The sequence below is a fragment of the Ovis aries genome, chromosome 24 (assembly GCF_016772045.2).
Source record: "Ovis aries strain OAR_USU_Benz2616 breed Rambouillet chromosome 24, ARS-UI_Ramb_v3.0, whole genome shotgun sequence".
NCBI classification, from domain to species: Eukaryota; Metazoa; Chordata; class Mammalia; order Artiodactyla; family Bovidae; genus Ovis; species Ovis aries.
Window position 1 is genome coordinate 18,423,486 of NC_056077.1, and position 120,581 is coordinate 18,544,066.

At 44.8% G+C, this 120,581-nt stretch overlaps 3 protein-coding genes across 3 annotated transcripts; all 3 read right to left on the reverse strand.

The window, feature by feature from the left end:
• Nucleotides 1–23,840: 23,840 nt before the first annotated feature.
• On the reverse strand, nt 23,841–40,533 carry GP2 (glycoprotein 2). The gene is made up of 11 exons (XM_012104188.5): nt 40,360–40,533; nt 39,023–39,198; nt 36,060–36,500; nt 35,463–35,573; nt 34,073–34,287; nt 33,430–33,578; nt 32,031–32,276; nt 31,002–31,164; nt 29,269–29,353; nt 27,751–27,795; nt 23,841–24,351 (listed from the first exon to the last, which is right to left on the reverse strand). Exons 2-11 carry the CDS (start codon nt 39,108–39,110, stop codon nt 24,293–24,295), a joined length of 1,602 nt encoding a protein of 533 aa, XP_011959578.3. The 5' UTR covers nt 39,111–39,198; nt 40,360–40,533; the 3' UTR covers nt 23,841–24,292.
• A 5,084-nt stretch (nt 40,534–45,617) lies between these two features.
• On the reverse strand, nt 45,618–61,662 carry UMOD (uromodulin). Its single transcript, XM_004020811.5, has 11 exons — nt 61,632–61,662; nt 60,002–60,195; nt 58,090–58,866; nt 57,887–57,994; nt 55,974–56,182; nt 54,846–54,994; nt 52,060–52,305; nt 49,100–49,262; nt 48,412–48,493; nt 47,204–47,245; nt 45,618–46,146 (listed from the first exon to the last, which is right to left on the reverse strand). The coding sequence occupies exons 2-11, from the start codon at nt 60,093–60,095 to the stop codon at nt 46,085–46,087; spliced, it is 1,932 nt and encodes a 643-aa protein (XP_004020860.2). The 5' UTR covers nt 60,096–60,195; nt 61,632–61,662; the 3' UTR covers nt 45,618–46,084.
• Nucleotides 61,663–65,749: 4,087 nt separating this feature from the next.
• PDILT (protein disulfide isomerase like, testis expressed) lies at nt 65,750–112,672 on the reverse strand. The gene is made up of 11 exons (XM_027961794.2): nt 112,433–112,672; nt 98,160–98,366; nt 88,024–88,157; nt 86,456–86,593; nt 81,841–81,951; nt 81,634–81,759; nt 76,357–76,554; nt 72,916–73,036; nt 70,020–70,198; nt 66,870–66,959; nt 65,750–66,117 (listed from the first exon to the last, which is right to left on the reverse strand). The coding sequence occupies exons 1-11, from the start codon at nt 112,632–112,634 to the stop codon at nt 65,887–65,889; spliced, it is 1,737 nt and encodes a 578-aa protein (XP_027817595.1). The 5' UTR covers nt 112,635–112,672; the 3' UTR covers nt 65,750–65,886.
• Between the last annotated feature and the right edge of the window lie 7,909 nt (nt 112,673–120,581).

A 120,581-nucleotide genomic window follows, 5' to 3' on the forward strand; every position in this document is an offset into this window, starting at 1 on the left:
AGTAATCCAAGTCTATGCCCCCACCACTAAAGCTAAAGAAGTTGAAGCTGAAGAATTCTATGAAGACCTACAAGACCTTCTGGAACTAACACCAAAAAAAGATGTCCTTTATCATCAGAGGTGACTGGAATGCAAAAGTAGGAATTCAAGAGATAGCTGGAGTAACAGGCAAGTTTGGCCTTGGAGTACAAAATGAAGTAGGGCAAGAGCTAACAGAGTCAAGAGAATATGCTGGTCATAGTAAACACCCTTTTCATCAAAATCAATGATAAACTGCTCTTTGTTGATTATATTTTTGCAGCTGAAGATGGAGAAGTTCTATACAGTCAGCATAATCCAGACCTGGAGCTGACTGTGGCTCAGATAATGAACTCCTTATAGCAAAATTCAGACTTCAGTTGAAGAAAGTAGGGAAAACCATTATGCCATTCAGGTATGATCTAAATCAAATCCCTTATAATTATACAGTGGAGGTGACAAATAGATTTAAGGGGTTAGATCTGATAGAGTGCCTGAAAAACTATGGATGGAGGTTTGTAACAGGTGGTGATCAAAATCATCTCCAAGAAAAAGAAATGCAAAAAGGCAAATTGGTTGTCTGAGGAGGCCTTACAAATAGCTGAGAAAGGAAGAGAAGCAAAAGGCAAAGGAGCAAAGGAAAGATACATTCATCTGAATGCAGAGTCCCAAAGCAAGGAGAGAGAAGAAAGCCTTCTTAAGTGAACAATGCAAAGAAATAGAGGAAAACAATAGAATGGGAAAGACTAGAGATATCCAAGAAAATTAGAGATACCAAGGGAAGATTTCATGCAAAGATGGACATAATAAAGGACAGAAATGCTATGGACCTAACAGAAGCAGAAGATATTAAGAAGAGGTGGCAAGAATACACAGAAGAACTATACAGAAAAGGTCTTAATGATCCAGATGACCACGATGGTGCAATCACTCACCTAGAGCCAGACATCCTGGAATGGGCCTTAGGGAGCATTAGTACAAACTAAGCTAGTGGAGGTGATGAAATTCCAGCTGAGCTATTTCAAATCTTAAAAGATGGTGCTATGAAAGTGCTGCACTCAGTATGCCAGCAAATTTGGAAAACTCAGCAGTGGCCACAGGACTGGAAAAGATCAGTTTTCATTCCAATCCCAAAGAAGGGCAATGCCAAAGAATGCTCAAACTGCTGCAGAGTTGCACTCCCCTTCCTTGCTCCCCACAAACCCAGGGGGTCAGACTTTGGCAAAGTTGGGAGTGCCTGGGCGGGGCGTGTCTGGATTGTCTAGGTGGGACCTTTATGAAATCCTGTCACCCTTTGCCTAGAGAAAGGAGAACTGCATTACATTGGAGTCAGGATTTCTTGCTCTCCATTCCTTTCTTCCCTCCCTTCTTCCTTCTCTTCCCTTCCCCCTTCCTTCCCTCCTTGGTTTCTATCTTCCTTCCTGAGCTGATATCAATGACAAACTGCTCACCCCTGAGGCATCCTCTGAACTTGAACTCATTCAGAAATTCTTCTTCTGGGACCCCACAGAGAGGGTGGGTAGAATCAATCTTCAGTCCCTCACCAACTTCATTACCTTTCTTGCCCAAACCTCTTATGTCTTTACAAGATAGCTCCTAAGCCTGGCCCTTCTTGGACAAGAGACTCAGCTCAACAGCTATTCTTCCTGAGGATAGCTGAGGAACTTTGGAATCAGAGAGTCCTGAGATCAAATCCCAGAATGGTCTCCGACCTTTAATGTGACCTTGGTGATATACTTAACCTTTCTGAGACTCAGTTTCTTTAACCGAAAAATGGAATAACAGGCCCACCAGTGTTGTTGAGATCAAATGATATAGTATAGTACGTGGCACTGCACAAGGCTTGTTCCCAGGTCCCCATGCTCATTAAAACCTCTATCAGGCTGACTCACTCAGGTATGACTGATAATAATTTAAAATAGTTACATAATGATTTCTACTTTTAAATATATTTTAATTTCTGTCATCTCACTTATACCCATGCTCACCATACCCCCTTGTATTATTTTCACAAACAGTACTTTTTGGTGGAGGAACTGCTTTCAGAGAAGTTGTGTCGTTTGCTAGGATCAAAGAGCCAGCACATGGAGGGCTCAGCTTTTTACGTAAAGGTCTGGGAGCTCCAGGCCTGAGCCTGGTAAGAAGCTAACACATGACCCTGCCATGGAGAACTCGCATTTTTATAGCAGTTCAAAGAAGTTGACCTTCTAATGTCCTTTCAGACCGTCTTGACTGATCAGTGGAAAAGCCTGTATTGAGGCGGGAGAGGATTCCACGGGGTTCTGCAGTCATACCAGGTGACCCCACCTCAGAAAGCTAACAAGAAAAAAAGTCATGGCTTTTAGGACGGAACGGAGTTTCAGAGAAAATCTACTGCTGTTTTCCACGTTTCAAACAGGAAGGCTAGAAAGGAATTTGAACTCATGCCTTGTGATACCCTCTGCAGGCCTCTCGGCAAGACGGAGGGGAGGAGCTGTCACCTGGCTTCTGTACCCTTGAGCCTTAGTGACAGCAGCCGAGAGGCTCCCCCAGCTCTCAGGGAACCCCGTGTTCCCTCCTCACCCCATCATCAAAGGAGCTGGGAGGGAGGAAGAAGCAGCCCTTTTATTGCCCACTTGGCCCATTCTCTGGGACAGGATGTGCAGTACTCCGGTAGAGGGGCTCTGGGGACCCCGGTGGTCACTGCGGAAGGCTCTGAAGAGTGAGAAATGATCCCCCACTCCCCGCCACACTCCCCACTTCAGGGGCGAAAGAGATGGAGGGAGCTGGCAGTGACTGAGAGCTCCATCCAGCGCCAAGCATCGATCTGGCTCTCAGCGTTGTCATGGCAACGGCTCTCCTACTCGGAAGAGATCAGCTCGCCACAGCGGAGACTGTCCTCAGTCTTCCCGCCTCCTCTTCCCAGGCCACCTCTCCCTCTCTTCAGCCCCTGTACCACCTCGTCCCCACCACACCGTCGTCCTAGTCACCTTTCCATCTGCTCCTGACAGTCGTCCTGCGCCGCCACCATCCCCCTCCCTCCATCATGCTTCCCCATCCTACCCCCTCCTCTCATCCCAGCCTCCCCATCCGTCCTCTCCCTGCACTTGGCCCCTCCTCATTGGTTCCCCCTGCTCTCTGCCCACCGGCCATAGCCCCCACGGGCCTTGGGGCTGCCTCTCTCCTGGGCGCACATTTAAGTGCGGAAACAGGAGGAATCTCCGAGCTGTGATGCTTCAGACAGCCTCTTTCCCCATGTGCTCCCCACCTACAACCTCCTCCAGGGCAGAGCCCAAGGCCACTAGACCATATTGTCTGCCTGAGTGAGCCTAGAAAGCAGCTCAGACTTACTCTCAGGCCAAACTGTGTTCTAGTCCCTTCTCTGCCCCCTAAAGTAGGAGTGACTTCTGGCAGTGGCAACTTCTCAGCTTTGGAGTGGCAAAGACTCAGCTTCCTCCACTAAAAAAAGAAAAGCATGCTCATCCATCTAAACCAGTTATTATGAAGATAAAAGGGGATACCAATAGTCGCTCACACTGATGAGCCCTGGCTGAGTACCAGGCTCCAGGCTAGGAACCTCACGTGAGTAACTCAATCCCATGAAGAGGCCATATTCGCTGTCCCCACTTACAGACAAGGAGCTAGTTCTGTAAGAGATGATGTGACTTACCAAGGTCACCATCTCAGCGGAGTCCTGTAGGCAGCCAGTCTTTGAGCCCAGTGAGACCACCACCACAGTTCTTGCATTCAAATTCTGTACTTTTTGTCCCCAGTATTGAGAAAGCAGCAAGCCAACTGTCTGGCTCACAGTAGGTGGCAGATATATATCACATCCTACCTTGACAGTTAATTAATTAAATCATTTATTATGTGCCCAACATATCTCAGGTGTTAGAAATACAATGAATGATAAATTTCACACAATCCTTGTCCTTGAAAAGTTTAAGAAGCTGTAGCAGGAGACAGGCATGCAGATACAGGCAGTGTGGTGCTGGGGTTTGAACCCAGGCCCTGGAGCTGCTAAGTCTGAGTGCAAATACGACCTGTCGAAGGTATCAGCAGGCACTCCAAACTTGTGACTACACCTTTCTGGATCCTTATCTCCTCACTCATACAATAGGGCTTTCAATGGAACCTTCCTAGATTTATGAGACATGAAAGAGAAGGTACACTCAACCCAGCACAACACCTAGGATAAATTCATACCCCATAAAAGGGTTAAGTCAGTATGTTTATTATCAGCTCAGTTACATGAGAGCCTGGGGGAGGAGGTGGTCCATAGTCTGGAGGAATCAGGAAAGTCTTCCTCAAGGTGGTGAGATTTGCCGAATCTTGGAGGAACAGCTGTGTGCCAGGCAGTCCTGGAGGGGCAGGTCATTTGAGGCAAAGGATTAAGCCTTGGGATGATGACAGTCTGGGGGTGTGTGAGGAAGGGCAAACGGTGTGAATAACAACAGCAGCATTTATGGAGTATCTACTGTGTGCCTGCTGCTGCATTACATCAGTGATTCTTTCTCCTGGCTGCACATTAGAAAGACCTATGGAAGCTTGTGCTTGATCTATTTTAATATGAATGCTGGGCCCTTTTTTCTGAAGACTTTTATTTAAATGGTCTCAGGTGCCCAGCCATCAGCATGCTTGAAAAGCTCCTCAGGTGATCCAGGATTGTGAAGCTCTGGCCTAGGTGTTTTAGAAATTTAATCTCCATGACAGCTCCATCAAGTTGGTACCAAGACTCAGAGATATGAAACAGTTCAAAGTTGTAAAGTTAAAGCAAGGCAGGTCTGACTCTAGGACTCTCATAAACATTAGGGTGACGATGGATAGGAAGTATTAGGGGAATGTTAGGGGGAAGTGGAGACAGCAAGATGGAGGGGCTGGTGGGTGGATGGGTGGGTAATAAGTGCCATGTGGTAGCTATGCTAATTGTCAGCTTTGTGCCCCCATCTCCTTTGGCACCAGGTGGGGTGCCATCTTCCCACAAACATCTGCATGTATTTCCAGGGATCAGAGCCTGGGCCACCTCATTCCTATCCCCAGCCCTTGCTGAGTGAGTTGGGCACTCAAATTTTAACCTCTGTATGCACCACCATGGGGGAATATTATTAAAGTGTGTGGTTTCATTCACTAGGTCTGGTGAAGCCTGAGATTCTGCAGTTCCAACAAAGTCCCTGGTAAAGCAAGTGCTGCTGATCTGCAGACCACACTCTGCATAGCAAGTGGATAAAAAAGCAAGTATAACTGCCTGTTCTGTCTGTAAGAGCCCATGTACCCCTGAACTTGGAGAGAACTCTCTCCTTTCTGTGCTAGGAGTGACTTCTGCACCTCTGCCCCGCCCCGCCCCCATCCCACAGAAGCCTCCCCAGGCTGAGATATGATTTGCTTTGCTTGTACTTCCCATAAGTTATACACATTATTATCCTGGTAGTGGTTCCCAATCTTCAGAATGCTATAGACTCATTTGGAAGACCTGTGAAAGTATAGCTCAATGGCCCTCATCCCAGAGCTTCTGCTTCAGTAGATCTGTGGTGGGGGTCTGAGAATTTGCAGTTTCAAGTTCCCAGGTGATGTTGATACTGCTTGTCTAGGGGCCAGTTGAGAATGGCTGTATCACAGTAATATCTCTAGGATGGCATTTGCTTATTATGTGCATGTGGTTAGACGCACTGGACTATCCCTATGTACGTGGCACCTGGTATGGAAATAGGACCCCTGGCTTCGAATCCTGGCTGTGCCACTGGCTCTGTCATTGACCATATCCATTATGGATTAAGTTAGCTCTGTATAATGGAAAATCCAGATAACAATGGCTTGTACAAAATGGGGGCCTATTTTTGCCTCAAGTGACAAAAAATGCAAAGTGATCCAGGGCTAGGTTCTGGATGTCATCAATATTCCAGACCCCTAACTTTCTGCTCTACTCTTGCTTTTGGCTTCTGTCTCTAAGATTGCCTCTTGGACATAAAATAGTCTCCTTAGCTCTGGCCTTCATCCTTGTGTTACAGAAGAAGAAAGGGGGAAAAGACAAAGGGGATATCTGTTGTCAGACCCTCTTTTAAGAAGATGTTCTAGAAGCCATATCAACAATGTCCATTTACATCGCATTGGTCAGAACCATTACATGACCATATCCCCCTGAAAATGAGGCTGATAAATATAGTATTTATTTGCTTATTTATTCATTTCTGGGCTTATCACCATTGCTACCAAAATCTGGGTTTTGCTTATAAGGACAAAGAAGCAACACCTGATATTGCTCAGGTAACTAGCAATTCCAACTACAGTAACCCCTGGCAAGTGACTTTCACATTTGGGCTCCATCTCTGTAAATTTAAAATGAGATTGCTCTTTCATTTATCATCTTAATGATTCAAAATGATCAAAGAAATTCATTTCAACTCCAAGGTTATTGGATTTCATGATTCTGAACCTAAACTTATTAATACTTATCAGTGATGTTCAGGGGAAAGGAAAGAGGCCCGGGTATTACCCTCATGAAGTCCTCCAAGTGTCCTCAGTCTGATGAAATGCCAGAACATATCCTGTGCCTGTCCATCCATTCACTTACATTACCTATTAAAAGTATTTTCAGGTACCTACCATTTGCTTAGTATTAAGGGTACAGCAGTGAATAAGACAGGTGGTCCCTGTCCTCCTTGTCCTCTTAAAGTTTGCAGCTTAGCTAAGAAGATGTCTATGAAAGTGTAAGTCGGTCAGTCATGTCCAACTCTTTGCAGACCCATGGGCTGTAGCCTGCCAGGCTGCTCTGTCCATAGAATTCTTCAAGCAAGAATACTAGAGTGGGTTGCCATTTCCTTCTCCAGGGGGTCTTCCTGACACAGTGTTCAAATCCAGGTCTGCTGTGTTGCAGGCAGATTCTTTATCTTCTGAGCCACCAGGGAAGCCCCCAGCTAAGAAGATAGATATTAACAAAGAATGCTGAAAATGTTCACCAAAGTACTATAATGAAAGTGGATGTAACACGTGAGTGCCTTAAAGAAGATGCAGGTGGTACAACTTCAAAGGGGGAGGCAAAGAAAATTTCCCCAAGAGTTTATTTTGAAAGTGAAACCTTAGAGAGAAGGAGCCAGCAACGCAAAAAGTCAGAGGAAGGGCATCCCAGTAACAGAGAACAGCAAGTTCAGACACAACCGCTGAGGCAGGAAAGAGCTGGGCTCATTCTAGGAAATGAAAGATGGTCAGGGTGTCCAAACGTCATCAGTGAGGAGGAGGCTGACACAGAATGAAGATGGAGTGGTCAGCAGAACCACAGCTTATAGGTCCACATAGGCCCTGGGAAGGAATTTGGAGTTTATTCTAAGGGCAATGGGAAGTCATTAGCATATTTTAGGTAGAGGTTGAGTCAAGGCTGATCAGATATACATCTTTACAGCATTCCTTTGGCTGTTGTATGAATAATGGATTGAGGGGGTGCAAAGTGGAAGTGAAGAGACTTCTAGAAAGCTGCTATGTCTATCTGAATAGGAACTGATGGGGGTAGTGATGAAAAGTGGTCTCTCTGAGAGTTATCTGGTATATTCATCCATCCATCCATCCTTCCATCCATCCATCCACCAACCCATCCACCCACCTATGTATTCAACCAATATGTATAAAGTTTCTTTAAGTGGCAGGTTCTACACTAAGGGTGTGGAAGATGGTTCTTGGGTGGATAAGATGGTTCACTCTCTGTAGGAGTTCACAAGTTAGAGGAGTAGAGACAGACGCATAAACAAACCATCACAGTTTGGAACAGGCCATAACAGCAGTGAGTTCCAAGAGGTGTAGGAAGAGACTCTTATCAGTGGTGATCTGTTTGCCTACTGCCAACAGGAGGTGAAAAGCCACAGTATGATTCACCCCTCTGGCTGCTGAGAGTGAAGACTTTTCTAGGCCAGAGTAAAATAAACATATACTGGGGTAAAAGCAAGACAAGGGGAAGTTTAGGGGATAGATAAAAACCCCAGAGGCTATTGAAAGTATACCCACCCAGAAAGTATGGAGACATCCGAAGAATCTATCCTATGGGGTCTTTCTGTACGCTTTTGAAGCCTCCTTGTTGACAGCCCATTGGTAATTTATTGGCTGGACTACAGAGGTTGTCAGGGAGAGCCTTCAAAACAAATCCTTCAAACCAGGATGCCAAGGCTCTGGGAGCAGAGAAGCCTTGGGGCTGAAAACATATGGGTTCAGACAGGCACAATGGTTGAATGACGCAGGCTTTACCACCCAACTGCCTGGGTTGAAATCTTACCACTGCAGTCTGCTAGCTGTGTGACTTGGCAGTTGTTTAATGTCTCTGTGACTTAGTTTCCCATCTTACAGGAGAATACAATTGTACTTTCCTTGTTAGGGTTAAAGGACTTAATATTGTTATGATGCTTGGGGCAGTGCCTGCAACATGATAAACACTATGTGTTTGTTGTTAAGGAGCTTGTCCCTGTCTTAGTTTTTTCAGTTTAGGGCTGAGATCTGGGAACTGCATACCAGGACGTAACCATAGAATGTGCTGATTATCAAGTGTTGTGTTGTGTCTGGGGGGAAATACACATCCTTCGAAATGGTTGTCCCAATGACATTATTTCTTGTTTCTAATAGCTTGTCACTCATGCCCATGACTGTCCATCTGCCTGAACCATGCTCCAGTGGGCAGAAAGTATACTGTAGTGGAACAAACTTGGGTTTGGGAGTCAGACTTGTTTCAGATTGCTCAGCTCTGTGCAAGTAATTTAACCTCTCTGAGCTTCAGCTGGTTTAACTTCAAAATGGTCAAGAGTGCTGAGCTTGAGGAATCCTGGAATAAAGTAGTTGAAGTTTAATGACTGGCCTATAGTAATTGGAGCAGAGAAGCTGAGAGGACAGAAGCAGTGAGGATCAGAAAGGCAAATAACATAACGATTGATAGGGTGGACCCTGAAATATTACCTCCTTGGGTTCAAATCTTCTAATTTTCTTTTCTGTTCCATTTGGGTCTGGAAATCCCTGTGCCCAAAGTTTTGGCTCCCCAGCTGGGTCAACGCTGACACTTTCTCCTTTGATCATTGCTCCTGAACCTTCAGAGCATCTTTTTAGGCTCTTGTCCCACAACAAAGGAAGGGTTAGCACCCTCCCTTAGATGTTGTTACTGGGGCCTAAAAGAGTAACATGGAACTTGGGCCAACCTGGTGCATTTTGCTACAAAGTCCACCCAAAAAAGACACCCAGTCTTGAAAGAGGGAGAAGTAGATGAATGCTTATATATGGGGGTTTTCATCCCTTTGTCTAATTTTTCGTGAATACAGGGTACATGTTGCAAAGGTGACACAGTCAGAATTTGGGGATCCCTGTGATCCAAGAAACAGAATGAGTGTTGGACCATTCAAGATTTACAACTAGTGATTTCAACCAACTTCCTTGCTGTTCTGTGCCCAGGTAACCCTGGACTCCAGTCCATGCTCTGCCGCTTTCTAGTTGCACGATCTTGGACAAGTCTCTTAACCCTATATGTAAATGAGCTTAATTAATAACACCTGCTGGGAGGGATTGAGGGCAGGAGGAGGAGGGGACGACTGAGGATGAGATGGCTGGATGGCATCACGGACTCGATGGACGTGAGTCTGAGTGAACTCCGGGAGCTGGTGATGGACAGGGAGGCCTGGCGTGCTGTGATTCACGGGGTCACAAAGAGTCGGACACGACTGAGCGACTGAACTGAACTGAACTGAACCTCACAGGGTTGTGGTGAGGAGCTGATTTGCTTGCCTTTGTCGAAATGCAAAGCCCAATGCCTTGAACTCAGTAGAAACTCAATAAATGTCATGTCCTTTCCAGCAACCACAGGTACAATCTCCAGACTTATCTATTAACAATAGCACATGATGGACATCTTTGTTTAATTCATCCCCAGATTCTCCTTGCCCCAGACACATAAGCATAGCATTTTAATATGACCCTTAACAGCTTTAAGTTTTTGTTTGGCTTGACTGCAGATAGGGCTGGGGTTGCAGAGGAGCCAGTGGTTATGAGAGTCTTATTCAGACAGATCTACATGGTAAAATATTTCCAAATTCAAATACCAGCTGAGCAGTGGGGGCATTCTGGACAGCTAGGCTCAGATAAACCTTAGTTGGAACACACTTCTGCTGTTTGTTTTCTTCTCAATCCTGTCCTCCATCACCCAACTCTTCTCCCCAGAAACAGACCTTGGGAGTCAGGCAAATCTGAATTTGAATATTGTCTCTGGAAACTACTATCAGATATCAATGAATCTAAGATTACTTTGATTATAAAAGACACCATCATTATATATATCACCAAGAATAAAAGAATAGTACCTAGAAACTATGTCATGCCATCAATTATAGAATCTTCAGATGTCATAAGATGTGCTTTTTAGAGTCATTTCCCCCTATCTAAGTAACAAGGTGAGGAAACTAACACTTAGTAAGCACCTGCCAGATGCCATCCGCTTATACACAGTACACAATCTCGCTGCATCCTCATAGCAACCCTGGGAAATGGGTATTATCATCAGCATCTCCACTTTACAGAATAAGAAATTGAGGCTCAGAAAAGTTTTATGGCTTTTCCAAAGTTACATAGCTATGAATGACCTTGGGATGCCAAAATATGTTGTCTTATTTGGACTGCCTTTTAGTGAGTTCTCCATCACTAAAGGCAATCAAATATAGGGTGCGTGCTGCACACTCAGTCATGTCTGACTCTTTGCAACCCCATAGACTGTAGCGCACCAGGCTCCTCTTTATATGGAATTTTCCAGACAGGAATACGGAGTGGGTTGCCATTTCCTACTCCAGGGGATCTTCTCGATCCAGGGATTGAACCCATGTCTCCTGCGTCTCCTTTATTTGCAGGCAGATTCTTTACCACTGAGCCACCTGGGAAGCCCCCCAAATACAGGGTTGATGACCACAATATCAGTATTAGAGAGGAGATCTAATCAACAAACGACTGGCACAGCCACCCATATACTTGTACAATACAAGCATGAATCCCTATTTTACAAAAGGAAATAAGGGCCTCAGTTTTAATGACTAATGCAAGGTTGTCATAATGCTTGTAAATTAATGAGTTGAAACTTGAATTCAGGCCTGTCTAGCTCCAGATTTCTTCTTTCACTAAATTCAGAGTCTACTGGGAGGAGGAGAGGAGTTGATACAAACAGTAAATAAGTAGATAAGTAAATAACCAGAATTGTTATAAACATAATTGTTAGAACTGTAAAGGAATAAACCAAGCACTGTGATAGGGAGGAAATGGGTGTGGGAAGAGATCTCTTTCAGTCGGGTGATGATCAGGAAAGTACTCCCAGAAGAGACGGAAAAATTGAACCTGCAAAGCATTCCTGGATTGAGGGTTAAATCTGTAATGCATAGTATTTGGCACCCAGGAAGTTCCCAGTAATTGGTAGCTATTATTAAGAAAAGTAGAATACTTTCTCAGAGATCATTGTGGAATCAAAAGGGCGTTGTGTGCTTTCTCCTGCTTCCAAAATCTAGATCCTTTCTCTGATGCAACACGGGCGAGGAAGGGGAAAGCAAGGAAGGGGCTGTGAGGGGCTTGGCAAAAGGGGCCTCGGCGGCTGAAGGCTGCAGCGCCCACCGGTGGCCGGCTGATTCGGTGCTGGCAGCTTCAGAGCAGAGCGGAGAACGCCAACCGGTGAAGAGTCACCTCTGCTAGCCGAGCAGAAGCAGGGTGACCTTGGGTCAGTCACGTCTCCTATCTAGGCATCTGTTTGCTCAGCTGTAAAATGATGGTTTGGGTCTGCAGAGTGAAGATCCCTTCCGGCTCTAATTCTGACCGCCTCCCTCCTTCTTTGGACATGTTCCCACAGTGCCCTCTACTGGCCATTCTGTAGAGAACAGGCAGTGCGCACCTCCCGGAAGATAGGAGGTACCCCTGGGCCTGTGGAGATCTCCCCTTGCTAATGCCTACCCCTCAACCCCCCGGGGGATTTAGAATCCTTAGCAGGTACATATGGATCGGCACATCGAAATAAGAAGAGTAAGGAAATCTGACTTCCTGGAATCAGAATTTCGGAGAGAGAAACGTGGTCGTCTTTTTCTTTTTGCAAAGAGACTGTTTATTGCAACCACAGCAGTATTAGCTAATATTTGCTTACTGCTGGCTATTTACCAGGCCGGGCTGGTCACAGCGCATGAAGTGGTGAGCATAACAGTCACAGGCTTAAAAGGGGGCACATCAGTAATGAGACCTACAGGGTGAGTGAGCACTTGTCCATCCTTCACCTGGAAAGATCATGACAGGCCAAGAGGACGCATGTGCAAAGGCCCCGAGGAAGGCAAGGGCCTTGCTGTGCTCAAGGAATGAAAGAAAATAGAGTCAATAGTCACTAGATACTAGAGGATAAAGAATCTTGGGATGTTTTAAAAAATAATTTAAAAGAAGCATGTAGGATATAAGTACAGTCAGCTTGAAAAATGGCCCTAGTTGTTATTACTGTAGTTGAATACACATACTTCATCAGAAATGGGTACGTGTGTTCACCAAAAGCCCTGAACAAGAAGCAGCACACTTTACGACAGCTGAAAACCAGAAACAACTGACAAGCTTGTCAATAGTAGAAGTGATGAATAATTTAGGTTGCATTCTTTCAATAGAATAATGTCAATCAAACTATAACTAAACACAACAACATGGATTAAGTTCACAAAGATAACACTGACTATAAGAAGCCAGGCTCCAAAGAGACATTGTAGGACTCCTCTTAGATAAAGTTAAAAATCAGACAGAGCTACTCTGTGGTGCTGGAAGCTGGGACAGGTGCTGCATTTGGGAGATGCAGTAACTGGAGAGGCAGGAAGGGGGCTTCTAATTTTGAACTGGGTAGTGCTTACATTGGAGTGCTCGCTTTGTTAAAATTCATCCAGCCATGTACATGAGATATGCATGAAATGTGTATTGTTGTTCAGTCACTCAGTCGTGTCTGATCCTTTGGGACCCCATGGACTGCAGCACGCCAGACCTCCCTGTCCTTCACCATCTCCCGGAGCTTACTCAAACTCATGTCCATCGAGTCGGTGATGCCATCCAACCATCCTGTCTTCTGTCATCCCCCTCTCCTCCTGCCTTCAGTCTTTCCCAGCATCAGGGTCTTTTCTAATGAGTCATATCTTCACATAAGGTGGCTAAAGTATTGGATTTTCAGCTTCAACATCAGTCCTTCCAGTGAACACCCAGGACTGATCTGCTTTAAGATGGACTGGTTGGATCTCCTTGTAGTCCAGGGGACTCTCAAGAATCTTCTCCAACACCACTGTCCAAAAACATCAGTTCTTCAGCACTCAGCCTTCTTTATGGTCCAACTCTCACATCCATACATGACTACTGGAAAAACCATAGCTTTGACTATATGGACCTTTGTTGGCAAAGTGATGTCGCTGCTTTTGAATATACTGTCTAGGTTTGTCATAACTTTTCTTCCAAGGTAAGTGTTAGTTGCTCAGTCGTGTCTGACTCTATGCAACTCCAAGGACTGTAGCCCACCAGGCTCCCCTGTCCATGGAATTCTCCAGGCAAGAATACTGGAGTCGGTTGCCTTTCCATTCTCCATTTCTTCCAAGGAGCAAGAGCCTTTTCATTTAATGGCTGCAGTCACCATCTGCAGTGATTTTGAAGCCCAAGAAAATAAAGTCTGTCACTGTTTCCATTGTTTCCCCATCTATTTGCCGTGAAGCGATGGGACCGGATGCCATGATCTTAGCTATGTGTATTATACACCAGTAAAAGCATTCTGTGGCTACAAAGTGACATCACCTTTTCAATCACAGTTGCGTTACTATTGTTCACAATGCAACACAGCCACAACTATTTTGAGGACAAAAAAAAGGCTTTTTGTGCCATTTTTCCACCTGAGAAGTTTCAGCTGGAAGGGACACTTGGCAAAGTAAACCAGTTCCAGTGAGTCCCTGAAAAGCAAAGAAAGACTAACACAAGGGCTGGCCTACTGGACTCTTCAGAAAGAGCTTGAAGGAATCAAGGCAGGGAGCAGCCTCTGAGTTCTGAACCGCCCTCCCGCCTAGCATTTCAGGACCAGAGAAATCTTCTCCCAGGTTCTGAGGCAAATAGAGGCCAAGGACAAGTTTACCACTGAGAATGTGTCTTGAGTCAGCCCCAGGCTAGACAGAGACGGCTGTGCTGGGACTAGAATGTGTGACGGCCACGGCCTGTCAATGGCAGAGTCAAAGATCATTAAGTGCAGCAGAGGAGATATCATTCTTTTCATTTCCTGACGGCCTGAGGGAAGTTATGCGGCATTCTTGAACTCACATCAGTAGATATCAGTCTAAAATCTGAATTTCCGGATTCTTGCCCCAGTGCATTTTGGGTCTCACCTTAGCTGCGGACACAAGCAGGGGTAGGATTAGATCATCTGTAAAGCTCCTCAGGCCTCCCAGGTCCAGAGAGCCTTCTGAATTCCTACTGAGTGGGAAAGGATTTCAAGGATGTCTCAGGAAAAGTGGCTTTTATATCATTCAGCTTACAGTTAGTTATCTAGTGGCTGCCAGAACACACGTGTACATACACGTGTGCATACACCTACAAGTACACGAAAAAGCGTGTGCATGTGTGCGTCTGTGCTAGTCACCTCAGTCATGTCTGACTCCTTGCGACCCTCTGGACTGTAACCTGCCAGGCTCCTGTCTTTGGGATTCTCCAGTGGGTTGCCATGCCCTTGGCCAAGGGATCTTCCCGACCCGGGGATCGAACCCATGTCCCTTGTGTCTTCTGCATTGCAGGCAGATTCTTTACCCACCGAGCCACCTGGGAAGCCCGCGTACTTGCATGCACGCACACACATATGCGTGTTGCATTTTGCCATAGTTCCGAGGTAGGTTGTTAACTGCCATTGCAGAGCATCAAGGCTCAGGTGGGGAGGCCAGCGTGGCATGGAAGCAAGAGCATATATTTTACACTTCAGCAACCCTGAGTTCCAGCCTTGGAGTCTGTCATTTCCTCACTGTGCAACCTTGAACAGGTTACCAGTGTTTCAGAATCTCAGCTTCCTCCTCTGTAATAGGTGAAATGTGAACCGCTGACCCATTGAGCACACATACACAAATGACGGGTGTGTGCTATCCATGTGATGATGAGTCCCTTAAATCTCCCAATACCTCAATTTCTTCCTCTGTTAAGTGGGCGTAATAGCACCTATCTCAAAGGATTATTGTGAGGATTAAGTTAGGTACTAAATGTAAAATGTGCAGCACACTGGTTTGTGTGGAGTCCTGCCCCAAGGCCACAGGTGTGAGGTCTTGCACCAAGGCCACAGAAGCAGAGCCCAGAATCAAGGTCACTTTTGAAGCTGACTGAACCCCACTGTAATCACTGTCAAAAGCCCCCTTGATCATCACCAGCAAGCTTCCTGACCCCAAATCAGGCAAAAATGCCCACCCTGGTACTCTCTGTAGTGCTCTAACCATTCACCAAATACCAGCCTGCCAGCAGGACTGTTCTTTGTCTTGTGGCTATAAAAATTAGCAACTAACCCGTGAAAAGCATCCGCTCTCTCTGGTCTGTCAGGAGGTTGGCCCACTGCATTTGCAGTGACTTCATTATGTCTGCTCCTGCCCTTAATAAACTCACTCCCTTCTGAACTTCTCTGTGTCAGGAAATTCTTTTTCCCCCTGTGCTCAGACTGCCTCAACAGTTTGTACGTATTCAGTCCAGTTCAGCCACTCAGTCATGTCCAACGCTTTGCGACCCCGTGGACTATAGCACACCAGGCTTCTCCGTCCATCAGCAAATCCTGGAGCCTACTCAAACTCATGTCCATCCCATCAGTGATGCCATCCAATCATCTCATCCTCTGTCATCCCCTTCTCCTCCCGCCTTCAATCTTTCCCAGCGTCAGGGTCTTTTCAAATGAGTCAGTTCTTCACATCAGGTGGCCAAAGTATTGGAGGTTCAGCTTCAGCATCAGTCCTTCCAGTGAATATTCAGGACTAATTTCCTGTAAGATTGACTGGTTATATCTCTTTGCAGTCCAAGGGACTCTTAAGAGTCTTCTCCAACACCACAGTTCAAATGCATCAATTCTTCGGTGTTCAGCTTTCTTTATAGTCCAGCTCTCACATCCATACACGACTACTGGAAAAGCCATAGCTTTGACTAGATGGATCTTTGTTGGTAAAGTAATGTCTCTGCTTTTTAATATGCTGTCTAGTTTTGGTCATAACTTTTCTTCCAAGAAACAAGCATCTTATAATTTCATGGCTGCAGTCACCATCTGCAGTGATTTCGGAGACCAAGAAAATAAAGTCTATCACTGTTTCCATTGTTTCCCCACCCATTTGCCATGATCCAGATGCCATGATCTTCATTTCCTGAATGTTGAGCTTTAAGCCAACTTTTTCACTCTCCTCTTTCACTTTCATCAAGAGGCTCTTTAGTTCTTCACTTTCTGCCATAAGGGTGGTGTCATCTGCATATCTGAGGTTATTGATATTTCTCCCAGCAATCTTGATTCCAGCTTGTGCTTCATCCAGCCCAGCATTTTGCATATAAGTTAAATAAGCAAGGTGAGAATATACAGCCTTGATGTACTCCTTTCCCAATTTGGAACCAGTCGGTTGTTCCATGTCTGGTTCTAACTGTTGCTTCTTGACCTGAATACAGATTTCTCAGGAGGCAGGTCAGGTGGTCTGGTGTTCCCATCTCTTGAAGAATTTTCCACCGTTTGTGGTGACCCACACAGTCAAAGGTTTTGGCATAGTCAATAAAGCAAAAGTATATGTTTTTCTGGAACTCTCTTACTTTTTCCCATGATCCAGCAGATGTTGGCAATTTGATCTCTGGTTCCTCTTCCTTTTCTAAATCCAGCTTGAACATCTGGAAGTTGAAACCTGGCTTGGAGAATTTTGAGCATTATTAGTTAGCATGTGAGATGAGGGCAATTGTGCAGTAGTTTGAACATTTTTTGCCATTGCCCTTCTTTGGGATTGGAATGAAAACTGACCTTTTCCAGCACTGTTTCCAGGCCACTGCTGAGTTTTCCAGATTTGCTGGCATATTGAATGCAGCACTTTCACAGCATCATCTTTTAGGATTTGAAATAGCTCAACTGGAATTCCATCACCTCCACTCACTTTGTTTGTAATGATGCTTCCTAAAGCCCACTTGACTTCACTTTCCAGGATGTCTGACTCTAGATGAGTGATCACACCATCATGATTATCTGGGTCATGATGATCTTTTTTGTATAATTCTTCTGTGTATTCTTGCCACCTCTTCTTAATATCTTCTGCTTCTGTTAGGTCCATACCATTTCTGTCCTTTATTGTGCTCATCTTTTCATGAAATGTTCCCTTGGTACCTCTAATTCTCTTGACGAGATCTTGTACATATTAAGTTCTCATAAAGTATTACCCCATGTCTGAGGGAGGGGGTACTCCCTTCCACATGCTCCCAAGAGTCCTATTTCTGGCAAGCACAAAGATTATGAAAAACAATCTATTTTGGTCCCATCTAGAAGCTAGGAGTACAAACAGAGACATGAGATACAGCTTATTACCCCACAGTGGGGAAATAGCCACGGTGAGGATGATCAGTCATGTTGGTAGTGCTGCAGTCATCATCTGTATGGTTGCAAAGTGACTTCATGGCTTGTATCTTCTTTGATTCTCTGGCAATCTTGAAAATCCCATTTTTACATTTAAGGAGTGGGAGCACTTACATGGGTTGTTTGGGACCCAGAGTCTGAGTGTGCTGCCCTTTAAAGTCGTAGCTCTTCTCAGTGAGTTTGGAGGCAGGTGTGTGCACGGAAATAAAGTATGTACAAACCAGGCCCCTCTGCCTCCTTGCCAACTCAATTCACAAGCAAAGTATTGTATGAAGCAAGGCTAATTTTTCTTGAATACAAGAGCTCCCGGAATCCGGTATTGTGGCTGGAGTGCACAATGGACTCTTTCTCTAACACTTGTCTGTTTGAAAGTCCCTCTCTGTGATTTTCTAAGATTTGTTTGCTGATTGGCTGCTAAGAGGGACAGAATTCACCACTCCAAAATATGATTCTTGGACATAAGGATCATTTTGAGCTGTTATTTTTAAGAAATGGCAGACACAGGAGACACTCTGAAACCTGAGTAGAAGTTATCTTTTTAATAAGGTGTTAGAATTTATCTAATGTCTTACAAGAGATGTTCACATCTATGAGGGAAAATTCCATCTGTAAGGGTGTCTCCTTCTCTGTACCAGGAAGAGAAAGATGACTCTAAACCTCTAGAAACCTCTAACAAAAGACAGGCAAAGATTTAAATCTGTATAACAACTTTGCAAAACCACTTGGCCCTTATTTTCCTGGTGACTGTCCATAACTGGCCTCCTCCCCACTCATCTCCCCCAAATTGTCCTTCACCTCTTGTTGGAGATGGTATTTAAGGTGATGGCTTGGACCATTTCAGGGAGTTACACACTTTTCCTGGGCATCTCTCATGTATATAGGAGGTAGGCATGTTATTGGAGAAGGCAATAGCACCCCACTCCAGTATTCTTGCCTGGGAAATCCCATAGACAGAGGAGCCTAGTAGGCTGCAGTCCATGGGGTTGCAAAGAGTCGGAAATGACTGAGCAACTTCACTTTCACTTTTCACTTTCATACATTGGAGAAGGAAATGGCAACCCACTCCAGTGTTCTTGCCTGGAGAATCCCAGGGAGGGGGGAGCCTGGTGGGCTGCCGTCTATGGGGTCACACAGAGTTGGACATGACTGAAGTGACGCAGCAGCAGCAGCAGCAGACATGTTATTAAGTTTCTGTTTGCTCTTCTCCTGTTAGTCTTTCTTTTGTCACAATGTGTGTGTGTGTGTGTGTGTGTGTGTGTGTGTGTGCACGCGCGCGCGCATGGAGGATGTGTCTCAACCTCCACCTGTAGGGCTGGTGGTGGTGGTCTAGTCACTAAGTTGTGTCCGACTCTTGCAATCCCACGGCCTGTAGCCTGCCAGGCTCATCTGTCCATGGGATTCTCCAGGCCAGAATACTGGAGTGGGTTGCCATTTCCTTCTCCAGGGGATCTTCCTGACCCAGGAGTAGAACCCAGGTCTCCTAAATTGCAGGCAGATTCTTTACCAACTGAGCTACAAGGGAAGCCCTGTAAGGGCAGAGGGAATGCTATTTTTCCACCCAACTGCTGTGTGCATTCAGTTCTGGGCTTAGTCTCCTTAGCATTTATGGGCTTGGTTTTTGTGGGGGTTTGTGTGTATTTACCCCGCTGCTGCTAATTAGTACTCCCTCTTCAGCCCTCTCAATTTGCTCTCCACCAATAACCACTTTATCAGTTTCATTATAACCCCTCTCAATAAGAAAAAGAGGAAGAAAATACTCAGATTCCCAATCAACTTCCCCTGAAGCAAGAGAAGATGGGAACTAAAGGGAGAGAAAATGGATCTGCAGTGAAACTGGCTGACCCTGGGATGGGGGTGCACGTTTGGAGTTGAACCCAGAATTCCTATTCACATTCTGAGTTGGTTCTTCCATCATAATTATCCAAGTGAGAAGTTCTTCTTTATTTTTGATATAAGCTATTTCTCCCCTTCCTGGAAGATGACAGCATAATGCAGCCTGTGTCTTCATTTATCCAGCCAGTAATGTATGGATATGGAAAAGCCTCTGCCTTCAAAAAACCAGCAGTCCAGGGTGGGAGATGTGGGTGAAGAGTGTAAATAGATCACTTTAGAGGCAGGTAAAGCACATGAGCATGAGGTTCTGTAGAGAAGGGCTCACAGAGTGGAGTGTGGTCAGATCTAGACTGGGAAGCAGGGTCAGGAAGGCTTCTCAGAAGAAATGACCCTAAAACTGATTAGGATCACAGGATCACATCCCCAGAATGTGAAGGGTCTCCAGGCAGTGAGACCAGCATCTGCGAAGGCAGCGCAGGTGAAGTGAAATAGGTCAGAGAACTGGGAAATTCAGAGCAGGCAGAACAAGGGTGTAGGGCAGATGCATCTAAGATCTAAGACTGGAGAGACAGGCAGGGTTCAGACTGTGGAGGACTTTTCCGGCTAGCAGGCCAATCCCATCCCATAGAAGGTAAAGAGCTGGCGAAGGGGTTGCAAGAGAGAAGTAAAGTTGCTTTAAATGCTGGCTCACTGCGGAGTAGAGAGTGGATGAGGAGGGGTGAGACTGGAGACAGACCACTTGAGGAACTATTAATAGAGGTGAGAGGGGACAGTAACTCAGAGAAGATCTGGGTCAAAGGAGCTGAAGAAAAGTGACTGAATGTAGTAGTGTTTTAGAAGGGAGAATCTACCGTGATGAGAAGGAAAAGAAAAGGGTGATTTCCGGTGGAAGTAGAAGGAGAGGGTGAGAAGAGATTATGAAATGACTTAGGTTGGGTGGAATGTATCCTTTAGGGTCCTCATTCCAATTTCCTTCAGGTGACCCATTTTCAGAGGACCACTCTCCCTGCCGCCTCACACCCAGCTGGTTACAATATATCTTCTAGGATCCCTTATAGGATTAAGAATGGATGTGCTCCTTTCTCTTTTGGGGACCTCAGTTTCCACCTGGAAAATAAAGGAGCTAAAAATCTTCTGAGATGGGCTCCTTCCCTCTTCTCCCAGGGTAAGTCGAGTCTTCCTTTCTCTCGATGTTGCAGCAGCGTCTGCGCCAGTCTCACACTGCTTGGCTTTAGCCTGTAGTTTGCATGCCTGGCTTCCCCAAGTTGACTCGAAGGTCCTAGAGGGCAGGGCTGCCCTGTTCTCTGCATCCCCAATCGCTGCTACGGGAGATGCTCCCACCCTCAAGGATGGAGACAGCGGTGTTCCTGATACAGGTCAAGCTCCTTCTCACTGTCTCTATCCTTCTACTCCAGAACTTCCAGATGCTGAGTCTAGAGTCTATTTTCACTGGGTCTTGGGATGGACTTCTTATCTCAGTGCCCAGCCGGGCAGGACTGGGGATGGAGGAGAGGAAAATGAATGAGAGAGGAGATGTGGTTAGAATCCTGGCTCCTGGGGAGCTGGATTCAGGTCCTGTGTGCTGTAGGTATGCATGCATATGCTTATGTATCTATAAGTGTTTGTATGGGCATGTATATAGCAGAAGATCTGTTTCTGGTTTTATTTATTTTTCTGTACTGCGGTGTATGTGTCTGCATCTACAAGGCCACACATAAGTCAGTGTGCGCCTTAGCATCTGTGTGTCCATTAATTTTCATGCCTGTGTATGTGTGAGAGTCTCTGTGTGAGCAAATGTATATGTCTGTCCACATGTGAGTGTTGCTGTGTACGTAGGTGTTCCCATGTGTCTGTATGTGAGTGGGTGCATGTACATATATGGTGATACGCATAGGGGTATATGAGTATGTCTGTGTATGCATATGTGTGTGTGTGTGTGTGTGTGTGTGCTCTGTGTATAGAGGCAGCATGCAGTGTCTAGTTAAAAGCAAATGCTCCAAATTCAGGCTACCTGGGTTCAAGCCCTGAATACAGCATTTAAAAGCTATAAGCTCTTGAGTAATTCCTTATTCCTTGGTTTACTCATCTCTAAACTAGGGGCAATAAAAGTATGTATCTTCAGTATCTAATGTGAGGGTGGAATGATACAGTGTCCACAGGGCATCTAGAATGATGCAGAGGATACGGTAAACTGTTAGCTGTTACTAAGTTATTCATGGCAATAAATACGTAAGTGATTGAGCTTGAGGGCCCAGGCCAGGTCCTCTGTGTATGAGATGCGTCTTTGAGCACAGGAAGGTGACATGTACACAGTTTCATGTGCATGTTGGCATGGGTGTGAGGACTAGGCCTGAGGGTCAGTGGTAAGTGTGTGTGTGAGTGTGATACGCATGCGTGTGCCTCTGTGAGTGTTTGCATTCCACCAGCTTTTGAATGTCTTAGGGGCAAGAACTGTGTTTCTTCATTATTTTACCCAGGCCCTTAGACTTGGAACATAGCAATTGCTCAGCAGATTAGTGTTGATTGAATGAATGACATAGACTGAATATTCAGTGGCTGTTAACTCGTTCAGCATGCCCATTCATAGAAAACAAAAGGTTGTAAGTACATCGGTGATTGGCAGACAGACGGAAAGGGAAAGAGAGAATAGGATCTAGACGGATAGATAGATAGGAGACAGACAGATAGGATTGAGTCTAGTTAAGTAGAATCCCATGTAATTTAAACTGGAAGAGATATTAGAGGTTGTATGTCCCAGGGAATTTCAAAATTTTGCCCCTGGTAACCCTGTGGGTTATCATGGAGTTTCTTTGAGGGGTTGAGGAGGCAAGCACAGAATGGAAGAGGTAAACCTGGCATCAGAAAGAGTCTATTAACTTCTCTATATTGGATGCTCAGGCAGACTTGTATTAAAAAAAAAGAAAAAAAGGCTCCCCTGTAAATGTTGTGACTCTTGTTATAGCCAAGCCCCTTTTCCCTACAGAAGGGAGAAGATGAGCCTCAGAGAGGGGAAAATTTAGGACCTCCGACCTCCTTTGAGGTCCATTGCTAGCACGCCACCTTCCTTGGCATGTAGTAGCTGTGAATCCTCCAACTTATTGGGAAAAAGAAAGCAATTTCTCCCGGGAATCCCCCTTTCAAAGAAGCCACTATCACAGTGGTCTTTTGGTATATCTGTCCAGGCAACACCCCCATTTATCTGAGACTTGCCCCCTCAGGTCAGCCCTAGGGGCTCTGTTTGTCCTAGATGAGCCCACTCACATGGCCTCAACAAGCCAGGGAAAGCACTCAGACCCACGCAGGGAACTCACCACTCCCTAGGTACAGTTTGGATGTGGGACACCAGAATGCCAGTTGGTCTCTGTGGTCCCTGAAGTGATGTGAAGCTGCAGTGTCCATATGTAGTCAACGATGATGAATGGATGGGAAAACTTAATTTCACAGAGAGGGGAAAATGAAGGGGACACACAAAAATAAGCAGATGTAAAGGCGGTGTGCTTTCAGGAAGACTGACAGGTGGAAAGAGACAAACCTGTTTCTCGTGGTTCTCCTTGTGCAGTCAGGCTGTATCTTTTGTCCTTGGTCTTTGTGCTCCTATATTCTTACAATTAATTCCCCTTTGGTCTGAGTCTGTTGGAGTGGGGTTTTGTTTCTTGCAATCACGTTGTCTCTGACCAATGTGGCGCTTTGCAAAGTCTCCTCCTGGCAGATGAATAGGCTCTGCCCCTGGTCAATTATGGACTTCCAGGTGGCGCAGTGGTAAAGAGTCCACCTGCCAATGCAGGGGACGCAAGAGATGCAGGTTTAGGCCCTGGGTTGGGAAGATCGTCTGGACTAGGAAATGGTAACTCACTCCAGTGTTCTTGCCTGGAAAATTCCATGGACAGAGAAACCTGGCAGCTACAATCCATGGGGTCTCAAAGAGTCAGACATGACTGTGCACACACTCCTGCTGATCTCCTAGCATTGATCCTGTCACTTTCCCTGAAGCCAGCTTGGAGGGGCCTCATGCATAGCATTCTCTATCTGAGGCATCTTTGTGGAGTCTTCCTGAAGGTTTATTCAAGGTTTCCAGAAAGGGGTTTTACTCACCCTCCAGGCTCTGCTGCTACATCCTCAGGGCAGAATTGATGCATTATTTTACACTGGGACTCCCTGCTGAACCCTTCAGAGCAAGGGCATCACTATTTACCACTAGAGGTGTGCTCTTGGGAGACAACATCTCTGCACCCAAACTGAGCAGTTCTTCTAGCATCCAGGTCCCAGGGGTAGGAGTTTGTATAGTTCTAGTACGTCGAAGCAGGTCTGCAGTGTGGTGGGGTCAGGGAGCAATGGGGACTAGTCTTCTCTGGTGCAAGGTCTCCAAAAGTGGTCACATTACATGTTTCATAGAAATTGTTGAAACCATGATGGAAATAACCAGAGGAAGTGGGGTGAAAGCAAGCATCAGTCTGTTCAGTTTATTGGCAGTCAGAATGGAGGTGCTTCCGAAGATCGTGGAGGGTGCCTCTTTTACAAGCTCTGCCCCTGCTCCTTCCCCTCACTGACATAGCCCCTCTTCCCTGAAGCTGTGAACATGTGTTATACTTGTAGACACACAAGCACCCAGCACGTTTGCTTTCAAGAGCCTGCTAATGAATGAGAAAAGTCAGTCCAGGCCAGGTGTCAGAGCCCCCCCCGCCCCCCACACCATGAGAAAAAGAGGAATACAAAGGACTGTGAGTGTTAAACAAGGGAAAGCTCTTCTTTTTCTCCAGAACTAGCCAGGCCTGGAGACAACATGATTTGTTTGAAGACAGAACCAGCAGAGTTGCAGGGTGACTGGAAGCCGTCGCCAGAGGGAAGAACACAAGCTTCAAGGCCAGATGCCCAGCCGAGCTCTCAGAACAGCCCAGCCAGGAGGACAGGCAGGAGAACCATGGGCCAGGCCACCAGGAATCCTGAAACACAAGAGAGGACTGTCGGGTGCTGGGCTCTGGAACTCAGCAGCCAACGTGAGGTGGCGTCCCTATCTTCTGCTGGACAAGGATGACAAACACAGAGTATCCTTAATATCTATTTTAGATTTCTGCCCCTGGGAGGTGGCAAAGGGCCATGTCTTAGAGGCAAAGCTGACTCACCACCACCAAACACTGCATTTCCCTGTGGGCACATAGGAAGTTACTTTTTCCTCCATGCATTGCAGTAGGTAGGGCCATATGACTGGATCTGACCAATAGAATGTGGGTAGAAGTCACATGTGCCACTTTTAGGCCTGGTTCTTAAAGCCTCGTACATAATTTTCCATGCTCCCTCAGCCAGCATCTAGGGACCAGATGCAGAGCCTCCAAGAGAGGACTTTCAGGGGACAGCAGAGTTGCCAGAATTTACCAGAAGGTAAGAACTCCAGTTTCTAATGACTGTAAAGGGCACTGAGCTGCATCTTCCAGTGATTTTATGGGAAATAAACTGTTGCATAAAAGCACGGAAAGCTGTGGATCACTTGTCACAGTAGCTAGCATTACTCACTCTGACAGTGAAGAGGCAGAAAGACACTGAAGGCAGAAAGAGGTTAAAAAAGCATTACCTCTGAAGCCTGACTACTTAGTTTAGAATTTTAGCTCTGCAACTAGCTATGCAGGCCCAGGTGAGTTATTGAACCTCTCTGTGCCTGAATGTCCCTGTGTGCAGAATAGGATCATTACTAACAGCTATTATTGCATGAGATTTTTGTAAGGAGAGTGAGTGAACTCATAGCAAGCATTTAGAACAGTGCCTGACACATGGTAAACACCACGTAAGTATTGGTTTTGAAAATCAGACTCTAAGATCTGGGAGGTTGGAATCATATCTCTTCTGAACATTACTGTATACTCAGGGTTAAAGAAGGGCTTGTCTCCTGGATCATAGCTGTCTCATATTAGAGGATCTTGGAGAGGCATGTGCAAGCCCCTTCTACCCAACACCAGATTATAGTGGCTCCTCAAGCCCTAAATTTCAAAATAACTTTCTGATGTCCTTAGGAGGGAGAGGGAGATGAATATCACAATTTTCAGATACATATCATTATATGAAAACCAGTTTATAATTATGAAATGTAGGTTGATGTTCAGTTAATTCTAAAAACGTCATAAATGGCTGTGGGAGAGAGCAAACTATGAAACCCATAGGCACACTCTTGCAGTAGTCTGCCACCGCGTCATGTTGGAGTGATTCCTCCGTTTTCAAAAGTCTCCAGAAACCAGTACCCACCAAGAAATTAGTCAATTTAGAAAAGTCCATTGAGAAGCCGGGTGGTTCCAGGCACTATGCTAACCTGAAGGACTGGAAGAAATTAATGAGATTTGGGTCCCTGCTCTCAAGCTGCTTGCAGTCTGAGCTCTAACCACCCTCTCTAATGAGTATTGCTTTTCCGAGCATTGTCTGAATGTTAGCACTGAGGTTATTTGGAAACATTTAGACTGTTATCTAGTTGGAGATTTAAGGATGGGTAGAACTTTCTAATGTCTGGGTTCACCAGTATAGGCCATTTTGGGGGATAGTGAAATCTTAATAGCATTGCTTTCCCTTTGGACCAAAATATGTTTCTTAGATTTGTCTCCCTACAGAACTCCATTCATTCATCAAAACCACATTCAGATGTTAACATCAGCTGAAATTCTCTTCTGATCTTATTCAATACAATTAATTACTCTTCTGCACTATCTACTTGCTTGTGATTTATTTGCTTATATGAGTATTTAATTTCACAATTGTTGTTCATTTTTCCTACAGGGCTTGTTCTGCTAATATTTGCATACCTGGCTCCTTTTTCTCATTTAGTTCAAATATTACCTCCTTCAAAAAATTTTCTGACTATTTTTCCATTCTGATATTCATTCTTCCTTCCTATCTTGTTAACAGATCCATCAAACATTGGTTGGGTGTGTGACCATCCAGGATAAAGACTGTATTTCCCAACTTCCTTTGCAGCCAGATGTGGCCATGTGACTCAGCACTGATCAATGAGATGTAAGTGAAGATATAAGGTGTCAGCTTCCAGGATTGTTCCTTAAAAGTCATGGACTTCTTCCAAGTTCCCTCCATCCTGGCCTAGATATAAAGATTGGTGTTCTGTCTGCCATCTTGGACCATGAATATGATGGTAACATCCTAAACATGGTAGAGGGGTGAGATGGAAGGAGCCTGGATTCTTTTTTTTTTTAAGAACACAATCTGCGTGGCATGAGTAGTTCCCATCATAAGGTAGCAAAATAATTGCTAAAAAATTTCTTCAGTTAGTGACCCAAGAGAAAGTTACTATTGAGGAGGGGAATTCTCTGTCCAGTGCAATGATTCAGGCCTTTAAGTACAGGGGAAATGGACTTGGTTAATGATTACTGCTTTATCAGTCAGGTCAGTTCAGTTCAGTTCAGTCGCTCAGTCATGTCCAACTCTTTGCAACCCCATGAATCACAGCACGCCAGGCCTCCCTGTCCATAGTAATGCCCTATTGCAGAAAAGTGAGAAATGGAGGGGTTTTAATAGTTAGGGCCAAGTGAAAGAGCTGGAGTGTCTCTTTGGTAGGTAACTTGTAAGAGGCCCTTATCTCCAGCATTAGAAGAGTGGATACCCCTGAGGAGCAAATTTGGACTCATGGTAGTTGCCAGGTTTAAAAGATGGTTGAATGCTCTGTTTGGGCAGCTTTGTAACAATGTCAGAGCCCTGGTTGGAAAAACCTGGGGACTGAGGAACATGGGGTGGAATCATCTGGATAGAGGCTCCTAAGGATTGTGATTCTTCTGATAGCCTTGAACCAATGCCTTCAGAGCCTTGCTCTCTTTATTAGGAGCTAGCCTTCCCCTGCCCAAGAAGACAGTCTGGATTCTTGAAGACCCCATGATACTGGCCTGTTAGTCCTGGATTGCTTGTCTTATTGACTTCTTTTGTGTGTGAGAGAAATAAACTTCTGCATTGTTGAAGGCAGTATTACCCATGCTGATAATTTTCTATCACATCATTCTCTTCTATTTCTAAATTGCCTTGTGAGCTTTTTTATCATCTATTTTGAAACTGGAACACAATCTCCATTAGGGCAGGCACCTGACCTGTACCATTCACCATTATAACCTTAGTGCCAATAACAATGCCTAACCCCAGCTGGTGCTCAATAAACATTTTTTTTTTTTGTCTAATGATGGCCCTCCTGCTGCACTGTGAGCATCTCTAGAGCCAGTCTAGGGTTTGATTCATTTCAGGGTTCACAGATCTTGGCACAGTTCATGGGGCCTGTCATATAGAGGAGACTAAATAAATATGCACTGAATTAAAACGAAGGAGAGTTGGGAGAGCTGTGGGAAAGGCAAGAGAAAATAATGTACCTGCAGTGTTGGGTGTTCCACTCATGACACCAAGAGGCTGGGCACCTAGAGACAAGATCAGAAGGTGAGGATTTCCACAGTCATGCTCCACTGGCTGCGGCACTGTAGCCAGAGTTGCTCCAAGACCTCCTGGATCTGGTCATCACAGTCACTGGCAATCCACATTGTGGAAACATCTATTATTTAGCAAGTACCTTTCTAAACACATTTCATGCATTTGAAACTTAATCCTCCTGAGAGATTTGTGAAGAGTGTTCTCATCCCCATTTGACGGATGAGAAGACTGAGGCTCAGCAATGTCTGCTAATAAGTGGAAGAGTTTCGATTTGAACCCCAGTCTACCTGATTGCAAAGTGGAGTTCTCAATCCCTCCTCCCTCCTCCCCAATGTACTCTGTGACAACACATGAGCTTCTAGTGGAAGATTCAATAAAAGAACAAGATAACTAGAGGCAGGGTCTTCTTCATGAGACAGCCTCAGTTTACTTATCTGGAGAATGATAGTGGTAATAGTGCTTATGTCCCTAGACTATTGTGAACATTCCATGTGATAATGCATATAAATGTGGTGCCAGGCAGGAGGTATTATTATTGTTACTGTTATTAATATTATTAATGTTGCATGCATGCTAAGTCACTTCAGTCATGTCCAACTCTTTGCAACCCTATGGACTGTAGCCCACCAAACTCCTCTGTCCATGGGAGTCTCCAGGCAAGAATACTGGAGTGGGTTGCCGTGCCCTCCTCCCAGGGGATCTTCCTGTTATAGGAATGGAACCAGAGTCTTTTATGTCTCCTGCATTGGCAGCTGGGTTCTTTCCCACTAGGGCCACCTGGGAAACCCATTATTAATGTTACTTACTGCACCTTAATTTCTCTAGGACAGAAGAAATGCTTTAAGTTTTTTGACTTCTTGATTCTGTCAATTCAGTGCAAGTAAAAGCTATGAGACAACTGCTAGCCTGCGGGATAGACATAGGAAAATCTAAGGAGCGTTTGGAAAGCTTCTCCTATGTCATGCCCCTGAACACCATAACTGGATTGTGAGAAACATGGTCATTCTCCAGAAACCTAAGCTGGTTTAGCACTTAGACCTCATCTCAAAGGGATCGAGTTATGAGCGCCTGGCAGGAAGGAAAAGACAAAAGACACATGCTTGGGAATCAGCCTGAGCTGGGTTCAATGCTAACTCCAGCTGCTCATGAGTAGGTGATCTTGGGGGAGTCACTTAATCTCTCTGAGCTTCAGTTTCTCACCTGTAAAATGGATGCAGTCAGGGAGGATTGAGTCAGTGGGTTCTGAGACCTTAGCCTGATCTCTAGTACATAGGAAGCCCAGCACAAGTGGCAAATGCTACTATCATTACCCAACACATCTCCTGCAAAGATGCACTTACCACTGGGTTTCCTGAGGAAGCAGAAAAGGACCTGGGCTGTTAAGTTGGTGACCCCAGGATCCTGAGGTTAACTGTCAGCACTTGGCCAGCTGGAGCTATCACCAGGACTTGGCTACTTCTTACCTTTGCGAGTGATGGGTCCCAGGTCTAGAACTCGGGCTGGGTCGATAGCCACTCCTTCACTGCGGAGTTGACTTCTTGAGCAAGACTGTGGGGATGGAGAATTCTCATTATATCAAAATGTAAAGGCATGTTCCTATCCAAATTGCTCCTGCCTTGAGGAGCTCTGGCCCAGGAATGGGCCCCCACCCACAATATGATCCTGACTCTGATGCTGTGGTTTTCTCAGTCTAGAGAATTCTCAGTCATGTCAAATGAACTTGGGTTTGAATCTCCTCTCTTTTCTTTCAGTTGTCTAACTTGGGATAAATGATGACACCTGTCTACTATTATTAAATCATATCTTCTAGGCTGTGAAGGTTAAAAGGAAATATGCGTGCAACACACAGGCACACAGCAAGCACTCAAGAAATGCCAACTCTTAGTAGGCAGTGTTGAATCTGGGTTAAGAGCATGGGCATGTAAGTCACTCCTCAGCCAGGGCATACTCAGCCCTGGTACTTTCTAGCTCTGTGGCCCTTAGGCAAGTAACCTCTCTGAGCTCAGTTTCTTCACCTGGAAGATGTGGTTAATAAAAGAATCTACTTTAAAGTGTGCTGTGAGAATTAAATTGGATAAGGCATATAAAAGTTTTAGAATGATGCTTGACACAGGCTTAAAACTCAACATTCAAAAAACCAAGATCATGGCATCCGGTCCCATCATATCATGGCAAATAGATGGAGAAACAATGAAAACAGTGACAGACTTTATTTTCTTGGCCTCCAAAATCACTGCAGATGGTGACTGTAGCCATGAAATTAAAAGGCGTTTGCTCCTTAGAAGAAAAGTTATGACCAACCTAGACAGTATATTAAAAAGCAGAGACATTACTTTGTCAATAAAGGTCCATCTAGTCAAAGCTATGGTTTTTCCAGTAGTCATGTATGGATGTGAGAGTTGGACTGTAAAGAAAGCACAGAAGAATTGATGCTTTTGAACCGTGGTGTTGGAGAAGACTCTTGAGAGTCCCTTGGACTGCAAAGAGATCCAACCAGTCCATCCTAAAGGAAATCAGTCTTGAATATTCATTGGAAGGACTGATGCTGAAGCTGAAACCCCAATACTTTGGCCACCTGATGCAAAAAACTGACTCATTAGAAAAGACCCGGATGCTGGGAAAGATTGAAGATGGGAAGAGAAGGGGATGACAGAGGATGAGATGGTTGGATGGCACCACCCACTCGATGGACATGAGTTTGAGCAAGCTCTGGGAGTTGGTGATGGACAGGGAGGCCTGGTGTGCTGCAGTCCATGGGGTTGCAAAGAGTCGGACATGACTGAGCAACTGAACTGGATTGAACTGACACAGAGTAAGCACTGAAAGAAGTCAACTATTAGTAAAATCATTCAAAACGTTCTGTACCAAGGAAACATAGTAGACAGGCTCTTTCATCTAATATGCTTCCTGGGGATACTATAATTGCTTACACATGGGCTTTTGGAGACTCAAGTTACATCCATTCATCCTTTCTTTCCTCTCTTTCTCTGTTTCTCCTTCCCTCCCTTCCATTAATTCATCCATCCATCCATCTTTCCATCTCATCATTTATCTGATTTTCTTTCTCTCCCTTTCTCCCTTCTTCTCTCCTTCCCACCCTCCCCTCTTTCAATCCATACAGGATTCCAATAAACATGTATGGAGGTACCAGGCCCCATGTCAGGCACTGAATAATTTAGCCCAAAGATATACTCACCGGTTGGCACTCTTCTTTAATGAAATCACAGAGAGAAACCTCACAATGCAGGAAAACTAGGTCATAATTTCCAGCAAACATGAACATCTGAACTGAGAACCGGCTTTCTGCTGACACCCCATTCTCTTCCACGGAGATAGTGGAATCATGTTGATTTGGGCAGCTGGGAGGGTGACAGGGACAAGGATCTAACTTCTAGGAAAACTCAGGGGGTCTGAGGCTCTTACTGCATTTCTAATCTGCATCCAGCGTAAAAACAGCATTGGAGAGAATTAAAGAGCCCCCTCACCCCCCACCATGGTTCATTCCAACCTATAGCATAGATTTTTATTCCTCCAGGTTTTCTCCACAATGTGACCAATAAACTCACATGGTTTAAATTTGAGGGCCTACAGTCCCCAGAACGAGACAGACTGATTTTAAATTCCAACCCAACCCACTTTCTAACTAAATGATTGTGAGCTGATTACTTAACTTTACTGAACCTCAGTTTTATTTTCTATAAAGTAGGGACAGGAATATGTACTTCCTAGGATTGATGTGAACATTTAATGAGATAATCCTTGTATTCTGCTTAGCACAGTGCTTGGTACACACCTAAACTCTATGCTAAATATTAACTGGTATTTTAACTACAGTTTGAATCATGATCTATAGATATGCATTTCCCTTTGTTTTTGCCAGTTAACAATTCAATCATATTTTGTCCCATATTTTGTTTTCATGTTGTGTAGTCAGTGTTAACATCAGTATAAAAGTCCCCTTTGATCTATGAACCTACTTCCAAAATGATAAAAGATACTGAAATGAAAAATGACTGGCATTTCTTTACCTTGCCCATCTATTTTGCATTAATCTTTTCAGGCCACAATTTCAGGAGTGATATTTCTGAGTCAAGGGTCATGTCACACCAAATTGTTTTCCAAAAGAGGCAAGCCAATTGACACAACTGCCAGGCAGGGATGAGCTGATCATTGTTCTCTACCCCTCCTCATTTAGGCCGAAGGATAACCCCAGACTGTCCAGTACCTGTTCCTGATGATGAAGTATTTCACAGGGTCAGTCTTGTCTTCAGTGGGCGTGGCATAGCAGTTCTTCAACACCAGGTTAAATCGGGACGTGTCCCCTCTCTCCAAGATGGCGCCCACATAGAGCATGGATTCAACAGACAGCGTGACTGCAGTCCCTTCATAAGGAGACCTGTAGTCCTTGTCTTGAAAGAGGGCCATCCTGACAGTGAACTCGCCCTCCCCTTCCATACTGATGTTCAGGGAACTGAGAGCACAAAAACCACCAGAGTGAGGTTTTGAACAGTGAGAACAAAATCGAGTCCCACACCTGTGTCAGATTATGAAGCCAGAGGCGCACCTTTGATTCCTAAATGAACTAGTCATTTACTTATATCAAGTATCTACTATCTTCTAGGCATTCAACTCAACAAACAGATGTCTGACTTCAGGTTTCCTACCAGTCCTCCCTGCATCAGAGAGCACACATACCGCCTTCACTCAAAGAGCACCTCCGTCTTCTCACCTGCAGAACTGGGCTTGGGACCAGTTCTGTGGGCTCACAATTTTTAGCAGCACATCTCTTCCCTCTATCCCATAATTTTCAGTGAAACATCAGTTTTAATAAGATAAATAAAATAGCTTTAATATTTATATTTTTATGAACCTTGGGCCCCAACACATTACAGACTGAAAACTAGAAATGGAACTATAAAATTTCTGATCCTGATTATGCCATTCTGTGAACCCAGGAGGCAAAAAGGTAATGGGGACAGGTACTCTGGATTTCGAATACCTCAGAAAGTCTCCTAAGCACATCTAGGAATGTCGAGGAATTCCTTCAGCAGGGACCATTCCAGGCACACTTAGATAGCAGTGAACAAATGACCAGACCCCCTGCCCTAATTGAATTCTACCCAAATTGCTATTTGGTTCTGTATCTGATGAGTTTATCCAATCAGATCTGGTCTGGCTTAAATCCCACATGTGCAGGAAAGCTTTCCTGCCCCCAGCTTTCCTCCCCAACCAAGATTAGGTCAGGGACCCTTGTTCCTGCTCCCACAGCACCCTGTGCCTCCCCTACATTGCCTGCATTGCACTTGTAAATAATTTTTGATATAATGAGTTGTTTAATGCCTTTCTGCCTCAAGATAAATGAAATTGTCACGCTCTTCTGTTCCTCAGCTTATTTAATTAACACTGTTTCATGTCGTTGCCTTGCTTCATAGTAATAATCTTCAATATCCACAAAATATTCTATGCCTGCTTTGTTCATGCTGAACATCCTAATACATAATCAACAAATATTTGTGGAATGAATGGAAGTTCCTGAGGGCGGTGGGTAGCATCCTGTGGACATGATAAAATGTGCACGAAGTCAGTCAGGGTTATAGGTCAAAGGGTAAAGATCAGTGCCATACCTTACAATGGGCTGCAGGGCCGTTTGAAGGCTTACTTTCATGTCCAGTGGGTAGGCACACTGGAAGCTGATGCTGAGGATGGTGTCTCTGATGATGAAATCGTTGACTAAGGAGAGGGTGTTTTTGTAGATGGCATGGGTCTGGTTTCTCTTTGGCATAAAAACAAGACCACATATATGTCGACATGGATGCAGGTACAAGTGTATCTGGGATTCAGGTCTGTGTGACTCCAGAGTTGATGCTGTCAATCAAGCGGACAACCCTGTCCTCTGATCTCACGGAGGCAATGGGTCTCCTCCCCGAGTGGCACTGGCACTTTATTGGAAGGGGAATGAGGATCCCAGATCGAAAACTAGAACAATAAACTGTTGACTCTTGGGAACAGTCAGGAACTGCCACGCTTGCTCCTTTGTGAACCCCTCCCACATTATCCTAAGTGAAAGAATCATAATCATAGGTTTCATTTACTGAGCTTAAGCATCAAGCCTATTCTAAGCTGCCTCCTGGACCAACGTGTGTAATCTCACATGCCCTTAGAGGTCCACGGAGGCTAAGTTACTTGTCCAAGGACTCATAGTTACTGAGTTACACCTCGCCTGCCCAGCTCCTGCACTCTGGCAGCAGGGGTATAAACATCACTCACCTCCAGAATGTTTCCGCAGGCACCAGCCTGGGTGGGATCGGTCACGGATATCCAGTTCTCTTCACTCTGCCCGAGGCTGCTGCAGTTCCAGTTCCCGTCCTGCAGGTAGGCGTGGACCTCATCTCCAAAACCCAGGCTTCCCAGCAGACACTTGTCCAGTGACACTTTGATCTCCTTGTCCCCACAGTCCAGCTGAGGCTGCAAACTGTGTACATCTGGAAAGTCGAGAGGAAGGCAGGTAGAGTGGATAGGGGTCTGGAAGGAGAGGGCAGAGCTCACATATTGTGCCCTTTGGCAAACCGCCTTGCCCAGCAGGAGTCTGGGGAGACTAGAGGGGCCTGAGGCCCATGTGGGATTTACACTCAGGCTTGCGGTAGGTAAGGCTGGCCAAGATGCCCCCGTCCAAGATTTCCAAGCATGCTGTCTGCAGGCTTGGCGAAGGCTCTCATGTCTGGTCCCTCCTGGGACCCAGAGCAGATCATCCCCAAATATGCCAAATAGTATATTGATTAAAGTTACTTAAGTTGCAGCTAATGCAAGAGCCACGCTCTGACACACCTCTCTGTTTCCCTGAAAACAGGAAATGATTCTCCCATGTGAAAGGTGCTCTCCCTGCATGTGGAGTAGAAGGACACACTTGCCACCACAGATAGGGACCTCAAGCTCCTTCTTGTCCCTCAACATAGAACGCTCTCTCCTCCACAGGGGCGAGGAGTATGCACAGAGGAAAGCGGGCTTGTGCCCAAAGCAAGAATTAAAGGCTCTCGTTAGAGTCTAGGAGGGAAGAAGATCTCACTGGGAAGCCCCTCCAACTCCCACCCAGGGCTTAGGGCTCATCTGTATCCATGGGTCACCTGCCTGTGCTTGCTTACCTGCTGGGATGACAAGAACATCACCTCCAGAGCCTGCCCATTTGGACTGGTCTTATTGAATTCTCATCAAAGCCCTGCTTGGTGGGTTTTGTTTTATTATTATTATCTCACCCACATTTTACAGATAAGGATGTTAAGGTTCAGAGAGGGTAAGCAGCTGGTCCCAGGTCCCAGACCCCACCCGACAAATCCAAGACCGACACAGGAGTCTGCCCTTGTTCCTCACGTGGAGACCATGCCAACACCTGAACACAACTTCCAACGCTGGCAGAGTCCTCATCCTCAGTATTTTTGTCCCTCATGAGTCAAGCCCACCCATTCCCAAGGCCACAGTCCAGTGGCTGACCCGGAAATGTGTCTGACCGCTGGCCCCATCCTTGCAAACTCGCTGGCTTGGCACGTCTCTTCCACTGACCTCGGTTCCATCACCACTGACTGTGGTCCACACCTAGTCCTGACCCTCTGGAGCTCCCTCCCTCCTGCCCTGCCCGCTGAGTCAGCACAGTCCCAGTGCTCACCGGAGATGTTGAGGTCCTGTCTGCAGAAGCAGCCCCAGGTGCCACTGACGAGGCGACACTCCTCCTCAGGGCGGCAGGTCCTGTCACACTTGTGCTCCGAGGTGGCAGGGTCTGGGGTGAGACATGGAGGAAGAGGATCAGGGTGCACAGCAGGGTGGACTTGAGGTCACCAAGGCCAACCTTATTCTACAGAAGAGGTGCCATGTTTGACAAGGGTTGTGCCATATTTGGTGGAAGCATCAGGCCTCGAACTTGAATTTCCCAACTCCTGATCCGGTGGGGTGAGAACCTTGGAGCTGCCATCTTGGTGCTTTTACTACAGGGCAAATGCTATTCCCAGAACTTTCCATGCCTTAATTCTTTCAGTTCACATGTAGACCTCGTGGGGGTGGGGGTAGCATTTGGATCGTCTAGCTGGGATGCTAGGTTCAAATTGGCTCTGCCACATTCCAGCTCTGTGATGATGGGAGAATTGCTTAACCTGTCTGTGCCCACTGCAGGCACTGAACCGAGGCTGTTCTGTTCAGTCTCCTCCTGACCCGCTGCACCCACTCTACTGACCCTGGGCACTTCACCGGGTTGCCCTGCCCCGCTCACCTGTGCAGTATCTCAGACTACACTGAGGGGTGCCCTCCAACCGGTACACGTGGTATGAGCCCGGGCAGGCCTTCACCAGCACCTCTGTCTTCCAGAGGCAGCAGTTGCCACTCCAGTGGGCACAGGCGGTGCGGTTGACGATGCCCTCCCCAAGGCCGGGATGGGTGCCATTCAGCCACAGGGGTGCAGACGTCTGGCATCGGAACGTGGGGACACAGTCCTCCGGCATCCTCACTCCTCCGTCCCCCACAAATCGGTACCAGCCGTATTTGTCGCTGTCACAGCCCTGGACATCCTCTGTGTTCTCTGTGCTTCGAAAGGGTTCATTCAGGAGGGTGTAATTCTGGCAGGGGTCAAAACAGAGCTGGGCCTCTGGGGTGCCAGGGGCTCCGCAATCCAAGTCCTCTTCATAGGAACCGCTGTTGGTGGAGTTTCTGTAACCTGGAGAATAACGGTATGCTCGGGTTTACGGAGCAGACCCTGGGCCTACAGGGTTTTCGTGCCCTGCACACTCTGTTTTGGGAAGGCTAGGGAACCCAGTGAAGGCAAGAGGCACACGACCCATTGGTTGCACATCAGCCTTCATCACCTCGGGGTCAGAATAACAATGAGGGCTTTGTGTGGTATATTGCAGGCATTAAGAACATCAGAGTCCCCACACTCTCTGCATAGCCTCAGAGGTGTCACTCATACTGAGCCTGAGTGGTGAAGAGGGCTCTGGATTGTTGCAGGGCTCCCCTGAGCCACCACACTGTGGTTCTGCCTGCCAGTATTTGTTTTTCTCATTGTAAATGTAGCATAGGCTCATGGGAGAAAACTCAAAGGTTGTTAAAATGAATAAAGTAGAAATGACACCTGTCATAGCTCATTCCATTCCCAGACGTAACCATAAATTTGTCATACGGTTTTCAGACCCTTCCTGTGCATATATTTAAAATAGTTTTTTTTTTTAAATGTGTTTAATGCTGTACAGCTTTCTTTCCACTTGCATTGATTATTTAGAATATCACAGAGATTTTTCCTTTATCAGTAGATGATGATTTCTCAGCCCCAGCACTACTGATGTTTGGGCTGGATAATTATATTGGGGGACGGGCTCTGTCCTGTGCACTGTAGGATGTTTAGCAGCTTCCTTGAGTTTTCTCACTAAATGCCAAGAGTACTCCTCCCTGAAGTTCTTTCCAGACATTGCCAAGTGTCCCCTGAAAAGCAAAATCACCACCCCACCCCCACTGAGAACCACTGGGTCTAATAGGGCCATTTCCTATTGCTGGTCTCTGGTTTTTAACAGATTCAAGGACTGTGATGTGTGAAGATATGGAGAAGTAAAGCAGGGGTGGGGTGGAGGGTGGAGGAAGTCACAGGCCAGACAGTCTGGGTTTAAATCCAGCTCTGCACCTGCTGACTGGCTGACCTTGGCAGATGGTTTAATTCCCCTGAGACTCTTCTGCAAAATGCCACCTGTAAGCTAATGCAAATATCATCCATTCCTATACTTCAGGTCATGGTTGCCACACAGGTATCCATCTGTCCTTGTATTTGTCTCATGTGTTTTTTCTCTTTATTTATACACTTAAATTTTGTACATTTATTGTATTTTAAGTTTATCTCAAAAAAAAAGCAAGTGAAAGCAACATTGAACTGAGACTAATCATTTGCATGCTGAAATATTTACAGATAAAATGCACTGATGTCTGTAGTTTACTCTTTAGATTTTTAAAAAACCTTTTATTTTGTATTTTATTTTGTATTGAGTGATTAACAAGGTCATTATATATTTCATATGTTTCTTTCAGTGATTCTCTTTATAGATTCATTTCATCCTAAGGAATAGTATTTGTGATACCATAGGTATGATGTATTAGTTATATGGTTTAATACCCATGAAGAAAAGTACATATAGCTTAGCTACCAAAAAGTCTCTCTCTCTCTCTCTCTTTTTTTTTTTTTTTGGCTATTCCCTGAAGCATGTGGGATCTTAGTTTCCTAACCAGGGAGTGAACTCTTGCCCCTGCAGTTAAGAGTTTGCCGTGCAACCTCATTTCAGGATATGCATGCCCCATTTGGGAGAATAAACCTTTCAAGGAGTGTTAGAAGGTTAAATGAGGTACTAGGTGCGAAATGGCAAGCACAGCACCTGGAGCCTAGTAGTTCAAGCTAGTTCTCTCCTCTAGCTCTGATATGCTGAAATGCCCCAATGATGACTTAAGTACATTCTACCAGGGTCGCATTCCTTTCCTTTCTTTTGATCTATTAAACTATTTAATGGGTGATCATGTGCCCAGCGCTGATGCACTGATTACTGGGGCTCTCAGTCCATCCCCACAAAGCTGAATCACATTAGAGGAACTTTTTAGGAAAAAGATTTTCAAGCCTTGCTTTTGTACATGTTTGTTTTAAGGAAAGGAGTCACTGCACTTATTATTCTTGGACTGGTTATTGCACACACTATTTTCCCAAGGGAGGCCATGAGCTAAGTGCCTCCAGCTCCCTCCACAGGGACGTAAGCAGAAATTTTCACCCTTGTGCAAAGCCTGAGAATCCTTCCTACAAGCATCTAAGATGCCCTATCCATGGATCTTTGGAAGGACCACAGAGAGATCACTAAGCCTGGTCTCTTCATTTTACAGATGAGCAAACTGATCTGGAGGAAAGAGAGATGATTGCCAAAACAAGGCACAGAGAGACTGGGAGCTTCACATCCTCATGAACCCCCAGCCCTCTGATTGCCACCATATCCAGGCATAGGAGGTTTTAACTGGCTCCCACTGCCCTTGAGGGGGAATTTTTGATTTGGCTCTTTGAGAGATTGTGACTAGATTCCGGGTTCTCTCATCTTGTTTCCCTTGAGTTTTTATCACATCCCTGTTTTCTTGCTGACCCTGAACCAATTTTCTGCTCTCCCCTGCTGCCTCTCCAGGTATCACGGGTTATCTGAGATGCCAGGTGAGCAGAGTACTCACCTTGCTGCTCTGTAGATGACAGGGTCAGAATGTAGGAGGCCAGGGCCAGCCACAGGACAGAAGTCATCCTTTCCAGGAGCTGAGACATGTGGGTCACTCAGCAACCTGCAGATTCTCCATGCAGTGGTCGTGGGGAGACCCAGATATGATTAGGGAGACAGAGGTTGCTCCCCTGACTGCAGGGGTAAGAAAAAAACTAGAGAACTCACATCAGTTAGCACATGACTCGTACCAAGCACCTTGCATACCTTAGCTCATTTAAGACACCAAACCACCCTCCAGGGAAGGTGTATTTATCGTTTCCATTTTACAGATGAAATAGCGGAGACTCAGAGTAAATTAATCCCAGAAATATTTATTGAATCCCTCCTATGTGCAAGTACTATGCTGGAAGTGAAATAGCTTGCTTAGGCCCACTTTCTCAGAATTGTTCTGATGGTTTCTTTCATGAAGGATGTATTGCTTTAAAGTCCTTTCTGTGACTTACAGAAAAGAGATGTTATAACAGGAGCAGGAGATTTGTCAAGTGGGTGAGGTTCACAGCAAGAGAACCAAAGGCAAGCAAGACTAGCGAATGTCCTCGAAGGTCTCAGGGCAGGTCCTGCTCGGGTCAAGGTAGAGGCTGTTGGAGCGTGGATGGAAGGGAGGGTGGCAGAGCTATGAGTGTCTACAGACAAAAGTAGCAGCTTCCCTTTCTCGGTTCTGTGCATCACACACTGTGCAGAGAGAGCCCGAAGCATCCTCTGTGTATGCAGATGTCTATGAGGGTGAGACCATGTCAGATTGAGCCCGTCATGGCCTCCTCGCACTGTGCCCAGAGCACAAGAGGTGCTCAGGAGACATTTGGGGGAGCTGTGCATAACGAGCAAGGAGGGAGTGGATAGGAACAAGGAACTGTGAAGAGCCTGCCAACACTCAAATAAATAACACCGCCTCTTCTGGGAAACTCTTCTCAAATGGGAGAATCTTTGGATAATGTTCTACAGCCTCTGAAAGACTTCCACTGAAGACAGAAGTTTGTTTCTGGAAGGGATATTGTGGCTATGTTATGAGAGAGTGCCCAGGACTGGTAATTCTTAGAGGTGAAATCCTAAGTAGACGCCTGTCTTCCTGGGGGGTGGAGGGGACAGTGTTCAGAGACAAGGGAAGGGGGCATTTTTTGCCCTGGAGCAGCCAGCACGTAGTCGGAGTCACGGTCGAACTGGAAATACAGTGATATCTGGAGTCATCAATAAAGGCCAGGCTCCAAACTCCTTGTTGGGTTCTGAAAGGGTCAAGTATCAGAGGAGGCCCCCAGGCTCAGGAGAAAGCCTTCCGGGGCTTGAAGCAGGACTTACCTGGTGGCGAGAACACGGAATGTTCTTCCTTCTCTGGCTGTGGAAATGCACGTCTGCTGTGGACCGTCCTTTTATTGCCGTTTCCCACCGATGTGGCTCTCTGGGATTGGTGCAGAGATGTGACTGGAGTTACCTTCCCAGGCATACACTGGGTTGGTTGGGTGCAGGTAAGATAAACAATTTACCAGAAAGGGTGGTGAAGGGAAGGCCCCTTTGTTCCCACACCCCCTGCCCATCACCCCCCTGCATGTAACCCTTCCAGCAGTCTCTCCTTCATGCAAATGCTTCTCTATAAACAAGAGCAACATGTACTGAACGCTGAACATAACTGGGCACTGCTTTGCACCCATTACTTCTCACATTTAATCCTCACAATGAACGCATGAAGTAGCACCATATTTATTACTGGAAACCAAACACTAATCAAAAGGAAGCTTAATATCCAAAGGGAAGTGGAGAGAAATCAAACAGACACTTGTTTGCACAATAGATTTCCAATTGTTTTTTGCGTTCCTAGCTAATCACCTTAGAACACTTCTGCTTCTGTCTGGAAGCCATTCAACTTGAAGTCAGTTAGGACAAGGGACTAAATAAGGAAGGGCAGATGGGTGTTTCTCATTTTTGGCCTATAGAATCTACCCAACTTCAGATGCTCCACGAGCAGTCTGGGAAAGGCCAATCTGGGGACGTGTGAATCACAGACCAGCAAAGGATAGCCTAGACCCTTGGACAAAATAAGCATCTGAAGAGCCTGTCGATATGCGGGCTACCGCAGAGACTGGGAGGTAGAGAACTGAGAGGAACTTGAAGATCTTGGACTTTTAAATTTCAGGTTGAACCTGGCTTTGTGGCAAAGTAGATATTACGGAATTAACAAAAGAGTCAAAGCTTCAGCAGAATAAACGGCCATTGCCTTTCTGTGTTACACAGGGACTCTTCAAGGAGCCAAGGCTACAAGGAGCCTGGAGGTCCTGCCTTGATAACACCTTCCAGCAAAAACTCAGCATGGACAAAGAAGGTGGTACAAGCCACCTTCTTAACCATAGTGCATTTGGAGAAGAATCCCCTAAATGTGGAACTTATAACAACTACAAACGCTGGATTCAGAAATCCATCTGAGCCCACAAAATAGCCCATGTGTCTGTTCCTTTTAGCCAGGTACCCACCCTAGTCTCCCCAGTGGCCACTCTCAACCTTCTCCTTTCAAGTCTCTGCAGCCATTACTACTCACTTCACTCTCCCGCTGCCTCTATTCTCAGCAGGCGTCTTACATTCCACCTCAAGAAGATTTAGGCCATCACACTTGACCTTTGTGTCCCCTTCCTCTAGAAACATAAACATCTACTTCCACTTTCCACTTCCTCCCCAGCTTCTGATAAGGTGATCTTTCCTCTTTTCAAAATCAGTTCCTCCACCTGTCTCTGACTTCTCCATTCCAATCTGAGGCATATGGCTAAGACTGCCTTGCAAACATCCCCTCTTATGCAAGTCCACTGGGCATTTTTTCTGGCCTCTTGTCAATGGATTTTTTGCCGCTTTCTTTAGGCACTTTGCATTTCCTTGACTGCCCTGCACCAACTGCTTTCTTTATTCTCCTCTATCTGGATACTTGTGCTCTAAAATTATCCTGATGATTGTCATGATAATCACCTTCTTCCTCCAGTTGTCCTTGAGAGGGCTGCTGGGTCTTATCTTTCTTTGTTATTCCATGGACTCTCCCTAGGACCTGTCAAGTTATCTCATGGTTTCAAGTACCAGCTACAGGCTGATGAGTTCCAAATCTGAACCTCCATCCCTGAATACTTCCTTAATTTCAGATTCACCTTCCCAGGTGCCTGCTGGACTGCTTTACTTGGACTGAGATGCTCAAGGCACCTTGAACCTTCAGTTCAGTTCAGTTCAGTCACTCAGTCATGTCTGACTGCGACCCCATGAACTGCAGCACGCCAGGCCTCCCTGTCCATCACCAACTCCCAGAGTTCACACAAACTCATGTCCATCAAGTCAGTGATGCCATCCAGCCATCTCATCCTCTGTCGTCCCCTTCTCCTCCTGCCCTCAATCCCTCCCAGCATAAGGGTCTTTTCCAATAAGTCAACTCTTCGCATCAGGTAGCCAAAGTATTGGAGTTTCAGCTTCAGCATCAGTCCTTCCAAAGAACACCCAGGACAGATTTCCTTTAGAATGGACTGGTTGGATCTCCTTGCAGTCCAAGGGACTCTCAAGAGTCTTTTCCAACACCGCAGTTCAAAAGCATCAATTCTTCAGCACTCAGCTTTCTTCACAGTCCAACTTTCACATTTATACATGACCACTGGAAAAACCATAGCCTTGACTAGACAGACCTTTGTCGGCAAAGTAATGTCTCTGCTTCTGAGCAGGTCCAAATCCTAACTCATGATTTCCACTATTTCCCTCCCTCCTCATTGCATCCCTGGTTGGGGATCCCTCATTGAGCTTCCCTGGTGGCTCAGATGGTAAAGAATCTGCCTGCAATGTGGGATACCCGGGTTCAATCCCTGGGTCAGGAAGATCCTCTGGAGAAGGAAATGGCAACCCACTCCAGTATTCTTGCTTGGAAAATTCCATGGACAGAGGAGCCTGGTGGGCTGCACAGTTAATGGGGTTGCAAAGAGTCGGACACGACTGAGCAGCTTCACTTTCACCTTCCTCATTGCATCATCCCTCTTAATCATTGGCACCACTGCTCACCTGGTCACCTGCGCTGGAAACCTGTTTACTTCCTTTACTCCTCAGTCTAACATTTCCAATAATCGCTAATATCTCAAATATTTGTGAACCTATCTTTCCTTCTTCATGCCCATTTCATCAACCTTAAGTAAGGCCACCACCATCTCTTAGAAGAGTGATTTTAACAGCTGCCTAGTGGATCTCTTTCATTCTTGTCCCCTTTGATTCTGTTATTTCCCTGCAGTCAGATGTCACGGCATCACCTCTCTGCATTATTCCCCACGACTTGCATGTGAAATATCCTGGGATCTGACCCTTGTTCACAGCTCCCACCTCATCTACGGCTTCTCCCGACATACTATATGCTTGCTTGGATCACTCTGTGCCCAGCCTCTTCCTATTGCTTACCATTCAGGCTTGCCTCTTCCAGGAAGTCTTTCCTAAATTCCACAGGCTTGCTGGTGTTGCTCTTCCATGCTCCTGTGCCTCTTGGGGCTGATTGCAGTCACACTCAATTACCCACTAGCATATCTGTATCCCTCTGAAGGTTGTAAGATCTTTGCAGACATCAATCTTATCTTTGCAGTTCTACTGAGCACCTAGTAAGTACTAGTTAACAAATGGACAAAAATGACAGTATGTATGTTTAAGACCCTTTCCTGTGAGTGATGCCTTAAACTTTAGGTGTCCAAGTCTTAGTGAAAGTTTGGTAGAAAGACACAAGGCCTCAAGGCATTTGTGTTTGCTGGCCCACCACTGGTAGTCTTCCTCAGATATTCATTTTCTTTTTTCAGTTTCTACATCTCAGTAGGACCTTTCCCCAGTCTTATGTAAACTAACACCTTCATCACCTTATTACTGCTGTTTCCCCCTGCCCCCCTGTCCTTTGCTTCAGTCATGTCTGACTCTTTATGATCCTATGGGCTATGGCCCACCAGGCTCCTCTGCCCACGGGGATTCTCCAAGCAAGAATACTGGAGTGGGTTGCCATGCCCTCCTCCAGGGGACCTTCCTGACCCAGGGATTGAATCCACGTTTCTTTATGTTTCCTGCACTGACAGGCAGGTTCTTTACCACTAGTACCACCTGGGATGCCCCAGGTGGCTTATAACATAGCTATTGTTTAAACATGCTGCTGCTGCTAAGTTGCTTCAGTCATGTCTGACTCTCTGCGACCCCATAGACAGCAGCTCAACAGGCTCCCCTGTCCCTGGGATTCTCCAGGCAAGAACACTGGAGTGGGTTGCCATTTCCTTCTCCAATGCATGAAAGTGAAAAGTGAAAGTGAAGTCGCTCAGTCGTGCCCGACTCTTAGCAACCCCATGGACTACAGCCTACCAGGCTCCTCTGTCCATGGGATTTTCCAGGCAAGAGTACTGAAGTGGGGTGCCATTGCCTTCTCCAATTGTTTAAACATATCCCCCCTTTAAACATAAGGCCCTTATCAGCAAGGGCTCCGTTCTGATCACTGGCAATTTCCCTGCTGCCTATAAAAGAGTCAAGTCTTGAATTTATGCTCAAAATATTTGTTGAATATTGAGTTGAACAACTGTCTGATAGCAAACAAGAGTAACACATAAAGGGAAGGGGAAAAAAAGGAACAGAGAGATAAAGGGATAAATTCTGATATATTTTTTCCTCCTGGCCTTTGACCCTTGTTTTAATTTTTTTATGTTCTCTTGTACCTGAATCAAAGTATAGATTGTGCAGACATCTAGCAGGTGCATCTGACCATGGACATCCTCCCATAGCTCTGACATAAAGGCAGCAGGCATGGGGATTCAGTGCATGTCTGTTTCTGATAAGAGGTTTCTTAACTTGAGATATGCTGACCTCACAGCCCCCTGTTTGCTGATACACATGTGTGGTTTTCCCTGGGATCAGAGGTTCTAAAAATGGGTCAGGGCCTTGGTCTCTCTGAAAGCCACGGCTGGGGTCCAGGGAAGCAGCTGACATCAAGGTGGACATTTCCCATGAGAATCAACTTCCTTTGGTCCACTTGTCAAAGAAGTCTAGAGCCCCTTGAGATATCTGGGTCTCCTGGGTGGTCTCCAGTTGTGCCTCCAAGGAACCTCCTAGAGGTCTCCCTTGCAAGACATCCTCTCTAAATGGAGTTAATGGTCTGCTTTCCATTTCTGCTGCCAAGGCCTTGTAAACAGGTCTACATCTCCTGCACTGGGCAGGGAGAAAAGTGCAAAGGATGGCGGGACATGCCATCTAAGTCCTTTATATAAGGACTGTGACACTCCAGAGCCTGGAGCTGTGACTATCTTTTCCCAGCACCTAGCATAGTGCCTGGCACATACTGGGTGCCAAATAAATGTTTCTGGAAAGCTGAATGAACCCTGTGAGGGTATCATGATTATCCCCATACGATAGAAGCAGCAGCCTCCTGTTATACTCTCCATTTCTGCAATGCCTGACAGACTTATAATGACTTGTACTTTTCCCCTTCCAGACCTTAAGCTCTGGGAAGGCAGAGATTGCTGTATCCCCAGTACATTGCCTGGATCATAGAAGGTGACCAGCAAATATTTCTTGACAGACTGAAAGGATAGATGGATGGATAAAGTTCAGAGACGGTGTGCATTTTATTTAAGCTCATAAAACCAGAGTTGAACCCAGTCTGTGACCAGACCATGAAGTCCATGAGGGCAGGAATGGAGTCTGGTTTTTCTCACCATCAGATCCTTAGCACCACGGACAGTGCCTACACAGAGCAGGTGCTCAATAAATAATTGTTGAATGAATGAATGACTCACGGACTGAGCTTTTTTTAGTTATTATTTTGCAATACCCTTTAAGGAGATAGGGGCCTCGTGAACAGACACATCACAAGCCCCATTTTGAGAGAAAGCAGCATTTATAGACATAGGCTGTTTTTTGGTAGCAAGGATTAAAGGGGAGAAAAATAGGAGCAGAGTGACTGAAGTGTGGGCTCCTTTTTCTATGAGTGGAGTGCTAGCCTGCATCACCTCGCCAGTCAATAGAAAGTGAGTTGGTAGCCACAGAGTACAGGATTTCCAGCCACTGATCACAGAGACGTCAGGGTCAAAGTGGCCGACAGAAGCAGAGGCAGCCAGACCTGTAGGAGCTCTGAAAAGAAAGAGATTACAGGGTTGCTGCTAGTACTGACATGCACATTTTATGTGCAAAACTAACATAAAATTCCTCCTCTAAATTGACCAATTAGGAAAGGACATGTTCTCTGAGCAGATCAGCTAGAAAAAGGAAGTTTTTCCTTTACCTGCCCAGAAAACCAGTTAGGAAAAGGTGCCCTCCCAGATGGGCCAATCTGAAAAAGGCAGCCTTTCTGCAGGCACTAGCTGATAGCCACTCAAAAGGGTACTCCTGTGAAGTGACCAACCTACTCAACCTTGGTGACCCTGAGGGATAGTCACAAAGGGCAAGCCTCTTGGGGGCACCTTGGTCTCCAGGACTGAGCTCACTGATACTGGAATGAACTAACTCATGTCAAACACTAGGTTGGTGTAACAACCCACTCAGATCTAGATGCCAAGAGCCAAAGAGAGCAACAATTACACAGATTCACTTTTCATCCAGATTTTCAGACAATTTAGCAGCCATAAAAGTCAAGGGCCATTAAAATGCTGCCAGTCTCTGGTCTTTGTGGTCAGAGGAGCAGAGAAGCAGAAAGCAGAGAATTTTGTTTGTCTGCCATGTTCATCCTGGCACCAAGCATCCTGACAAAGGTGTTGGAGATGCCTCTTGAAGCTTCAGGAAATGCCCAAGGTGCAAATCACAGTGCAGTGTGCTTGTCCCCTGCGCACAGGCGTGTTCAAGCATGCGCACGTCTGCATATGCAGATTCACACACAAGCAGCTGCAGCTGTCATGGCATTTTGTGTGTGAGTATGAATATGTGCATATGACCTCGTGGGTGTGTGTGAAAAGTCTAGGCGATGTTTGCTCTTGTGCACCTGTGTGTGCCTGCGTCTATGTACACTGTCCTGGGACAACACAGGTATGTGTGCACATGTGCAGCCCCAGGCCCAACACTTTCCACAAATGCAGTCACCTCTTCAGCACTCAGGCCAAGCAGATGGGGCATTCCAGCACATTCTAGGCCAACAGATAAAAGCCCCAGATGAAGGTTTTGGTCAAGTCCCTGTGCAAAGAGGATCTGAACTTACCCAAGCTACTGGGAGCAGCCCTTGACACTGCAGCCTGGCCCCCTGTGGGAGGAAACAGAAGGATCAGTGTACAGGAAGCCTGGAAGAAGCCCCTTCCATCTGCTCTTCCTTGCAGCCAGAGTGTGGTCTTTTAAAAACCCCAATCTGGTCATCTCACTCCCCTGCTTTGGACCCCTTGGAGGCTGCCGTCTCCTTTCAGGAAAAAGGGCCCAAAACCTTAGCAAGAACTACATGCTATTTATATTTCAATTAGAAGAAGGAGAAAGGGAAGGGGAAGGAGAAGAAGAAAAAAGAGAAGTACTATCATTGGAAGGACTGATGTTGAAGCTGAAACTCCAATACTTTGGCCACCTGATGCGAAGAGCTAACTCATTTGAAAAGACCCTGATGCTGAGAAAGATTGAAGACGGGAGAAGGGGATGACAGAGGATGAGATGGTTGGATGGCATCACCGACTCAATGGACATAAGTTTGGGTGAACTCTGGGAGTTGGTGATGGACAGGGAGGCCTGGCATGCTGCAGTTCATAGGGTTGCAAAGAGTTGGACACGACTGAGTGACTGAACTGAACTGATAAGGCCTCACGTGGTCTGGTCCCCCACCTCCATCAGCTCACCCACACCAACCTCTCCTCCTCCTTTCAGCCCACCTGGCCAGTTCCTCTGACACCCTGGGTTCCCTCCTGCACAGGCCTTTTTCTCATTCTCCACTCTCTCCCGGGGATTCCACCCTCTTTTCCATTTCCCCTGACCCCTGTTACTTAATCCTTTCTCAGTTTTCAAACCTCATTTCCTTTCTTCCCCAGTCCTCCAGACTAGGTTTGCTTCCCCTGTGGCAAGAGCTCAGAGTTCCTGATCCATGTTCACGCCTGCACTTATCACAACTCCAGAGACACATGATTATTTAAATGATGTCTCCTCTACTGGTCCATAAGCGGCACACGAGCCAGGCTTGTACCCATTGCTGCTCATCCTGAGCCCCCAGCCACTAACACAAGCCCTGGCACAAGGCAGGCATGAGAAGACAGCTGTGCAATGAATGAGAACCTGCAGGAGGAAGGCAGCTTATAGTCTACCCCGCCTCACAGGATTCACTTGCTGCAGCTCTTCGGACCCCAGTAAGATCCCAAGTGCCAGGTTCTCTCACCTCTCCTCATCTCCAGAGAACATTTCTCATCAGGAACATGGAGAGGGGAGTGCCCTTCTTACCCTTCCGTGTGATGGGACCCAAGTTCAGGACACGGGTTTGGTCTATGATGCTCCCACTGCGGAATCTGGTCTCAGGGCAGGTCTGCAGGGAGATGGTGACAAAGAAAGCTTTCCACAAGAGAGACTGAATGAGGCCCTGCCGTGGGGAGCTGGGTGCACCCTTCATAGGAGCAACCTCTTGCCTCAGGCTGGGACTTGAGGATGGTAGACGTAGGGGTTGTTAGGAGATCTGTATACATGGGTTAGTGTCCCCGCTCTGCCACTTGTTAGATGTATGATCTTCGGCATACATTACACTTACATTTTCTAAGCCTCTCTCCCCATATGGAAAAAGGGGTTAATAAAATACCTCCCTTATAGAGTTGCTGCAAAGTATCAAAAAGTTAACACACACAAGTTGCACACAGTGCTTAAAAATGTCAGTTTCTGCTATTAGAACACAAGCTTGCAGATAAGTGAGAGGTTTACCAGCCTACTGCAGCCCCCTGATCGCACCCAGCTTCCCCACAGCCTAGTCTCCTGCCTGGCCATGGCAGCCTCGTCCTATAGCTCTGACTACCCCCGTACTAAAATGGAAATATGGCAGAGACGTTTGTTTTCTTTTAACCTTGTGGCCAAGTGTCTTCGGTTACGGGAGTTGGGTGTGAGGGTGTGACAACGAGACTGAGGGAAGGGAGGTCTGACTCACGGGTCTGCACTTTTCATTCATGGAGTCACAGAGATACACTTCACAATGCAGGTACACCAGGTCGTAGTTTCCAGCAAAACGGAACATCTGGACAGAAAACCGGCCCTGAGGGGACTCCCCATTCTCCTCCACTTGGATGGTTGAGTCCGCAGCGCGTGGACATCTGGGAAGCGTACATCATATACCACGATTGGTTATGCAAACATTCTGGGGCCAGACTTCCTGGGTTCCGATCTCACTCTGTCACTTACTAGCTGTGTGACTATGGGCAATTTACGCAATCCCTCTGAGCCTGTTGCCCTATCCATGTGCGAGGAATAATTTACCTTACATCGTGAGATAATTGCGACAATCAAATGAGTTAAAATTACAAAGTAAACAGCATCTGCCGTACAATAGGTGCTACATGTATGTAACTCTAAAATACAAATGTGAACAGTTCAGAGCTTAAGGACAGCTACTTAAGGATAGTAAGTAAGCACTTAAGTAAGTGTATCCTTAAGTAAGCACTTTTTGATTTCCCAGGAAATGGCATTCAGGAGTCATTACCTACCATTTATTGGCTATCTACTAGTGTCTGGTGTTAATTTTAACATTGGAAACATCTGAGCACTGAAGGCTGCTGGCCAAATTGGGGTGTGTATGTGTGCTCATCAGCACAGATTTCTACCCAGCACACCCAAACACACAGAAACTCAAAACTGCACGTCCAGAGACTCACGTGGGTGCTGGGCTGGATCAGGGTATGCAGGCTCTTTGAGCAGGCAAATCGGGCATCCCTTCTGCTCTTTGACACTATCCGCTCAAAACGGACTTCGAAAAGGGGCTGAAGGCTGACTGCACAGGAGGACCGAGAAAGGAACTTCTCGGGATGGCATTCACTTTGCTCTGTGTCCCCTACAATTCAAATCTGACTCCACTTGGAGAAAGAAAAGCCCTGAGGTTAAAGGGACCCACCGTACGAAAAGCAGAGGGAGAGGCAGCCAGCACTGCCCTTGGCAGCTCCAGGCAGTCAACCCAAGTAAGGCGCCTACGCGTCTCCTCCAGCTCCTAAGCACCTCCCCAGCTCATCTCCTCCTTACACCCCTGTGATATTCTGAGCATCTCACAGACTGGCAGTCCTCAGCTTAGCTCCCACCCATGCCATGGCAGAAACACAGGGCCAGAGCCAACACTTGTGCATGCTTTGTTTTCAAGACTTTTTAAGCTTTTCACAATATGCATGCTTTACCTTTATACTCAGATACACACACACACACACACACACACACACACACACACACACACAAAGCTTAAAAATCCCTGCACAGTAGATTTTCTTCATGCCTGTTTTGCATATGAGAACATGAATATCCAGATAGATGAGCTGACTTGTATGTTGAACTAAGAAACAGCAAACCCATGCTATAAGCCCAAGTCTCCATGATGTCCCAGGCAAAGTCATGTCAGGATTTTTCAAATTCCAGTTCTTTTTTGCCTAATGCAGAAACCACCTCCCTGAATGTTTTCCTGTTTACCAATATCTGTACTATTATTTCATATTATTATATTATTATTACTATTTTTCTTTAAATCTACAAATGTTTTTGTAGAAATACATTTATTTTTTAAAAGGATCATGACCACAAATAGCAAACCAAGGGCTTCCCAGGTGGCAAAATGAAGAATCTCCACCTGCCAATGTAGGAGATGCAAGAGATGAGGGTTCCATCCTGAGGTCAGGAAGATCCCCTGGAGTAGGAAACGGCAACCCACTTCAGTACTCTTGCCTGCAGACTTACGTGGACAGAGGAGCCTGGCAGGCTACAGTCCTCGGGGTCACAAAGAACTGAGCGACTGGGAACACAACACATTACTTGCCATATATAAAACACGACCATACATACACAGTCAGACACTGCTATGACATTGTACTTCGACACTGTTGATTGTAAAAGACCCCCAAAAGACTTCTGCTCTCCTTTCTTTTTGTTGTAAAGGGAGATTAGCAAATAACAGAAGTGTGAACACCAGATGAGCACCCAATTGAGCCTTTTCCCCTTGACGCGACCAGGCGGATTCTAAGAGAGCTGAGACAGAAATAGGCCAGGGTCTCCTGGGAGCACTTTCTCTGACTGCACTGTTAAAACAGCAATTCCCCTCCCTTTTTTGTACTTCACTTTTTTCTCTATAGCGCCGTCATCATTAACATGCCATGGATGGCACTTTCATTTAATTGTTGATCTCCCCACTTAGAATATCAGCGATAAGGGTGCAGAGACTTTTGTCTCTTCTATTCACTGTTATGCACATAGCCTGGCACACAATAAGCCTCCAAAAATATCTGTTCAATTTATGAATGAAAATGTGAGCTACTTTCTCACAGTGTGGTTACTGTTTCTCTAATGTGTTTGAGTCAAAAGCAGTCCATCTGTGTCCTCCCTGTTTCAACTGACCCTTGTCTAACCATGCCTCTACCGTACTCCTCCCAGCCAAGTGCCAGCCTGCTCCTGTCCAGGGCCTCCCTTTCCATACGTTCCTCATCCTTTTCTGAATCCTAGACCCCCTCTGCCATCTGATGAAGCCCATGCATTCCTCATCAAAAGTAATGCTTTCAATGCATACACTAAATTACATAAGTTAATTTTAAAAAATTAAATATAATTCTTAAAATATTAAACTTAATACATCATATATTTACATATCTGGATATAAATATATATTTACAAGTGCATGTATTTGATATATATCAAATAATAAGATCTAGTTGAAATTCTAATACTACAATATAGTAACTAAAAATATTGACTTGTGCAAATGTCTTCAAATGTCCTGCTAATACTTTTCTGGTTTGTTGCCTATATCATAATGAATGACAATGCTAAATTTCAGCTACAGGTGAATGAATGTGAAGATGTACTCTGTATCCATCCAACTCTAAAGACCCTCCCTGGCCCCAGATTCCATCCAACAGGCCTTACCTGTCCTGGATGATGAAGTATTTCAAGGGGTCTGTGGCATTGCTGCTGGGCGTGGCATAGCAGTTGGTCATGAGCAGTACAAACCGGGACAAGTCGCCCCCATCCAGCATGGTGCCGACGTAGAGAAACGCCTCGGTGGACAGGGTCACAGAGGAGCCTTGGAAGGGCTGTGTGTAGGCAGGGCTCTGGAAGAGCGCCATTCGCACGGTGAATGTGCCGGTCCCGCCCATGCTGATGTTGAGGGCGCTGCAGGGGGAGAGAGGCTGGTGAGAGAACCAGAACCAAGAGCAGCAACAGATAGGCCACTCTTTCTGATCTGCGTTCCTGGGCAGTCCCTGGCAGTTCTTTGGATTTTAATCCAGCAAGAGGACTGGAATCCACCAAACATTGCTCTGCAAAATACAATAGTCACACACAGGTCACCTAGGGATCTTGTTGAAATGCAGATTCTGGATCTGTAGCTTTGGGATAGGGCTCAAGGTTCTGCATTTCTAATAAGCTCCCAGGTGACGCTGCTCCTTCTGATCCAGAGATCATATTTTTCTGTAACACATCCACCCCCTCATATGGTGGCCCTTGCATTTAAGTGTGGCAAACACATTCTCAAGGGAATCACCGAGATTCCTCTTTTGATCTTAATATAGAACAGTTTTAAAAGATGGGCTATGAGTCCTACAGGCCTTAGTCAGAGTTCTGGTTCCACCTACAGCAGGAGATTGGGATTTTTAAAATGCATTATTTTAAATCACATTAAAAACAGCCACACTGATGGCAACTCCATGGGGATTATCCTACAAAGGACACTGAAAGACTGATGCCCCAGGAGAGGCAGTACATGAGAAATAGTAATGTGGAAGTCCATTTTAGAGGTGAGTACTGGGTTATTTGTTCGGACTTGGTGTTTGACTGGGATGAGATTCCTAGCTTAAGCCAGAGAGAGATCTGCATACAGCTGTTTTGTTCCCTAGAACCTAGCAGGTCTGGGACATGGCCACATTGTCCAGGTGATGTTCCACACAGAGGCAGACAAGGAGCAACTGTCTTCCTTCAAGTCAGCCAAGCACCTTCATCAGTGGCAGGTGCCCTTCCCCAAAGCTGGTTGGCCCAGAAAACATGTGACCATGGAGAAGCTTCAAAAAAAAGGTCACGGTAGAGTGGAGGCTCTATGCCTGATGGCCTGGGTTTGAATCCCAGCTCTGTAACTTACTGTCCTCTACCACTTTGGACAAGTTACTAAGCTTTCTTTGAACTTCAATTTCAATAATAATAATACTTACACCTTCTAGGCCATGCTAAGATTTCAATGAGGTGTTCCAACTAGAGCACTTAGCACAATGCCTGACATATGGTCAGCTCTTGATAAACACTTGTTATGAACACAGCTCTAATTTTTTTTCCCAGTATCTGCATCACTGGCTTGTGATTCATCCTATTCAGAAATGTTCAAGTTTCTTTAGCAACAGGATCCTTTTATTTTTTAAGTAATAAAATTGATAAAGAAGATGTGGTATGTATACACGATGGAATACTACTCAGCTATAAAAAAGGATGAAATAATGCCATTTGCAGCAACATGGAAGAAACTAGAGATTATCATACTAAGTAAAGTCAGAAAGAGAAAGATGAATATCATATGATGTCACTTACATGTAGAATCTAAAATATGGCACAACTGAAGCAACCTATGAAGCAGAAATAGACTCACAGATATATAGAACAGAGCTGTGGCTGTCAGGGGAAGAGGGGTGGAAAGGGGGGTTGGGATTAGCAGATTTAAGCTATTATACACAGAATGGATAAACAGCAAGGTCCTACTGTACAGCACTGGAAACTAGAATCAATAATCTATGATAAACCATAATGGAAAAGAATATAAAAAAAGAATGTATAGAAATTAACACAACACTGTAAATCAACTATACTTCAATTGAAAAAATAAAATTAAAATTAAAAACGTTCTCTGGTTCACATCCCCAAATCACCTCCTTAAAGACCTTTATACTCCAAGAAGCATAATTTGTAAACCCCTCTTTATTCAAATTTCTCCTATTTACAGAGAAAGAAACTGAGGTCCAAATGTGGGGTACAATTTGCCCAGTCCCATAGCAGGTCTGAACTGAGACCCCTCGCTTCTTTCCTCTGGTCCAATCACCCTGCTGCTGCTGCTGCTGCTGCTAAGTCACTTCAGTCATGTCCGACTCTGTGCGACCCCATAGACAGCAACCCACCAGGCTCCCGCATCCCTGGGATTCTCCAGGCAAGAATACTGCAGTGGGTTGCTATTTCCTTCTCCAATGATGAAAGTGAAAAGTGAAAGGGAAGCCGCTCAGTCATGTCCAACTCACAGCAACCCCAGGGACTGCAACACCAGGCTCCTCTGTCCATGGGATTTTCCAGGCAAGAGTACTGGAGTGGGGTGCCATTGCCTTCTCCCGACCACCCTACCCCTCAGGTAAACCAGGGACCCTAATATGGGTTTTACCTCTGTGGAGCACTTTTGTACATTACCGCTAAATCCATTTCACATACAAGAAGACTGACACCTAGAATAAGGCTATCAATTTCCCAAAGTCATTTGTGTGATAGAGCCAGGATTTGAAAGTGGGCTCCAGATTTCTTAGCTGGGCTCCTCATGGACTCTTTTTGGAGTCCAACACTGCCTCCCAGCTGACCACCTCCAATCAGCTTCTTATTGATGGCAACTGACAGAGAAGCTGAGGTCCTGGTGGCCAAGGATTTGTGGGGTGGAGTTGGCCAGGGACACTGGGGACCCTCTCTGGCCGCACCTGACCATTGGCTGCAGGGAGGTCTTCAGGCTGACTTTCATGTCCAGGGGATAGGAGCACGCAAAGTTGATTCTGATGTTGAGGTCACGGATGATGATCTCATCTGCCAGGTAGAGAGTGTTGCTGTATGTGGCGTGGGTCTCATTCCTCTGTATTGGGGTAGGAAGGTGGGGGGGAGGAAGGGCAGAAAAGGCATAGAATTTGAGTAGGATTCAAAACCAAAGGCATTGTAACTGCTGAAACTACCCTCCCACTTTCAATGAGCACAAGTCATGAGCTAGGCACCCCCTGCCCAAGGTGAATGTCCCTACTGCATCTTTGCATGGATCCTTCAATGACCCTGAGAGGCAGGATGACCACCTCCCTAATACAGATGGAAGTTCATGGGAACTGGGCAACTTATCCATGGTACAGGGGGTCTAAGAAGCCTGGGACTCTTCCCATCACCTCATACCTCCTCTCGCACATGCCAAAAGACTAAACATCACATACTGGGTCATCATTAATGGCAGATTGTCAAAAGGTCATATTTGGCAAATGACAGTTATTTCCTTGTTTCTTATGGTTTTTTTTTTTGTTTTTTTTTTTTTTTGTTTTTGTTTTTGTTTTTTTTTTGTCTGTGGAGGATGAGGGAGATGCGAGGAAGCAGAACCCAGTCACACAAATGTTTACCTCTGGGTCCCTTTGGAGGAGGCTTCTGTAGCTGAGGCCCTGGTTCTTTGAACACTGAAAGAGACTCTGCCTCCCAGGAACCATCAGAGACAAACAGATCTGCTTTTGAACTCAGCGCTGATACCTACTGGCTTAGAATAGTCATTGCCCTGTTGGGGCACTACATTTCCCATCTGTCAAATGGGGGACTGTCACTATGGATTGTCCTCTTTATTTGAAACTGACATTTATTGGGCATTTACTTTGTGCCAGTCATTTGTCCTAATCACTTCGCACACAGTAACACCTTTAACTCTCCTAACCCTATGAAGGAGTTACTATTACTCCATTTTCAGTGGAGGAAGCTGAGCCACATCCAGGTTAAATAACTCACCCAGTTCACACAACAAGTAAGTGGTGGGGCTGGGCTTGAACCAGGCAGCGCTCTGACCCCGTCCCACACCGGCCAGAACGTACCGTCATCACTGTCCCACAGCGGCCATCCCTGGCTGGGGTCACCACGGACATCCAGTCCCGGTCGCCCCTCTCGGTGAAGCCTGAGCACTGGCTGTCACGCAGGTACATGAAGACCTTCTCAAACCCCAGATTCTTCAGCTGGCACTTGCTCAGGGACAACTTAATGTCATCAACCCCACATTCCAGCCTGCGCTCCAGGAGGGAGACATCTGAAATGGTCAGGGAAGGCAGGATTGGAGGCCTGTGACCACAATTCAAGGTTCAGCACATCCGCAAGACCCAGGTCCAGCTAGCCAGGTTGGCCACCAGCTGGAAGTACTCAGAGTCATGCTGTGGTCTCCCCTCTCAGAGAGGTGGAGACGTGAGACTGGGTTCCCAGTATCACTGGATGGATCCATGTGACTAACCACCAGCCCATGTTACCCTAAGCGTAGGCTGTACACAAAGAAAAGTAATACATTTGGGTCATTCACTGCTCTCTCTGTGTGCTCAGACGTGTCCAGCTCTTTGCAACTCTATAGACAGACTATAGCCTGCCAGACTCCACCAGCCCCAGCACTAAATAACATTGAATCCTAGTAAAACAAAACAAATAGCAAGCAAACAGAGCTAACAAGTTAATGGTAGTTTCTTTCCATCCTTTCTGTATCAAGGGGACAATCTTCAAGATTTGCTAATGTTTTTATTATTAACACCATCAGTTCAGTTCAGTTCAGTTCAGTCGCTCAGTCGTGTCCAACTTTTTGTAACCCCATGAATCGCAGCACGCCAGGCCTCCCTGTCCATCATCAACTCCCAGAGTTCACTCAGATTCAAGTCCATCGAGTCAGTGATGCCATCCAGCCATCTCATCCTCGGTCGTCCCCTTCTCCTCCTGCCCCCAATCCCTCCCAGCATCCAGACACTTGCTAATTTTCCTTGAGATCACAGAGAGCAGAACTCTGGTTAAGTATTTGCAGCATATAAAGAGATCCAGTTAGATTTTTTAAATTAAAGTATTACATAGTTGCTGAAATTTAACAACTTTCTTTCATTGTATTCATTATTACTGCTGCTGCTGCTGCTAAGTCACTTGAGTCGTGTCCAACTCTATGCGACCCCATAGACAGCAGCCCACCAGGCTCCCCCATCCCTGGGATTCTCCAGGCAAGAATACTGGAGTGGGTTGCCATTTCCTTCTCCAATGAATGAAAGTGAAAAGTGAAAGTGAAGTCGCTCAGTCGTGTCCGACTCTTAGCGACCCCATGGACTGCAGCCTACCAGGCTCCTCCATCCATGGGATTTTCCAGGCAAGAGTACCAGAGTGAGGTGCCATTGCCTTCTCCTTATTACTGCTACTACAGACCTAAGATGTTACTTGCCACAGATAAGACACAGTAGTGAACTTCAACATTCCAAGTTTACTTAAAAGCAGGTTGTGATAAAACCAAGACTGGAATTTGGGAAACACTAGCCTGCTTCAATCATTATGTATACAGGAAACAGGTTTAGAGATGGCCAGGGCCCTGCTCAGGGTCTTCATCTGGTCAGTGGAGGGCCCAGTTCAAGAAACCACAGACTGCTGGCCAGGCCTGTGTTCTTGTGCTCTGGGAATACAGCTCAGTTTAGCCTTTGACCAACAGGTGGCAACCTCCTCTTATCCATCAGGATTTTGGGGGCCTCCGAAAGAAGCCTGGGGGTGGGGTTGTTTCTCAAGCTCTGGAAGCTTATGGATCAACTAAGGGGAGACTCCAGGAAGCCAGAGAGCTTCTTGCTGATTTTAATGGGTATTAATGGGACTGACTTGCCACTCCGACTGGATAATATGCACACCCTGGGTCATCCCCACAGGCCCCCAGTTCACACACGGGAATGTGTCCCTCCCCAGGTCCCTGGCATTTCTGAGTACCACCCCACCTCCCCACCGGCCTCACCGGTGACGTTGAAGTCCTGTTTGCACTGGCAGTGCCATTCGCCATTATCCGATTTGCAGTCCTCATCCACACGGCACTCCTCACACGTCCCCTCCACAGAGCTGGGGTCTGCAGGGTCACATATACAGTCAACAAGGATGAGCTCCAGTCTCTCGGGGCGCCCATAGGGCCCAGGGCGGGGTTGCTGGGAGACACCCACTCACCTGTGCAGTAAGCCAGATGGCACTCAGGGGGCGCCGTCAGGTTGTACACGTAGTAGCCGCCGGCACAGGCCTTCACTTGGACAGGGGCGTCCCACAGGCAGCAGTCGCCGCTCCAGTGCGCACAGGCCACGCGGTTCACGATGCCCTCGTCGCTCGATGGGTGCGTGCCGTTGAGCCACATAGGTGCGGCCGTGTTGCAGTGCAGGACCGGCACGCAGGTCTCGGGCAGGCGCACGCCGCCCTGGCCCACGAAGCGGTACCAGCCGCCCAGACTGACATCACAGACGTAGCCGGAGCCGTACTCTGTGCTGCGCCAGTATTCGTCCAGGATGTGGTGCGCCTGGCAGGGGTCAGCGCACACTAGCGCGTCACCCTCCCGCACGCAGTCTAGCCCAGGCCCGCAGGAGCCCGGGTAGCACTCACAGTGCCTCCCGTCCCCCACGTAGCCCGCGGGACACACGCATGAGTAGTTGCCCTCGCCATTGATGCAGGTGGCCAGGGCGTGGCAGCGGCTGAGCCCTGGCTCTGCACACTCGTCCACATCCTCGCAGCCGAGCTCCGAGCTCAGGAGGAAACCTTCAGGGCAGACGCATGTGTAGGAGCCCAGCGTGTTCACGCAGCTGTTGGTGGCGGAGCAGTTGTGCGCCCCCAGAATGGCGCATTCATCCAGATCCGCACACTCGAGGCCGTCGCCAGTGAAGCCCTCCTGGCAGGCGCAGGTCGTGGCAGCCCCGTCCACCGTACAAGTGGCATTGGCGTGACATTCAGAGCAGCTTTCTGCAGGCAGAGAAGCCCAGAGTGGGGACCGCTTGGCCACTGTTCACCAAGAGACTCTTTCCATGGTCCTTAGGGTTCTTTGAGACATAGCAGACCCCCTTTGAAAGAAACAAATAAACCTCCCCCGATGTCTAAACACCCACCTGCATTCTTGTGTTAAGCACTGCATTCAAGCTGTATCATCTTTTCACCACCTTTCCACCTTTCACCTTTCCACCACCAGAGGAATAATGCAGAGTTCTTGACACTTCGTTAAGGATTTAGGGAACCCTGCCACCCCTTCCCCAACTTGGTATATTCTATGCCTTTTGCTCAGATCTCCTTCCCTGCCTCCCCTCTCTACCTAGCAGGGGCACTGACACTTTGTGTGTTTCTCTGTGACAATAATAACAGTAAAGATGGTGAGTTCTCATGTATTAAGCACTTAGGATATGCCAAACACTGGGATAGGCATTTTCTATCCATTATCTGATAGAATCCTCTCCAGTGGCCCTGGGGAATGACTTTTGTATTTAGCCATATTTTGAGGGTGAGGAAACTTGAGATTCAGAAGGTTTAAGCTACTTGCTTCATTGGTAAGCAGCAGAGCCAGGACACAAATCGAGGTTGCAGGACCACAGTGTGTGTGTGCTCCACGATGATATGATGGTATTTACTGTTCCAGAGAACTCCAGTTGGGGGTTGTGTAGAGGTGTCTAGCTCCCTTCTCCAACAAAAAGCTACCAGCAATGTGCAACCCAATGGAAGGGTCACGTATGTGTGAAAGGGGATGTCTTTGGGTACCACACAGGTATGTTCACATCTCTTGTGTGGTTGAGTGTGTTCTTGACCTTCCAATAAAGTGCCAGGACAGGGGGGCTTAGTGATGTTCTAAACTTTTGTCTCTCCATATGTGATCCAAGGATCACACCATCAGCATCATCTGGGAGCTCGTTAGAATGCAGAGTCTCAGGCCCCACCCCAGGCCTACCAAATCAGAATCTCCGTTTTAGTAAAATTCCTGGGTGAGTCCTATGTACATTAAAGTATAAGAAATGAATTTAGAATAGACTATGCAAATCCCAAGCATAAAAGGAGAGGGACTGAGACCTCTTCTGCTGACGGTGACACTGCTCTCTGCACACACAGCACTTACTTGCTGATGAGGTGTCAGTTGCTGCAGGTATGATGACCCAAGAGGTCACCACCACTGCCATCCACATCAAGGTTGGAGAGAAAAGACACTTCATCCTTTCTGCTCCTCACAGCTTCTGGTCTAGGAAGACTTTCCCAAAGGCAAAGAAAGGCTGGCCTCTTGAGATTTCCTTTCTGTCTCTGATCCCTGAAGTCCTGTGAACAGAGTCAGATGAGATAAACACATGATGGAACTCCCTTCCCCACAGTTGGGAAAAGTGCTTTGTTTGTGTACTGTGCAAATCCAGGAGATGCCATTTATATGAACCACAAAAAATGTGTAGTGCTGTGGTCCTTGCTTTGGTAGAGTTTTCCCCTCTGTGGCCTTATTCTTAATTCCCACCACATCCCAGCCTCAGTTCCCCAAGCCTCAGTGCATTTGAAAGAGCTGAGTCTCTCATCTGGAGCAGGAACCTGCAAGATATGGGGGTGGGTGTTCTGGACTCACCATGTTATTGGAGGCACCCTCCTGATCCCCTCATGGAAAACTCTGAACTTTCCTAGATGCATTTATTCTTTCAACAGAAATTTATTAAGTAGTTACTATGTGCCAAACAGGAAGCTAAGCACCAAATGACAGACAAGGTCCCCAACTTCATGCAATTCACATAGTATAAGGAAGTGACTTGAAATAAGTAGTTTGAGAGGTGATTAATCTTCATAAGGTGTTTTAATGTTTCCAGAGTGCTCAGATATTATTTCACTCACCTGGCAAAATAGTCTAATACCCCAGTTTTTATAGCAGCATAATAAGGTGGCATGGTGGTTAAAGGCATAGGACCTGGAAGCTGCAACAAGGATTTGAACTCCTATTTTACCAATCACTATGATTGGTAAACTCACATGTGACATTGGGCAATATATTTCAATTCACTAAGACTCAGTTTCCTCATCTATGAAACAGAGATTATTGCTTGCACAATCTGAGTGGCTACAATGCATTAGGTTCAGTGTGAAGTCTCCTGTTAGTAAAGAACCTGCTTCATAGGAAAGTGTTTTACAAACCTTAGTGACCATGATCTGCTATAAGGAAAATATTTTATGCCATGATCCAGTACAGTTGCTAATACACATATACACACATGCACACAAGAAATAAATGTTTTATAAAACAATTCTTACCATTACTATGTGCATTCATTGCTGATATATCCTACTGTCTCTAATTAAAAGAAAATTCTGAATGTAACCCACAAATGATGTGAACTATAGTTTGGCTAATAACAGACTGCATATTATCATCCCAGTATTAACAAAGATGATACGTGCAAAGCAGGTTCAGAGCAGATGCTCTTGTTCACTGCTCTATCCATCCCCAATGCCTGGTATATAATAGGAACTTCACTAATATGGATTGAACAAATGCAAAAATTGTAGTCATTGTTGTTAGGGAAGTGCAAGATCAAAGAGAGGGGAGTTGATTTACCAAAGCCCTTAAAGTCAATAGTCAGCAGAGTAATGACTTATCCTAGGTTTGATTCAAGTGTCCAATCTCTTCATTTCCAGACCCCCATCCCTCAAACAGAATGGGAGCCAGCAAAGACTAGATGGGAGAAGCGGCTAGGAGAAGTGAGAGCTGCAGATAGCCTTACCTGAAACCAGAAAGGTAGAATTAATCCTTTTACAAGTAGGTGACTTTCATATCTATATATATACATCTGTCCCCCACTGGCAATCTCTCCTCCAATGATCCTCTGGTTCTGTTTCTTAATTATTTTAATGGGGGTGGAATATTTTTCCCTTTTGACACAGTGTTTTCCTTTTCTAGGCTGTGAGGTGGTTGTTGTTCTTTTCCCTAATAGGTAGAGACCCCAAATGATTGACATTGGGGGTCACAGTTGTGCCCACAGTTACAAGGGCTCTGTTTTATACCTTTTGGCAACAAGAGGTTCTTTAGTTAGAAATTAACTGAGTAAACAATTCCAAGGGCCTGGGCTTTTCTTGGTCATTGAAAAGCACAAAGTGGAGCCAAGCAGAGGCCAGAATCTGAAGCCAGGCTGCTCCAGGAGAAAAGGGGTGCTCATTGTCCCCACCCGGGTGTGTACTTGTGGCCACTCAATTCCAAAGCAAATGCCATCCTCACGGGTTCAGCCAGCTCCCCTGGGATCCCAATGTGATCAGGAAAGGAGCTGAGAATGGCTGAAGGTCAGAGACAGCAGACATCTTTGGACCAGATGCTCTGTGAATCAAGACATTTGAATTCCCATGAAGGAAGGTCCTTGAGAAGTAGATAATTTTGTAGATGAACAGACTGACTTTGGAGTCAGTCTATCTGAATCCTGGTCAGTGTTTTCTGTGCGCCAGTAATTTTCCTTCCAGAGGTAATTTTCATCATCTGTAAAACAAGAATACCCGTGTCCTAGAATTGTTATGGCCATTAAAGGAGATGATGCAAGCTAAGGCATATAGCAATGGTACCGTCTGTGGAAGTCACTGCCGATGCTGTTTTGGTGATGTGCAGTCATGGGGCAGAGAATGACAGGGCTTGGTTCAGCCTTAGGTCTCCGGACCTAATTCCATGTTAATGGCAATGCCATACTGAGAAAAATCAGGTGCATGTGAACTCAGGCTGAGCAGGAAATATGACAGTGATCCACAGCATTGCCTCTTTGAGGGCTTTCTCCTTCTGTCTGGCCTAGTGCTCGGGTGATGATCAGCAGCGGCTCACTCACCTCCTCAGGGGAATTTCATAGGAAAAGAGGTAGCACAGTTTTCAGCGATGTTTCTTCCCAAACAGCACCCCAGAGAGAGCTATAACAGTTAGTTTACAATCCCAGCACAGTACTCAGCCACCCTGGGCATTAACTTTCATCTTTGTGGAAAAGTGAGAAATATCTTATCATTATTTACTTTTGCAGTTCTTTGATGAAAAAGGAAGTTATCTTTTCATTTGCTTACTATTTATTCTTTTCTGAACTGTTTGTATCCTTTGCCCGTTTATCCCCCATAAGAATGTGGGGGTTTTTTTCCCCTTTCTTTGCTATAACTTCAAAAGAAAATAAAAGTTCTTAATATTCTTTTTCTCAATCCTAGATGGTGAATATCATTTCTGGTTGGTGAACATGAGGCTCTGTCAAAACCTAAGTCTGGGTGTCTTTAAAGGATTAAAGATGGAGCTCCAGGTAGCTCCTGAAGTTGTCTGGGCAGTGATCTTGGGTAGGAAAATAGGGAGTTTGGGCTGAGACTATTCTGAAGTCTAATAACCAACCACATTATTCAAGTTTTTGTGTTTGATGCTTTTACATCTTGATACTGGTGATTCTGGAGGCACTGCCCCACTGAGGATGAACTAATGCCTTGGAGATAGGTAGCACTGGAGATATACCTCGCCATCTCTAGGAATATCATATTCCTGAGAGCATGCCTTTCACATGCAAAGCAGCCAGTCTAGAGCCCACCGCCCAAGCTCTCCCCTGTCAGGCTCACACTCAGGACCAGGTACCAGGTAACTAGGGACAATTTCCAAGTCCCAGAGCCTACTGACATTATTCCAACTAGCCAATCCTAAACCTGCTTACCTTGCCTCTTCTGTCCCTTCCTATGGAAACCACAATAAAGGCTACATTTTCAATTATAGTCAGATTTTCCCCTTGCTTCCTCTGCCTTCTGACCAACTCTAGCACTTTCCTGTGTGGCCCCTCATGGCATGATATATACCCTCCTCTTAGGACCTGAGAGTATACTAAACTATCTTTTGATGACAGTTATCTCCTGATCTGTTGCCTTTGTCAGGCCTGAATTATAATAATATCTGTATTTTAAAACAGTAAACATCACCTTGATTCAACATAGCTAGATCACCTTGTGGTATATTTCTCTAACTGGCTATTTTTCCACTCTTTGTTCTTCCCACCCTTCCCCGCCCCCACCAGCCTCACATACTTGATGAGGATATGGCAACTTCATTGGAGTCATTAAGCCATGCCTCCCACATCTCCATCTACCTGCCTCTGGCCTCATCTTCCACATCCACTCTCCTTTCATAGAGACAAAGTCCTTCTGTTAAAGGTCTTTCTCTCCCTGTATGCTCTAATGACCTCCCAACAGAGAGTCATCACCTGCCCCACCTACCCGTACTGTATTCACCAATCTGAGCCCCCACTTCCTAAGGCCCCAGTTGCATCTGGGGGACAGGCAAGTAGCACACCCATTTTCTGGCTCATGGCCAGTCAGGAGCTCTGTTCCATGTGATTTAGTTCCACGTGATTTCCTAGAAGCCCCCAGGGACCCCTCCTTCAACTGGCAGCCACATGGCTTTAAGGCTGAAGCAGGTGAGCTTTGAATCGTGTCTTGAATACTAATACCTGCTCCTGCCAGGGCAACTGGTTCAGGTGAGTTCCAGGGCCGCAGGCTGTTCCCTGCTTAGTCTGGATGTGGACAGGCTTGGGTTTGGGGAAGGAGAGACTGGGGCACAGGCTACTGAGGCCTGATTAAGTATAATCAGCTTTTGCATTACATAATGGGAAGGCTGTGGAGAGGCCCAGGTGGGTTGTATAGACTTTAGTCCCTAAAATATTATGCTTTCCTTTTATCAAGAGGTCTATTACACCTGAATTAAGTGAATGTCACAAACCAGCAACATGAATATGCTGCTGCTACTGCTGCTAAGTAGTGTGAGTTGTGTCCGACTCTGTGCGACCCCATAGACGGCAACTCACCAGGCTCCCCCATCCCTGGGAATCTCCAGGCAAGAACGCTGGAGTGGGCTGCCATTTCCTTCTCTGTGTGAGTGTTATCTCACATGGCAAAAGGGTCTTTGTGGGTATAATTAAGATCAGCATCTTGAGATGAGGTTATCTGGGCAAGCCCAGTGCAATTACAGTGGTGCTTATGAGAGAGAGGCAGGAAGAATTAGAGTCAGAGGAAGCAGGAAAAGTGAGGATGGAAATAAATGGTCAGAGTGCTTTGAAGAAGAAACCATGAATGGCAGGTAGCCACTAGAAACTGGAAAAACGGGGTAGCACCGTAAGCTCTCATGATATGGCTTTGAAAAAGATCACTTTAACAGCTTTAGGGACTATGGATTGTGTGTATGTATGTGGGGGGGGCCTTGGAGGTACAGAGCAGCGGTAGAGGGACCAATTAGAAGATTTCTGTGGCTGAGACTGGTGGCTGGAGATGGGAAATAGTGGATGGAGTCACATGGAAGGAAGTAGGAGGAGTCACGTGTTTTGGTGGCATTACTTTTACGGTAATAAAAGGAAAGAAGGGACTTGAGGGTTAGCCTAGCATATGGTTGCTTACGAGAATGGGTCATTTTGAGATGTGAAAGACTAGGGAGAGATTTTGGGTCAAATCTCTTTCCTACTGTGCTAAAATGAAGCATACAAAGATCATTCCACCTCTTTGAAAGCATCAACCACCCTCTCTGGGGATCCCAATGTGGTAGTAGTGATGGTGATGAGTGCACCATCTGTGGAGTGAGATCGCCGAGAATCATATTTCAAGGGTTTTCTAGCCTTGTGATCCTGCCTTGTGATCCTGGTTGCTCAACCTCTCTTTGCCTCAGTTTCCTCATCTGTAAAATGGGGATGATGAAACCTAGCTCTCAGTGAGGCTGTGAGAACTAAGCGAATGCCCAGTATGTTGTAAACACTCATTTAATGTTACTATTATAGCTTCCCTTGCAGCCCTATCTGAATTTGAGGCCAAACAGCTCTTCTAAGGCAACACCAAACAGAAAAAAGGTAATGAGTAACACGGGGCCAAAGACATTCAAGGGCTTTTATTATCCAGCCTCCACCCACCTACCACAATGTTATAGAATTTTATTTGGAGTAGATCAACTCAGAAAATGATGCCAGGATCTGGAAAATGGGCACCCTCTCTTCCTGGCTTTAGAGAGCCTTACAGTTCTTCCTTCACTCTTGGTTTCTCCGCCTGTGTTGGAGGTTCCTTTGGCTCAGCTACCTTCTCCTCCTCAGCCTTTTCTTTCAGTTCAGTTGGCCCTTCGAGCTTGGTCACATTCTCCAGCTCAGGCACATTCTGTTCTGGTAGCTCTTTCTTCATAAAAATTTCCTCCTTTTCCTCCGCTAATACCTCCTTTTCTGTCTCTTCACTTTGCTCAACAGAGAGTAGCTATTTAAGAAAAGAAGAGAGGGAGGGAGAAAGAGTTGGAGGAGGAAAAATAAATAGAGGCAAGAATTATGCAGTAATTGTCATTGCACTGCCAAGCAGCCTTTCACTGCTCTAAGCCCAGAGGTGCCGCTGCCCCAGGCCTGGCTACTGAGATTCACTCCAGAACATGTGCTAGGACTACTAAAGACCTGGTATTATTAATAATACTTTGTTTGCAAGCTGAGAAGGTGTTAGCTGAGAGCTGTGGAGCAGTCACTGCCCCTCCGTGGGGAAGTGCCTGCTTGCGAATGAAGCAAACAGAGGAAAACAGGGATGGGGAGACAGAAAATGACTCTGAGCTTCAGAATCCACCCACCTTTGATGAGCTATAGTTTCTGACATTTGCAACGGAAAGCGTCCTAACTAATACAGATGACCCCTTCCAGCAGATGGCCTTACTGAGGCATGGACAGAATTAGGAGGGAATGGAGACTGTAGAACAATGCCAGGGTACAGGAGCCCATCAGGACATGTGGTTAAGCACTCAAGAGTAGTGGACCTAGGGAAGCAGCCTGGGAGCTGTGTGAGACCTTGTCCTTCTGTGTTTCTCAACTCTGCCTTTCTAATAGCATGTGTCCTTGAAATAAAGTCATCCAACCTCCATTCTCTGCCACAAGATTGTAGAACTCTTGGCACCCTCTTTCCTAATCTATTGAGCTCTTGATGGTTCTGTGTGGGACAGAATGGTCTAGGGTACTGCTGTTTCACCTTACCTCATCTTCATCCTCAATCCGAATCTTGACTTGACTTTCCAGGAAGTCAGAAAAGCCCTTCAGGGTATGTTCACCATTGTACAGTACAGCCTAGGAAGAAAATGGAGCAGAGCTGAAATGGTAGCCTCTTCCTGAAGGATACTCAGGGATTGCTCCACAGACAAATCCAGAGTCAAATTCCTAACAACCTGAGTGCAGTGAGCAAGTTACTTAACATCTCTGAGCTTTCATTACCATAAGAATAATGAAATATCCTCCATCATAGGGCTGTGATGTAGTCGTTCAGAGCAAGAACTATGGGGCCACACTGTTGGAGCTCAAACCCTGGCTTCACCACTTGGCAGTGTTGTCTGGAAGCTTAACCACTCCATGACTCAGTTTCCTTAACTATAATGTGAAGATAATAACAGTCCCTCTCTCATGATGTTGTTATATGGATTTAACGAGTTACTATGTGAAAAGGAGGCTTCCCTGGTGGCTCAGAGGTAAATCTGCCTGCAATGCAGGAGACCTGGGTTCTATTCCTGGGCTGGGAAGGGCCCCTGGAGAAAAAGAAATGGCAATCCACTCCAGTACTCTTGCCTGGGAAATCTCATGGACAGAGAAGCCTGGTGGGCTTACAGGCCATGGGGCCGCAAACAACATGCAAAAGGCACTTAAAACAATGGTTGATATGCTATTTTATTACTAAGGAATAAGAATATTTGTTTTACAAAGTGTCTGGCATATGTTCTTGCTCAGCTATCACTAGCTTCCTTTCCTTTTTCAGTCTTTAAGAAGATTAGGAAACTGCTTACTGCCCTCTGGCTGTCTAAACTCTTTTTCAGATAACTGAAGATCTGAACCAGGTCCATCCACCCTTTCAATCTAGCCTCATTTTCCATGTGCATCTTCTACACCAGGATGATATCTCTTTCAAAGTTCTGTGGTTAGCCTTCTGCCTACCCCCTTGTTTATATTATACTCCCTACTTATAAGTCACACACTTCTGATTTAAATCCCTACCATTCTTCAAAGTGTCATATTTTCATGAAGACTTCCAGCCATATCTGCCCTCCAGAATCTTCCATATTTAATGCCAAATGCATTTGGAGATGAGGCCATACCATGACTTTCAGTTCAGTTCAGTTCACTCAGCTGTGTCCAACTCTTTGTGACTCCATGAACCGCAGCACGCCAGGCCTCCCTGTCCATCACCAGCTCCCAGAGTTTACCCAAACTCATGTCCATTGAGTCAGTGATGCCATCCAACCATCTCATCCTCTGTTGTCCCCTTCTCCTCCCATCTTCAATTTTTCCCAGCATCAGGGTATTCTCAAATGAGTCAGCTCTTCACATCAGGTGGCCAAAATACTGGAGTTTCAGCTTCAACATCAGTCCTTCCAATGAACACCCAGAACTGATCTTCTTTAGGATGGACTGGTTAGATCTCCTTGCAGTCCAAGGGACTCTCGAGAGTCTTCTCCAACACCACAGTTCAAAAGCATCAATTCTTCGGCATTCAGCTTTCTTCACAGTCCAACTCTCACATCCATACATGACCACTGGAAAAACCATAGCCTTGACTAGACGGACCTTTGTTGGCAAAGTAAAGTCTCTGCTTTTTAATATGCTGTCTAGGTTGGTCATCACTTTCCTTCTAAGGAGTAAGCATCTTTTAATTTCATGGCTGCAATCACCATCTGCAGTGATTTTGGAGCCCAGAAAAATAAAGTCAACCACTGTTTCCACTGTTTCCTCATCTATTTGCCGTAACGTGATGGGACCAGATGCCATAATCTTAGCATTCTGAATGTTGAGCTTTAAGCCAACTTTTTCACTCTCCTCTTTCACTTTCATCAAGAGGCTCTTTAGTTCTTCTTCACTTTCTCCCATAAGGGTGGAGTCATCTGCATATCTGAAGTTATTGATATTTCTCCCAGCAATCTTGATTCCAGCTTGTGCTTCTTCCAACCCAGCATTTCTCATGATGTACTCTGCATATAAGTCAAATAAACAGGGTGACAATATACAGCCTTGATGTACTCCTTTTCCTATTTGGAACCAGTCTTTTGTTCCATGTCCAGTTCTAACTGTTGCTTCCTGACCTGCATATAGGTTTCTAAAAAGGCAGGTCAGGTGGTCTGGTATTCCCAACTCTTTCAGAATTTTCCAGTTTATTGTGATCCACGCAGTCAAAGGCTTTGGCATAGTCAATAAAGCAGAAATCGATGTTTTTTCTGGAACTCTCTTGCGTTTTCCATGATCCAGCAAATGTCGGCAATTTGATCTCTGGTTCCTCTGCCTTTTCTAAAACCAGCTGGAACATGTAGAAGTTCATGGTTCATGTATTGCTGAAGCCTGGCTTGAAGAATTTTGAGCATTACTTTACTAGCATGTGAGATGAGTGCAATTGTGTGGTAGCTTGAGCATTCTTTGGGATTGGAATGAAAACTTTTCCAGTCCTATGGCCACTGCTGAGTTTTCCAAATTTGCTGACATATTGAGTGCAGCACTTTCACAGCATCGTCTTTCAGGATTTGAAATAGCTCAACTGGAATTCTAGCTCAACTGGAATTCCATCACCTCCACTAGCTTTGTTCACAGTGATACTTCCTAAGGCCCACTTGACTTCACATTCCATGACTTTACCCAACACTTAATCATACTCTTCTTGGGACCTGGGACCTTGGTTGTGATTCTTTGACCTTCTTCCCCACATACCAAAGTAGCATGAAGTATGTATTCCATGAACACTGGTGATGTTCAACAGCTCTAAAACCAAAGTGTAAAGTACTTAATTGTCTCCATCATGAAATCTTCCTTCTTCTGGTACCACTCCACCCCCAATACTCACATAGTGACTGATTCCATGTAGTCTGAGTGAAGCTCAGCTCTAATACCAGAGGGAAACATTTGACCTAGGCCTGACCATCAAAACACCAGCATCCCCTTTACCACAATGATTGGGTTAGGGGGACCCAATCAGACTGAGTTGGGAATTTTCTGAAAGCTAGTGGAAATTTTTCTCTAACTTGAATATGAAAAGATAATAAGAGTTGGAGCTGAGAATGAAGTTGATTTGCTAAAAGGTAGAGGGAGACCGAGAGAAACTGAGTCCTTGACAATAATATAACATTTCCAGTTATGTGAATCCCAAGAGCCCCTCACTTTTTGAGAGTCAGTGGGGAAGAGTCTGAAGAAGGGGTACCGTTCCCGGTACGTCAGCTCAATGTCATTTGCCGTGATGTCGATCTTGGCAATGGTGACTGTGGAGTGGTTTTGATACTTTCTGCCCAACTCTTCCAACACTGGGAACAACGCCATGCACTTCTGGGACCAGGGTGCATCTGGAAAAGAAAGGCCATCACTCAAGCTCACACTCATAAAGACCCTGAAATCCACACTCCCCCATAGACACCATCACCGTGTTCCACTAATGGTCTGCTGCCATACAAATTGCACTGTCTCTTTTAATAGCATGTTAGGTTTTCTTGGGCTTCCCTGATAGCTCAGTTGGTAAAGAAACCACCTGCAATGCAGGAGACCCCAGTTCGATTCCTGGGTCAGGAAGATCCGCTGGAGGCTACCCATTCCAGTATTCTTGGGCTTCCCTCCTGGCTCAGCTGGTAAAGAATCCACCTGCAATGTGGGAGACCAGGGTTCGATCCCTGAGTTGGGAAGACCCCCTGGAGAAGGGAATGGCTACCCACTCCAGTATCCTGGCCTGGAGAATTCCATGGACTGTATAGTCCATGGGGTCACAAAGAGTCAGACACGACTGAGCAACTTTCACTTTCACTTACTTCACTTAGGTTATCTTACATTTCAGCTATAGTATCTGATCATCACTAAATAAACTAGAAAAAAAAATAACCTAGTCCCCCTTCTACTCAGACATTAACATGTTGAGACATTTTCTTCTTTTCTCTGATTTCCCTTTAACATTTCCTTCCATCCGGCTGAAGAGGAAAACCAAACCAAGAAAAAAGTATTTATGTTCTTCCAAAAAATATGTGTATTTGTGTATGTGAGAGAGAGCACAAGAATTTTCCAACAGCAGTTAAGCTTACAGCTCAAGGTCACTTAGTGATTTAAGCAGAGGGAGTGGGATTAGCAGACAGGCTGCTTTGACTTGTGACCATTTTATCATACCCCTTTCAGTCCCATGGAGGAAAGTCCACCTAGGAAGTGAACATGAGGTTGAGCTAAGTACAACTATCGCTGGGAAAGAGACACTGGACTTCCCTCCAGATAGTTCCTTAAGCTCTGTGGATAGTGCAGACACCTGGAACTATGAGGAGAAATCGGGACCAGCTCCAGCATGGAAGGGAAACAACCTTGCCTTGGTCGTTCCATTAAAGATTCTGGGTTTGTCTGGGGAGTGGCTCAAAGTCCCTGGATATTACATTTGGACGATTATCCCTCAGTTTACAGACTGAGTGCCTCTGTGACCATCTCTCCTGGCTGTATCCTGGCAGCTTCCCTGGAGAGCAACAAGCCCTGGGTTGGAACCCAAGGGGGCCTAATGGCTATAGTCGTGAGGCTAATCTGACAACCCTGATTCCAAAAAACATAAGGCCGCTTTGGTTTTTTACCAAAACCAAGTGAGCATTCTCAAGACTCCCAGTGTCAGATGAGGAAAGAAAGGCCTCCCCAGCCTCTCACTTAAAAGCAAAAGATCGTGGTTATTCAGCCATGCAGACTATAAACACCTGGCTCCATGGATGAATGTCCATTTCAATGAGAGTTTTAAAAGCCTGCATAATATAACCCAGTCCTTGTTTCACCCTCTAGGAAATGATGGCAACAGACCTGGATTTGAACTTTTTGTCTTGCAACTTACTTGCTATGTGATCTAGGGTAATTCTAAAGTAATTCTTTTCTCTGAGGCTAGGTTCCCTGATCTGTATCATGGGGAAATCCGCTGTACCTTCCTAAGAGGCTTGGTTAGAGGAGGGGTGAGAGCAAGTGTATAAACAGCAAACTCATCAGTGCTCAATAAATATCAACTCCTCCTGTTAAATAAAAGAGGTATCTGAAGTCACTGCATTGCCACCCTTCTCTGTGTCTCAGGGTGAAAGAGAAGGTCCCTTGGCTTTGGCTTTCACATGCAAATCAGAAACAGTGGAGGAAGAGCAACTGTCCCTGGGTGAGCACTGGAAATAATCATAACAGGGGAAATAATGGTAATAGTACCTGCCTTTGATCATGTGCTTACAAGATGCCAGACACTGTTCCAGGTCTTTTACATGCATGACGTGAGTCTTCATTTTGGTTGCACCAACTCAGGTGTGTTAAATATGGGCTATTTGATGTTACTTAACTTATACTGGTACAGCAGTTACCCGTGTAGCCACTGGGTTCAGGCTGACTAGGTTCCAATCCCTTACTTACTTAAGGTCACCCACTAGCTGCATAACTTTAGTAAAGTTTCACTTCCCTGGGACTCTGTTTACTAGAAGGCAATGGCACCCCACTCCAGTACTCTTGCCTGGCAAATCCCATGGATGGAGGAGCCTGGTAGGCTGCAGTCCATGGGGTCACGAAGAGTCAGACATGACTGAGTGACTTCCCTTTCACTTTTCACTTTCATGCATTGGAGCAGGAAATGGCAACCCACTCCAGTGTTCTTGCCTGGAGAATCCCAGGGACAGGGGAGTCTGGTGGGCTTCCTTCCGTCTATGGGGTCGCACAGTCGGACATGACTGAAGCGACTTAGCAGCTTAGCACCAGCAAGGTGAGAACAATAAAGTAGAGACTGACGGCGCAGGCCTGGTGGATCTAGCATTCAATCAGCGTTAGCCATCAGTATTACTGTTGTTACAAATAGCCACAGGCTTCAATTATTTGAAAGGTATTCCACACACTTCAAGGATTTGATCTGGGGGGAGAGTTGCTTTGTAGCTGATGTCATCTGGATCCAAACCATGGATGTCTGAAGACCATTCTTGGCATGATGCTTTGATAGGTTTTGGAGATTTTAGTACCCAAGGATTCAGGAACCTACACTTGAAAAAGTAACTTTGGAGACACTGCCTCTAGTGGCCTCTGCAGAGATACTCACAGAACATCACAAACACGTCCCTTTCCTTGTCAAACACGACGACATTGAAGTTTTTTCCAACAAGCTGCTTAACCGGCCCCTGGTCCCAATAATTTGGAATTTCTTCACTGGATAGATGTTTCTAGGAAATAAATTTGAGACATTTTAACAGCCTCCAGAAATTGGTTGGCAGGTGGGGTCCCCACCACAGCTGGAAGCAATAGAAAATTTTCTCTTGTTTTTACAGCAGCCTTGGGAAAGCATTTGAAATACTAAGAAAAGTCATGAGCTAAATGTGCAACCTGGATTGTCCAGGGCACTAGAGTCAGAGGGCTGAGAAAGCAGCAGAGTCCCAAACCAGGGTGGATTCCAGAATTCCGAATACATGATTCCTAGAGTTCTTAGATGAGAGTGGGTTTCACATCATTAACATCTAAACTAGTCTATGTCCTTTCTTCCAAAAATATAGCTGTCTTCAATTATCCCAAGAATCAAACTGGATCATTTATGCCACCTATAAAATATATATTATACTTTGTTTCCTGCCACCTTTTCCATGCTCATCATTCTTTCCTTGCTTTCCTCAGCCACACTGGTCTATTCACTCAAAGGGCTAGCCTGCTGCCCACTTCCTCATTCCCACACTCCCTTCTCTATCAGAATTATCTCTAACTCAGATTTGTCTTTCAGAATGATCTCAAAGGAAGATTTGCCTGACTCTACCCCAAACTAGGTCACAGCCCTGCTTTTTATAAATTCTCATAATACTTGGTACTTTTCCTGTATCACTTATTTATCATTTATATTTATTTTATGGTTACGTCATTAATGTGTCCCTCTCTCAGTGGATGGAATGTCACAAAGGACTTTTCTTCCCTTATCATTGAGTACCACTGAGTACTGGTACATCATAAGACCTCAGTCAATATTGTGAACAAATGAAAAACTGAACTCAGTTCTTGCTTGTCTTTGAAGGAGGTGATGAAAAATCTCAGAACATATATTTTTTTTTGCAATCATTGTTTTCTGAGTATCTCTTGAATTCACACCTTTCTGTCTGCACTGCTACTACTCTGGCCAGGTAGCTTTCATCTCTCATCTAGGTCACTGTTATTACAGTGTCCTCTCTTTATCTCCTCCTAATCCTCTTCACACCTTTATTCTCCTAAAAGCAGGCTCTACTTTCACCAGGCAAATGCGGCTTCCCATTGCTCTTAGAATACCAAATCCTTAATATGCTTACAAGTCCTTGCTGTGTGGTCTTTGCCCAACTCACCAGCCTTAGCACCTACAATAGCTTCCCTCATCTCTACCCCCACCTCTGGAAAGGACCTGAAGATTCTTTGTGAGGGAGCATAAAAAGAATGGGGACTGGATGTGAGGGATGGGAAATGGAGAAAATGATGCAGAATTAGCAATGGGCCAGATCAGACTCATGACATCTTATAGGTCAGATGAAAGATACTCCTCTTTCTTCCAAGAACACAAGAAGATGTGCTGGTCCTTGAGAGGAAGACAAACACCTCCTGAGATATAGCCAGCATGAGAAAAAGAGGACAGGCAGAGCTCCAAGTAGATCTGCAGATGTGGTGATAGAAAATGAGGGTCCCCTGTCTGAAACCTTCAATTTTCTTAGTGGTATATTAGAATACTCAGCTCAGACTGAAAGTAGGCATGAGGTTGAGGAGAAATAGAGTCCAAGATTAAGAGAATGAACACATTAAGTGAAATTTCTATAAATGTCAGAACATTTCTAAGAGCCCACAGGAGGTTTGGTTTATGACTCCATGAAGCCAGCCTGCCTCAGGGTGATGTTCTTTTTCTCCAGGATTGGCCTGGAATCAATAGGAAAGTTAAATGGGTTCAACTGGAGTTGTGATTTTGCCTGAGAAATGCTACGGGATGTAGAGGAGGTGGAAGGTGGAAGGGACGGAGGAGTTAAGGGAATCATCATCAGAGCGATGGACATGGAATCCAAGTCAACAAAGGAGGGCACTAAAGGGATTATGAAATGAGATCAGGAGACTGGAGCCACGAAAAGGGTAAGGGGTTGTAGCCATGTGGCTACTAGAGAAGGCAACTGAGGGGACAGGAAGGGTGAAATCAGGCTTTCAGAGGGGCTGCCACTTCTAGAGTATGGAAATAAGAGCAGGTGGCTGAGAGGGCATGGATACACCATTGCTGAAGAAGAGATGAGGGTTTGGGATATTGACATCTCTGTAAATGAGGGCAGAATAGGGGTGGAGGGCATGTCTGCATCCTCAGATAGAGAAAGGGAAGTGATCAGGATAGCCATGGAGGCAGGAGCTGGTGGTCTAAAGTTCAAAGGCATGGAATCTAAAGAATTTGGAGTTTTTAAAAGCAGGAGGAGGAGAAATGGTTAGAAGTGGCATGGAGGACACCAGCCTTATCAACTGGTGTGTGATAATGCTGTACATAAAAGAAAAATCAGCTTTCATTTGAGAAGGCTGCAGAGGAAGCAGTGTTTGTGGGGGGGGTGGACAGAAGTAGAGGGAGCCCCCCGAAATAAGGTGATCATACCTTCCTGTTTGCCTGGAGTGTCCCAGTTTATTCCTGCCATTTAGAACACTTTCCAAGAATGCTCCCGTTACTCTCAAAAGTATCCGCATTTGGAAAAATAAATAATATGATCACCTAACTCAGCAGGAAGTAACTCAGAAGGGTGGTTGAGGATATAGAAAGAGCTAAATAAAAAGCAGGTGGTTATATAATGGGGCAACATAGTGTTTGTAGCCCTCTTTTTGAAGCCTCTCCTCCTTAGTTCCTAAAGTCTTTGAGGTTAAGTCCTGATTGCTCCATATATGCCACCCCATCTTCTCCCCTAAGCAAGCATCTACCCTGTGTCCAAGTAAATCTTTCACTTTAGAGTCTGAAAGAAGAATAAGAACCTACTTTAAGAGGATGCCAGGCTGGGAGTGCTCATTTCAATTGGAGACTCCTATAGAGAAACTGTCTTAATTTTAAGAATAATGAATTAATGGTAGAATTATAAAGTCAGGAGATATCAAAAGTTGAATAGATTTGAGATGGGGAGATGCGGGTATTTCATCACAAGAACAGTAAGACTGACCTTTCCATTCAGATGACCAAAGCCAGCAGAATGACAGAAAAAGAATTATTTTGAGGACCTCCCTGGTGGCACAGTGGATAAGAATCTGCCTGCCAATGCAGGGGACATGGGTTCGATCCCTGGTCAAGGAAGATTCCACATGCTTCAGGGCAACTAAGGTTGTGCACCACAACTACTGAATCCAAGCTTGCCTAGAACCTATGTTGGGAAGTAGGAGGAGCCAACACTATGAGAAGTCCGAGCATCACAACGAAGAGTAGCCACCGCTCACTGCGACTAGAGAAAGCCTAAGCGAAGCAATGAAGGCCCAGCACAGCCAAAAGAGAATTATTTTGAGGTTCTGAATAATCGTTATCCAAGGACTGGCTTACCTTAGCCTTTCTATTCAGGAAGCTCTGGCCAAATTTCTGGAGGTTTGCGTAGGTTATTTCCTCGAAAGGCATTTTGTACCTTGCATCGGAGCTTAAGTTTAGGATTTGGATAGATGGGACATCAACCTCTGTGATCTGGAAGTATTTGAAGACACGTCTATTTCTGGGCACATCTGTATCCACAAGGATGAAAAGGATCTGCCAAATCAAATGAAACCCATGTCTGTCTGGATTGGAGGTATGGAGAGGGCGAGGGAGAGAAACTGCGGTAAGCTATGGGAGGGCGCTTGTAGTGGTAGCAGTTTGAGTCGCTCAGTCGTGTCTGACTGTTTGTAACCCCATGGACTATAGCCCATCAGGTTCCTCTGTCCATGGAATTCTCCAGGCAAGAATACTGGAGTGGGTAGCCATTCCCTTCTCCGGGGGATCTTCCTGACCCAGAGATTGAATCCGAGTCCCCTGCACTGCAGGCAGATTCTTGACTGTCGTCTGAGCCACCAAGGAAGCCCAGCAAGGCACTTAATGAAATGTAAATAGCAGCATCTATGGAGCATCTCTGTATGTAAAGGCTCCTGTTCATCAGGTGCAGTCCTGAACTCCACTGCATAGACAGGCATTAGCTGTCATCCTGGTTTCATCATCCTTGTGCAGGACAGCATTCATACAACTGCAGGAAATCAGGAGATCCTGAGCTTTCATCTCAATTCCTTGGGCAAAACAGTAGTGTCCCCTCTATGTGCTACAGTTTCTTATCTGTAAAGTGATAATTATAATAGTATCCACCCTGCAGGGTTGCTGTGAGAATGAAAAGGCTGCATATAAAAGGCTTAGTTTAGTGACTGGGAGGTAGAAAATTGCTCAGTACATGTCAACTCATTATTATTCTAAATTATTCTTTCATCTAGGAAACTCATAACTCATTCAACCGTGCATTCTACACCTATTTGTAGAGTGGCTACTAGGAATTTTACTAAGTACTGGGGATACAAGGTAGACAAAATTCATGCCTTCATGGAGCTCACATTCTAGTGGAGAAGACAGGCAAGAAATGAGTAAAGAAATTAATCAATTAGATAGCAATGAGTGAGTGCCAACTGGATAATGAGACGGGGCACTGTGAGAGAGGACTGCACAGATAGGGTGACATAAGGGCTCAATATTTTGTAAGAAGGTCAGGAAGCATATCTGAGGAGGTGACATTTGAGCTTGGACCTGAGTGATGAGTAACTAGTCAGGGGATCACTTATTTAAGCAGTGAAAACTGTTACTGAAAAGGCCTGAGTGGAGGGATGGGGAATGCTTAGAGTGTTCTAGAACAGAGGGGCAGCCCAGTGTGGCTACAGCACCATGAGGGAGAGAGTCGTGGGAGATGGTGAGAGATAAGGTCAGATCCACAGTGAGGAGCCGAGGGTTGATATGAAAGAGATGAGAAGTTGCTGAGGATAATAAGCCAGAGTGTGACATGGTGATAATTTTAAAAGGCCACTCTGGTTGTAGATAATAAGAAAGTGTGGAAGAAGGAGACCATTTAGAGGCTCTTGAAGACCCTGGATTTGGACACTCTCACGTCATTCATGATTCAAAATATTAAGAGTCCTACTGTGTGTCAGACAGTCTTCCAGGTGCTGGGGAGAGAGTGAAAAACAAAGTAGACGTAGTAAAACCATGTATAATTTCAATAGACATTTGTTAGAGGAGAACAAGATAAGGGGCATGACCTGTTGGAATAGTATTTATCCAACTGTATAACTTTGTCTCGAAAATGGAGCACAATCAATAAATGACATTCAACAAGCTTGCTAAATGGGATAAAGGCAATCAACAACCTCAATCTTTTGATATATACCAAAATAAATTCCATCTAGATTAAAGAGAAAAATTAAAAAATTAATCTAGAAGAATTATGGCTAAGCAATTATGCTTCCCTGTGGCTCAGTGGTAAAGAATCCGCCTGATGATTCAGGAGATGTGCATTTGATCCCTGGGTCAGGAAGATTCCCCTGGAGAAGAAAATGGCCACCTACTCTAGTATTCTTGCTGGGGAGCTCATGGACAGAAAAGCCTGGAGGGCTACAGTCCACGGGGTCACAAAAGAGTCAGACATGACTTAGCAACTTGTTGTTTAGTAACTCAATCATGTACAACTCTTCGCCACCCCATGGACTGCAGCATGCCAGACTTCTCTGTCCTTCACCATCACCTGGAGTTTGCTTAAACTCACATCCATTTAGTCAGTCACACCATTCATCCATTTCATCCTCTGTCGTTGCCTTTTCCTCCTGCCTTCAATCATTCCCAGCATCAGGGTCTTTTCAATGAATCTATAAATCAGCTTTTTGCATCATGTGGCCAGAGTATTGGAGCTTCAGTTTCAGCATCAGTCCTTCCAATGAGTATTTAGGGTTGAGTTCATTTAGGATTGACTGGTTTGATCTCCTTGCCGTTCAAGGGACTCTCAAGAGTCTTCTCCAACAACACCACAGTTCAAAAGTATCAGTTCTTCGGTGCTCAGACTTTTTTATTGTCCAGCTCTCACATCCATACATGACTACAGGAAAAACCATAGCTTTGGACCTTTGTCAGCAAAGTGATGTCTCTGCTTTTTAATACACTGTCTAGGTTTGTCATTGCTTTTCTTCCAAGGAGCAAGCGTCTTTTAGTTTCATGGCTGCAGTCACTATCCACAATGATTTTGGAGCCCAGAAAATAAAGTCTGTCACTGTTTCCATTGTTTCCCCATCTATTTGCCATGATGGGACCAGATGCCATGATCTTAGTTTTCTGAATGTTGAGTTGTAAGCTAGCTTTTCCACTCTCCTCTTTCAACCTTCAACAAGAGGCTCTTTAATTCCTCTTCACTTTCTTCCATAAGGGTGGTGTCATCTGTGTATCTGAGGTTATTGATATTTCTCCTGGCAATCTTGAATCCGGCTTGTGCTTTATCCAGCCTGGCATTTCTCATGATGTACTCTCTCTGCATGTAAGTTAAATAAGCAGGGTGACAATATACAGCCTTGACATACCCCTTTCCCGATTCTGAACTGGTCAGTTGTTCCATGTACAGTTCTAACTGTTGCTCCTTGACCTACATACAAGTATCTCAGGAGGTAGGTCAGGTGGTCTGGTATTCCCATATCTTTAAGAATTTTCCAGTTTGTTGAGATCCACACATAGCATAATTAGCATAATTAAGCAGGAATAGATGTTTTTCTGGAACTCTCTTGCTCTTTCTATGATCCAGAGGATGTTGGCAGTTTAATCTCTGGTATGTCTGCCTTTTCTAAATCCAGCTTGAACATCTGGAAGTTCTCGGTTCACATATTGTTGAAATCTACCTTGAAGGATTTTGAGCATTACTTTACTAGTATGTGAAATGAGTGCCATTATGCAACAGTTTGAACATTCTTTGGTATTGCCCTTCTTTGGGATTGGAATGAAAACTGACCTTTTCCAGTCCTGTGGCCACTGCTGAGTTTTCCAAATTTGCTGGCATGTTGAGTGCAGCACTTTCAAAGCATCATCTTTTAGGATTTGAAATAGCTCAACTGGAATTCCATCACTTCCTCTAGCTTGTTCACAGTGATGCTTCCTAAGGCCCACTTGACTTTGCACTCCAGCAGGTCTGGCTCTAGGTGAGTGATCACACCATCATGGTTATCTGGGTCATTAAGATCTTTTCTGCATAGATCTTGTATATTCTTGCCACTTCTTCTGTCGTCTGCTTCTGTTAGGTCCATACAATTTCTGTCCTTTATTGTGTCTATCTTTGCATGAAATGTTCCTTTGGTATCTATATTCTTGAATAGATCACTAGTCTTTCCCATTCTATTGTTTTCCTCTTTTTTTTTTTTTTTGCATTGTTCACTTAAGAAAGCTTTCTTCTCTCTCCCTGCTATTCTCTGAAACTCTGCATTCAGATGGGTATATTTTCTTTTTCTGATTTGTCTTTCACTTCTCTTAGTGACTGCTGCTGCTGCTAAGTCACTTCAGTTGTGTCCAACTCTGTGCGAACCCATAGACGGCAGCCCACCAGGCTCTGCCGTCCCTGGGATTCTCCAGGCAAGAGAGCTGGAGTGGGTTGCCATTGCCTTCTCCAATGCATAGCAACAACAAATTGACCATTATAACAAAAATAGCAGGAAAGCAATCAGATTGTAATCAATTTAATTACATCAACAATCTAGGTTAAAATTGAATAAACCAGGAACGTATTGCTTCCCAGGTTGTGCTAGGGATAAAGAACCCACCTGCCAATGCAGGAGACATAAGACGGGCAGGTTGGATCCATGGGTTGGAAAGATTCCCTGGAGGAGGAACTGGCAAATCACTCCAGTATTCTTGCCTGGGAAACCCCATGGACAGAGGAGCCTGGAGGGCTGTAGTCCATGGGGTCACAATGAGTAGGACACAGTGAGCGCGCGCACACACACACATACAGAGAAATTCATTTACAACAGATGTTTTTGTAATTGTAAGGTGGGATGTAGCATGGTATTTAAATATGTTGGTGCATAGTGGCTTTATTATGTGTTCATTTGAGTCTTCAAAGTTTTTAATTGTTTTGTTTAAATTTCAGAATAATTTTCTTACCTTACTTATTATAAAAATAAAGAGAAAAAGGAAGTAAATAGCCTCCATAATCCAGACGGTGGTAACTACATAAATATGGATATGATACTTAGGAAACACTGATGTGTTTCTAATGATAATAATAAATGTAAGCACTGTTTAGTGTACATTTGCTCATTGCTTTACATGAAGCAATTCCCCATTTTTCACTGACAGTGACTGAGACTGAGAGATTATACTCATCTAAGGTAAAATCACTTGTTAAGAGGAAGAGAATTTGCACCGAAGCCTGTTGATGCTGAATCCTAGAACCCCAGCAACTACAGTCTGCTCTGCTTCACATCTTCAGGCTTTTCACAGTCCCTGACCTCAGGTCTTGCCTTCCCCTCTCCTCCAGGCCAAATTCTAGCCACAGTGCAGTCACCCAATCTTAGCAGAGCCTGGTCCATCAAAAAAGCAGCCAAAACAATCATGTTACCATAGTAGACTTCTCAAAAAGATGAGGGAAGAAAGAGCAAAGCTTTGGTGAGAAAGAAAGAGACGCTGGGCAGGAAGAAGACTGCAAATCAGGAGAGTGGTATGCAAACGAATATGCCAATTCTTCTTAGATTCATTTACAATCAGCAAAACAGATGGATGGCATCAGGGTCTACAGGACTTTGATTTCTATCCAAAGAACCCTAAAAAGCAGTGGCAACTTCCACAAACCTTGTTTTGGAATATCTTCGATGCCGACTTGTAATGCTGCATTATTACACGAAATGACTCAGAGCTTTTGGAGACAAAGAGCAACATGTGATTCAGGATGTTCAATTCGTAAATCAGATCCCTATTCTGAAATTAAAAAGAAAACAAGTCATTCTGTGCACACAGCTACCGCAGCTACCCTCCTCCTGAGACCCTTTGCTCACTGACCTCAGTGTTGTATTCAATAACAAGATCTGTGAGTTGTTCTTTTATAAGTTTATTGAGGATTTGTTTGTTGACATTGTCATTAATAAGCTCCTGGCGGTTCACAATTCTTCCCTTGGACAAAAGAAGAAAAACATTAGAGGGCAGTAGCATCCATGACATAACCACTTAATAAATGTAAATAGCACGATTTTCCCCTTGGATAAAAGGGAAACACCATGTTAACAGGTGTGACATATAATCTAGATACTTAATAAATATAGACATCTGAGCAGACTAACCTGAGGGTGGAATATGGATATGGGGAAGCCATGAAAATCTCCGGTCTACAGAGCAGGGAGTATAGCTGACCGATAGCCCCATCTGCCTTGCTCTGAAATCTCGTCAATGTATTTGTGCTGATGCTGAGCAGTTTTTCACACACTGCTTCTAACCAATGAATTTTTCAAGGGTACTAAGGCAAGGGTACTAAGGCAAGCCCATTTCTGGGACTTTTCTTATGGAGGACTTTGATGAACTTTCTTAGGACTGCACTGCAACCAAAGACTTCCATTTCACCTTCCTTCCTTCCAAGGGTCAGATCTGCATCATGGTCTGATAAGTTTCCCCAGCCCCCTCTCTGTTTTCCTTCACAGGCATTTCCCCTAATTTTTGCATGACTAATTCTGTGTGATGACTGCTTCTCAGAAGGACCTGGATTAACACAGGAAATTACATAAATTCTCTGTAGCACAGGATCAAAGTCCGTGGGGGAAGGAGAAAAAAGTAGCTATCTCCTTATTTCTCTCTACTCCATCTCCTTCTCTATATCTATACCAATTCCAGCCTCTAGTCCAAACATATTCCCTGGGCTCCTACAATAGTTTCCTAATAGTCTTTCAACTTATCCCCCTGCTTCCCTTCAATCTGTCCCCTAAACTTCAGCCAGAGTGATGTTGTTAAAATATGACTCTTTCTTAAACATAAGCCTTATTGTCCTCTTGATAAAGCCTACACTCTTGTCTGGTCATAGTAATAGTTAAGTAATACTAATTAAACTCATGGAGAGCTCAAGTTGTATCAGCCACAGTTCTAAACATGTTGTATATATTAACTCATTTAATCCTCTTAACATCTCATTGAGCCATATATTATTATTTTGCCCATTTTACAATTGAGAAAATTGAGGCACAGAGGAGTGAAATGTCTTGCCCAGGGTTGCTAAACTAAGCTAAGCTAAGCTAAGCTAAGACATGGAGCCAAAATTCCAGCTCAGGCAATCTGACTCTAGTGCCCATGTTCTTAACCATTAACATAGACCAAATTTCTCCTAAATGCAATGCCAAGTTTGCTGTTTTTGTGTTTTTTTTTTTTTTTTTAAATTCTGGATCTCAAGTTTAATGGTATCAAATGCCTGCCTTTATTTGATTTTGTGACCTGGTTTGTTCTGCAGAGGGCTTCCCTGGTAGCTCAGCTTGTAAAGAATCTGCCTGCAATGCAGGAGACCTGGGTTTGATCCCTGGGTTGGGAAGATCCCCTGGAGAAGGGAGTGGCCTCCCACTCCAGTGTTCTGGCTTGGAGAATTCCATGGACTGTATAGTCCATGGGGTTCAAAGAGTTGGACATGACTGAGTAACCTTCACTTGTTCCTCAGAATTTAACATTTTTTTGAATGGTCCAAATTTATCAGTGGTTTCTTTTCATATTTTCTATGGTTTCTGTCATGCTTCATAAAGGGACTCTTCCCCTCCCTCCAAGGTTAGAAAGCAAATTCTCCTATGGCATCTTCTAGTCTTTCCACAGTTTTATTATATTTTTAAATCAGGGATCAATGTGAAATTTAATTTGGTGGTAGGAATGACTTATGGATTTAGCTTTCGTTTTTTTCAAATGGCTACCCAATTCTCTCAGTGCTAGTCACTGAATAACATAGTCTGCCTACTAGTCTAAAACATCATCTTTATTAAATCCTAAATTTCAGTATGCATTTGGATCTACTTCTGGATTCTATGTTGTCCATTCAAAAACACAAATCAGGTTATTTTATTCTCTAGTTTGGAATTTTTCAGACTTCCAGGGGCCTAAGTAAAACACAATGGCTTGCAGTCTTCCCTATGAGAAGTCAACCAGCATCTGGATCATTTCATCTACTTCCTGTGTGGCTTTGAGCAAGTAACCTAACCTCTTTGAGCCATGTCTTTAAGTACCATGGTTATTGTAAGGATTTAGCAACATCCCCTGGATCATGGAAAAAGCAAGAGAGTTCCAGAAAAACATCTATTTCTGCTTTCTTGACTATGCCAAAGCCTTTGACTGTGTGGATCACAATAAACTGTGGAAAATTCTGAAAGACATGGGCATACCAGACCACCTGACTTGCCTCTTGAGAAAACTATATGCAGGCCAGGAAGCAACAGTTAGAAGTGGACATGGAACAACAGACTGGTTCCAAATAGGAAAAGGAGTACATCAAGGCTGTATATTGTCACCCTGCTTATTTAACTTCTATGCAGAATACATCATGAGAAACGCTGGACTGGAAGAAACACAAGCTGGAATCAAGATTGCCGGGAGAAATATCAATAACCTCAGATATGCAGATGACACCACCCTTATGGCAGAAAGTGAAGAGGAACTAAAAAGCCTCCTGATGAAAGTGAAAGAGGAGAGTGAAAAAGTTGGCTTAAAGCTCAACATTCAGAAAATGAAGATCATGGGCTCTGGTCCCATCACTGCATGGGAAATAGATGGGGAAACAGTGGAAACAGTGTCAGACTTTATTTTTCTGGGCTCCAAAATCACTACAGATGGTGATTGCAGCCACAAAATTAAAAGACGCTTACTCCTTGGAAGAAAAGTTATGACCAACCTAGACAGCATATTCAAAAGCAGAGCTATTACTTTGCAGACTAAGGTCCGTCTAGTCAAGGCTATGGTTTTTCCAGTGGTCATGTATGGATGTGAGAGTTGGACTGTGAAGAAGGCTGAGTGCCGAAGAATTGATGCTTTTGAACTGTGGTGCTGGAGAAGACTCTTGAGAGTCCCTTGGACTGCAAGGAGATCCAACCAGTCCATTCTGAAGGAGATCAACCCTGGGATTTCTTTGGAAGGAATGATGCTAAAGCTGAAACTCCAGTACTTTGGCCACCTCATGAGAAGAGTTGACTCATTGGAAAAGACTTTGATGCTGGGAGGGATTGGAGGAGGGATTGGGGGCAGGAGGAGAAGGGGATGACCGAGGATGAGATGGCTGGATGGCATCACTGACTCAATGGACACGAGTCTGAGTGAACTCCGGGAGTTGGTGATGGAGAGGGAGGCCTGGTGTGCTGCGATTCATAGGGTCGCAAAGAGTCGAACACGACTGAGCAACTGAACTGAACTGAACTGAACTGAAGGAGGGAATAATGCGTATTCCAGGAACCAAACTACAGAGTCTAAAGTAACACTTCAGTAGAATTTTCTGAGATGATGGATTTGCTCTGTAAATCAATGATATTAAATATAGTTGCCACTATCTACTAATAGCTAGTTTGATTGAAGAACTAAAATTTTAATGTTAAAGTAAATAGTCACATGTGACTGGTGGTTGCTGTATTGAACAGCTCAGATCTAGATCCCAGAGAGGGAGAGGAGGGAAGTTTGTAATAGAGGTTAGACTGTGGAAAGCCTTGTGGCCCTTATCAAGGACTCATATTTATCCTAAAAATTATAGGAAGCTATTAAAGGGCTTTCAATTAGAAGGAGGAAAATAACCATCAGATTTTAATTTTGAAGATATCTCTTGAGAGGACAAGATAAAATGTGGTAGACCCGTTGAATGTATATTGCACTAAGCTGTGGGATATGAATGGTCACTTGATCTATGATGGTAGCAGTAGAAAAAAGTAGATAGATTCATGGAATATTTTAAATTTAAAAATCAATGGAATTGGGCTGATGGATTGGTTAGCAGGGATGGAAAAGAGGGAGGTGTTAGGATGATGCTGAGGTGTTCTGATTTTGTTTACAGAGGAGTTGGGAGTGATGGTGACATCTCACTATGAGAGGATCGCATTTCCCTATGATTCATGATGCTGAATGTTTGTATTGTGTTCATGTGCCCTGTGTGTGTCTTCTTTGACAAAAATGCCTAACTGAGAAGATAATAAGAGAAAGATTTTTGAACTTCACTTTTCTTCAGTGACTGCTGGGTGGAATAAATGTTTCTGCTATTCACAAAAAGAGAGAGAGAATGCTAGAAGAGGATTTGGAACAGAGATCATGACTTAGGCTTGACCATGTTGAGACATCTGATGATGGATTTAAAGGTCTGGAGATTAGAGAAGTCTGGCTGGAGATGGAGATTTGTAAATCATGGGTATATGGATTGATGGGGAAGCTTGGATGAACCAGAAGCAAATGCAGGGCAGAAGACTGAGCCTTAATTAATGGCATTTACTGGTTAAGGAAAGGAGGAGCTCCCAGTGGGAAATGGCTGGAAAGGTCAGAGAGACGTCTAGAAACTGGTTTCCCAGAAACCAGCTAGTCAATGCCACTTAGTTCACAAATGCAGAACCAGAATTTATACCCAAAGCCCATGCATGGTTCATTGTTTTGAACTAGAGACCCGTCACTAGCAATAAAACTCAAGTCTTACCTTTTTGAACACTATAACACTGTCAAGGGTGACATGGTAACGCCCAGTGGAATGTCTAATCGATATCACTCCAAATGTTAGCTCTGGAAAGTCTTTGATCATTTCGTAGAACAACTCTGCTACTTCTTCCTCTAAGTCCTATTTGGGGAGAGATGTTTGATGAGGCTTCGACAGAAAGCAAAATGCCTGGCAATTTTAAGGACAGGGTGAAAATGGTGACTAACTCATCTCTTCATCTTTCCAAGTTCTGTGGTTTTGGTAGGCTACCTAAATCCACCTTTATGGATGTTTCATACCCAGAATACTTCCATGGCCATGCTGCTGCTGCTGCTGCTAAGTCACGTCAGTCATGTCCGACTCTGTGCGACCCCATAGGCAGTAGCCCACCAGGCTCCTCTGTCCCTGGGATTCTCCAGGCAAGAATACTGGAGTGAGTTTCCATTTCCTTCTCCAATGCATGAAAGTGAAAAGTGAAACTGAAGCCGCTCAGTCGTGTTCAACACTTCGTGACCCCATAGACTACAGCCCACCAGGCTCCTCCATCCATGGGATCCTCCAGGCAAGAGTACTGGAGTGGGTTGTCATTGCCTTCTCCTCTATGGCTATGACTAAGGTCAAAATAGGCAAATACACAGAGATAAATAGAATTGATAAACTTGACCTTTTCCAAGTATGAGAGTGAAGGATCTACTAACATAGTTGTTGAGACTTTTTATTAATAATTTAGTTCTTAAATGGACTTCCCTATTGGCTCAGATGGTAAAGAATCTGCCTGCAAGGTGGGAGACCTGGTTTCAGTCCCTGGGTTGGGAAGATCCCCTGGAGGAGGGTATGGCAACCTACTCTAATATTCTTGCCTGGAGAAACCCCATGGAGGAGCCTGGCAGGCTACAGTCACTGGGGCTGCAAAGAGTTGGACACAACTGAGCGCCTAAGCACACATACACACACAGTCCTTAATTGCTTTCAGAAGAGGCCATTGATTTGATCACGTGTAGTAGCAGATATGAACTTCATATTTAGATATGGCTGTAGTTTCAGCCTTCATTCTTTAGCTTGAAAGAAAACTGTGGCCACAAACAATGTCAAAATGTAATACGGGAGAGAAAAAAGTACAAATTCTCCCCATGTGTAAGTATAACCCCGAAGTTCTGATTTCTGCTCAGAAAAAGGGAGGAGTCATCAAAGTTACAGGAAATGAGCAAAGATGTATAAGAAACTCATTCTCCAAAAGCAAGGGCAATTTGAAAATCATTTATTAGTCATTGATGTTCTAAGTGGACCTCAAAAAGATCAGTTATACTATCAAAATTAGTTCAAAATATATTAATCTCTTCTCCTTTCTCCCCATTACTGTCTGCCTTTGTAGTTAGCTCCTCCTGCCATTTCAGCTTCCACTTTTTCTTTATTTTTTATCCTTCCAGTTTTCTCAGAAAACCAGTCATTGAAAAGGAAGAATGGGTATGGAATTAACCTAAATGGAAGACCTCTCTTCACCCCACACACCCTCCCAGACATAGGAATCCTTAGCAACTGAGAAGCCACCTCCCACCTCTTGAATGCAGTACCTGGAAGAAACCGACGATGACCAAGGGCCTGGAATTCACAAACTCTGCTATCTCATTGCTGTCAGTGAACAGAAATGCTTTTTGGCTAATTTGTCTTCTCAACCAAACAACCAAGGCAGTAGATTCAACCACTCCTAGAGAGAGAGGTACAATTAAATGGATCCCACAGAACTTTCCTCTTGAACTGGAGCAAAGCCTATCTTCCCCAAGTTAAATGAGTAGAAACCTCTTGCCTTAGATTCCCACCCCTTGAAAGCCAAGGTCAATTCTTCCTCTCTTCCTCAATCTGAGCCCCAAGGATGTAAATTTTAATAACAACTAAACTTTACCAAACTCTTACCAAGGACCAGGCACTGTGCTGAGCATTTTGCATATATTACATCTCCATGGTAGCCCTATGGGATACATATTGAGGTTTCAACTTGCTATTGGCCACTCCACTGGTGAACCTGGGAATCAAACCCAGGAGGAAGCATGCCCAGCCGTGTTTTCTTATTCACTGTTCAAAGTGAAAGGAAGATGGATTTATTTCTTAAAACATGCTGCTGCTGCTGTTAAGTCACTTCAAAAGATTTAAAAGGTAAATAAAAAGACCAGCTAGTTCTGCACCCTTAGGAAAATTCCACTATCTCCCTGTGTCTCCCATTCGTTAGCTGAGACATGGAAGTCCTCTAAGGTCATCTATCCTGACTTCCATTTCTCAGCTATCGTATAGGAAATGCCAAGCATACAGAAAGCTTCTAAAATTGAGACACATCTACCATATCTGGGATATAAAATAGTGTGCCAAAGTGTACACAAGGCTACAAATGGACTGTGCTTGCTAGGATCATCGATGTTATATGATGGCAGGTAATTAAAGTATTTTCTGTCAAAGACTATTATCGAATAGAATGGATCATTTAAAATGAATTTATGAGCTAGAGCAATGTTAGTTGTGAGTAGCTTTGTACGACATAAAAAAGCCTTTATTCCTTCTCTCATGACTGATTCCTTCACTCATTCATTCATTTGATAAATATGCATTGGAGTGCCATGTTAGAAGTGCTGCGTTTGGTCCTGGGGATAAAATGGTGAACAGAAATAAGACCTTGCCTCTGCTATGCAGCTTTCATTCTGTTGAGGAAGATAATTGTCAAATAACTGCACAAACAAGTATGTAATGACACCCAAAGTTAGCATTAAAAAGCAAAATTCTGTGGACCAGTAGAAAAGATACATGACCTACACTGTGAAGTTGAGGAGGAAATCCTGGAGGAAATCACTTATGAGCTGAAAATTGAAGGATACATAGGAGTTAACAGGAAGTAGCTAGAGAAGGAAAGGCAGAGAAAAGGCCTTTGTGCAAAGACCCTGTGGCAGGACAAATTGCAGCCTGGGGCTTGAGGAATGCACAATGAGTTGCTAAACTGTCTGAAAAGGACATTATTGTTAAATTGACTGGAAAGGGCAATAAGTATCTTTACTTACCTTTTCTAAGAATATTAGGCCTTTAAAAAATTTCTAATTAAGTATGTTTACGTGGAGAAAGGTACACAAATTAATATACAGTTTGATGCATTTTCATAAAATGAACAAACATGTGTAAATACCACCCAGATAAAGAAATAGAAAATTATCAGCCCCTTAGAAGTCCCCATGTGCCCCCTCCCAGCCTCTACCCTGCTCTCACCTAGAGGTAACTAGAAGTAACAGTTACCCTAGCTTCTAACAGCTTGTTCTTGAACTGCATGTAAACAGAGTCATACAGCATGTGTTTGAGGATCTGGCTTCATTACACTTGTGAGATTCCTCCATGTTGCACTTTCAGATTCATTCCCACTGCTGTGTAGCACTCTGTTGTGTGGATATTCCATGACTTATTTATTCATTCCTTATTAATGGGCATTTGGTTTGTTTACAGTTTGGGGCTACTAAGAATTAATTCTTGGGCATGTCTCTAGGGGCACATTATATGCACTTCTGTTGGGAACATGCCCAAGAGAAGAATTTCTGGTCATGGGGACACAATGTCCAGCTTCAGTAGATACAAATTAGGCCATTAAAAAAGTCACGGTGAGTCAGGCCTCTGAAGGTTCATAGGAGGACGATGTGGTGGTCTCAAGGGACAGAGTGGGTGGGGAGGCATCGTGCCATCCTCAGACCGTGGTTTGACTCACAGCAGTCATCCCCCACCCCCAAACCCAGATACCAGCCCAACATCGAGATTCTATTTTCACAGTGGTCCAAGCCATCTTTTAGGAAGAAAGAGGCACACATCATGAAAACAAACCCTTTCTCCTAAAGGCTTTGCCTGAAAAAATTATTTTTTTTTAAATGACCTGAAAGAAATTAGCTTACACATTCTGAAAATGCCAAAAAAAGGTGAATAAAATCCCTCCAAATGAGGTTGCATTTCAGGTCATCAGAACCATTGCGCTGATTTCCCTCTGTGCTACCCTTTCCCTGTGCCCACACTCCAGTCATGCCCTTGTCTTCCAGCACACCAGGCGTGGCATCCACCAGCTCCTCTGCCTGGGCTATCCTTTCCTCTCAGCCCTCAAGTGCATCTCATCTTGCTTATTTAATCCTCAGTTTGGTCTTTTCCTGCTCTCCTTTCAATCATTCTCTATAGTATGACCTGCTGTATTTTCTTCATTGACTCTATTTCTGAAGTTATGAGTTTTTGCTAACTTTCTCAGTAGCTCCTGAGGGATAACAGAATATGCCACCTCAAATTCTACTACTTTGGCATATTATTTTGAATTAAAGGTACTTGAGAAACACCTGTGCAAAAAAGATGTTCTGACTCTTCTTTATCCCTCTGAAAGCAGGAAATAAATCTCCCATGTGGCGGTACCCTCCCAACACCAGCAGGGTAGATGACATCCTTATTACAACTCATAGGGATTTAAGGTCAAGAAGGCTATACAAACAAACCTGGTTGCTTCCTCACTAATTTTCTACCCCAAGTCCCAACCCCTTTTTTCTTGTCAATTCTTCACAACTTTGTTTCTTTGTCTAAAACGTATAAAATCTGCCTGCTTTGATCACTTCTTTTTAGCCTCATATCTTTGGGACTCCTGTACATATGAAATCAATTTTTCTTTCATTAATCTCTCTTATGTCAATTTAATTATTAGACCCCCCCCCACAAAGAACCTAGAAGGGAAGAAAGGAAAAGTTTTCCTCCCCTACATCTTGTAATGTTTGGTTCACATTAGGTGTTCAGGAAATCGTGGCATGAATGAACAAGGTGAATGAATCATTAGATAACTCTGTTTGAGGGAACTTGATCTTGAACCCTCCTCTCTGGGATGGATGGACTCCACCTGGCCCCCTGGGCCCCATGGGACTGAGATAGCTCTGAGCCTAGCAAACAGTTTGTTTCTGAGTGTCGGGCATTGTCCCTACTATGCAGGTGCCTGTCCTGTTGCTCGGCTCTGAGCCAGAGGACACAGTGACAACTGAGGTGTGAATGCCGTGCCAATAATTAACTGGGGCCGTCGCCCTGCTGCATATTTCCAGGCACAAGCTGTGAATGCATCATTAATTGAGGGCCTGGAGGCAGTCTGAATCTCCCTCCCTCAAAGGAGATGGTCAAAGCCAAGTCTCCCACCATCAGTCCTTGGAGACCAGAGGAGAACCTGAACTTGACTCAACAAGGCTTAAAACCAACCTGCATCTGAGGGAAATTTTCATAGAAGTCACACTGTAGGAGGCTGGTAAAGTACCATCACCTGCTTGGCTCAGGGAAGTCCTATCAAGTGGCAGAATTGGCGCAAGTCATTCTTTTTAGGAAGTGATAGATCAAGGCTGCCTCAAGTTCTCACAGCTAGTGCTCATCCTAAAATCTGGGCCCTGACTCCATCCCAGTATTCCACTGTCTCTTTCCATGGTTGAGGGTCATACTGAGGAAGGAGATGGTTAAGACTAGTACAAATAAGAGCTGGCTTCTTTACTCCAAGCCTGCTGCAGTTGGGACCTTCTAATACCACCCCATTCAAACACAAAATATGCATTAAAAACCTAAGCCTTCCAGGCCCTGGACTAGGGTCAGAAAAGTAATAGTTTGAGGATAATAATAACCACATTGATGCTTTAAACTGTGGTTTTGGAGAAGACTCTTGAGAGTCCGTTGGACTGCAAGGAGATCAAACCAGCCAATCCTAAAGGAAATCAACCCCGAATATTCATTGGAAGGACTGATGCTCAAGTTGAAGCTCCATCACTTTGGCCACCTGGTGCGAAGAGCCAAGTTATTAGAAAAGACCCTGATGAGGGTAAAGATTGAAAGCAGGAGGAGAAGGAGATGACCAAGGAGGAGATGTTTAGATGGCATCGCTGACTCAATGGACATGAGTTTGAGCAAGCTCTGGGAGTTGGTGATGGACAGGGGAGCCTGGTGTAGTGCAGTCCATGGGGTCACAGAATCAGACATGACTGAGTGATTGAACAACAACAATAATAACCACATCTGCCATTTACTTAGAGGACAGAACAATGTGCAGGAAGGAGCAATCAACTACAGCCCATGGGCCAAATCTGACCAGCCATCTAATTTCATAAGTTATTTTTATTGGGACAGAGCCACATCTGTTTGTGTATGGCTCCTTTTTCAGAGCATCAGCAGAGTTAAATTGTTTCAACAGAGATTGGCTTGTAAAGTTTGAAGTATTTACTTTCTGATCCTTTAGAGAAAATATTTGTGAGTCTCACTGCTTATTAGCTGCGGAGCCTTGAGTGTTATTCCACTCTTTGCACCTCAGTTTCCCCACCTGTAAAAGCACCTCCTAAACTGTGTTATGATTTCTGAGAAGGGCCTAGAACAGTATCTGTAACACAGTAAATGCTTCAGACATGTGCACTTATCTTTCTTCCCAGGAACCCTCAGAGGTAGATATCTTTGCCATTCACACTTTACAGATGAAGAAATCAGAATTCAATGGGAGGAATAGGCTGCTCCTCAGGTACATAGTGAGGATTTGAAGTCATAGTGTCCACCAGTTCTGGTAGCCTTTTCAGAGACCCCAGGAGAGGAGGTGAGATTGGATTCTGTCCTGTGCTCTCAGGTGAGAGGTAAGATCTTTGAGGAGGAAGGACAGGTACTGTGGGACCACAGAAACAGGGCAGGCACCGTGACGCAGGCAATCAGAGGAGACTTCCTGGAGGAGGTGATGGTGATGCTTCCTGAATGATGAGGAGGTTCCAGGTGCTGGCTCCCAGCACAAAGAGGGCTCAGACAGTCTGGAAGTTGCTATGCTGCAACCCTTTTACCCTTAAGTGGAGTTGGACCTCACCTGTCCTTTAGGATATGAAGGTATCCCAAGAGCCTCAGTAACTCCATGAGCAGATATGTACTTTGACAAAGTAACTTCGAGCTTTTATATTTTTCACAGCCCTCCCTTAAACAAACACATCACAAAGGGCTCCTCACTTAGGTCAGTGTGTAGCCATTGAGAGTTATAAGAAGCAGCAGTCTTTATCCTTTCTCTCCTTTCCTCTCTCCTCATCTCTTTCTCTTCTTACTCCCTCACACACCACCCTCCTACAAACCAGCTGGGAGGAGGCTCCAAGTCTTTTATGCAATCTGCCCTGAGGTAGGCTCTTCTGCAAGTCTGGCCTGTGTATCTCAAACTCTCTTTGTGTCCATTCTGAGAGCTGCAAGGCAGCCTGCAGCCCCCGCACATGGTGGCCCTCTCCACTCCACCCCTTTGGTTCTTGCAACAACTCTCAAATAGGATTTTTGCAAACATGCTAAACACTGGGCCCTGCAAAAGACAGACTCAGTTTTCTGTGATTCAATCATTCAACATACACAATGGAAACATTCTACTAATAAAGGAAGGGTTGTGTTGGGCATTTCTGTGTTCATCAGTTCTATTCCATCCATCTATCCATTCATCTACTCATTCAGTTCAGTTCAGTCGCTCAGTCATGTCCGACTCTGCAACCCCATGAACCGCAGCACACCAGGCCTCCCATCCAAAACCTACCCCTGGAATCTACCTAAGCTCATGTCCATTGAGTCAGTGATGCCATCCAAACATCTCATCCTCTGTCATCCCCTTCTTCTCCTGCCCTCAGTCTTTCCCAGCATCAGTTCAGTTCAGTTCAGTTCATTCACTCAGTTGTGTCTGACTCTTTGCAACCCCAAGAACCGCAGGACGCCAGGCCTCCCTGTCCATCACCAACTCCCAGAGTCCACCCAAACCCGTGTCCATCGAGTCAATGATGCCATCCAACCATCTCATCCTCTGTCATCCCCTTCTCCTCCCACCCTCAATCTTTCCAGCATCAGGGTCCTTTCCAATGAGTCAGTTCTTTGCATCAGATGGCCAAAGTATTGGAGCTTCAGCTTCAACATCAGTCCTTCCAATGAACACCCAGGACTGATTTCCCTTAGGATGGACTGGTTGGATATCCTTGCAGTCTAAGCAACTCTCAGAAGTCTTCTCCAACACCACAGTCCAAAAGCATCAATTCTTCTGCGCTCAGCCCTCTTTATAGTCCAACTCTCACATCCATACACGACCACTGGAAAAACCATAGCCTTGACAAGACGGACCTTTGTTGACAAAGTAATGTCTCTGCTTTTTAATATGCTGTATAGGTTGATCATAACTTTCCTTCCAAATAGTACTCGTCTTTTAATTTCATGGCAGCAGTCACCATCTGCAGTGATTTTGGAGCCCCCAAAAATAGTCAGCCACTGTTTCTACACATTATGCATACACTTCTGCATCCATCTATTTCAGTTTTCAGTTGCTGAGTCATGTCCGAATTTTTGAGACCCCATGAACTGCACTACACCAGGCTTCCCTGTCTATCACCATCTCCTGCAGCTTGCTCAAACTCATGTCCATTGAGTCGGGCATGCCATCTAACCATTTCATCCTCTGTCATCCCCTTCTCCTCCTGCCTTTAATCTTTCCCAGCATCAGGGTCTTTTCTAATGAGTCAGTTCTTCCCGTCAGGTGGCCAAAGTATTGGAGTTTCAACTTCAACATCAGTCCTTCCAATGACTATTCTGGACTGATTTCCTTTAGGATTGTCTGGTTGGATCTCCTTGCAGTCCAAGGGACTCTGAAGAGTATTCTTCAACACCACAGTTCAAAAGCATCAATTCTTCTGCACTCAGCTTTCTTTATAGTCCAGCTCTCACAACCACACATGATTACTGGAAAAACCATAGCTTTGACTAGACTGATCTTTGTTCGTAAAGTAATGTCTCTGCTTTCTAAGATGCTGTCTAGGTTAATCACAGCTTTTTGTATTTGAGGTTGTTGATATTTCTCCCAGCAATATTGATCCCAGCTTGTGCTTCATCCAGCCTGGCATTTTGCATGATGTACTTTTCTGGGAGAAATATCAATAACCTCAGATATGCAGATGATACCACCCTTACGGCAGAAAGTGAAGAGGAACTAAAAAGCCTCTTGATGAAAGTGAAAGAGGATAGCGAAAAAGTTGGCTTAAAGCTTAACATTCAGAAAACGAAGATCATGGCATCTGGGTCCCATTACTTCACGGGAAATAGATGGGGAAACAGTGGAAACAGTGTCAGACTTTATTTTTTGGGGCTCCCAAATCACTGCAGGTGGTGACTGCAGCCATGAAATTAAAAGATGCTTACTCCTTGGAAGGAAAGTTATCACCAACCTAGATAGCATATTCAAAAGCAAAGACATTACTTCGCCAACAAAGGTCTGACTAGTCAAGGCTATGGTTTTCCAGTGGTCATGTATGGATGTGAGAGTCGGACTGTGAAGAAAGCTGAGCACTGAGGAATTGATGCCTTTGAACTGTGGTGTTGGAGAAGACTCTTGAGAGTCCCTTGGACTGCAAGGCGATCCAACCAGCCCATCCTAAAGGAGATCAGTCCTGGGTGTTCATTGAAAGGACTGATGCTGAAGCTGAAACTCCAATACTTTGGCTGCTTCATGCGAAGAGTTGACTCATTGGAAAAGACCCTGATGCTGGGAGGGATTGGAGCAGGAGGAGAAGGATATGACAGAGGATGAGATGGCTGGATGGCATCACCGACTTGATGGACATGAATTTGAGTAAACTCCAGGAGTTGGTGATTGACAGGGAGGCCTGGCATGCTGTGATTCATGGGGTCACAAAGAGTCGGACACGACTGAGTGACTGAACTGAACTGAACTCTGCATATACGTTAAATAAGCAGGGTGACTATATGCAGCCTTAACGTACTCTTCTCCCAATTTGGAACAAGTCTGTTGTTCCGTGTCCAGTTCTAACTGTTGCTTCCTGACCTGCACTCAGGTTTCTCAGGAGGCAGGTAACGTGGTCTGTTACTCCCATCTCTTTCAGAATTTTCCAATTTGTTGTGATCCACACAGTCAAAGTAGATATTTTTCTGGAACTCTCTTGCTTTTTCAATGATCTAACAGATGTTGGCAATTTAATCTCTGGTTCCTCTGCCTTTTCTAAATCCAGCTTGAACATCTGGAAGTTCTCAGTTCATGTATTGTTGAAACCTGGTTTGGAGAATTTTGAGCATTACTTTGCAAGTGTGTGAGATGAGTGCAATTGTGCGGTAGTTTGAGCATTCTTTGGCATTACCTTTCCTTGGGACTGGAATGAAAACTGACCTTTTCCAGTCCTGTGGCCACTGCTGAGTTTTCCAAATTTGCTGGCATATTGAGTGCAGCACTTTCACAGCATCATCTTTCAGGATTTGAAATAGCTCAACTGGAATTCCATCACCTCCACTAGCTTTGTTCATAGTGATGCTTCCTAAAGCCCATTTGACTTCACATTCCAGAATGTCTGTCTCTAAATGAGTGATCACTCCATAGTAGTTATCTGGGTCATGAAGATCTTTTTTGTATAGTTCTTCTGTGTATTCTTGCCACTTCTTAATAACTTCTGCTTCTGTTAGATCCATACAATTTCTGTTCTTTATTGTGCCCATCTTTGCATAAAATGTTCCCTTGGTTTCTCTAATTTTCTTGAAGAGATTTCTAGTCTTCCCATTTTGTTCTTTTCCCTCTGTTTCTTTGCTTTTTTTTCACTTAGGAAGGCTTTCTTGTTTCTCCTTACTATTCTTTGGAACTCTGCATTCAAATGAATATATCTTTCCTTTTTCCCCTTTACCTTTAGCTTCTCCATATATTTAACACTTTTTAAAAATTATGACCTACTATGTGTCACACTGAGGCACAAAATTTTTCAAAATTCCCCAACATTAAGATAGGGCTTGAGGGATTTCCCAGATGGTCCAGGGGCTAAGACTCTGTGTTCCTAATATGGAAAGCCTGGGTTCAATCCCTGGTCAGGGAACTAGATTCCACATGCCACAACTAAGACTCAGTGCAGCCAAATAAATAAAAATAAATGAATATTTTTAAAGATTGAGCTTGACACATGTTAGGTTCCCAATAGAAAGGTATGGAAGAAGTGGGTGAATGGGTTAATGAAATGGGTGGTGACAGAAGCTTTAGCTTCTAGTTTAGTAGCCACCCTGTCCCATACTCATCTTGTTCTAGCACCTTCCAGTCTCCCTTTTGATCAGTCAGTACTTCCTTGGCCTGAGACCCCATCAAGATCATTCTAAAGTGGAAGAGTGCAGTGGGAGTGGGCAGTTAGGTAAGCTGGGAACTCACTCTCTGGTCTTTTTAGTTTAGAAACCATGTACCTCACTGTGCCATCTCGTGTGCCTCCAGGGCCCACCAGCTCAGATATGGTGGAGGTAACTACATGTCCACCAAAATCCATTTTTGTCCTTACGGTCATAGAACAGGGCCATATTTCCCAGCCTTTCAGTTGGGTGGAGCCACATAACAGAATTCAGGTCAATTGCATGAGGCTAGAAGTGATATTCATCACCACCAGGTCTGGGCCATGGACTCCACTGGTGGCACTCCTCTGCCTCCCAGCACCGACCTCTGGCCAGACACTGAGGGAACTGCCAGAGAATCAGAGGTCCTAGGGGAGGACAGTGCCACAGGCTGACAGGGACTTGGGTCCTTGAAAGATTGTGTGGACCAGAAGCCCCACACCCAACCTTGGCTACAACTGGGTTCGGTGCAAGCCAGACATAAACTTGTAATTCTATTAAGCCACTGAAATGCAGATTTTTTGTGTTTCCATAGTTAGCATTCCTTTGATTGACACACAAATACCATTACCTTGGCAGCTGATGGGCTGTGATCTGTTGCCCTCAAAAAACAGCTTCAACTCTGGGGCCTTCTTGACATCAAACTCCTTCTGAAGTTCCTTCTCAACTGTGATGTCCACTTTGCCAAAGCCAATCCCATTCTTGCCTTTGCCCATGATCTCCACCGCTTTGCCCAGCTCCTCAGCTAAGCTCCTGGACTGCTTTGAGGATGGGTTATCTGAAAGAGCCAATAGAAGACAGAACTCACTAGAACCTCTTCTCCATCCCATCTCCCAAGGAGGAGGCTTTGTTAAGTTTAAGCCTTTGTTAAGGCTTTTTTTTTTTTTTTTTTAAAGTTAAGGCCTGCTTAACTCCTGGGTTTTTCTCATGCTCCACTGCTAATGGGTAGATTCAGAAATGTGACAAAATATCACAGTTCCTGAAGCTGATCAGTTTGGGAAATATGCATCAGGTTTGTTTTGGGTTCAGCAACACTGGAAACAATACAACTTTGGGCAATTTAATTTCTCAAAGATCCACGTGCCTCATCAATAAAGTGGGGAAACAGTGGCTGATTTGTGAAGCTGAGTCAAAAGATTTAACAATCAATTATATAGTGCTTATTATTTTTGAAGAGGTTTATGTGGATTAACCCACTGAATCCTCCTAGTACCCCTATGGGGTGTGTGTGTGTGTGTGTGTGTGTGTGTGTGTTAGTTGCTCTCAGTCATGTCTGACTCTTTGCAACTCCATGAACTGTAGCCTCTTCTGTCCATGTAATTCTCCAGGCAAGAATACTGGGGTGGGTTGCCATTTCCTTCTCCAGGGGATCTTCTCAACCCAGGGATCAAACCTGGGTCTCTCCCATTCCAGGCAGATTCTTTACCATCTGAGCCACCAGAGAAGCCTCTATGGAGTAGGTATGGCTATTATTATCTCACTGTGATAGAGGGGAAAACTGTTGCATAATTGAAATGATTTATTTGCCCAAAGTTACATGGCAATAGGAGGTGTAGCAGGGTGGGACTCACTCATCCTGGCTTGGGTGCCTGCTCTCTAACCTCCACTGGGCCTGTCCTTAGCATCAGGCCTGGCACTTGGTCAGTATATAATGCCTTCTTACTAATACTGTTATTATGGTAAAAATGTCTATCAGAAATCATAGTATAGGGAGAGAGTGAGGAGGGAGGTGAGAGGAGAGAAAAAGAGAGAGAAGTGGGTGGGTGGGGCATGGAGAGAGAGGGAGAATGAGCACCATCTGGTGGAAATTCCTGGAGCTAACAGGACAGGTTCTGCACCTGACTTTGCCCTGTATCTGCATATAATATGGCAGGGGACATGCTCGTGAAAAGGAGGCCAGATGTGAGAAGGGTAAGGGGGTGGGGGGAGGTTATAATGACCCCCTACCAACCCAGCTCATCTCCTTGGTCAAGAGTGTTGAAGAGACCTGACAACTGTTGATCAAGTTTCCTTGGCCTCTCACATTGCAGGGCAGTGGGCTGGAAGTAGACGTGAGGGGTCCTTTTCTGGAAGGACCCCCGAGGGACTAGCATGCGATCCCAGCAGCAGTAGAAGACTTCCTGGCCTAAATGGGAGGGGCTAAAAGGCAATCACATTTGTCTCTCTTCCTCCTGATAATGTTGTGAGACTGTAGGCCCCTCGCTGGTTCTCACAGCCCGGTGTCTGCAGCAAGTGGGTTGAGCCAGGGTAGGGGGTCATTGATTCCCTTTTAAGCCAGAATGCTTTATCTTTCTCAAACTCCCCTGTCCATCTGGAGCACTTGAAACTAGTGCAAGTCATTTCCACTGCCATGGGCAAGTTCTAAGTACAAGAGAGAGGGCTTTTGTAAAGCAAAACCCAGAAAGCCAGGCCTGGGACAACTGGCACACGCCCCATTGCGAGTCAGCACACTGCTCCGGTGATGGAACCCAGATGTGAATGATCACATTCATTAAACTCTCAATCAATGGACACGAAGTGTGACTTTTCGCCTCCCTTGTAGATCAGTGCCTCTCCACTGCCTGCTCTGTCACCAGCATTGCCTTCGATACCCCATCCCTCACCACCAGCAGGGGTTGGCCTGTTGCCAGCAGCTCTGGCCTGCAGGCCTCTCCTCTGGCTTCCTCACGGATTTGGCCATGCCTGGCTCAGGGCTGCTGATTGACATAGCATCCAAATCTGAGTTTCTAAGCTTGGGACAAGAGAAACACTTGGAATGATTATCCAAACAGTGGAGTTTTTGAGGTTCCACACATAGCCCAGTGCTTTTTGGTATCTAACATGGAAGTGAGAGAAACAGTCTGTGACAACTGGGGCCTGAGAGTTGGATGGATGGGATCTACTAGTTACAGTAATGAGATTCATTCATTCACTCATCTGACAAATCTTTTTTAGAATCTCCCATGTGCCAGGAAGTATTTTAGGTATTGAGGACTTAACAAAGGACAGACTGGTAAAAATCACTGCTCTCACTGGAAAAGGCAGGTAAAGAAACAGGCTATATTCTATGCTAGATGCTAAGTGCTATGGAGAAAAAAGAAGCAGACATGGAAGTTGGGAGTGTCTGGGGACAGAGTTTAAGTAGGGAGGTAAGCGGAGGTCTCACTGAGAAGAGGATGGAACATTTTCATGAAGACTGAAGATGATGAGGGAACAAGCTGTGTGCTCACTCACAGGAGGGAGAGAGTTCCAGGCAAAGGAGCCATATGAGCAAAGGCCTTGAATAAGAGCACATGCAACATGTCTGAGGGATGACAAGAAGTCCGTTGGGTCTGGAGCAGAATGAGCTGGGATGAGGTCAGTTGACACAGGCCTTGTAGACCACTGAATAGACTTTGGTCTTTCTTCTGAAGCTTGTGGAAATGTACTAGAGGGTTTGAAGCAGTGTTAGATGTGATGATTTACATTTTTACTGGATTGTTTTGAATGTTACATGGATATTAGACCACAGAGCAAAAAGGAGGCCAGCTGGAGGCCACCGTACTAATTCAGGTAAGAAATGTTAATGGCTTGAATCAGGGGAGTGGCAATGGAGGGGGTAAGAAGTGGTCAGAGCCTTGAGGGGTCTTGAAGGAGGAATTGACAAGGTTTATTGATGGATTGGAAGTGGAATGTAAATGAAAGAAATCAAGGATGACTCACTTTTTGACCTGAGCAACCAGAAGGATGATGATAGTGATGTTGATGGTAATGATTGTGATGATGATGGTAGTAATGATGACAAGAAAACAGCATTTATTGGACACTTACTATGCCAAGTACTTTGCTAAATGTTATGTGCATCATCTTGATTAGTCCTCAGAATAAGCCTAGGAGTCATCTACTATTGTAGATAGTCATCTACTATTACAAGTGAGGAATGTTAGACAAGGAAACAGAAACCCAGAAGTCTCACAGCTAGTAAGCATTAGGCCAAGACTCAGCTCCAAGGCTGCTGCTGCTGCTGCTAACTTGCGTCAGTTGTGTCTGACTCTGTGTGACCCCATAGACAGCAGCCCACCAGACTCCCCCATCCCTGGGATTCTCCAGGCAAGAACACTGGAGTGGGTTGCCATTTCCTTATCCAACGCATGAAAGTAAAAAGTGAAAGTGAAGTCACTCAGTCGTGTCCCACTCCTAGCGACCCCATGGACTGCAGCCTACCAGGCTCCTCCGTCCATGGGATTTTCCAGGCAAGAGTACTGGAGTGGGGTGCCATTGCCTTCTCTGGCTTCAAGGCTGGCTGACTCCAGACTCCATACTCTAACTGACCTTGTAGGCAAGCCAGACTGAAAAAATGCTCTTTTTCCCTGGAGGGGTTAGTTTCCAATCTTCCCTGCTCTGGGTGATTCATATCAGAGCAGACAGACTCTGTAAAACCAAATCTACTTTTTATGTCAAGTCCTGTTTACTAGTTTCTATCTTTTTAAAGTTTGCAAATCAGTGTATACCTCTGGAGCCTTGAATACCAAGCGTGTAAAGGTGAAATGAATACATACACCCTCAGGTTTTGGTGACTATGTCTCATGGGGCATGGAGTCAATTCAGCTGTACATTGGCACCTGGGCAAAGTGGTGCCCCATGGACTGTGGATGGGCAGGGAGCCCTTGGCTGGGAGCTCCTTTAGTTTTAGCCCTCCTCAGGTTCTAACTAGGGTCCATTGTCTGGCGCATACTAGATACTTAATGAACATCATTTCCTTAGGTTGTTTCGTAAATCAGAGACAGTTATGGTGGCTTACAGCACCTGTGGTCCAGGAAAGGTGTTTTTTAAACATCTCTGAACCTTAGCTTCCTCACCTATAGAATGGGGATAGTGATAGTTTCCATACCTTAGAATAAGCGTACATAGTAAGCCAAGGTATGCAAAGCTCTGATACAGAAGTGCCCAATAAACATTAAGCATTATGATAATATGGGGGAAATTCATGGTCTTGCTCTGACCAGATGTTCTCTGGGGAGGAAGGATCCTATGTAGTTATCAGGATCTTCAGCAAATCTTCTGGTTCCTGGGGAAAGGAAGACAAGGGTGACAAGCCATCCAAAACAAGTCTGAGGCCTATTCTGTGGCTCTCTTATGGGTTTTGAGGTTAAGCAAATGGCACCCAAGGTCCCATTAGAGTCAGCAGTGGCTCTCGACAGTGTGCCTAGGGTGTAAACGTGTTAATGGCTAATAGACCTAGAATCAGTGTTTGCCTGGGTCTTTAGTAGGTAACCCCATGCTCCCTTTTTGGAGCAGCCAATGTGGGTCAAGGGAGGGGCTGATGGATAGGGGAGGTGTGAGTGTAGCGACTGGAGATTAGCTCCCAGCACAGGGAGCTGGAGTCTGCCTTACTTTAGACTGTGGTTCTCAACAGGGCACATTTGGCCCTATCTGGAGACATGGCTGGTTGTCACTTCTGGGATGCTACTGGTATCTAGTTGGTAAAAGCAAGGGATGCTACTAAATATCCCACAGTGCACAAGACACCCTCCTCCCCTATCTCACACACACACACACACATGTGCACACACACATACATAGAGAGACTGCACTAAGAATTAGCCAGCAGAAATGTCAACAGTGCTAAGGATGAGAAACCCCACTTTAGACCAAGTTCAAGATCAAGTACGGAAAAGGCTTATGAGTATAATACTCTCACTATTCCATAGGATGCTTTATAGTGCTCATAGGTGATAAGGACTTTAGGATGGTCTTCAACTCCCAGTTCCTCAGGGTCCAGCCATCAAGTTTCTTTGACCATTGGAAAGGCCTACAAAACTCTAAAAATCTGCTCCTTACCCTTCTGATCTTATTTCCCACTACTTCTCTTCGGCAACTCAGCTTAGCCACCCTGCACATTCCCACCTCAGGGCCTTTGCACTTGCTGTTCCTTCCACCTGAAATTTTCTCAGGTTGCTGTTTTACTGCCTTCAGGTCTTTGTTCAATATTCATCTTCAGGAAAGCCTTCTCTGGCTACCCTGTACATAACCACAGCCCCACATGCACCACTCCTTGTACTTCCTAAGGGCCCTGCTCTCTTTTTCTCCATAGTACTTCTACCCTTAAGATATGCTACATTTTTCACTTCTAAATCATTTTATCTTGAGTCTCCTCTCTCCGAGCTTCCCGTGGCTCAGCTGGTAAAGAATCCACCTGCAATGCAGGAGACCTTGGTTTGATTCCTAGGTTGGGAAGATCCGCTGGTGAAGGGATTCGCTACCCACTCCAGTATTCTTGGACTTCCCTGGTGGCTCAGCTGGCAAAGAATCCACCTGCAACACGGGAGACCTGGGTTCAATCCCTGGGTTGGAAAGATCCTCTGGAGAAGGGAAAGACTACCCACTCCAGTGTTTGGGCCTGGAGAATTCCATGAACTGTATAGTCCATGGAGTCCCAGAGCTGGACACGACTGAGCAACTTTCGCTTTCATTTTCACTCACCTCTCCAGGATAAAAGATCTGTAAAGCAAGGGTGTCTGTTTGTTTTGCTTACCACTCAGTGCCTAGAATAGATCTGCCATACAATAAATGTTCAATAAGTGTTTAATGAATGAATGTTTCAATTATCAGCACAGTTTAAGAAGAATTAAGTGTTAGACCTGGTCTGAAATCCTCATCACTTACCAGTTGTATAATTTTGGGCAAATCCTAAACCTTCCTGAGACTTTATTTGCCTCATAGTATAAGACAGGGACAATGAGAACAAGCCCAGTGCCTGGAATACAGGTCTGAGTAAATGGTCTTCCTCATTTTCGTCATGACAATTGTCCACATCATCACCATCATCACCATCCTCATCTACTATACCATCTACATCATCTAATCTGCTCCCAAGGCAGACTCTTGCCACCTCTGCCTTAAGGATGATTACTAATGAACCTAGAAACTGCTCCTATTAAGTCTCATTTGGGCCTCCTCCACTAAATGTAGCGTTTCTTTTTTTCTTATCTCATTTATGGAGAACACTGTGGGCCAAAGGAAAGCTCATTTATTTATCAACATCTCCAAATGCCTACTTGTGCTCAAGGCAAAATCCTAGATGTTAGCAATCAAGAGATGAATCAGTTTTGACCCCTGAAAGCAGTTTCAAAGCAGTGTGGCAAATGTTATAAAAAGCAGGGTGCAGAGGGCTGAGTGAGCATGCCAGAGCATAGGTGAGAGGGAGGTGAACACAGCCTTTTGACAAGGCAACTTCATGAACTTAAACTTCACAATCCAGCTGAAGAAGTTCAGGGAGGACACTACAGGTAGAGGGAGCCACAAGTGTATAGGCCAGGAGGCTAGTGCCAGTGTGACCTACCTGGTAGCCACACTCAGGGTGCAGAGCACAGACTTCAAGTGGAATGGAAAAGTAGGCCTGGGTTAAATCAAGCCAAGGACATTGTAGCTATGTTAAGGAGTTTGGAAACTTTTGGATTTTCAATCAGATGTGCATTTTAGCCTCTAAGAATGCTGCTGTCAGTGCAGACATGCTTGATGGTGTGGTGGCCTTCAATAATTGCTTCTGTTCTTCCTGTTCATATTTTTTCTTTTGAAAAGCTCCATCTATTACTGTCCTCTTTGATTTCTTTCATCAGTGTTTTATAATTTTCTATATATAGGTCTTTAGTTTTTTTAGGTAGATATATTCCTAAGTATTTTATTCTTTTTGTTGCAATGGTGAATGGAATTGTTTCCTTAATTTCTTTTCTACTTTCTCATTATTAGTATATAGGAATGCAAGGGATTTCTGTGTGTTGATTTCATATCCTGCAATTTTACTATATTCACTGATTAGCTCTAGTAATTTTCTGGTGGAGTCTTTAGGGTTTTCTATATAGAGGATCATGTCACCTGCAAACAGTGAGAGTTTTACTTCTTCTTTTCCAATTTGGATTCCTTTTATTTCTTTTTCTGCTCTGATTGCTGTGGCCAAAACTTCCAGAACTATGTTGAATAGTAGCGATGAAAGTGGGCACCCTTGTCTTGTTCCTGACTTTAGGGGAAATGCTTTAAATTTTTCACCATTGAGGATAATATTTGCTGTGGGATTGTCATATATAGCTTTTATTATGTTGAGGTATGTTCCTTCTAGTCCTGCTTTCTGGAGAGTTTTAATCATAAATGGATGTTGAATTTTGTCAAAGGCCTTCTCTGCATCTATTGTGATAATCATATGGCTTTTATTTTTCAGTTTGTTAATGTAGTGAATTACATTGATTGATTTGTGGATATTGAAGAATCCTTGCATCCCTGGGATAAAGCCCACTTGGTCATGGGGTATGATCTTTTTAATGTGTTGTTGGATTCTGGTTGCTATAAGGACGCTAATAGATGGAGAAATATACCGTTTATGGATTGGAAGAATCAATATAGTGAAAATGAGTATACTACCCAAAGCAATCTACAAATTCAATGCAATCCCTATCAAGCTACCACCTGTATTTTTCACAGAGCTAGAACAAATAATTTTACAATTTGGATGGAAATACAAAAAAACCTCGAATAGCTAAAGCAATCTTGAGAAAGAAGAATGGAACTGGAGGAATCAACCTGCCTGACTTCAGGCTCTACTACAAAGCCACAGTCATCAAGACAGTATGGTACTGGCACAAAGACAGAAATATAGATCAATGGAACAAAATAGAAAGCCCAGAGATAAATCCACACACCTATGGACACCTTATCTTCGACAAAGGAGGCAAGAATATACAATGGATTAAAGACAATCTCTTTAACAAGTGGTGCTGGGAAAACTGGTCAACCACTTGTAAAAGAATGAAACTAGATCACTTTCTAACACCACACACAAAAATAAACTCAAAATGGATTAAAGATCTAAACATAAGACCAGAAACTATAAAACTCCTAGAGGCGAACATAGGCAAAACACTCTTTGACATAAATCACAGCAGGATCCTCTATGATCCACCACCCAGAATACTGGAAATAAAAGCAAAAATAAACAAATGGGATCTAATTAAAATTAAAAGCTTCTGCACAAAAAAGGAAACTATTAGCAAGGTGAAAAGACAGCCTTCTGAACGGGAGAAAATAATAGCAAATGAAGCAACTGACAAACAACTAATCTCAAAAATATACAAGCAACATATGCAGCTCAATTCCAGAAAAATAAGTGACCCAATCAAACAATGGGCCAAAGAACTAAATAGACATTTCTCCAAAGAAGACATACAGATGGCTAACAAACACATGAAAAGATGCTCAACATCACCCATTATCAGAGAAATGCAAATCAAAACCACAATGAGGTACCATTTCACACCAGTCAGAATGGCAGCGATCCAAAAGTCTATAAGCAATAAATGCTGGAAAGGGTGTGGAGAAAAGGGGACCCTCTTACACTGTTGGTGGGAATGCAAACTAGTACAGCCACTATGGAGAACAGTGTGGAGATTCCTTTAAAAAATTGCAAATAGAACTGCCTTATGACCCAGCAATCCCACTGCTGTGCATACACACTGAGGAAACCAGAACTGAAAGAGACACGTGTACCCCAATGTTCATTGCAGCACTGTTTATAATAGCCAGGACATGGAAACAACCTAGATGTCCATCAGCAGATGAATGGATAAGAAAGCTGTGGTACATATACACAATGGAGTATTACTCAGCCATTAAAAAGAATACATTTGAATCAGTTCTAATGAGGTGGATGAAACTGGAGCCTATTATACAGAGTGAAGTAAGCTGGAAAGAAAAACACCAATACAGTATACTAACACATATATATGGAATTTAGAAAGATGGTAATGATAACCCTGTATGCAAGACAGCAAAAGAGGCACAGATGTTTAGAATGGACTTTTGGACTCTGTGGGAGAGGGAGAAGGAGAGTGTGGGATGATTTGAGAGAATGGCATTGAAACATGTATACTATCATGTAAGAAACGAATCGCCAGTCTATGTTCGATACAGGATACAGGATGCTTGGGGCTGGTGCATGGTGATGATCCAGAGAGATGATATGGGGTGGGAGGTGGGAGGGGGTTTCAGGATGGGGATCTCATACACATCCATGGCTGATTCATGTCAATGTATGGCAAAACCAATACAGTATTGTAAAGCAAAATAAAGTAAAAATAAAAATTAAAAAAAAAATTTTAAAAAGAAAGAAAAGCTCCAAAGGCTTGTCTTTTAATGCAGGGTGCTAAAGCAGTTTTGAAGATTTCATGGCTTTGTTGGATAGATGGTCACCATAGAAAGTGAGCTTAGAGAATATAAATCACCTGTTGCAATGAGCCTGTAACTTAAGTCTCTTAATATTTTCTTGTAACTGTGGCTTTTTTTTCGGAGAAGGCAATGACACCCCACTCCAGTACTCTTGCCTGGAAACTCCCATGGGCGGAGGAGCCTGGTAGGCTATAGTCCATGCGGTCGCTAAGAGTCGGACACGACTGAGTGACTTCACTTTCACTTTTCACTTTCATGCATTGGAGAAGGAAATGGCAACCCACTCCAGTGTTCTTGCCTGGAGAATCCCATGGACGGGGGAGCCTGGTGGGCTGCCGTCTATGGGGTCGCACAGAGTTGGACACGACTGAAATGACTTAGCAGCAGTAGCAGCAGTGGCTTTCTTTTTGTTGGCAGTCTTAGAATATTCTGCTATCTCATAATTTAGTCTTTCCCTCTTTTCAAAGAAGCTCCCCAGTGACATTTTTTACTCATTTTGGCTAGAGTTAACTTCTGAGTTTTCCAAAACTGTGACTGAGACAAGTGCATAGTGTGGAAAAGAGGCAGAGACAAAAGTGGTAAATAAAACATGGGCAGGCCATGCATGGACTGAAATAAGTGCTGGATTCTAACTTAAAGCCTGCCCCATGAAGGTGCAACTGTACAATTGAAGAAATTCACCTCCCTTGCCACTATAAAGTCTGCCCCCAGATGCAGCTTAATTGTCTCTTGCCACTAACTGATAGTGTTTTGATGAGTCTGCAAGCAATTGATTTATTATGATCTCTGCCTCAGCTCCACATCAGATCATCAGGCATTAGATTCTCAGAAGGAACACTCAACCTAGCCCCCTTGCATGTGCAATTCACAGTAGGGTTTGTGCTCCTATGAGAATCTAACACTATCAGTGACATGACAGAAGGCAGAGCTCAGGCAGTAATGCAAATAATGAGGAGTGGCTGTAAATACAGATGAAGCTTCGTTTGCTCACCCACCACTCACCTGCTGCTGTGTGGCCCAGTTCTTACCCCTGATCTAGAAGATACCACAGTGGTTCAGGGAGAGAATGATGAGGCCATAACTACGGCAGCGGCGGGGGGAAATGGGGAGGACTGGAGATTGCAGAGGGCTTCAGGAGGTAGTTTCAATAGGACTCAATGAGAGATTAGAGATGAGACTAGAAAGGAGTCAAAAATGATCTAGGATATCTAACGTTGACATTATAAAGATAGCCATGCTGTCAATCAAGACAGGATGTGAGAAAAAGCAAATCAGGTAAAGATGCTGAGGTCTATTTTGGACACATGTGGCATTGACACGTGTGAGATATCCAAGAGAAAAGATGCCTCTGAGTGTTGGTTCTTGAATCTGGAGTCCTTGGAGAAATGAGAAACTGGGCAGCAGCTAAGGATTTGATAGTTACCAGGAGAGCATTTCCCTGGACAATATTGGAAAGACCTTTTTGTAAAGAGCCATTTACTCCTGAAAAAAAAAAACCAAAAACCAAAAACCCTTTTATAAAGCTCATCCTAAGTGATTCGCTTTTCCAAAGGTCATTTTAAAGGGTCTGCCAGCTTTTGAGAATTCATTTTTATTTAAACTGCATATTTGAAGAAATCAGATTTTCAAATGAAATGAGTTTGACTATCTTTTAGATAGCATCTCTGCCAGTGTTCACTGAATTGAAATACCTGCTGGTGGGAAGACTTTAAAGTATTCAAATTGGTTTTTATCAGGTATAACTAAAGAATATAAAAATGGACTGGCTCCCTTCAAAGCCCCAGGTTCAATGTCAATCCCTAAATTATAAAATGTCAGCATCCCAAAGAACCATGAACTTGCCCTTCTGCCCTGATTAAAGCAGAGTAATCGTGGACAAAGTCTTGCATTCTCACACAGATTGGATAGATTACCCACACAGATTGGATAGATTACCCAGGTTTGTCCACCTGCCGGGTTGTTTTGGAAGCATAAATGAGTGTCGTGGTGTGTGTTGTGTCATGCAAAGTGTGTGGCTCTAAATCCTTCAATATTTCCACTGAGGGTCCAGGATTCAGGGATTAAGGCTGCAGCAAAAAGAGAAGACAGCTTAGATGGCCGACCTGTGCAAACCATTAACTCACAAGCCACAGCAGCTGTAGAGTTCACAATTCTTCCCTGAGAAAAAAACCATGAACCAAATGTTCAAGTAGTGACCCAAGTTTTGATGTGGATGAGGGAGGTAGGGAACCAGCTGGAGGAGTAGTTCAGTAAGGTGGAAATTATGTCCTGCTCACAGGCTCCTATAAAGAAACTGACCCAAACTGGATCTCACCTAGGTCTTGCTCAATGGGCTTGAAGCAAAATCAGGTGTGCATTCTGACACTTTGAAGGGAACAAACCATTAACAGCCTGAACTGGATGGAGGTCAGAGGCTTGGAATTATTTTGATAGAACTTTACACAATAGGCACACTTCATGTTCAGTTCAGTTCAGTTGCTCAGTCATGTCCGACTCTTTGTGACCCCATGAACCACAGCACACCAGGCCTCCCTGTCCATCACCAGCTCCCAGAGTTTACCCAAACTCATGTCCATTGAGTCAGTGATGCCATCCAACCATCTCATCCTCTGTCGTCCCCTTCTCCTCCTGCCTTCAATCTTTCCCAACATCAGGGTCTTTTCAAATGAGTCAGCCCTTCACATCAGGTGGCCAAAATACTAGAGTTTCAGCTTCAACATCAGTCCTTCCAATGAACACCCAGGACTGATTTCCTTTAGGATGGACTGGTTGGATCTCCTTGCAGTCCAAGGGACTCTCAAGAGTCTTCTCCAACACCACAGTTCAGAAGCATCAATTCTTTTGCACTCAGTTTTCTTTATAGTCCAACTCTCACATCCGTACATGACCACTGGAAAAACCATAGCCTTGACTAGATGGACTTTTGTTGACAAAGTAATGTCTCTGATTTTTAATATGCTTTCTAGGTTGGTCATAATTTCCTTCCAAGGAATAAGCGTCTTTTAATTTCATGGCTGCAATCACCATCTGCAGTGATATTGGAGCCCCCAAAATAAAGTCAGCCACTGTTTCCACTGTTTCCCCATCTATTTCCCATGAAGTGATGAGACCTGATGCCATAATCTTAGTTTTCTGAATGTTGAGCTTTAAGTCAACTTTTTCACTCTCCTCTTTCACTTTCATCAAGAGGCTCTTTAGTTCTTCTTCACTTTCTGCCATAAGGGTGAAAGTTGGAAGGAAGCAAAATGACCCAATTAGATTTTCTCTCCTGGGAACTACTAAGTTTAAGGGAAAGGTTAAGGTTAAGGTTAAGTTTGTTGTATGTTGCTACGAAGTGGCTGCACAAGTCAGCTGAGGAAGCAATGGGATCCATGGTAACCAAGCTACTAATACTGTCACTGTCACAAAATGCCTGCTAATGCAAAGACCACCCTGCTGAAGTGGTGCAACTCAGAGAGAATGTATCAAATGAGAAGAGACAAGAATTGAGGAAGGAGCTGGGAGGCCTGAATTTCAGGCAGAAGACAAACTCAAATGCTAGAGGGGTGAGGCAGGGGTGTGACTATGTGGGGCCAGCTGACTAGGAATGTGGCAAACTAACAAGTGTGCTGTTTTCTGATCACAAGGGGGAAATTGTCACTTAGCTCTAGCCAACTGTCACATTATAGGAATGTAAGCCAGGGCTTCCAGATCTTCCAGTTTTTCAAGAGCAGATGTAAATTAAATTTTAATTATGAAATGTCCCCAAATAGGGAGACAAATAGTGGCAGTACACTAGGTGATTATGAGGAGTATGTGAGAACACTTAGTGGGGCTATAAGGACAGTTCCTGGCACACAGTAAGTGCTCCCTATGTGAAAGTTGTTATGAACATCCCTTCTATCCTGTCTCAAAGCACAGACATGGATCTGTGTCAATGTCTCAGGAAAAAGGAGTCTGTTTCCTCCATCAAAATGCCTGCTGATGCAAAATCTGAAGAATAAAAGTGGGCATGCAAAATTCAGATGAAAAACCTGATAATCTAAAAATCTTCCTTGAGACAGTGCCCATAACTGTGTCCCAGCAACTTACAATATTATTTAGCAATTTAACAACTTATTTTGTCTTCACAATAATCCAGTGTGGCACTTGTGTTTATACCCATTTTACAGAGGAGAAAACTAAGGTTCAGAATGATAAAGACACCTGAAGGTAAATCCCGGCTTCTTGCCTTCAGTGGAACAGAGGAGCCAGATACAAATCAAGACCAAAGAGGTGACATAGTATCTTGCAAATGACTTAGTTTCCCTCGACCTTAGTACTCTCATCTGGGAATTAAGGATGATGCTATTTTTAAAATTATTATTGAAATGTGTTCTCATGTATTTATTCTAAGTTGCTTCCATTGTGCCCGACTCTTTGTGGACCCCATGGATTGTAGCCTGCCAGGCTCCTCTGCCCATGGGATTTTTCAGGGAAGAATACTGGAGTGGGTTACCATTTCCTTATCCAGGGGATCTTCCCAACCCAGGAATCAAACCCACATCTCTTACATCTCCTGCACAGGTAGGCAGGTTCTTTTCCACTAGTACCATCTGTTTAACAATACTTAAAATTCCTTTGGCTGCCAGAAGAAAGGGGGCAGGTCTCAGCCCACCCATCACCCATTGCCCAGGAGTGGAGGACACTCACGGAAGAGCACCATCAGGAAGCGCGTCTCGTTCAGCATCTGAGTCAGGCCAGCAGGTGTTAGCACCATCAAGTTTTCCTCCACAAGGATATGCAAGGGCTGGGACATGTTGATGCTCTCCTTCTTGCCATTCATCGCTGGTGAGCCCTGGACAGTGCTAGCACAAGAGGCTACCAGCAGCAGAGAAATACAGAGCAGCTCCATGGCTGTCCTTCAAGGGCAGGAGAAAGAACAAGAATGCTTATCAACACGGGTGGTGGGGACCCACGTCATCACTCCCTCCCCATCTCTTTTCCTAAAAGGTCAGTCCTGATGTGGAGGATACAGCTTCAGCATGCCCCACTGGCTTCGTAGCAGTGCCCAGAGCTCAGCAAAGCAAGCTAGTAAAGAAGAGGCAAACTTTGCCAGTGAGATTAACCTTGGGGCCCATTGAAACTGCATGGGATTAGCTCAGAGCAGCAGGGTCCCACTCGGAGCAACAGAAAGCCAAATCACAAACCAACACTCAAGTCCGCTGGCTCTCCAGACACTAGGTAAGAATATTTTTAGATATGAAACTCAGTCCACAATCCCAAGGTGAGCCTCTGGATCTCAGAGATGACTAATCCAATCCCTATCACAGCCTCTGCTTCATGCTCCCCCAACTCCTGCTTGAATACCTCTTTTGATAGGAAGCTTACTGCTAGCAGTGTAACCCATTTGATTTTTGAGCAAATTTTCTCAAGTGTAAATATTTCTTTCAAAAGTAATCACCATAATGCACACATGTAAAAATTCTAAGCAACACGGTAAAAAAAATGTTAAGTAGTAAACAAAAATTTCTCCCATAACCCCACCTCTGAGAAAGTGACTCAGTTTGGAATGAATCTTTACCAATGTTGCAAATGCCAGTATGAATGTATATTTAAATGTATATATGTAAACATATTAATAAATGGAATTCGATAGGCAATACTGTTCATTGTCCAACTGTCTTACTCAATGATGCAAATAAAATATATTCCTGATACCTTTCTGATAAGAGTACATATTAGGTCTATAACATGATTTCCTTTCCTCTCTTTTTCCCCCTCATTTTTTTTTCTTTTCCTTTTTATCTTTTCTTTTACAATTCTTATCTGTTCAGATGGTTTGGGTCAGTAGTTGTCTCTCTTTGAGTGCCACTCTCCCCAATAATGTTTTCCCTAATAATTTAAAGCATAAGATCACTGTGACAGATCTTTGCCTGCTGTCCTTAAGCACAGAGCCATTTTCCTCTGTAGCATACAGACTACTCAAGTGTTTTGAACATGGCAAATAGCTGGTCCAGATTAAATTTATAAGGACCTCAATTTCTTTGAGTGCTGTATTCCTAGCATTTGGTATTTATGATAGGCAAATGAACATGACTGAATGAGTGGATATTTGATATGTACCTGTTAAATATGTTTGGCACACTATCTGAGGATTTTTTAAAAGTAGATCTTCTAATGTAATTTTTTGGTCCAATACCAAAATAATTGGTATTAGATAATTGGTCACAAGTGTTAAATTTTATAAATACCTATAGCTAAAGCATCTGCCTACAATGCCTACCCTGTGGGAGACCTGGGTTCAATCCCTGGGTCAGGAAGATCTCCTGGAGAAGGAAATGGCAACCCACTCCAATATTCTTGCCTGGAAAACCCCATGGATGGTGGAACCTGGTAATCTACAGTCCATGGGGTAGCAAAGAGTCGGACACGACTGAGCGACTTCACTTTACTATAGCTAAACATACTTGTTAAATTATGTATCAAGTGTTAAATTTTATAAATACCTGTAGTTAAATATACTTGTCATGTATGGCTGTTCTATGCATTCCATGCCATCATCTCTTCTATGACAGTTCTATAAGATAGCAATATTATAATCCTAATTTAGTGAGTATAAAATGAGGCACATAAAAGTTAAGTGATATGTCCAAGGCCATACAGTTAACATGTGACAGAGACAGGATTTCAAACAAAACAATCTAGCTACAGAATCCACGTCCTTAACCAGAATGATGTACTGTCTCTCTAGTGCCCCCTGTAAAACTGGTGCAGTGAACAGTGTCTTGAGACAGTAACTGAGGCTCCCCGACTCCAACCACCATCTCTGGTATCCACCATCTAATCATGTTCTGTCTCAGAAGGGGAGGACTGAGGCTGGCAACAGAACAAAATCAAATCTTTGGTTTGGGGTTACAAAACAGGCCTTTAAAACTCAGGAGGGGCTTGCAAGTCAGGGTTCTAATTGCAAGAACTAGGTTTCTCAGGAAAATAAAAAAGGGTTTTTGACTACTCAAAAGTTTATGCTATAAACTCTAGGTAAGGAAGAACACGTTGACAGAAGGAACATTTACCCTCCCCAAAGGAGATAAAAGTGTGCCTTCTTATCAGGAGAGCAGGGAGGAATGGCAAGAGCTTTGATGCTTCTAGGGTCCTGAGAAAGGGTTCTGACCCTCTGTCCCTTCTCTTTTTGCTCACCACTGCAGTTCCCATCCCTAGTCACACACTGGTCACAGTAGTAGATCAATCACCATGTATTAAGCTAGCATTTGAGCTTTAGACGCATCATCTCATTAACCCTCACAGCATGTCTGTGCTGCCACTAAGTCGCTTCAGTCATGCCCATCTCTGTGCAACCCCATAGATGGCAGCCCACCAGGCTCCCCCATCCCTGGTATTCTCCAGGCAAGAACACTGGAGTGGGTTGCCATTTCCTTCTCCAATGCATGAAAGTGAAAAGTGAAAGTAAAGTCGCTCAGTCATGCCTGACTCTCAGCGACCCCACAGACTGTAGCCCACTAGGCTCCTCCGTCCATGGGATTTGCCAGGCAAGAGTACTAGAGTGGGGTGCCATTGCCTTGTGAGGTAGATACAATTATGATGCCCAACTTACAAAAGTGGAGACCCACCCTAGAAGAAGGAGCAAGACTTAAGCTCAGGTATATCTAAGCCTCATGCATATGGGTCTAAACCAGGACTTGCAATCTACAGCCCTCTGCCTTTCTTGTAAATACCGTGTTAGAGGATTCACAGCTACACCCATTCCATCACTATTGCCTATGGTTGCCTTTACCACCAGAGAAGATGATGGCACCCCACTCCAGTACTCTTGCCTGGAAAATCCCATGGATGGAGGAACCTGGTGGGCTGCCATCTATGGGGTCTGCACAGAGTCAGACACAACTGAAGTGACTTAGTAGCAGCAGCCTTTACCACAACTACTCAGTTAAGTAGTTGTAATAGGGACCCTATGCAGCCAGCAAAGCCAAAGCCATTATCTGGCGCTCTTCAGGAAAAGTTTGCTAACCTTGGGTCTAAATCACCATACCACACTGCCCGCATGGCCACACCTCAGATTTTGTACTTGGGAAGTGGTCACAGATTCTCAGATTTGCAAAGTCCACTCTCAGAGCACAACATCTCCATGTGCAGAATGGGTGAGTGGCCTTTCATCCCTGTGAAGATTCATAAAGAACTTGTGCTTGATTAGCACAATGTAGGAGACCCAGTTTCAATCCCTGGGTTGAGAAAATTCCTTGGAGGAGGAAATGGCATCCCCACTCCAGTGTTCTTGCCTGGAGAATCCCATGGACAGAGGAACCTGGCAGGCTATGGTACACAGGGTTGCAACAAGTTGGACATGACTGAACAACTAACATGCACTAAGAACATGGATTCACATTAAAATTCTCTAGGGAGTGTTTTAGGTGATACTGATGCTCCTCTGCAGAAAAGGCAATGGCACCCCACTCCAGCACTCTTGCCTGGAAAATCCCATGGAAGGAGGATCCTGGTGGGTCGCAGTCCATGGGATCGCTAAGAGTCGGACACGACTGAGCAACTTCACCTTCACTTTTCACTTTCATGCATTGGAGAAGGAAATGGCAACTCACTCCAGTGTTCTTGCCTGGAGAATCTCAGGGACAGGGGAGCCTCATGGGCTGCCGTCTATGGGGTTGCACAGAGTCAGACACGACTGAAGCGACTTAGCAGCAGATGCTCCTCTGACCCTTTATTAATTCAAAATTACTCAAGGTGAGGTCCAGATATCTGTATGTTTTAAAACCTCTCCAGGTGATTATTTTAACTTTCTATTTAGAAAATTTTGAACATAAAAACAGAATGGTATGGTACAACATACCCCCAAGGTAACTCACCACTCAACCTCAGTTGTCACTCCTGATCATCTCTTCTATACCCTTGTCAACTCCCTGCCCTGGATTATTTTGAAGCCAGTCCCATGCATCATATTATTTCATCCATAGATATTTCATCATGAATCTCTAAAAGATGAAAATCTGATAATTAAACATAACTACACCACCATTATCACACAACAACATTCACTCTAATCCCTCATATCATCAAATACCTAGACAATACTCTGATTATTTCATAAGTTTTAGGTTTGTTTTAATCAGAATCCAACTGAGATTCATGTATTGTCATTGACTGTTGGATCTCTTAAGCCCTCCAGGTGATTCTATCCTGCAGCCCATAGGTTGAGAACTACATGGTCAAATAAAATCAATAAAGGAGAGTTGAGATAAGGATGAAGGCAGAGTGGAGAGCCTGGTTTTCTGGAAAGCTGTGATGCATATTATTCAAATCTACTTTTCAACCAAAGGGCTCATTACTACCACCCAGCCTGAAGGGTGCTTAATGATCCCCAGAATCCCAGGACCGACAGATAACATGCCACTTGTTAGTCCTGGGGGTCTGGTACAGGGTGATGACTATTCAGTCAGTTCAGTCACTCAGGCTTGTCCGACTCTTTGCGACCCTGTGAATCGCAGCACGCCAGGCCTCCCTGTCCATCACCATCTCCCGGAGTTCACTCAGACTCACGGCCATCGAGTCCGTGATGCCATCCAGCCATCTCATCCTGGATGGTCCGCTTCTCCTCCTGCCCCCAATCTCTCCCAGCATCAGAGTCTTTTCCAATGAGTCAAGTCTTCACATGAGGTGGCCAAAGTACTGGAGCTTCAGCTTCAGCATCATTCCTTCCAAAGAAATCCCAGGGTTGATCTCTTTCAGAATGGATTGGTTGGATCCCCTTGCAGTCCAAGGGACCCTCAAGAGTCTTCTCCAACACCACAGTTCAAAAGCATCAATTCTTCGGTGCTCAGCCTTCTTCACAGTCCAACTCTCACATCCATACATGACCACAGGAAAAACCATAGCCTTGACTAGATGGACCTTAGTCAGCAAAGTAATGTCTCTGCTTTTGAATATACTATCTAGGTTGGTCATAACTTTTCTTCCGAGGAGTAAGCGTCTTTTAATTTCATGACTGCAGTCACCATCTGCAGTGATTTTGGAGCCCCCCAAAATAAAGTCTGACACTGTTTCCACTGTTTCCCCATCTATTTCCCATGAAGTAATGGGACCAGATGCCATGATCTTCGTTTTCTGAATGTTGAGCTTTAAGCCAACTTTTTCACTCTCCTCTTTCACTTTCATCAAGAGTGATGCCTATTAGATGGAGCTTTTGTTTTCAGTATTAATTCACCTTTGTCGACTTGGTAAAACACACAACATAAGAGCTGTGAGTTGCACTGAGTGTCTTGTTGAAGACTATAGCCTGGGGAGACAGCCTCTCAGATGCCTGTGAGAAACTGCTCAGAAGATGTAAGGGAGGAGGTCAGTGTATATATAATTCTGGTGAAGGGGTACATGTAATCAAACACACATCTCAGTAGAAGGTTGCTATTGATCACAAGGAACCAATGTCCTAGTTATTGGTTTTAGTGCTTTTCTAAACATGAGAAAATGCAAGGAATTGGGTTCATAAAAATTTCTCCAAAAAATATCTAATTATTTTGAAGAACTATTCTGCCAGTTTTCCCAGAGCACAGAGTACTTCGTTCTTCATCTTTGCCCTGAACTCCTTTCAGGGTGTATTGAAGGTCAGAGACTGCAATGACTAATGACTTAATTCTTATAGAACCAGGTGGTGAGCTCTATTCTTTCATTGGCACCTGTTTGCTTGTTTGTTCATTGATTAATTTACTTGCAAGAGAGACTCTCATCTAAATTTCTTTGTCTAGATGGAGACATTAAAATGCTAGAGAGTTAGCTTTTATTTTACAATCAGCAGAATAACCCCTTATCTATAATGCAAACATAAGACAGTGAGAGCCACCCAGTGTCTTTCTGTGACTGACCATTGGTAACCCCTTTCAAACACCTTGGCACCAAAAATCTCTTGTTTGGCAGGGTGGGAGGGATTTGCCAAAGTACCAATGGGTCTTTTGGAAAGAAATCTCAAGATTCGAGGTTGCTAGGCTCTCTCTGAGAGATCCAGATGGCTCTTGTCAGAGGGAAAGGAAGCCTGGGCCAGAGGTCTCACCTCACTCAGGAGAACTGTGCCATGATAGGAAATGTTTATTAATAAGAACAAGAATAGCTGCCACGGAGGGGCTTCCTATCCACCGGCCAGTGCGCTGAGCACTGTGTGTGCTTTGTCTCCACCAGCATTCCCAGAGAGGCCCCTTGTCCCCGTTCTCTCGACCCTCGTCCCCGTACTCTCGACCCTCGTCCAGTTGGAGCAGGGGCCTCCTGTCTGATCCCTCTCCTTATTCTCTTTACTTCCCCTCATCCAGTCCCCTCATAGCAGTTACCAATTTTCTTTCAAAACATAACATAGATCACATTGCTCTCTTACTAAAAGGTCCATGGCTTGCTGTCCCAGACAATCTCACTGCACGTCTGTCCTCTCAGGCCCCTCAGGCCAACTCCAGCCTCCGTAGCTCTTTTCCCCTCTGACACCGGCTCTCCATTCTCCACCCCCATTCACAGGGCACCAGCCACATTGCTTTCCTTTCCTCTCGTCAAACACACCCTGCTTCCGGGCCTTTGCCTTGTCTTGGAATCCCTCATCCTGCTCTTCATTCAGCCTTTTCTGAAGGGTCCAGGTACAAAATCCAGCAACTCAGAAGGGTCTCTGCAGGCCACTCTGTCTCCCCAAGCCCCAACTTTGAGCACTCTTGGTCACATCACAACAGTTTGCTTCAAATTTTTTATTTTTACTTCCCACTGCATCTTCTTTTTATTTGTAACTTTTTAATGTAAGTGCCCTTGTTCACGGCTGTGGCTGTTTCTCCTCCTCCTAGAATGGTGTCTGGCCTAGATATGGAGCTCAAGGAATTTGAATGAATGAATGAATAAATAAGCTAATTTAATTCTCATGCAAACCCTACAAGTCTGTTTCAGTGGTTCTCAGCCATGACTGTGCATTTCAGTCTCCCAGAGTGCTTAAAAGGAATACTGATGCTTGAACTCAAACATACTGGATTCAATTCCATTGATCTGGGGTGGGGTGAGTCTGGGCATCTTTTCTTTTTAAACCTTCTTGGTCATTTTAATGTGTAACCATTTATGCTGAAATTCACACTTAAATTTGTAACCACCTTGGCAGAAGGAAGGCTGTCAGGGCAGGGCCCTTTAGTCAGAATTGCCATTTTCACTCAAGTTCATACCTGCAAGAAGCCTGGTTTCTCTCAGGCTTACTGGGGCTGAGCCAGGGCTGGGGCAACGAACTCTTCTGGCCCTTGAGGAGGGCAGCTGTGGGCTGAAGAGCAGGTTCCTGACTTCTCTTTGTGACCAGAGCAGGACCCAAAAGTAGCTGAGTCTTCTAAAGAAATCCAGAGACAGAAATGGAGTCCCTTCCTGGACACACTGAGGCCACAGCAGCCGTAGCCACAGTGTTCTGAGTTCTGGGGTTCTGGAGGACCAGGGGTGGCCAGGGAGAAGAATAGGCCATTGTTGAGTAAGAGGGGGCCCTCCCCTGACCATGCTGAGTTGGGGGAGGGGGGCTGAAGGTCACAAGAAGGGCCAGAAACAAAACACACTATGGGGTACTGGGTATCCCTGTCAAAGGTGCTTATAGATTAGAATTTGGATCCCAGCTCTGTTCCTAAGCATCTGTGTGATCTCAGGAGTGTTACTTAGACTTTCTGAGGCTCAGTTTCCTCACCAGAAAAATGGAAACCATTTACCTTAGATTAGGACTTGAACTCACATGACCAGCACTCGAACCCAGCCAAAGCCCACAGTAATGAAGCTCAGGTTCTTGATGTCTCATCACAGAAAGAATTCAGTGAGAGACAAAGTGATAGTGAAGAAGTGGCTTTATTCA

What these genes read in the sequence shown, in the direction of transcription:
- UMOD (XM_004020811.5), bottom strand. Translation starts at nt 60,095, where the DNA reads ATGAAGTGTCTTTTCTCTCCAACCTTGATGTGGATGGCAGTGGTGGTG. An exon ending in AACTGACACCTCATCAGCAA is followed by an intron (nt 58,867 to 60,001) that starts GTAAGTGCTGTG and finishes CTCTGCCTGCAG; the next exon opens with AAAGCTGCTCTGAATGTCAC. An exon ending in TGAATGAAAAGTGCAGACCC is followed by an intron (nt 48,494 to 49,099) that starts GTGAGTCAGACC and finishes ATCTCCCTGCAG; the next exon opens with ACCTGCCCTGAGACCAGATT.
- GP2 (XM_012104188.5), bottom strand. Translation starts at nt 39,110, where the DNA reads ATGTCTCAGCTCCTGGAAAGGATGACTTCTGTCCTGTGGCTGGCCCTG. An exon ending in GGGACCCATCACTCGCAAAG is followed by an intron (nt 27,796 to 29,268) that starts GTAAGAAGTAGC and finishes TCTTGTCTCTAG; the next exon opens with GTGCCCAGCCTCTTGGTGTC. An exon ending in TGGAACACCCAACACTGCAG is followed by an intron (nt 24,352 to 27,750) that starts GTACATTATTTT and finishes CTTGTGTTTCAG; the next exon opens with GATTCCTGGTGGCCTGGCCC.
- PDILT (XM_027961794.2), bottom strand. Translation starts at nt 112,634, where the DNA reads ATGGAGCTGCTCTGTATTTCTCTGCTGCTGGTAGCCTCTTGTGCTAGC. An exon ending in CGAAGATATTCCAAAACAAG is followed by an intron (nt 76,555 to 81,633) that starts GTTTGTGGAAGT and finishes TTGATTTGGCAG; the next exon opens with ATCCTTTTCATCCTTGTGGA. An exon ending in GGACGTGTTTGTGATGTTCT is followed by an intron (nt 70,199 to 72,915) that starts GTGAGTATCTCT and finishes TTTCTTTTCCAG; the next exon opens with ATGCACCCTGGTCCCAGAAG.